The sequence below is a fragment of the Diplotaxodon limnothrissa genome, linkage group LG8 (genome assembly GCF_057381915.1).
Source record: "Diplotaxodon limnothrissa isolate DT_005_m linkage group LG8, D_limnothrissa_male_GT1.1, whole genome shotgun sequence".
NCBI classification, from domain to species: Eukaryota; Metazoa; Chordata; class Actinopteri; order Cichliformes; family Cichlidae; genus Diplotaxodon; species Diplotaxodon limnothrissa.
Window position 1 is genome coordinate 8,580,184 of NC_140603.1, and position 144,179 is coordinate 8,724,362.

Here is a 144,179-nt window from a genome sequence, read left to right on the forward strand (position 1 = left end):
TTTCCTGTTGGCAAGCAAACAAACAGAGAAAGTTTTATTAGACTCAAGTTGCTACCCGCTGCTGTGCGGTGACAATTTATTAATTTATTTATTTATACAGTGATTAATCAGCTCTAAGACGCACCTCTTCCCATAAAACAAAGAGCAAATACATATGGAAACTAGCGCAGGACATTTCCAGGAGAGTCATGACAACAAAGCAATCATTTACATATACAACATGTTAGTGGGCCAGTGAAAAAACTAACAACAATATCATAAAAAGGAAATAATTAATCAGGTAAAGCATGTCGGCCCATGCAGCCATTCACCTCAGCAATAGTTAATAATAATAATAATAATAAATTTTATTTATGAGCGCCTTACAAGTCACCCAAGGACACTTTACAATAGGATAAAACACTTAGTAAAACAATGGCAGAATAAGAACAATAAAATAAAGCACAAGATAAAATGAACAAACAGTGGATTCACAGTGAATATGCAGATTTGAACAGATGAGTTTTGAGTTGGGATTTAAACTGGGGGAGAGAACCAATATTTCTTATTTCAGGGGGCAGAGAGTTCCACAGCCTGGGAGCAGAGCAGCTGAAAGCTCTGCTTCCCATGGTGGTGAGGCAGAAGGAAGGTACAGTAAGCTGGACAGAAGAAGAAGAACGAAGTGAACGGGCAGAACAAGTGGTGGTTAACAGGTCAGAAAGGTAAGAAGGAGCGAGGTTATGAAGGGCCTTGAAGGTGAGCAGAAGAAGTTTGAAAATTATCCGGAATTTCACAGGGAGCCAGTGAAGTTCCTGAAGAACAGGGGTGATGTGCTGGTAGGAGGGGGTTCTGGTGATAATGCGAGCAGCAGAGTTCTGAACCAGTTGAAGCTTATGGAGGGATTTTTGGGGGAGACCATGCAGAAGAGAATTGCAGTAGTCAATACGGGAGGTAACAAGACTATGTACAAGAATGGATGTAGACTGGGTGGAAAGAGAAGGAAGCAATCTGTTAATGTTACGTAGATGGAAGTAGGCAGAACGGGTGAGGTTATTGATGTGTGATTTATAAGAAAGTGTACTGTCTAGGATGACACCAAGGCTCTTAACCTGAGGAGAAGGGAAAACTGTGGAGTTATCGATGGTAAGTGAGAAATGGTTTGCCTTCAAAAGGTTGGATTTGGTGCCAATAAGGAGGATCTCAGTTTTATCCTCATTGAGCTTTAGAAAATTAGAGGTAAACCAGGATTTTAACTCGGATAGACATTCTGTAAGGGAAGAAGGTGGGAGGGAGGAATCAGGTTTGCAAGAGAGATATAACTGGGTGTCATCAGCAAAACAGTGAAACTGAAGATCAAATTTGCGGAAGATGGTACCTAGAGGGAGGATGTATATTATAAAGAGAAGAGGGCCTAAAACTGAGCCTGAGTTAAACAAAGATTAAACAAATTAACTGCATGATTTTTACTGCTTTAATGGGAGGGTGTGTGTCAAACATATATATTCTTCAATGAATGAATGAATAGGTAGTAGAAATATGAAAAGGAACAAATAAAGGGAAAGGTGTTGTTATCATTACCTAGTATTCTATTCATGAATATAATGTAGCCAATAAATTGGGTTAATGCCATGACCTAAGGGCCAGAACTGGCTCAAACGGTCCAATCTCTCCACTGGATGACTTTGCAAGTGTCAAATTTGAAAAATAAAAGAATATCTTGCTGTGGAAAGCAACAGTATTTTTAGTGCTGGAATCGTAAAATATGAACTGAAAAGTGTAACATTGTGAAAGTTTTGTACCTTTGTAGATCCACTGTGTAGTCACGGTGCTGAATTTTTATTTTAAAGATATCTAATAGGCTAATATGTGTCATAAATGGATGCTTCACCATTTGTAAACATTTACCAATTAACTATATAATACATAATGTGGTTGATTAATCTCACGGGTGCCGTAAAATGATTTGTAACTTTCAAAAAATATAATTAAATACAATTACAAAATATAAATAATCATTAATAATATGAATTAACAACATTCATTTGTTAACTCGGGCGATAAAAGTGTCAGTTTAATTGCTTATTTTATTTATTTTCATAGTGCAAACTGCTCAGACTGTTATTGAATGACCTGTGGAAGGTCTAGATTGAATGCTGGAGTTTTATATTGGGCAGTACAAGGAAGAGAAACCAGTGAATGCAAGGAAACTTTAAAATGGAAGCAATTTTATATGTATGGGAGTGAAAAAAATGAGCAAGCTGATGCCAGAAACAGGTGGGCAATATATATATATATATATATATATATATATATATATATATATATATATATAAAAACACCCAGCACGCCCCTGTGGGCGGTTTATCCTTCAAGCTCGGGTCCTCTACCAGAGGCCTGGGAGCTTGAGGGTCCTGCGCAGTATCTTAGCTGTTCCCAGGACTGCGCTCTTCTGGACAGAGATCTCCGATGTTGTTCCCGGGATCTGCTGGAGCCACTCGCCTAGCTTGGGAGTCACCGCACCTAGTGCTCCGATTACCACGGGGACCACCGTTACCTTCACCCTCCACATCCTCTCGAGCTCTTCTCTGAGCCCTTGGTATTTCTCCAGCTTCTCGTGTTCCTTCTTCCTGATATTGCTGTCATTCGGAACCGCTACATCGATCACTACGGCCGTCTTCTTCTGTTTGTCTACCACCACTATGTCCGGTTGGTTAGCCACCACCATTTTGTCCGTCTGTATCTGGAAGTCCCACAGGATCTTAGCTCGGTCATTCTCCACCACCCTTGGGGGCATCTCCCATTTTGACCTCGGGACTTCCAGGTTATACTCGGCACAGATGTTCCTGTACACTATGCCGGCCACTTGGTTATGGCGTTCCATGTATGCCTTGCCTGCTAGCATCTTGCACCCTGCTGTTATGTGCTGGATTGTCTCTGGGGCATCTTTACACAGCCTGCACCTGGGGTCTTGCCTGGTGTGATAGACCCCAGCCTCTATGGATCTTGTGCTCAGAGCTTGTTCTTGTGCTACCATGATTAGTGCCTCTGTGCTGTCTTTCAGTCCAGCTTTGTCCAGCCACTGGTAGGATTTCTGGATATCAGCCACCTCCTCTATCTGCCGGTGGTACATACCGTGCAGGGTCCTGTCCTTCCATGATGGTTCCTCGTCTCCCTCCTCTTTCTTGGGTTTCTGCTGCCTGAGGTATTCACTGAGCACTCGGTCAGTTGGGGCCATCTTCCCAATGTATTCTTGGATGTTCGTTGTCTCATCCTGGACTGTGGTGCTGACACTCACCAGTCCCCGGCCCCCTTCCTTCCGCTTAGCGTACAGCCTCAGGGTGCTGGACTTGGGGTGAAACCCTCCATGCATGGTAAGGAGCTTTCTTGTCTTTATGTCAGTGGCTTCTATCTCCTCCTTTGGCCAGCCTATTACCCCAGCAGGGTACCTGATCACGGGCAGGGCGTACGTGTTGATGGCCCGGATCTTGTTCTTACCATTCAGCTGACTCCTCAGGACTTGCCTGACCCTCTGCAGGTACTTGGTGGTTGCAGCCTTTCTAGCGGCCTCTTCATGGTTCCCATTCGCCTGTGGGATCCCCAAGTACTTGTAACTGTCCTCTATGTCTGCAATGTTGCCTTCTGGTAGTTCAATCCCCTCAGTTCTGACTACCTTCCCTCTCTTTGTTACCATCCGACTACACTTCTCCAGTCCGAACGACATTCCAATGTCATTGCTGTATAGCCTGGTAGTGTGGATCAGTGAATCGATGTCTCGTTCACTCTTGGCATACAGCTTGATGTCATCCATGTACAGGAGGTGGCTGACAACTGCTCCGTTCCGTAGTCGGTATCCGTAGCCAGTCTTGTTAATGATCTCACTGAGGGGGTTCAGGCCTATGCAGAACAGCAGTGGGGACAGAGCATCTCCTTGGTAGATCCCGCACTTGATGGTGACTTGTGCTATGGGCTTGGAGTTGGCCTCTAGTGTTGTACGCCACATCCCCATTGAGTTCCTGATGAAGGCTCTTAGGGTCCCATTGATCTTGTACAATTCTAGGCATTCCAGTATCCAGCTGTGGGGCATTGAGTCATAGGCCTTCTTGTAATCAATCCAGGCAGTGCACAGGTTGGTCAGTCTGGTCTTGCAGTCTCGGCTGATTGTTCTGTCTACCAGTAGCTGGTGTTTTGCGCCTCTGGTATTCTTGCCAATTCCTTTCTGTGTCCCGCTCATGTATTGACCCATGTGCCTGTTCATCTTAGCCGATATGATGCCTGACAGGAGCTTCCATGTAGTACTGAGGCAGGTTATTGGTCGGTAGTTGGAGGGGACCGGTCCCTTCTTGGGGTCCTTGGGGATCAGGACCGTCCGGCCTTCAGTTAGCCATTCCGGGTGTCTCTCGTTAACTAGCAGCTGGTTCATTTGTGCTGCTAGACGCTCGTGGAGTACAGTCAGCTTCTTCAGCCAGTAGGCGTGAACCATGTCAGGCCCTGGTGCTGTCCAACTCTTCATACTGGAGACCCTTTCTTGGATGGATATATATATATATATATATATATATATATATATATATATATATATATATATATACATATATATATATATATATGTATACACATACACCCAGCACGCCCCTGCGAGCGGTTTATCCTTCAAGCTCGGGTCCTCCACCAGAGGCCTGGGAGCTTGAGGGTCCTGTGCAGTATCTTAGCTGTTCCCAGGACTGCGCTCTTCTGGACAGAGATCTCCGATGTTGTTCCCGGGATCTGCTGGAGCCACTCGCCTAGCTTGGGTGTCACCGCAGCTAGTGCTCCGATTACCACGGGGACCACTGTTACCTTCATATATATATATATATATATATATATATATATATATATATATATATATATATATATATATATATATATATATATATATATATATATATATATATATATATATATATATATATATATATATATATCCTGGATAGCGTAGTGGTTACACTACACGCCTTTGGAACAGAGGATCGCAAGTTCGATTCCTGCCTGGGGCGTCTGTATCCAGTAAGGGTCCTAAGGCTAGACCCCCTATGCTAAGCAAGCCTACCGCAGACATGAGCGAGACAGATAAATATGAAGGCATGCCGGCTCGGACGTCGCCCGGATCAACAAGGTCCGCGTCAGGTGTTGAGGAACCAGGGCACCCTGACGAAAAGTGGGCTACTGGAACAAGAAGGCATCGGTGGGCAAGAGACGAAAACAGGGCGTTGTTGGAATGCTACTATGCAAGTAACCCCGGCGGAAGGGGCTACATGAATAGGATGAGGGACCTATGGATTCTTCGATACCCAACATCCACAATGACGGCGAAACAACTAGTAGCTCAGTGTTCCAACATTCGAAAGAAGGGACTGCTCTCACAGCTAGAGATTGACGAGGTACAACACAAATGCTACGGCAAGGAGGAGTCAGGACGCCAGGTCAGGGGGGAGATATCATCACCCCCACCCGAGATTGGGTACATAGCCCCAAGTGCGATAGGAGAAGGATCGTTGAGTGCGAGAGGAACTGACCTGAAAAATAGGATCATGGCCAAGCTTGAAACCTGGATCCCGCGTAGCCGGTTACCAAGATTACGTGAAGTTCCCTCAGAAGGTCTGCTAGATGATGTTAATGCAGCACTACGGGCAATACCTACAACCACGATTACCGACACTAACAAGCTGATCTACAATACGGCAACAGTGATCAGTGAGATGCTTGGCTACAAGTTGAACAGCGACAAGGGGCAGTACCCTCCATGGAGAAGGAGGCTAGAGGGCAAGATCAAAGTAGCACGGAGGGAGGTTAGCCAACTAACGGAGTTGCAGAAAGGTGCGACAAATAAGGTGCCTAAGAAATACAGCAAGCTGTCCATACCTGAGGCCTTGGAAACTGCCAAGCAAAGACTCACAGCCTTGGCCAGCCGCTTGAGGAGGTACACCAGAGAGATAGAAGGCAGGAGAATAAACCAGCTGTTCTCCACAGAACCAGCAAAGGTGTACTCTCAGTGGCAAGGGAACAATAAGAGAACAGCACCACCAAGGCTGGAGACGGAGCAATACTGGAAGAGCATATGGGAGAAGGATGCAACCCATAACGGCAATGCTCAGTGGCTAGAGGATCTGAGGGCTGACCACAGCGACCTCCCTGAACAGGGTCCAGTAACCATCACAGTGGCAGATATCCAAGAAAGGGTCTCCAGTATGAAGAGTTGGACAGCACCAGGGCCCGACATGGTTCACGCCTACTGGCTGAAGAAGCTGACTGCACTCCACGAGCGTCTGGCAGCACAAATGAACCAGCTGCTAGTTAACGAGAGACATCCGGAATGGCTAACTGAAGGCCGGACGGTCCTGATCCCCAAGGACCCCAAGAAGGGACCGGTCCCCTCCAACTACCGACCAATAACCTGCCTCAGTACTACATGGAAGCTCCTGTCAGGCATCATATCGGCTAAGATGAACAGGCACTTGAGTCAATACATGAGCGGGACACAGAAAGGAATTGGCAAGAATACCAGAGGCGCAAAACACCAGCTACTGGTAGACAGAACAATCAGCCGAGACTGCAAGACCAGACTGACCAACCTGTGCACTGCCTGGATTGATTACAAGAAGGCCTATGACTCAATGCCCCACAGCTGGATACTGGAATGCCTAGAATTGTACAAGATCAATGGGACCCTAAGAGCCTTCATCAGGAACTCAATGGGGATGTGGCGTACAACACTAGAGGCAAACTCCAAGCCCATAGCACAAGTCACCATCAAGTGCGGGATCTACCAAGGAGATGCTCTGTCCCCACTGCTGTTCTGCATAGGCCTGAACCCCCTCAGTGAGATCATTAACAAGACTGGCTACGGATACCGACTACAGAACGGAGCAGTTGTCAGCCACCTCCTGTACATGGATGACATCAAGCTGTATGCCAAGAGTGAACGAGACATCGATTCACTGATCCACACTACCAGGCTATACAGCAATGACATTGGAATGTCGTTCGGACTGGAGAAGTGTAGTCGGATGGTAACAAAGAGAGGGAAGGTAGTCAGAACTGAGGGGATTGAACTACCAGAAGGCAACATTGCAGACATAGAGGACAGTTACAAGTACCTGGGGATCCCACAGGCGAATGGGAACCATGAAGAGGCCGCTAGAAAAGCTGCAACCACCAAGTACCTGCAGAGGGTCAGGCAAGTCCTGAGGAGTCAGCTGAATGGTAAGAACAAGATCCGGGCCATCAACACGTACGCCCTGCCCGTGATCAGGTACCCTGCTGGGGTAATAGGCTGGCCAAAGGAGGAGATAGAAGCCACTGACATAAAGACAAGAAAGCTCCTTACCATGCATGGAGGGTTTCACCCCAAATCCAGCACCCTGAGGCTGTACGCTAAGCGGAAGGAAGGGGGCCGGGGACTGGTGAGTGTCAGCACCACAGTCCAGGATGAGACAACGAACATCCAAGAATACATTAGGAAGATGGCCCCAACTGACCGAGTGCTCAGTGAATACCTCAGGCAGCAGAAACCCAAGAAAGAGGAGGGAGACGAGGAACCATCATGGAAGGACAGGCCCCTGCACGGTATGTACCACCGGCAGATAGAGGAGGTGGCTGATATCCAGAAATCCTACCAGTGGCTGGACAAAGCTGGACTGAAAGACAGCACAGAGGCACTAATCATGGCAGCACAAGAACAAGCTCTGAGCACAAGATCCATAGAGGCTGGGGTCTATCACACCAGGCAAGACCCCAGGTGCAGGCTGTGTAAAGATGCCCCAGAGACAATCCAGCACATAACAGCAGGGTGCAAGATGCTAGCAGGCAAGGCATACATGGAACGCCATAACCAAGTGGCCGGCATAGTGTACAGGAACATCTGTGCCGAGTATAACCTGGAAGTCCCGAGGTCAAAATGGGAGATGCCCCCAAGGGTGGTGGAGAATGACCGAGCTAAGATCCTGTGGGACTTCCAGATACAGACGGACAAAATGGTGATGGCTAACCAACCGGACATAGTGGTGGTAGACAAACAGAAGAAGATGGCCGTAGTGATCGATGTAGCGGTTCCGAATGACAGCAATATCAGGAAGAAGGAACACGAGAAGCTGGAGAAATACCAAGGGCTCAGAGAAGAGCTCGAGAGGATGTGGAGGGTGAAGGTAACGGTGGTCCCCGTGGTAATCGGAGCACTAGGTGCGGTGACTCCCAAGCTAGGCGAGTGGCTCCAGCAGATCCCAGGAACAACATCGGAGATCTCTGTCCAGAAGAGCGCAGTCCTGGGAACAGCTAAGATACTGCGCAGGACCCTCAAGCTCCCAGGCCTCTGGTAGAGGACCCGAGCTTGAAGGATAAACCGCCCGCAGGGGCGTGCTGGGTGTTTTATATATATACTGCGCAGGACCCTCAAGCTCCCAGGCCTCTGGTAGAGGACCCGAGCTTGAAGGATAAACCGCCCGCAGGGGCGTGCTGGGTGTTTTTATATATATATATATATATATATATATATATATATATATACATACATATATATACATATATATATATTTATATGTATGTATTGCTGTAGTGAGAAAGACTGCCCTTTGATACCAAAGTTGTAGCTAGTTTTTATATTTGTGGATATTTCAAGAAAAGACTGACTATCTTACCTTTTTTTCTGTAGGTACTCTTTCAAATGTTCACTTGTCTAAATGCATCAAAGGTCCAACAACTTGCCACGGCCCCTTCAGCTATGAAAGGAACAGTTAATATATGCATGGTTTTACCTGCACTTACTCTTGTATAGACTGTATAAATGCACTTGAATACTGATTCACTCACCTACATACATACTTCAGTGAATTTGAATGGTGGTGTATCTCCTTAGCGTAGGATAAAAGCTACGACTGATTAATGCGCACAAACAGTAACACTGCAAGCAGGAAGAACCACATCTCACTGATACAGTTATCCAATGATTTGCAGATCCTTTCATGTGGAAACAAATATATAATACAAACATGTTCCACTGAGTAACTGATGTTGACATAGCATTTTGACAGCTTTACTCTGTATGCACCTTCTGCCTGAGGGACCTGGGTCTTGAGCAATGAATGCAGTCAATTAAACCTCATAGCAACATGTGTTAATAGATATATCAGTGAGAGAAGAAGGTGAAGGAAATAAAGAGTTCCTGCAGGCTGTAAGACTGAAGCATGAGATAGAGAAACAGCATAAGAAGGGAAGACCCGCAAAATGTGTTTTTTTTTCTTTTAGTGATATTTCAGTGGTACTTGACCCTCTTGTATGTGTATGTATATTGCATGTGAATTTACAAGAAGTGGTTTTTATGTGAATAGCTGGATTAATGTTTAACTATACATGGAAATAGCTACAATTATTTGTCCTGCAAACCGAACAGGCCTTTCAAAACTTTGACCAGATGTGTCTATGCCATTATTCAGCCAGCTATGTAATCAAAGGTGCACCGTCGTTTTTTGACAGGTGTGTGTAATAAATGCAGCCGAAATAAAGCCAACAAACTCTCCTCAGCTGTGCAGTGAGGACCTCGTGGTGGATAAATGGGTCAAAAAACACAGGGGGGATGGCGTAACGGCCTGTTACCATACTCATTGAAGTCATCTATTTTTTCTCAAGCTAAACCCCCCAAAATTGTTTTTGTGCATTTACATAAGCAAAAAGTACTGCACAAATTTTATGAGCAATCCCTCATTTCTTTTCATTTTGCTTCCGAGGACCAAGATCTTTTCTTATGGTATTGTTGCTTTTTCACTCATTTTCAGTAGAGTGCTTGTATACAACCATTTGCAGGGGAATATGTTAAGCCATTTAACAATGACCTAAGGCTTATTCAAACATATTAAAGTCACCTAAATCTACCTGTAACAGACAACTTAGAAAACATTTACATTTTGCATTTCTTTAGATATCACAGTTTGATAATCATAATGTCGTATTTTTGCAGCAATAAGGTGATTGGCATAGAGCTATTAACTGAAAAAAGTGGCCTATCTTGGCAAAATGTAACTGGACAAGAGGAAATAAAAGAAGTTGCAGTCATAAAACTGTCCACAGCAAATAAGAAGTATCTGGAAGTCAGGTCCATAAGAAATAGAAATACAAGACCTGACAGGACCTGACAGATGCATCTAGCCATTCAGCTGATCGATCTATTGTTTGCCAAACCCTCATCAGAAAGTCTCAGCTGAAAGGTGGCTATCAAGAAGCCATTCTTATGAAAGAGGGAGAAAAGGTATGCCAAATTGAATCCATCTATCCATCCATCCATTCGCTTCCACTTATTATTTTCAGGGTCGAGGGGGGCGCTGGAGCCTATCCCAGCTGTCTTAGGGTGAGAGGCGGGGTACACCTTGGACAGGTTGCCAGTCTGTCGCAGGGCCAAATTGAGTCCAATGAATCCATAGATCAAAATTTGAAATCTTTGGATCAAATTGTTGTCGATGTGTGCTAAGGAGAGAGGTGTTAAAGTGTCAAAGCCAAATGTAAAACAGTAAATATGGTGGAGGAATTGTCCTAATTTTGTTTTGAAGCACACACCGAAATATGGTTCTGAGAAGAACTATATTAAAACATACATCATGTTCGTGAGCAGAGAAATAGAGACATGTGATATTGTTACTTTTTCATGATCCTTAGCAATGAAGGAGGAAAGTTAGAATCAAACATTTGCTATGCAAGTCACTCTCTTTGGGGAAAAAACCATCATTTGTACAGTCACAGTGATGCAAGCAGCTACTGCCATTGCTTAAGAACACATGACTTAAATCTCTGCTGGTCCTGCATACTCAATTTCAATAACCACAGCAGCAATTTTGTCCAATAAGAATGAGTAAATAAGGTAACAGATTATATTATTGAAAAAGACAGTTTAGTCGTGTAGGAAATTCAGCTGCAAAATGTAAGATTTGTTATTGGAATGAATAATTAATTATTTATTTTATGAACTGAATGAGTTTATCATCATTTTATCATCTCAATTGCTATAAAGTATCTTCAACACAGCATGATGTTTATTTTGTAAATGATGTTGCTACTTAGAGCATAAAAGATAAAGCAGGGTATTAAAGTGACGAAGAAAATGTATTATTATCCTACGATTGACAAGTCGCTTAGGAATAGTGTTGTTATCTTTAGTCACTTTAGTGTCTCTCAATCAGTTCCACATATTGCTTATTCACAGATGCTTGCAATAAAAGACTATTCATAGAGCCATATTTACGCACTTGAGCATATTTTGCACCAGGTAAAATATTTCAGTTAATGTCAGTGTGAATGGCTGATTAATTTGATCATCTCCCACTCTTACTTACAGTGTTACTTCAGTTCATTGAAATTTGCAGGCATACCTTTATGCACAGCTATCTTAAAGTCCCAGCACAGCATCTTAATCCAACTGAGGTCTTGAATGTGACTGGGTCATTGTTGCACCTCAGTTCTTTTCTTCTTCGGCCATTCTGTTGTAGATTTGCTGTTTTACTTGGAATATTTGTCCCACTGGAAAACTCAGTCTGGACCAAGCTTTAGCTGTTGGACAGATGGCCTCATATTTGAATCTAGAATACAGAAGAGCTCACGGTCAGCTTAATGGCTGCAGGGTGCCCAGATCCTGTGGCTTCATCACTTCTTCATGTCAGTGTTTGATATTTGACATGAGGTGTTTCTGTTAATATGCTGTGCCAAACGTGCACTATGGGCAATCATCTCTATCTGAAGGACATTGTCCCAGAATGGCCTGGCCCTAAGGGTGTAATTAAATGGAATTTAACTGTATTTTAGCTGAAATTCTCTTTCACATTGTACGTATGTTGTACTTTTTGGTGCGTGGGCTGTATTATGGAGTGGCTCCATCTTGTCTAATTTCCAGCTATACTTTAAGTATACTGTAAAAGCCTGAAAAGCCCCTGTATCTAAGATGGGGAAATATTGTCTGTTTTTCTGCTAAATTACCAGGACATTATGCAGTAGGTTACTTTAAAATTAATTACGCACTACTTAAATTTACTTACATTTAGGGATGTCAAAGAAAACCGATACTCAGATATTGTTTGACACTAAAGTTATTTTCGAATTTGATATTAATTTGCAAGAATATCAATATAAACAGTGTCCTTGTCACCTCCTCCACCTGGCACAGTACTTCAGAGTGCACCATTGCATACAAACAGGCACACAGCTCTTCTCCCCGCTAACACTTGAAGAAATTAACATTCATAACACTGAAGAAAACTTTAAAATAATTTTAAAGAGGTCACCACGGCTCTCATTTCAATGACACTGAAGTATTAGACAGTCATTATAAATGTCACCTTGAAGTCGCACACGTTAACGTTAGGCGTTCAACTGTTAGCAGCTACCCGATAGCCACATTAACCACCTGTTATCATTAACTTAGCGGCTAGCAGACTGCAAATCAAGGATAGAATATTGAGTCATTCCTTCTGTTGTTGCAGGATGAGGTCAAAATCGTCCCAATGGTATCAAAAATGTTATTGGGTATGGAGTATTTTCCTGGGTTCTTTTTGTAGTAGTTTGAAATTCTAGTATCATTATAACCTTACTTACAGTTGTAACTATAATTACATTGTAATTTCAAATAAAATACACTGATATTCAATTTAATTACAGCTGTATTATCGAGTGTTACTTTCTTGTGATTTTTTTCAGATGCACCTTTGCAAACCTAAGCCATGTTGCCATGTTCTTTTAGAGAGAAAAGGCTTTTTCCTGGCAACCCAGGCATACTTTTTCAGTCTTTTACTACTACCTCCTGTCTTTTTGTACTGTCATGAACTTTAACATTTAACCCGCTAATGGAGGGCTGCAGAGTCGAAGATGTAGCACTTTGTTATCAGTTTCTCTAACCACTATATGGTCTGACCTTGGGGTAAATTTGGTGGGATGTCCACTCTTGTTAACACACACTTTGATGTTCCAGACCTGCATACTGAAAACTTCAGCTTTTATTGAAGTGGCCACACTTGTTGATGATCAAATATTAAGTGCATTTCCTTGGAAGTACCTGTTACTGTACCACTGCTGTTACTAACATCAAGGCTTCAGAATATTAGCCATACAAACACAACAATGGTTGTAATGTTGTGATTACACGTGTTTTATGGAGGTTGTAAGCAAGGAAGCAAGGAAGAGAAACAAGCAGAGCTGAATGAGACAGAGGGAAGAGAATCTTAATTACGGCCATAATCTTCACCGATTTCGCGCTCATTTCATTTTATGTGGCAAAGTTGTCGGCTTACATGCGGTGATGAATGGATGGTATGCTCTGTCAGGGAGCTGTAAGGCTTTCAATGCACTTCCTCTATTTCTCCCTCTACATGGGGTGTCTTCTGCTTAATGACTGACTCCAAACAAACACTGGCAGTTGGAGGAGGAGAGGAGGAAGAGTAAAGGAAAAGGTGCAGAAAAATAGAGAGGACAAAGTATGGACATGGATTAAATGAGAATAAATGAGAATGAGGAAGGAAGGGAAATAAGATTGTGATGTTGAACAGGAACAGGAAAAAAGATGATAAAGGGATGCAAATGAAGAGGTCATGGGAAGACAATACAACAAGGAAGTATGTAAAATGTAAGGGGACAAAAAGCAGAGAATAGGATGATAAAAGCAAGGTGGAAGGATGAGTAAGAAGAAAGCAGAAAGGAAAGAAGAAGAGCTGTAGGAACTTTTTTTAAAAAGATTAGAAAATGACGAGGTTAAAAGGAATCAGGGGTGGAAGTAGGTCGGGAGGAAGAGGTCAATGAAAAGACAGTGAGTCAGGAAAAGAGAACTGTAAATACACAAAGGAGTTGGAAACAGTGGAAGAGGAAAAAATGATAGAAGGAGAGAAGATGCTTACAGAAATGAGGCAAAAGCAGAACGAAACTCAGTGCAAGAAAGGACATAAAAGTTAAAGAAGAAAAAGACAACAAGAGAAGTGAGGGAAGAAACGAAAGAGGAATTATTAACTTCAGCCAACTGGGAAACAAAGCTGAATAGGTCTGCTTCAGTTGTTATTACCCTTTAATTTAGACTTCTAAAAAAAGGAAAAAACACTTACAAAAAAATCTGTTTCAATCTTCATCTTGCATTTAAACTGATATGTTTTACAACTGAACGGTTTATAGAGGTTATAGCTGGGAGGGAGTCCTACAGGTTATTTTTTTCAAGCCAGCAGATGTCACTCTAGAGCGACAGGCGATCCTTTTTACTACAGAAGAGGAAAAAAAAGGACATAAAAAAATCAAATATTAAATGTTCAGGTGTATTTTACAGAACATATTCAAATAAATATTAAAACATTATTTTGTTATTATTTTCTTCATCTGCAAAATTAAAATAAAATAAATAAATTGAACCGCATTTCCCACAATGCACTGCAAGGTTGGAGGTTATCTGGACATGTGTAGATACCCACAACTGCCGCCTCTTTTTAGTGATAAATTAGAACTTTGCTCTGTTTATTGTGCAACACTTATCTTCCGCGCCGGTGTGTGAGTGCTGCGTGTCCGTTAGCGTCCACTCTGCGTGTATATGAGTGACAGCAACGCAGACGCTGAGCGGAACGACAGTCCTGCTACAGACAACCACCCCGCGCTGCTCGACTGCTGCGGAGGGCTCAACAACGTCGATTATTCCAAGGTAAAAGTGAAGCCGTGTCACAGGAAGTTGTTCCGCGTAACGTAGCTCCGCTTCCCTGAGAAGCTACATTTGTCTCTTGACAGACCGACTGAACTATTGAGCGCTGACCGCCGGAAAACACAGTCGGTACAGTTGGTAATTTCAAAATAAATGCACGACTTTCTTCATTCGGAGAACACGTGTTTACTATGACCAGTACAATGCAGTTTCAGCATAAAACACAGACGTAACAATTCTTGTCTGTTTAATTGAGCCATAACATGTATATTTTGTGACATGCAGGGTATTGTTATGCTCTTATTTTGATTAAAACAGAAGAGGTTATGTAACCGGCGCAGGTTGAAAAATGGAGCAGGGAAAGTGCCATGTTTGCTAGCTATTAAATTGTGCATTTCAAAGATAAGTTCATTATTATTGAAGTAATAATACAAATACCAAGCAGAACATTTTAACATTACATTTTCCATATCCATAAACGAAATATGTCTTAGTAAATTAAAAAAATGATTAAAGGTTAGGTGTTATTTATTTATATATTATATTTATCTAACTCAGCCCATCATATTTTTATTTACATTTTTAAATGTAATTTTTAAAAAAATGTATTTTCATATTTTAATTTGTGTATGTATCTGTTGATGGCTGGCAACTTTGTGCAGACGTTTAGCTTCATTTCCACACATGACAAATATAAATATATGTAAAGACGAAAAATGCAAAAATGTAATTGTGTAAGCTGTTAGCCTACAGAATCTTGTGAGCATGTAATATCTTATCTGCTGCATATATCTCAACAAAGTAATGCTAACCTGTTCAATTTCCCTTTTCACTTTTCTTATCCTTCCAGATAAAAGATTAGCTGTGATTAGCCTTTTTAATTAAAACACACGGTAGTGTGAAGTGTTTTTGCCACCCTTTTGTCCTGCTCCATTAAATCTTGGCAGATATTTACTTACCATTTGCCAGTTTTATTCAGTTTTACCCCTGTAATGTAAGAACCCCTCTTCAAGAGAGGGGTTTGCAAACCCCTCCAAGCTCTTGTAATCCAGACCATTCCTTTAGCAAAGCCTTCAGGCTGAAAAGAAGTAAATTTTATGTAGTCACGATGCTGTCATGAAGTCTGCAGATCTTTCCTGTTGACTAACTGCAAAATGGCTCACAGTACTTTTGGCTATAATTCCCTTTTGGTGCTGACACTGTGAAGAACACAGAAGACACCCAAAGTAAACAGAGGGCATTAGCCTAAGGACGGATTTTATTGCTTTCCATCACTGGCGCCAGTGGATATAAAGTGGAAAACCACACAGAGGAGCCTACTGTTTTTGAAAGAAATCTTATCGCTGTTGCTGCACTTCATAAAAATTAATTAATTAAGTAATCTTTACACCCTTCAGCGTGTTTCACTGTGTGAGCTGTGATTATTTTGCTCCTGCTTATTCAATATCAAAGCGCTGTACGAAAGCTTTTGATATAGCATGACTACGCGGTAACTGGCCAGTTCAAACCATAAGTCAAGGACACTTTGGTCAGATTAGGGAAGATGGTTGTATAATGTGTAATAGACTGTATATGAAAGATGAGCTGAAAATTGTTTTGTAGACTTTGCTTGGAATTGGCCGGTAGAGCCAGGGCCTTGTCATCTAATGCTAGTTCTGGCTAGTTAGCTTGGTTAACAAGGTGCATCTGCTATTTATTGTCATGTTATATGGAATGGATGTGACCTTAATTGACAAGTCAATTTTTTGTTTCTCTTATTTTCCCGTGGTTATTTCTTTCAGATGGACTTGACGCTGTTGGAAGCCTTCCTAAAACACATTCATGTTTACGACTCCCGCTTGTGTATTGCTGTGATTGCCATCCTTTTTAACCCTTTATTTTGGAATGTGGTAAGTGCTGCTCTAGATTGTATTAGAGCTTTTTTTTTTAGCTACTAAAAAAGAGTGTATATTAGTTTTAATGTGTGTACTTCTCATCCTGTGCAATCAAAACCTTATTCTTCCATTGCCAAAAAGAGCAATTGTTTTCCAATAAATTTTTGTTAGACTTTTCGATTTGAAACCTGTGACGGTTACCTTCAAACAGCAAAAGTCAATACTTAAAAAAAATAAAATAAAAATCGAACCAAACAGTTGGATTGGAGGCCTGTTATTGCAAATAGGATTTGTAGCTTCCAAGATGGCTTCAGTGTTAATTCTGCGTTTTTTAGCATAACAAATGTAGGTCATCAGCATACGAGTTATCAGGTTGAGATCTGAACTTTAACAGGGTCATTAACACTGCCTCAAACCATGACACAGCCTCCATTGTTTTAAAGATGCCTTTAGACACTCACTGTTGTCTCTCTTTTTTGTCTTCTTCCAAGTCAAAAGAAGCCACAGATTTTGTTTTGTAATTTGGCGTACTTCAGCCTTTTCTCCATGTTTCCCTTTCTTAAAAATGGTTCCTTAACAGCCACTCTGATGACCATTTCTGATGAGCCTTTAGTGAACAGTAGGTGGAGGGGCAGATGCAGCCCTCAGGTCTTGTGTCATATCTTTGCTGTTTATTTTCCTATTTGTTAATGATAGGACTTTTATGTATTATTAATCTGCTGTAAATGGTTTTCTTTTGCCCTCCCTGTTCTTCCTTTGCCCTCCACATGTCCACTTTCTTCACGTTTTTAAGGACTAACTGCACAGCATGCTGAGATATGTCATGTTTTTGGCTAATAGCAGTATGGGAGTCAACGTGTTGGAGATTAGTAACTAAGGAAGAGTCTGCATTCATATTTTTAGTCCTTTACATCATCAGAGGGTAAAGACTCATTACATAAACTTTTACGTGACGCTCCACAGATGCTCCAGGTATCAAGTGCAGGCATAAGTGCGCACGTCTTTCCCACTGATGGTAGTTATTGAGACAATTAAGTCAACACTGTGGTCTAATTATATCTGCAAGTCTACATAATACTGTAAATACAACATTATGTTACATAAAGCCAACTCAACATATTAATATCTAAAGTACGTAAGCATTAGTTAGATTAAAAAACATGCATATATATCTATACATCTTTAATTAAAACTTCACAAGAGGTCACACAGATATATTGCATTTTCATATGTCTCATTGGCTCCAGCAGCCTTCATTTACTCTATGATGCTGCTGCTTAACTTTCATAATAACAATAATAATAATAAATTACTCTGCAGTGGAATTATTCTCTGAAATTGGCCTAATTTAACTAGAGTTTCACTGCTCCAACTGGTTCATGTGTCGGGTTTCGAAATTCATTTAATTAACCTTTTAATGATGACTCACTTGGCCATTTAATCTATCCACCATAACACCTGCACAGCCCAGCAAGAAGCCCCAGCATGTTTGTCTTATGGAAGGAGAAGCCAATTATCTGCATTTAAGTAAATGTCACTGAGGTACTCATTTCAAATCATCCTGTTTCAGCGTTATGATGCAATAGAAGCTTTAAGTGGCTATAATGTGAGACAAACAGCGTTAGGATTTGCTCATATAGAAAGGTTATCAAACTTTTCACTTTTTTATTATCTCCTCTGTTTGAGCTACAGCGCGGTAATTGTCAAAGTTGTGACTACTCTGGATGGAGGTTTAATTAGATTTTATTGGAATATTATCTTGTTAAAGAGTGACTCAACACATTTGGGATGGATGGTGTTATTCTCTACCCCAACATCAGGCTAAAGGAACTGCCAGTGGGATTTTAAGAAGAAATGACAATCCCTTTGTTGTCACCTAAAGAATAAGGAAGATGATTGTACAGACTGATTTGATAGAAGGTAGTGGAAAAGTAAATGTTACACTCCCAGTTCACTTTTTCTTTTTGTGAATTAATATAATAGATGAGTTATGGAGGTATTTTGCAGCTAATAATGCTAGAGGATGTTTGGATTAGATAAGTTTCCTCTTGCTAACTGATCCAATAGATGCATTTCCAAGAAATATTTGACTGTTAAATTGATTGACAATTTTACAGGTTTTTTTTCTTGTTTTGTTTTTGTTACCAACTAGCTGCTAACTTTGAATTTAATTTAGCTGTTAGGAAAAAGTTTGCTACAATGAGAACAGCATGAATAATAATTAAAGAGGTGAAATGTGATGTAACACCAGTTTGAGAATTTCTACTTTGAAGGTAGTTTATTGTATTTTATCCATTATTATCTATGTGCCAGAAGTGGCCATTTCTAGATGGGATGTTTCTGCTTTGGGTTAGCCGTCTTATGAATGTATAAAGACACAAATATGTATAATGATACAGTGAAGTAATATTATACATATAAACATGCCAGAATTTATTTTTTGTGTTGTTTTGGTAGCTGCCATTTTTTTTTTTTAAGTGTATTTGCATCTACACGTTTAATTCAGTTTCTGACAAGTTTTATTAAAGCAGGCTACCTGATGAAAGCGTCAAAAAGTCAAAAACTGCAGTTCCACTAGTGGCAACCTAAGGCTGGTTAACAAAGGCACCAGTGCATCAGCATTGCACCCTAACCCTTGATAAGGAGCGTGGCCACTTTGACTGACATAGCCTAGACAGCATCTATTACTTCAAATTATCAAGCTAGACCTCAATGGTTAGTTTTTGTGCCGTTGGTGCCTTTGGGGGCATTTTAAATAGATTCTCTGACAACATAATGGCCTTCTGTGTTGTAAACACCAGCACTACATACAGTCCAATAACTTTAACCAACCTTTAAAGTTGCAATCTGGCACGTGTGATATTATTTATATGCTATTAGCATATAATATTTTTAGACTACTTAATTTATTTTAACACAGTCAAAGTAAAAATGTACCCTAGAGATGTTGTAGCCTGAATTATCTCTAAGAAGGATGAGCATTTAAATGGAAAGTTTCCAACACTCTCATACTTCAAAGTTGCCAGTCTACTTTATTATTAGTGAGCAAGGACATGAAGCTACTTTTGCTTTAACAGCTGCAGTGTGAGGTACACGGTGCCCTGTTAGTTGTTTAACACAACAGGAGATGGTTGAATTGACAGGAGAGTCTGTAAAAGCAAAAGCGTCTGAGCTGAAGATGTTTTGCAGTTTGGAACGACCTGTTTTTCATATTCAAGTGTGAAAATTGTGTAAAGTATTTCCTCCCATTATCTGGTTTTATTTTCACTTCTGAAAAGCACCAAATGCACAAATATCATTCATATCAACCACTTAATTTCACAGGAAAAATTTGCACGGCTAATTTTATTCTTTTTTCTTCACATGTAAATTAACAGATCACTGTGTCTGACAGCAAGTGCTCAAAGTGTGCACCAGTACAGGAAATACAATAGTAGCATTTTACCTCAGACACACAATTAAACGCTGGTCCAACAATGTGGGTGTCCTTCTTTTTCAGCATGTGAAGATATAAACTAATCTGAACTAAGTTATAAATAACTTTATTTAAAAAGTACTGCCATATTTTTAGATTTGTCTTAGGGAAAGGTATCATAAATAGTTAAATGAACTGGGAGAAAATCACCTTTCTATATATAAAGCAACATGTAACTGAAATGTTCTATCAGGAGGTGAGAGACATTCTGTAGAAGTTGTTATAGAGTGCTAAAAAAATCAGTATTTCCTGGTCACACAGCTTTTTATTAGAAAACTCCAGGTACCTATTAAAAGTCTCAGCATAGAGGTATAAGTCTGCAGTGAGGTACTACTGAATACGTGCACCCACACGTGGTTCGACCTGTAAAAAAGCAATCGCAGCTTGGCAGGTACCAGTCAGGAAGCTTTATCCCATTTGCACTCAAACTTTACACAAATAAAGAAAAGCTGTTTTTTATCACCATATGAGGCCACGCTATGCAGTGTTTCCAAATCGTGTTTCTTATGCAACAAAATATCCCTGAACTGTTCCAACGTTTATACTGAATCGGATGATGTAACTAAAATGAGATGAAGCACAGAGCAGCTGCCCTGTTACAACGTGAAGTCGAGGCGCGCTTCAGTTAATCTTCAAATTAAACATCGTAATGGTGTTTAAAATGCAAGGTTGGTTAACTGCTCTACATCAGGAGGAAAAACACAAACATATCAGGATGTCCAACCTTCTACCTTTGGTCAAACACAAATCGGAGGCTGTTGCTAACACATGCTCAACAAACATGATAAAAACAGACTTGATTTTTGCAGAAACCAGCAAATAATACTAGAGTTGCCATCTTCTAATGGCTACTATTGATAAAACTTCATATTGGAATGTAGAAGTTGTCCCACGCATGTCAGAGAGAAACCCCCCTACCGTATGTCAAACCAGTGATTTATAACCATGATAAATATCATAAAACTATGATATTTTACAACTCTGTAACAATCAATAATCATATGATCAAAAAAAATGATCATCAATCTAAACCAAACCGTGAAGATAGCTGTAGAAACTGACTGTTATAACTCTCAACATTTGAACCAAAAATGTCACATTTGTATTCATCAGTCTATTAGACCCGTTGCCACTGATTGGGTGTAATTTGACATACTTCAGCCTTTTCTCCCAAGTACCTTTGCTGTAACAACCTTTCCCCTGAACCGTCTCTGCTGATGCTTCAGCGAACAGTAGATGGATTTTTTTCTTTCTCATTTCCTATGACATGACTTTCAGATACTGTTCACCTGATACTTTTTCTTTTTATGCCTCCACTTGTCCAGTTTTCTCACATTTTTAAAATCACACTGCATACCATGCTGACATATGCCAAGTTTTTGGCTAATTGCTCTATAGCATTAACCTTACTAGCTAAAAAAAAAAAAATAACAACACTATTTTAGGCTTGTTGAATTGTTATCTCATTATCTTTGGCATTTTTCATAGATTCAGATAGTGTTTTTGTGATAGGCTGTTACTAACAAAGTACCCAAAGATACAATCTAAAATGGGTTGTCAGTTAGGTGCAGGTTTATAACCTTGAATGATTAACCCTTTAGAGCCGGTCGGAGCGGGCACGCTCTGTTTTGCGTAACTATTTTTAAATCCCGGTAGCTCTGCAACCACGTAAGCTAGCGCAATAATTTTTTTTTGCATATGAAACCGGAGGAGTTGTACTTACATCTTATGCCATCAGCTTGTCCTAGGTCACAGTTTCCTTCCACATATAGCTTTGCAAAAACTGCATAAAAAGCACTTGCAGCAACAAAAACACAATATTCCAGAAACACGCTTTGCCGATCCGATCAGCTGTTCATAACACTTCCTACGTCCATCAGCGTGAACTGTCGCATGTCCACCATGAGCTGCCCGAAACCGGAAGTGACGTCATTTTGCGGAAATGTAGTTTTTTACGATCGGGGCCTTATGAGCCCATACTTGTGTTTTTAAAAGTTATGTTTGACTTTATGACTTTCTGTGTCGTTTCTGGGATGCTTAGGACTCATATTGCACTGCTGGAAATAGTTTATTTTGATGCATATGCTGTTATTTTGCAAATTTGCATTATAATATTTATTTTTGTTTTTCCTGCAGTATATGAAAATTGGTGTATTTCAAAAATAAAACTATGAAGACACTCAAAATAAATTTCCTGTGGTGGGAAACTAGTTTGTGCAACTTTTTTGTATTTACAGTTTTGAGGGATAAGCCTCTTAAATTTCTCTAACTAGAAATATATGTTAAAAAAACAAAAACGATTTTCAATTTTTTTTGTAGTTTATTGCACTTTTTTGCAATTTATGTAATTACTATGCACCTAATGCAGATATATTATTAAAATTTGGGCTATAATGGTTGTATTGATGTATAGCAACTTGAAATACTCCCAAAAATGGCACCACAGCATGTAAAAATGTAATATAAGCTCTGGCGGACTTGGTTCTGTGGTAGGTCTTAAAGGGTTAATAAGTCAGTGTTAAGTGGCTTGAAAAACTAGAGGATGTCTTTGAAAATGGTCAAGTACAAGAGCTGTACTAAAAATGAATGAAAAAGCAACCAGTATCCAAAGAAAACCTATAAAAGACCCCCGGAAAGCCTGGAGGATTGCTGTTCAAAGCCACTTTTAAAAATTACAAAAATTTTCTGGATCCTTGGAAGCAAAATGCGAACAGATTACTTTTTCACAGTACTATATTATTGTACTGAATGCTAAAACGAAGTACCACATATCTCTTTTCATGGTAAAGGTTGCTATCCTTGCTGTAAACCATAATCAGTAAGTCTGCGACTGCAGGAATGACAGTGTAAAGTTTCACCTGAACAAGTGCGTGTGTCAGAGTGCTGTGAGTAATTCTACCAGGATGACTCATACTTGAGGTGAAATCACAAAAGAAGGGGTGCAAATGAAAGGAGAAAAAAAATACTGGTAAAGCAGCAAAAACAATCCTCCTACTTCTTAAAGTAATTCTTCATAATGTCTATTATATAACCTGTAAAGTAATAGAGCATTAAATCCATAAAAAGGATCATGACGCTCACGTGATAGTTGAACTTGAAATACTCTGCCGATCACAACCGATTCCTCCCTCGAGAATGCTGCAGCCACGGTCAGACATCATCTTTTTAAGACATTTAATGTTTTGATTGAAGAAACCCAATCAAAACAGAGTTTTTCCAGAGTTGAAATTGCTGTAATGAATGTTGCTTCAGCAACCACTTTGAAGCATTGAAATATTCAGGATCATGCCCAAATGTTAACAATTTTATCTGTCTCTAAAACAGACCCTGCTGCAGCCATGTTTTCTCTTTCTTTAGTCCCGTGTGTTTAATTCATGACACATCCAGTGCCAGGAAATTGACTTAAAGAAAGAACTCAGCAGGGCCAGGAGGGCAGTGTGCCAGAGTGAGGCTGTGACACATTGACCTTGTTATGAAAGGAGGATAATCCTGAGCTCTAGGCCCCAGAAATCAGCCTGTGGTTGCACCGATTCTGGGCATGGTACACTTTGTGTGTAGGGAATGAATCTCTGCAGGCATTACTGACCTCAGCAACACCTGCACAGTGTGGGCTTTGAGCCTGTGTGTGTATGTAGGTGGTCTATATACTGACTCAGGTACCCTGTCTGAGAGCCGGAAGACGGCAATATATCTCTGCCAGTCCAGATATTGCACCTGCAGTTTGTATAGAAAACTTGAATATGCTCTTAACTGCAGTGCAACACTGACTGTGATGATTGCTAATTAGCATTACATTGGAATTTTTTAATTACTCATGATTTTTACATGTGAATCATCTCTTATAATCAAGTTGTATTGATTGCATAGACATGCATGGTGTAATTTCTGAAAGCCTTGGATGTAGTGTTAAATGATGGGTGTGCTTTTTAGGAGCTAGAATGGGCTTAATTGTCCTGTGTGTAAGCTTTATAATCTGTGACATTTTTACAGTCATACCACTTCAATCAAAAGTGTTAATTTTGTTGACCAATAATTTTCATCATAGTTTTTTTTTTTTTTGATGAAAACAAGATGAAAACAAAATAAAACCTAATGCACGAGGAGTATGATGAAATGTATTGACACTTTCATCAATCTCTTTGTGCAGTAAAGCCAGACTACTATAATCTGATGATGATTAGCCGACTAAAACTGAAAGAATTCAGATTCTTGAATTATAACTGAAACTAAATGACATTTCAGTCAAAAGACTATGAATAAAACTAAATCAAAATTAACTTTCAAAATTACACTGGTTTGAAGAAATTTGTACAAAAAATAGTAATTGTTTTGTGTTGGGTAGCACCACTTAAAGTACTAGATTTTTACTTTTTTTTTAAAGAGAGATCCAGATCAGATGATTTGTTTTTGTTCTCTTACATCTCTCAGTAGATTCGTCATCAACCACCATTCCACATAGTGTTATATCTCTGCTTTTCTGCTCTACTCTTACTTTTTGCTCTCTCATCCACACTGCCCCATCTGCATAACCACTAAGGCATTGATGACGGAAAGACTCAAGTAATTCATATTAGCCTGTCATTCCTGTACCTCAAAGTTTTTAGTTGAAACTAGAGATGGCACGATACCACTTTTTTATGTCCAATACTGATATCATAAATTTGGATATCGGCCGATACCGATATGAATCCGATATAGTGTTTTTTTAATCAATAAAACTGTTTTTTAATATCTTGCTGCATTTTGTATAAGTTCATACTCAAATTCAAGCAAAAAAAAAAAACCCACTAAAGCTATTCTGTTATACCTGTATGCAAAAAATACACTACACCCAAAATATTTCATAGTTCAGCAATACTGATCAATCTAATAAACTTAAACCTACTCTATCCTCCCTATTCTGGTATTTTAAAGAGTAAGCAACCTAACTAATAGGGTTGCAAACTCCCAGCAAAAAAAAAAAAAAAGGGAACCACCCTCCACCTCATGATGTCTTATCGACGTAATCAACTTTAATTTGATGCAGTGTGAAAAAAATGCACAGAAATAAATTATTTTTCAAGAATAATTAAATAGATTCAACATCTTTCTTCAACAGAACTGCAGACTGCACAGATGGTACCTTCCCAAAGGAAAAAGTACTATAGCTTACTAGGGTATATTAGACTTAATAGTTACTATATACAGTAATGGACTTCTATACATTTTACATCAGATTAAAACTTTGGGTGTAAGATTCAGATAATTATTTATTAAAAGCTAGACATTTTAAATGAGAATAAGAAAGAAAAGTATGTCTCTGTGCCTCTTTTCCCTGTTAATGCCCTATCGGCCCCCCTGGCTAAATTTTGCTACATCCGCCCCTGCACAGTTACCAGCCGTCAGCTAGAAAAGGATCCTGGTGTAGAAAGTAATAATAAATTAATTCTAACAACAGCTTATCAAGCTTAAACATGCTGCTGTTGTTCACCCGCTGGTTTCCTCTTTCTGGCGCAAAGTGGGCGATAAACAAACAAGAGAGACGGACTTGCGACGGAAAAGCCGAACAGCTGATCATTAATCAGTTTCATGATTGAAGTAGCAGCAGGAGAGGGAGAGAGAGAGAAGAGGCAGTCGCTCCATATATCGGTTGTTAAGCTTAACGCTGGAATGCTTTACAAACATTCAGAGATGAACTTACACACTTGCTTTACTTCTCTCTGGGATAACTTCCTCGGAGATGAAATGGTAGCGAGGCTCCGAATGCTCAACCAGACAACAGGCCTTGCACGCTACAGCCGCTCTATCACGTGATGCATACTGCTCCGATGTGCTATGAGCGGTTATGAGCAGAGTTAAGCCATGTCACAAGTTTTGTGAGGTGCTTTTTTTTTTTAATATTTAATGGATCGGATTACATTTTTTTTCCCTCTCCGATATCCCATCCAGTAATTTAGGTCAGTATCGGACCGATACCGATACGTAATATCGGATCGGTCCATCTCTAGCTGAAACCTTATACAAACTTTATTATTTCAAAAGAATCGCAGGCAAAGCAGTCAAGTCACGGTTATGCAGTCATGGACAGGTTTGTGTGCCACACTCCTCTTTCTGCTCTCTGCTTACATCCTCTCTTTCTAAAACTAGCACCTAGGTGAAAGAAAAGGGTTGTTGACACGGATATCTTTAAAGCATTATTTTTGTGCCATTTACATTTGCATCTATCATCACTGAAACCCTTGAATGAGTTTCCATGGCAACAGCCATGTACATTATACCATGTGTTTGTGTAGATGACATTTCTGCTCATATTGTAAAACAAATGCTTCATTCGCATTTTGTTTTCATAGAAATCTTTTTTAGGTAGCGTTACATGCATGTTTTCGAGCTATGTATCTAATTCATTGGTAGGAAAGTGGTCAGCTTGTCTTTTCTTGGTTTATCTACCTTGAGCTCACATTCCAGCTAGAATTCACACTTGACTTCAGGCTCTAGGTAAAGAAGGTTTTTATGCAAAGCATGTTCTGATGACCTTAAAAATGTTTGTCTGCAAAACAGTTTGCTTATATTTAGTGGAAAAGGGCCTGACAAAGTCTACTTGAACCTGGACAGGGCTCATATAAATGATGTAACACATTGTCTTTGCTGTAAATGACTGATTGCCAGGAGATAGACTGTAAGATTCTGAAGTTTGAAAAAGGAAATATAGATAATGAGGTAACAGAATAAAAAAGCTCTTATTATTAAATTACATTATACGGACAAAGGTTTTGGTCAACACCTCACAATCTCTACAGTCAGGTATCGGTCCCATTGCCATGAGACTCCCACAAAACTTAAGTACCTACCTTGACCCACCTTCACAACTGTTTGTGACACGTACCGCAAACAGTTGGGAAAGAATGGTTCACTCCAAAAAGCTCAAAATAGTGCAGTACTGTAATAGGATGCCACCATTGCACACCAGTGTGTGAAACCTCTTCCCTCCGAGATAATCCCGGATTAACTCTAAGTTTAATTGTTGCAAATGGAAGCATTTAAGAGCAATTCAGTGATGAAACAGCAGACTATGTAAACTTACAGTGTGGAGTCATCAAGTGCCAAGGTAATGCAGTGTAATGTTCTACAGACTCAATAACTACAGAATTCAAAACAGACCACTGCTGGACTCTGGAGCAGGAGAACTGTGTTCTGTAGAGTGATGAATCCTGCTTCCTTACCTGCCTGACTCCACTGTAACATTTGCTGGAGGACAGGTAATGCTATGGGATTGTTTTACTGGGGTGGCCCCGCAGAGCCAATGAAGATAAAGCTTAGTCCTTCACCATTAGAGAATTCTGTGCTCCCGACATTATGGGAGTAATGACCTGTACCAAATGCAGTGAGTGCTCACACTTAGCATTATTATTATTATTATTATTATTATTATTATTATTATTATTATTATTATTATTATTATTATTATTCGTTTATTGTTATTGTCACCACAAGTACCTGCTGTACTGATTCTACCTACCTACCAGTGTTTTAGCTTCTATTTGTGACTGACCTGCTCTATGACTACCACATATTTTTTAGTCCTCCATCTGTCCTTTTGTTCTCACTTTCCATTTCCTTTGGCACTTGAATGATATCAAAAGAGGAGCAGATACACGTGCCCTATTGAGAGACCTTAAAAGAAAGTAAATCCTCTTTTAGTTCTAAGGTTTTATAAATCAGAACATAATAAAATAATTTCTGGTCCATAGCAGAATGAACAATAACACCAAAAGGTCATACCAATGTTCAGACAATTTGCAAAAAACCCAAGAACTACATACAATACAATTTTCTTTATATAGCACATTTAAAAACCAAAGGTATACCAAAGAAGTAATTAAGAGCAATAACAGATACAAATAGATACAAATATAGTGACAGGTGGGAGACATAACTAACCAGTAATACACCAGGTACAGTAGGCACAAGCCAAAAGGCTTAAGGTTAAATCATTATAAACATTAATCAGAGCAAAAAGATCAATTACAGTACACTTACAAATGCAGGCTCTAGGAAGCAGGGAAGGCTAGGCTAAATAAACAAGTTTTTAATCAAGATTTAAAAGATTGAATTGAATCAGATGTGCAAATAGCTTGAGGCAGACTATTCCACAGTTAGGGTGCAATGAAGGCGAATGTGCAGTCACCTCTGGTCTTAAGCCGAGATCTAGGTCACACCAGGAGCATTTGACCTGCTGATATAAGCGCTCTCCTGGGGGTATAAAAGCTGAGATCAGTAAGATAGATGAGCGCGGTATTATTTATGATTAGGGATGGGTATCGTTTAGGTTTTATCTGATACTGGTGCCAAACCGGTACTTTTGAAACGGTGCTTAAAGAATGGAGAACACAAAATTGGTCCAAAAACCTCTCATGTTCAGCTGTTTTTTTGTAAAAAGATAACAATGTTAGCCTTTTCTGCAGCTATAGGGGATTTATGGCATCACTCTTGGCTGGAAGCAGTGCTTAAACAATGGAAAAAACACAAACTTTGTCCAAAAACCTCTCATGTTTAGCTGTTTAACTGCAAACAAGAAGACAGCCGCATGTAGCTATGATGATATTTGCTAGTTCACCTTACATGCATTAATTTAATAACGTGGTTAGCCTACTCAACGTAAATTACATACGAACAACATTAAGCTACTCACGCAGAGAAGAACGGCTGCTGCTGCATCATCATCCTCATCATTTCTGCTACACTGGCAGGGCTAGGGGCCAGGACTCTCCTCTTCGTGTTTTTGGGGATGTTGCTAACTCCGGGTCTGATAACAGGCAACACACCCGCAGTAGATATGCTCGGTGTGAGGTCTCGCAGCAAGCTATCAAATACGGCACATTTCTCGGCTTTTAAAAAAAACGCTATGCGTCGCCAGGTGTTTCATCGGATTTGAGGTGTTACCTCCTTTGACAGTATCACAGTATCAGCTTAAAGCACTTGTTGCAGGCTGCTGAGTGTGCATATTTTGCTGTGAAGTACAGCCAGACTTTTGACCGCTTCGCCTTGGTCATTTTTAATCTGTAGCTCTGCTCTAAAAGAACGTACGTACCTGGCCCCGCCTACTATCCTCGGAAACGTAAAATGATTGGCTAGAATCTAAAGTGTATGACATCTCAGAAAAAAAAGCACTGAAATAAAGCACCGAAATGTGCGCTGCTTTTCGGTCTGGTTACTACCGTTTATGTCAGAACCGATACCGTTACCCATCCCTATTTATGATTTTAAAAGTGAGCAATACGATTTTAAAATCAATGCGATATTTAATGGGGAGCCAGTGCAGGTCGGAAAGAACTTGAGTAATAGACTCAAACCTACCACTCCCAGTTAAGAGATGTGCAGCAGCATTTTGAACTAGCTGCAGTTAGTTAGTTAGAATTACAGTAATCAAATCTGGATGTAACAAAGGCATGGATACGTTTTTTTAAGATCCATAAGTGGTATATAGGGCTTGGCCTTAGAGATTAGACATAATTGATAGAATCTAGATTTAACTACATATCAGACTCTACAAGCTTCAGTCAATGTGTTAAATGCTGAAGTTTGTGACAGTACAATTAGGAAAAGACTGAGTAGGTATGGCATGTTGGAAGAGTTTCTGGGCGAATGTCTCTTCTCTCAAAAAGAACATGGCATGTCAACACAAACGCCTCATACCAACTGTGAAGCATGGTGGTGGAGGGGTGATAATTTGGGCTTCGAGTCAACCATTAACTCCTCTGTACACCAGAGAGTCAAATGTGAGGCCATCTGGATGATGGCTAAAGCCTGGCTGACATAACTGAAACCTTCAGACATCCACCTGGTTGAATTTTGTGTCATGACCTTAGGAGAGCTGTGTATAAACAAATGGGCTATAATTTCTATGCAACAATGTGAGAGACTGGTAAGTGATTAATAATTAATCACTTATCAGGCATTAATAATTATATCTCCATTAGTACCCTTTACATTATTGTTGCTAATTTTTCTACGATAAAATGAAATGAACACGTCCGATACAACTCACCATTTAGTTCAATGAAACAAGGACAAAGAAAAAGGAATACCCCCCTGTTTGTAATCAATCACCTGACTGCACTGAGTGTTATCAGCGTGAATATGGATATTTTCTTTTTCAGAATCAGAATACTTTATTAATCCTTAAAGAAGTTATGTGGGTTACAGTTGCTCCAAGACAGTAACAGTAACAGACTAAACTAATTAAATAATACAATATGTTAGAGTTTACAAATGTAAGAAATAGCACTAATATATAAAAATCACGCAATCATAAATCTCAAGAATATTACAGACTTCACGTGAGTGGGCATTTATCTGAGAGAAAAATTTAGATTACAAATGACATTTGAGACTGACCAAGAATCTGAATCTGAAAGCTGAGATTTGAAGTAATGTGGATGTAGTAGCAAAATCCTGGGACGAATACATCAAGTATAGTACATACAGTTTTGTTTATTTCAAAGCCAGTCACTGAAAGTGATCCTAAGATAGAAGCTATTACATGGTGTTTCAGCCTCCAGTTTTGACTGCCCCACTCTGTGGCTGCCACTTATTTTTCTGTATTAAGCTACATCTTTGAGCCTTTCCCTCTTTAGTCCTCCTGCACCTGACCTTTTCTTCTTCGTTTCTAAGGTCCTTGAATATTATCAGCAGAGAAACGGATACAGACATGTACGTGTGTTTTAGGAGTTCATACCCATACGTCAGTGCACTGAACTGTGACAAGAGTCTGCTAGGACATGAAGTCCAAAGTGGGACCAAGAGAGTTGCTGTTGTGCGGATTTTGAGAGGTTCTTGCTATTTTATTAACAGTCAAGTTGAGGAGGCCGAAACAAACCTCAGACATTTCCCAGATAAACTCACGCTCACCAACAAAAGTAACAGCATTCATATCAGCTTGTTTAAAGATGACATTGGTAGGATTGACATTTTGTTTAGCTAATCTCAAACTCTTTGCTATCTTTAGTAACTATATACTATCACTAGTATAAAACCCTGAACTGATACCATATCAGTTTTGTCCCGTCATTAGTTATGTCAAAGCCAGTGCACAATTGTTCCATTCTGAAAGGACACCATAGTAGTTATAGTAGTAATAAATTCAAAATAGGTTTTAAATATGGGTACTAAGCATTAGTATGGTGTAATATGGTAAAAATATGTTACAAGTAATGTTTTTTTAAGGTAATTGAAATGGAATGGTAGTTCTTGAACAACAGTTCAAATGTAATTTATGACTCTTTATGGCAGGACTGTACACCCCATCACAATAAATGGGGAAATCTAAAACTTATTTGGCCACCTATGGCACTATTTAGCAGATTATTGGATAAGAAATCAGTAAATATAATAAAGTTATAAAGTAAATAACTTTTGGTTTAGTTTTAGTAAATGTTGATTTTGATGAATAAATATGTATTGTTTTGTATTTTAAAAAAGTAATGGCACAAACATATCGAGTACAGTTCTCCCCTCAAAAATAGAGGTTGGTCTTAGTGGAAAAAATAATTATGCCACTATCACATGCATTATTAATCCCACCGTATGTGAAGATAAAACTGCTAGAGCAAACAGCATATTAATAGTCATGTGAGCTTCTCTCTACATATTAAGATGACCCAGTGACCTACATTTGAGGAAACAAAGGGCTTATCAGCTAATGCTGTCAGCAGAGGTCGGGGGGGAAACAAAAATGATGACAACTAGAGACTCTCTCGAGTTTAGGACCACACCCTTTTCAGCAATATTCTGTGAATTCGCTTAGACCAACTTGGGTTTGGTACTCTCTGATATTATAGCAATGACTTAGTAGAGTGTTACTGCTAAAAGAGATGGCTGGATCCATGAGCGTAACCAGAGATTTGACAATCATCATCTTTGTCTTCTAGTCAGAAAGTTCACATGGGCATTTTGACCTCAAGTGACTGAAGTCAATAACAGCAGATGCATTTGTTTCAGCGATGCAAGAGATACTCGTGTATTTATCGCTAGAGTGAAGAACTGAAGTTACAGTTCATTGCTTTTACGATTTTATTCACTAGACTTTTTTTTTTTTACTTGCAATCAATTACACTGATTGCAAGGTTGACGTGACCTCAGATGTACCTACACAGCGTAGGCTAATGTCTGCATGTTTTGGTGAGTCACACCAGTGGGCACAATGGAAACAGTTTCGAGATTGTTGATGTTTTCTTCTGGTTGTCACATTAAAAGTCTGATATGCTGTTTGATTTGCTATAGTTAAAAGAAACTGATGCTGGCATTTCAAATAGGCCTAAAAAATCAGCCCCAAGCATCATAGTTTTTGAACAAAGTCTTTAAGATATAGTCATGTTTTGTTTTCACAGAAATTTGACAACTTTCTTTTTCAAATAAGTACAAACTTGCTGGAATTAAGAGGGGTGGGGGGGACAAACAAACAGAAAAAGCATGGCACAGTGTCTGAGTTTGCAAAGTTGCATTTAAACAAATTACACAAATTCTGGAATTTGATGTCCACTGGACAGCAAGTCCAAAGTGGAGATGTTTGGCCATAATGCATAGTGCCATGTTTGGCAAAAAACAATCACAGCATATCAGCATAAACATCTCATACCAACTGACAGGGCTTGGACAACTTGCAGTTACTTAGTTGACCATGAATTTCTCTGTATACCAAATTATTTCAGAGTAAAATGCACGGTAATCTGTCCAACGGCTAAGGCTTGTCACAAATGGTGTTTGTTAAGTTAATGGTGCTAAATGTGGTTCAACAAGTCACTGAATCACGGGCGTCCATATACTTAGTTTTTTACACAGAAGGACTGGAGCGAAGTTTCCTGCTTAGAGTTAAATTTTTGTCATTATGGGATTTTTCTCCCACAGAAGACCAGGAGTATTTAATCAGTACCATTTGTCTGTCTGTCTGTTTATTAGCAGTTTCCTCGAGCTTGAGGTGAAAATCATTTTAGTGAAAATCGGGTCAAAGTCACACCAAATGTGACAATCAGTTAAAACTTTATATTGTCTGCAAGGTCTTTAAACTTCACAAAAATATACTAGGCCTTTAAGACTACCTACACAGCAAATTCAAAAGTGTTAAATTTTTTGGTGTTAATAGTCTCCTTGCAAAAGTAGAGTTAATTTTACTCTAAGCAGAGTCACATTCTTTTAATTTAACTCTGAGGTGTAAAATGATAGTAGTTAAAATCGAGTGTTAAAAATGAGTGTTTCTATTTCAAATCTGGAGGTGTTACAATGGAAACATTAACTCTTGACCTCTTAACTCTGAACTCCTAGAGGGGCTATGACACCAACAGAGTAAATTCACAGACTCCGCCCCCAGCACGGCTCCAATCGAAGCTGAAGTGAAGCCGTTTCAGAACATTTTGCTCTACATATTTGAGTTGTTTGCCATGCTTGGTAAGTCATTTTTTCAAAGATTGTTTCAATTGTTATTAGCTTTTACTTCTGTGGCTCTTTGGAGTTGAGACAAAGCTGTGTGAAAGGCATTAGCCATGTTGCTCGCTGATAGCATAATATTCTGTTTTAGCTAGCTGAAAGGTATTGTTTGCGGGCAAATACCACAGCCTTGAAAAAAAGCTTGCATGTGAATTTTCAGTCAAACTTTTGGTCAAATACACCTAAAACAATGTCTAGAATGTGAAATGTTGGTATAATGGTGCTACTTGAAGCCTGAAAACGATCGCCCATAAAAAAAAAATAAAAAAACGAGCAAACAGCAGTAGCTGACGTCCTGACTGGATTCTACGGTAGCATTTAGATCCCTCCAGAGTTTTGTGCACACGGTTTAGGTAAAAATGAAAAAAGTTGAGGTTTTACATTTAGTTCAGTATTACCTGTTGCCTGTGTCCTTGTCTTTTGGGAAAATACTTTACACAAGTAATGGCTCAAAGAGGATTCCTTTTTTTTTTTTACTGTGCTGCAATTGTTTACTGGATTATTTGTGCCGTTAATTAGTGTCAACTAATTTTTATTCAATCTCCACACAGGATATGCTTGTGAAGATGGAATATGGGGGAGAGCAGAAGTGCGTTGAAGTTCCACAAAGGGATGAATGAAGGACATGCATATTGTATTGAAGAAATAAGTGATGAGAATGCTGTTATTTGCATTTACCATGTCAGACCTTTTGATAAACAAAATTCTAATGAAAGTGAGAGCATGTATACTGTTACATTTTTCAGAAAATGTTTTGAAATTGTGGTGCACAGTTCAGAATAAATGTTTTTCAAAAACCATTGCATCTTTTTAGTAAATGTTTATTTCCAAAAGAAATTTCTAGAAGTTCAGAACAGTAAAATTCCCGCTTTTTAGAATGAATTAGAAGATAACTCTTACGTAGTTAAACTAAAATACTCTTTGAGAGTTAATATATAAACTCTTAACACCAAGTGTTAAATTATCAACTCCAGACAGATTTGGTGTTTAACACTAAATCAGAGTTAACGTACCAACTCTCCAAAAAGAGTTAAATTAACACTCTCTGGTGTGGACCCATATAGACACTTTAATAGTGTTGAAATCAAATCCGACAGTGTTAATTTGGACATGCTGGATTTGCTGTGTAGGTTGGCTAATCCTTTGAAGTTGATCTTCATTGTTAGGGCCCAAGGTAAAAGTTGACCTTAACATAAATTTGAAGGAAACCATATCGGGTAAAATATAATGTAAAAAGGCATGGGCTTAGCTGTATGCCACACTTGTTATTTTTTTAATCCATCATCCTGTGATGTCACATTAAAGACATAACGTTTCCAAAATCACACACTGAATTGAATAGAATAGAATAGAATTCAACTTTATTGTCATTGCACATGCACAGGTACAGGGCAACGAAATGCAATTTGCATCCAATAGTAATCCCTTACTTTACTCGTTACTGTAATCTGATTACTTTTTTCAAGTAACGCGTAACGCGTTACTGCCCATCTCTGTTCATACTTAACCAAAGTAGCATTGTATCTAACCACTAATCAGAGACTGGGTTTTTAAAGTGTATCTTTGATCAATTTGTTGCTAGCAGCCTGCAAAAAGGCATCATTTGTTTGCATTGTTTTTTTTGTTATTCATCTGCTGGGGGCAATAAATGATCACACACAATAACATTATAAGTGATTCAAACTATGTTCAGTCTTATCTCAATCTTACAGGACTCCAGAAATCTATCCGTATGTGTAAGTTTAGTTTGCTCCATGTGTTCTGTCCTGGCAGACAATTAATCAAATATTCACCAGTTTGTGTGTATCCATGTGTCCTGTCCATGTTCTTGTTCTCTTTCTCCTCATTACTCCAGGACGGCACACATCCACGCATTAATGTACTTGGCTGAGTCTGTGTGCAGGTTGTTCTCCATTACATGTCTTTTAATACAGTGTACAACACACACAGACACACAAATGCAAAAAACTTTCAGCTTCTTATGAGGCTAAAGTTCAAGGTGACATTCTGTCATTATAACCTCCATGCATGCCGTAGATTCTGCTTGGAGTTCTGTTGCTAGTATGTTGCAGAGGGTGTCTTGAGGTAATATTCAGTTGGGGCTACTTTTAACTATGTTTTCCCATTTCAGCTCCTTAGACATGGTTCCATCTATCTGTTGTCCTGACTTGAAGTCCAATCAAGTGCCTGTATCTCAGATTTAAGTGGGCTGATGGGGATGCAGGTGTAGCCTGTTACCTAAGCCTTGATTGAATTTGTGCTGAAGAGCTGCTAGTTCTCCCAATGTGGCGCCACTGCCTGTACTCTCCTCATCTGTGCCTGCTGTTAGTTTCAGCGCTTGATTGATGATTTGATAGCAACATCAGTAGTCTGCATACAGAACACCTGAATATTTTTAGCATACGCCATCACCCAGTGAATGGTTGCAAATCAGGCTGAACGAGGCTTAGAGGCCCACTGCCTGATCAGAAGAGAGTATACTAACATAAATGGCCTGCTAATATGGATGATGGAGGTATGTTTGTTGGGTTTGAGATTACTAAGACTAGCTAAGCTAATCTTTTTTTTTCATGATAGTTACAGTAGATAGAATAATTTATAGTCCTAACCTAAATCTAAAATAACCAAATAATTTTAAATAAAGACCTAATATTTATTAAATTAAATTACTAAAACTTAAATAATACATATGAAGTATATAATCCGTGTGTCTAGCAAAAGGATTTGCTCTACTGTCAATCCCTCTAAGCCACAAATGTAGAAATTTTAGCCCTTTATAGTGATAGATTTTTATGTACAGCGACGTGAATCGTATCAATGAAAACTTGCACAAACTGCCATGAGACTGTGGGTTTTTTGTGGGGTTTTTTTTTTTTTTTTTTTTTTTCTTTATACAAAGTCGTCATTTTAATTTTTTTCCAGTGAAAGTCATGATTATTCTCTTTTGGCATGGACATGGACAGCGAGAGAAACCGTGGTCAATTAGTTACTGCTGTTACTTGTTTGAAGTCTGCTCCCTGGGGAGCATGTGTAGTTGGTGCATTGTAACATCCAAACAGCAGTGCATTCAGTGCAATTTCATCTATAGTGTTTTATCGTCCTTGTGCCAGTAGTTACTTTTTCCTTGTTAAAGTTTACTTTGGATTTTTTAGGTCAATGTAGAGGGAAAGACACAGTAGAACTCAACCCCAAAAAACCCAACATGTCTTTATAAGATGGTTTAACCTCGACCCGAACTCTTCCACGACATGCATTTTTAATTTCTCTTTGATATTTGGGCATATTGGGGCCCGATGAATGTAAAAATAAAGAATTGCCAGATTTTTTTTTTTCTTACCTTATTTTTGTTTTTAAGAAAAATAAGAGCCATATATGAGGATATTCGTTTAAAGTTTTGATAGAACAGCAGCAGTATAATGTCCTCGTAAGTGGATATCAGGCCCATGTAGAGCACTGGTCACTCTTCTGTATAAAGTTGCTTCAGTTCATTGAGGTTCGCAGGCATTTGTTTATGCCACACCATCTGATTTGGGTTTTGCAACACATCGTTCTTTTTGTGAGCTATTTAGACCTTTCTTTGATAATGTGCATGGATCATTGTTGCTTTACCTATTGGACAGATGGCTTCACATTGGACTGCACAGTGTTTTTAGCTATACAAAGGAGTTCATGTTACTGTGGCTGCAAAATAAGTCCAAATTATTATACCTCCACCAACGTGCTTGACAGTTGGTTTGAGGTGTTTGTGCTGATATGCTGTATTGTGTATTATGTGTATTATGGGCAGTCATGACCACTTTGGTCTTATCTGTCCAAAAGACATTGTTTGTGAAGTTTTTTTGTCCTCCTGACAAACAAGCCATACTTGTTCAGTCTTTTTCTAATTGTACTGTCATGAATTTAATCTTTCCTATTGAATAAGCTTTTGATCATTTTTAAAAAAAAGTGATGCCCTAGTATATAAAACCTCAATATTTAAAGAGGGTATCCATTCTTTTTCACATTAATGTATAAAGTATAATAACATGGATTAGCCTGAGTCATCTGGTATATTTAGCAGAAAGTAATAAAACTCTTAATATCAATGACTAAGAATTTCATTGGTCACAAAATGTCCTCCTCTCTTAGGTGAGTACACTCTCTACCTCTTTTGAACCCATCTCTGTACTTATGCATTTTATTTATATTCAGTTGTTTCCTCTCTTATTTTTGACATTACCAGGTTGTCATGACTTTTTCCTATGATTTTCTGTCAACTCTGGAAAAACCTATGATAGAGATATAATGGACACATGTAGGGAGGCAGATGTGCTTACGTAACATTAGATGTACATGGAAACCTGCCTGAATGACTTGCTGAAAGACTAGATTCAGGAGAATGAGTGCTAGCACAGAAGCTAATTTATTATTAATTGACCAAATAGTTATTAGCAATTTTATCAACAGGTGTAATTACTTCTCGTTTATATCTGTATATTCGACTTTTTTGGCATACACACATTGTTAAATGCATTTTCAACATCCAAAGTTGGAGCAACATCATGTTAAGCTTTATTAGTTAGCTACATTTAGCTGGAATCTTTTAGGATCTGTCCATATAGCGCAGCATTTTCTGTTTGTGTTTCCATTGATAGTTTAGCACAGTCTAGCAGGGGCTGTAGTCTGGTGTAGTGGTGTAGGTGGGGTTGCCAACAACTAACAAATAAGAGACCCTCTGGCATGCCAGAAGCACAATGCACAGAAAGCTGGGCATAGTGTAAATAAGTGCTGTATGTTCATGCAGCCCATGAGTGACCCTAGAAAATTTGCAAGTAGGTGTTTTTTGCCAACTGGTCAGGAAATTTTTTCTCCAGTGACCAAATCAGGATGACATTTGAGCAAGTATATGACACTGGCAGTAAAGCAGAAGTTGACCTCTTTTATAGGTTATTCATCCCAAAATTGAGGTGCTAGAATGAGTCAGTTTATTATGTGATACAAGGAATTGTGAAGCTGATGGGGCGCTCTCACCAGCATATAAAAGAATGTTTTCTTATTTTTGTATTGAGCACACATCCTGTCTTTATTTTTTATGTTTTTAGATCAGTGCCACTTACTTTGAGTCTCAAAAAGAACCATTGTGAATTGGTAAAATAATATGTTGATGTGTTTGTAAAATGCATTGTGTCATCATTTCAACACAAACCTGCTATCTGCAGACCTAATCATTATTTATTCCCCCACTGTTGCTATGATTGTTCAGTTTCATTCCAGCTCGCTGTGTGCTAATGTCCATGTGGAGCAGACTGCAATGCAAACTGTGGATGTAACCATACATCTTAGTCAAAGTACATCAGCTGCTGGCCCTTAATTACATAGCAGTTGAACTCTGTTAGGAGGCAGAAGAAAAACGAAAGAAAGGAAAAGGAAATGTCAGCATACGGCTTGCTGAAGGCTGGGATTTAAAAAACAAAACAGACGACATGAGCTTCAGAGAAAGGAGAAGGGGATTAATTCTTGATTTAAGCTTTTCATCTATTCTAAAAATGCAAAGAGAGCTGCCAAGTTTTCTCAGCATGCTTAAGCATGCTTTCTCAGCTGCTTCTGATCGGTCTTGAGCAGGTAGCGCTAACCCATTAACAATGCAATTTATACCTGGGGATTGCTGCACTCCATAAAGGACTCTTTACCACTTCTTAACATTTGTTTCACCTCACCTTTATATTTATATTCCTCCTCTTTTTTCCTACCTTGCCGCTGCTGAACATAGAAAAGCTGTTGCCATGGTAACATTTGTGCCTGTGGGATTCATTTTTGTTGTTTTTGGTTTGTTTTGTTTTTTTTACAGTCATCTATGCATTTCCTTAGCCCACTGTCAGGTGGTAATTTTAAGTTTTTCAGTCATTTCACAAACAGCACTTTGAGTTGCTAATGCCACTGAAAGGTTCACCGTATGGACAGATGGGTTAAATGCCTTTTGTGCTGCATAAATGGGCAGGATGTGACTATTTTCCATTCTCTTTTTTTGGGAGAGAAGTGTGTTTTGGAAAATGCAACTGTGACCAGTTAGATAAGATTCTATGGCGTCACTCCCTGCTGGATATGCACGGTACTATATAAAGAGCTTAAAAAAAATAAACACTTATCAATAGCCAGCAAGAGAATACAGCTGTGTGGAAATGCACCAGCTGTTTCAGAGGTGAACAAATAAACTTGAACAAATAATCGCTTCAGGGCAGAACAACATATGCAAACAAACAGCACTCTTCTGTCTCTATCATGGGCACAATATTTCAAAACTGTAGACAAAAGTCATGATATTTAGCTATTTAAGGCTCAAAGCCAGATACCAAAAGCAAACAAGATCTCTCTGTCTCTATACGAGAAACTGCTGTGGTAGCCAAAGAATCCTGTTTTATTCTTTTTCTTTTGCCTTCTTTTGGCTGCTCTTTAGCGATTGACACAGCAGTGTATCTGCCTCTGTCTCGTCCATCCCTTGCATCCTCTTATGTCACACCAACCGTCTACATGTCCTCTTTCACAACATCAATGAACCCTCTCTGTGGCCTTCTTTTCCTCCTGCCTGACTGCTCCATCTCCAGCATCCTTTGTCTAGTATAGCCGCTATTCTTCCTCTCTACATGTCCAGACCGTCTCAGCTTCACCTCTCTAACTTTGTCTCCAAACAGCTCAACCTGAACTGTCCGTCTGATATTCTTATCCTGTCCATCCTTGACACTTCCAGTGAAAATCGTATTCATTTTTGAAAACTTCATTAAAATGCAGATAAAGGCAGCACTTTTGAGACTTCACAAAAGTATATGCAAATTGACCAGGAGACCATTTTCAGTATTTTGTCAAGAGCATTCTGATTTTTCATGGCCAGTAAAGCCAATGTTTTCATTATTGTTGTTGCATACATAATACTGTAAAAAAACAAACAAACAAAAAAAAACTGTTGTGATAATGACCTAGATGTTTCGGGCATATAATGAACAGGATTTTGCATGGAGCTTATTTTCTTGGTTGAATGTTGCTTGTAGATGGACTATAAAGTATGCTTGCTTGGTAAAACTGGTGTAACCCATTCCCTCACTGACCTGGGACTGCAAAAAACTGGCTTCAGTGGCTTCAGGACCTCCTGTTCGATCTACTCATGAATACAGATGAATCCTTCAGGTGGCTTTTAGTAAACTCCAAATGGGCTGTCATGTGTCTTTTATTGAGGAATAGCTTCTCTCTGGCCACTCTACCATACAGGCCTGATTGGTGGAGTGCTGCAGAAATGATTTTCTTTCTGTAAGGTTGTCCTTGCTCCACATAGCAATGCTGGAGCTCTGCCAAACTTGAGTTTAAAAAGTTGAGCTTTGAGGGTTTTTTAGACTGACATAGTGTGACAAACAATCATTAACTTTCAGTTTTTTAATGCAGTTTAATTGGATATTTATGGTAAACACCGTTGTCATTGTCTTCCTGTTGTCAGGTGGCGAGATGGGAGCATCGTACACGAAGACTCTCGGGGCTCTTTGGTAGCCCCTACCTGGCCTGTTGCTGCTTGGGCTTCGTCATTATACTGCTAAACATTTACCGCAGCCACAGGTGAGGAACACACTTTTAACCATAACAAAATATGGTTTGTTATCCCCCTCATCCAGTCCAACAATTTTAAATTTGTACGTCACCTTTGATTGAAAGAAAGCCTTGGTTCTCATAACATTGGATGGCAGGCCCTCACCAGTCCAGTGGTCACTTGGACATCATTGGACATATAAGCCTGTATGAATTTGTCCCCTTTTACACTCTTTGTTTCTGTTTCTTCTTCTGTTTCGTCCCACCTCTGTGCCTTCTTTTTCTGCTTTCTCCACAGCTCCTTTTTCCTTCCTCCTTGCTCTTTATCTGTGCCCACGGTTCTGTATGTGGCAGTATCACCCCACGCTTTACCACTTCCTATATGGTGTCCATACACCCACACCTCCCCCTGTGGGTCAAAATGATGACAAAGGATTCTCAACAAAGCCACACACAGACTGTATGTCAATGCAACAACAAGCCTTTTTTCCCCTCTCTCAAAGGATCTGTGTGATGTCTGTTGCTGGGCAACAAACATTTTGGGAACAGGCTGGTCCAAAGAGATAAATTGTCTTGCCAGTTTTCTCTTGTGCTCAGGAAGAGAATTTTTATCAACTCACCATGCATTCTGAGTAGCTAAATATAGCTGTGGGACAAAGCGATTTATTCACTCACTCATTCATTCACAAGAACTGAAAATGTGAATTAGGTGATTAAATGCTGTAATAAACTTGGATGTAGTCATATAAGGCTGCAAACAAGGATACTGAATAGGAAGCTGTGGTTCCATGTCTTGTCAGAGGAAAAAAGGCAAGACTTCTGGATGTCCTTTGGAGAGACGAGTTAAAGTGAAAATGTTTGGGAAAATCCATGTTTGATGAAAACCAAACAAAGCAAACCCAAACATTATGGCTAATGGGTAAATTTTCTCATTTCAGTGCAGCTAGCCAACAGTGTTTTAGTTTTAGTGACCTTGTTTTTCACTGAGTCAGCAGATCTGTCACTGCTTAGCTAACATAACTTAAGTCTATTAGCAGCAACCGACGAGCCAGCCAGTGACTCTAACTTTAAAGACTTATATCTTAGATCCTGCTTCACAGACAGCTGTGACAGTTTCAGCATAGGGCTCCATGGTGTAAATTGGCCTTAATACATGTACTGTTTCATGTCCACTTTAAGAGGGTTGTGCTTAAATAAACACTTGCAAACTGCAATTAACTGAAGCAACACATAATGAAGAAATATAGAATCCTATGAATACTTTTCTCTTCACAACTATATACACTGATAGTACCGTAAGTTTGCGGGCCATGAAGTTAAATGTTAGCATGTTCACTTCTTAATAGTACAATTAGAAAGGACCCTTGGGTTTAGCCCACACAGTCTGTAAATTTAGCTAATTATATTTAAAACCAAATGTATCCCTGACAAAGCAATTATTAGAGCGCATTTATTTAGAAATCTTTATCGTGAGGTTCGTGTAAATTCGTGCAGCAAACCTAGATACAACAAAGCCTGTCAGCTTTTTCAGTCAAACACCTTGAACTTCACTGCATCATGTACATGTAGCTGTGTAAAGGTGCAGGTTTCATATCCCTCCATGTGTCACTGCTGCTGCTTGCTTCAACTCCTACACGCCCCAACATCCACCTGTTATCTGAATGGATAATTACTCATCAACTATTTTCTTTGTTAGGAATAAACTTGACATTGTAAGGGAAACAAGCTATCCAAATCTACCTGATCCTGTGTACAAAATGCATCATTCATGTATCATGAATTAAAGGGGATTGGCCAGATTCTTTGGAAAGCTAAGTTCAGTTTCACTAGTCACACCCGTGCCTGATTACTGCTAAACATGAATCAAGAAATCGCTTGCATAGAAACTGTCTGACAAAGTGAATTGGGCTAATAGATCTAAAAAAGTAACACATTACACTGTGATATAAAGACATAGCCAAGAAACAAAGTCTTTTACATCTATCAGTGCAGAGTTACAAAGCTATCACTAAGATTTTCTGACTCCAGTGAATCACAGTGATTGCCATTATCGACAAACAGAGAAACCTTCAAACACCTTCCCAGAAATGGCCGACCTACCAACATTACACAAATAGCGCATCAATCACTCATCCAGGAGTAGGGATGGGTATCGTTTAGGTTTTATCCGATACCGGTGCCAAATCGGTACTTTTGAAACGGTGCCGGTGCTCAAACGGTGCTCAAACCGGTGCTTAAAGAATGGAGAACACAAAATTGGTCCAAAAACCTCTCATGTTCAGCTGGTTTTTTGTAAAAAGATAACAATGTTAGCCTTTTCTGCAGCTATAGGGCATATATGGTATCACTCTTGGCTGGAAGCAGTGCTTAATCAATGGAAAAAACACAAACTTTATCCAAAACCTCTCATGTTTAACTGTTTTCCACTTTTTCTTTGGTCATTTTAGCCTTTTTGGCCAGGGTGAAGGGAGTATCTGCCATCAAACAAGAAGACAGCCGCATATAGCTATGATGATGTTTGCTAGTTCACCTTACATGCATTAATGTAATAACGTGGTTAGCCTACTCAACGTAAATTACACACGAACATTAAGCTACTCACGCAGAGAAGAACGGCTGCTGCTGCATCATCATCCTCATCATTTCTGATACACTGGCAGGGCTAGGGGCCAGGACTCTCCTCTTCGAGGTTTTTGGGGGATATTGCTAACTCCGGGTCAGATAACAGGCAACCCACGCACAGTAGATGCGCTCGGTGTGAGGTCTCGCAGCAAGCTATCATACGGCGCATTTCTGGGCTTTTAAAAAAAACCGCTATGCATCGCCAGGTGTTTCATCGGATTTGAGGTGTTACCTCCTTTGACAGTATCACAGTATCAGCTTAAAGCACTTGTTGCAGGCTGCTGAGTTTGCATATTTTGCTGTGAAGTACAGCCAGACTTTTCGCCTTGGGCATTTTAATCTGTAGCTCTGCTCTAAAAGAACGTACGTACCTGGCCCCGCCTACTATCCTCGGAAACGTAAAATTATTGGCTAGAAGTGTATCACAGCTCAGGAAAAAAAAGCACCGAAATAAAGCACCGAAATGTGCGCTGCTTTTCGGTCTGGTTACTACCGTTTATGTCAGAACCGGTGCCATCATGGCACCGGACACCGGTACCCATCCCTATCCAGGAGGTCTCAGAATAACCCCGAAAAACATCTAAAGAACTCCAGACCTCACTTGCCTCCATTAAGGTCAGAGTTCATGATTCACCAATAAGACGGAGGCTGGGCAAAAGTGGGATCCGTGGGAGAGTCCAAAGAGAAAACCACTGGTGATCAAAAAGAGTACACATTTGCCAAAAAACCTCCCCAAACATCTTGATGATCCCCAAAACCTTTAGGAAAATATTCTATGGACTGACGAGAGCAAAGTTGAACTTTTTGGAACGTTTGAGTTCCGTTACATTTATCATAAATATGAACACATCGTTTCATTTAAAAAAAAAAAAAGCATCATACCAACAATTGTGGCACCAGCATAGTACTGGTAGTGTGATGATCTGGAACTGCTTTGCTGTTTTGGGACGACCTGCCATAATTGATGGAACTATGAATTCTGCTCTCCACCAGAAAATCCTGGTGAAAGTCTGTCCAGTAGTTTCTGCACAGAAGCTGAAGCACAAAGTGTGAACTTTTAAATGCAATTAAGATTCTTTAGAATTACCTTAAACAGGCCGTTCATGATTGCAAAAATCTCCAATGTAGCTGAAGTGCCAGTTATCTCAAACACTTGATTGCAATTTTTTCGCCAAGGGTGGCACAACCAGTTATTAGGTTGAAGGGCAATCGGTTTTTCATATAGAACGTTGGTAGGTTTGGACAACCTTTTCCATTCCCTTAATAAATGATTTTAAAACTGCATTTTGTATTTACTCAGGTTATCTCTGTATAATATCAAATTTCTTTGATGATCCGAAACAGTTTGACAGATATTCAAAAAAATAGATTTTTGTGCGCGTTTAGAGGGCAGCACACAGAGGGCTCTGCTGTAAACATTTGAAAATAAATAAAGGTGAAGTGGTAGCTTTATATACAGTGGGGCAAAAAAGTATTTAGTCAGCCACCGATTGTGCAAGTTCCCCCACTTAAAATGATGACAGAGGTCAGTAATTTGCACCAGAGGTACACTTCAACTGTGAGAGACAGAATGTGAAAAAAAAATCCATGAATCCACATGGTAGGATTTGTAAAGAATTTATTCGTAAATCAGGGTGGAAAATAAGTATTTGGTCACCTCAAACATGGAAAATCTCTGGCTCTCACAGACCTGTAACGTCTTCTGTAAGAAGCTTTTCTGTCCCCCACTCGTTACCTGTATGAATGGCACCTGTTTGAACTCATCATCTGTATAAAAGACACCTGTCCACAGCCTCAAACAGTCAGACTCCAAACTCCGCCATGGCCAAGACCAAAGAGCTTTCGAAGGACACCAGGAAAAGTATTGTAGACCTGCACCAGACTGGGAAGAGTGAATCTACAATAGGCAAGCAGCTTGGTGTGAAAAAATCAACTGTGGGAGCAATCATCAGAAAATGGAAGACATACAAGACCACTGATAATCTCCCTCGATCTGGGGCTCCACGCAAGATCTCATCCCGTGGGGTCAAAATGATCATGAGAACGGTGAGCAAAGATCCCAGAACCACACGGGGGGACCTGGTGAATGACCTGCAGAGAGCTGGGACCAAAGTAACAAAGGTCACCATCAGTAACACACTACAACGGCAGGGAATCAAATCCCGCAGTGCCAGACGTGTTCCGCTGCTGAAGCCAGTGCATGTCCAGGCCCGTCTGAAGTTTGCCAGAGAGCACATGGATGATACAGCAGAGGATTGGGAGAATGTCATGTGGTCAGATGAAACCAAAGTAGAACTTTTTGGTATAAACTCAACTCGTCGTGTTTGGAGGAAGAAGAATACTGAGTTGCATCCCAAGAACACCATACCTACTGTGAAGCATGGGGGTGGAAACATCATGCTATGGGGCTGTTTTTCTGCCAAGGGGACAGGACGACTGATCCGTGTTAAGGACAGAATGAATGGGGCCATGTATCGTGAGATTTTGAGCCAAAACCTCCTTCCATCAGTGAGAACTTTGAAGATGAAACGAGGCTGGGTCTTCCAACATGACAATGATCCAAAACACACCGCCCGGGCAACAAAGGAGTGGCTCCGTAAGAAGCATTTGAAAGTCCTGGAGTGGCCTAGCCAGTCTCCAGACCTCAACCCCATAGAAAATCTGTGGCGGGAGTTGAAAGTCCGTGTTGCTCGGCGACAGCCCCAAAACATCACTGCTCTCGAGAAGATCTGCATGGAGGAATGGGCCAAAATACCAGCTACTGTGTGTGCAAACCTGGTAAAGACCTATAGTAAACGTTTGACCTCTGTTATTGCCAACAAAGGTTATGTTACAAAGTATTGAGTTGTATTTTTGTTATTGACCAAATACTTATTTTCCACCCTGATTTACGAATAAATTCTTTACAAATCCTACCATGTGAATTCATGGATTTTTTTTCACATTCTGTCTCTCACAGTTGAAGTGTACCTCTGGTGCAAATTACTGACCTCTGTCATCATTTTAGGTGGGGGAACTTGCACAATCGGTGGCTGACTAAATACTTTTTTGCCCCACTGTATGCATCCTGAACCAGAACTATTTATCAAAACAAATTTGTTCAATTCAAAAATTAATTTGATGAAGTCGCTGGTTGGACTTAAGTGAGTCAGTTGTTGGGCTTGCAGGCAGCACTTCTGATGAGCGCTGCACATGTGAAAGTCAACAAAATATATTTGAGCAGGAATGCTTTTAGTGTCTGTCCTGTAAGGTAATGACTAAGTGAAACACTGAATCCTTGGAAAGTGGAAAATGTTTTTTTTATTTAGTATTTTTTGCTGACAAATTATTTATCCTCTTTTTGTACTTGCTTGCAAATTCTGAAGCACGGTTTTCTTGATTATTGAAATAAACCTTCCTTGAAGGTCACATTTCTAATAATTGGGTATATACAGTCTATTGCATAATGTTTTCTGCAGTTTCAACAAAAACCTTTTAGAGTCTTATGCTAGGTTGGATTTGGGAATTACAAATCTCTAGACAACATGCAGCAGATCTGGGGGATATAACAGTTAGGGAGTCAACTTGCATAGCCCCATACAAATTATTGCACTTTTTATTGAAACTGCATGGTTGCAGCTACCAGCATAAAAGTCTTTAACTTTTAATCAGTGTAACCTGATTATAAAAATGAGGCAAACAAGTTTAGCTGCTCTACTTATTACAAATAGCTGTGCCAACCAACTGGACCACTTTCAATTGCATGGCGATTGCACAGGTAGCCTTCTTGGAGGCAACCTGTCTCCAAACAGTCGTAATCTCCCTCACATTAACGGTCTCCGTTAGACACTCTCATTCTCAGACAGATTGGCAAAGGTTTGCATTTAATTACTGTCTAATCTATAAACCCAGACGGATTGTGAACACATTGCAATCAGTCCAAGTCAGTCTGTAGGTCTGTGATGTGTCTCTCTGCAATATGGGACTTGAGTCAACCTTTGCTTTTATATTGGAGTATAACCAAAGTACAACCAGGTGGCAAAGGTTCCCAAGCACCAATCTCATTTTGTGTCTATGTCACTAGATGTAGATGAATTTCTGATTAAAAATCTTTAAGCTTCTGGCCGGACTCTGAGTGTAAGTAGTTAATATGTGCTTCTGTTAAATTATGAATGTCTATGCATGCAGACAGTAACAGACTTTGTGGATTTGTCACAGTTAATCGCTGTATTATCATAAACAGATTGCATGTAATTGCCAACTTGGTGGAATTTCTTAACAAACTGATGATCCACTAAAGGTGGTTTGACTTTGAGTGATCACTGACCTTGTTCCCATCTTCAAACCAACCACTTCAGTCGCAACAACAGTGGAGTCCAAGTTAACTGCACAGTTTCATTAATTTTGGCCATAGCAAAGTCTCTAACCATTACTTTCGTAGTGTGAATGTAGTATTAAGGTCCTCAGTTAAATAAAGGTGTTGTTTGTTACATCTGGGGTTTTTTGCTGTTCTGTTTTTTCTTTTTCTAGTCAGGACTCTTTAATATTATTAAACACAAAAATAAAGACCTATTCTGGTATTTATATAATGGCAGTTAAACCAGTAAAATCATTTTAAAAATCATTAAAAACCATCTGTTTTGTAGAAGAGTTTATTATTTGACCGATGATGAAACCACAACAGTGTCACGCCGGTGCTCCAAAATGAACTTTGTAAGGGAAATCAGTGGGACTTTAATTTAACAAAATTGCTGCAGAAATGTGTAGAATAGCAAAACACCACAAGTAAAATAGATGAGGTTGAATGACGTATTCACCCGGTGAAAAACTTGATTTAGCGCTAATTACCATAGTAACAAAGACAGAGTAAAGCTGTTAGTGAGCAGACATGAACATTAATGAATGTTGGGTTTGGGTTTTTTTGTTTATCAATCAAAGTGACTCATTACCCACGTATTTGGCACGTGGGCATTGTTCTGGTCAATTCAAGCCCACTAAGTCAGATAATATACTATTCATTGTTTATGACAAAATAATCTTTCCTTGAGTGAGAGCACGATGGCATGACCTGTAGAAAAGGTCTAGCTGCCTGGTAGTTGAAACAGGACATTTTAATCTTTGTGGTATGTGTTCTAACCATGCATCCATTTGTTCACCTTGAATGCACCGTTTCTATTTTTAGAGTTGAAGACATCAGTGCCCTGCTTGCTTTTTCTACCAATGCTACAGCCTCATTTCTCAACTAAAAGCTTACATTTGCTAGTTCTGCTGCTGTTCATATAAAAACTTTATCTTACCAAAAAACATTTGTATTCATATTGTCTCTCAGCATGCCATGAAGAGTGATGAAGTCAAAGTACTATACAAGACACATCTCCTGGATGCACTGGTACGCATCTTCAGTGATGTATCCTGTGGTCATCAGGTGTTTCGGGTCTCACAACATCATACACCCTCACCCAGGCTCACAGCCTCGATGGCCCTCTTCTTGGCTGCCCCAGCCACACCCAGCCGGCCTAGGACTCTGCAGAGTGATCGTCCTGCAAAGCCCCTACAACCCACTTCTATGGGCTCATAGAAAGTCTCTCAGCCCCTTCCCCTGCACTCCTGCACTAGTTCCTGGTACTTTGCACGTTTCCTTTCATTGGCCTCCTCGATCCGCTCCTCCCAGGGCACTGTGAGTTCCAGCATGATCAGCTGTTTTGAGGCCTCAGAAATAATGATCATACTCAATATAGTAGTACACATTTTTTTAGTTTTCAGCAGAATCACTGTGCTTATTGGTTGTTTATGACAGCGGTCCCAAACCCCCAGGCCACAGACCGGTACTTGTCCGTGAGTTGTTTGGTAGCGGGCCGCAAGAGTTGAGGCTTGGGTGTGAAAGTTATGGTTTTCTTGGTTTTACTCGTTTTTTATTGTTTTTGGGTTTTTTTATAATTTTTAGCGTTAACTTGGTTTCCCTGGGTGTTTTCCTGTGTGTTATGAATAAATCTTCTTTTTTTGGTACTAGTACTGGTTTTATTTTGTTGTATTTATCCGTGAGGCCAGTCCGTGACAATATTGTCGGACATAAACCGGTCTGTAGGGCAAAAAAGGCTGGGGACCGCTGGTTTATGAGACTACCATGGCTGTGTTCTGATCTGCTGCTCGGCCAGTTCAGCAGATTTGTCCTCTGCAGGAAAGCGCAAATAGAAACATGCAATTCTGCTCTGCTCACCACAGCAGATACAATGGTCCTCTGTGGAAAAACAACAAAAAACCCACCTAAAACATTATTACTGTTTTCAGTCCCAGCTAACAGACACACTGACCAATTGACCTTAAAGCCTCTTTGTTGTGCTGCTAAATTGTCCGCCTAAATGACTTGCTTACAGTGCTAATGACCTGATTGCCAGCTACGCCTTTTTATAGCTCTGTCAGACCAAAATATAACTATTTGACAGGCATGCAGGATATCAAGGGAGTTTATTTTTATCTGCCAACCATACAGCACTGATGCTCTCCACTGATTAGGCTTAATGATAAACCTTTAGGGAAAGCTCTCTGAGCTTTAATAAGTCAATTTTGTAATTAACTGTCTATGTTTATCTTTCCTGCTATTAACACAGAGTCGAGAGCAAATGACAGATTTAGAAGTACTAAATATAAAAGGGTTACACATTCAGTCGTACAAATTGCTCTGAATTTGTAACATGAATATATCAAAAATCCATGTATATAAATATGATTAATGTTTGGAAAAGGTTGGCAGCAGGTATTGAATTGGTTGTCTGTACAGCTCCGTTTGCTGATGAATGAGAGACAGCCTGTACTGAACATGCCTGAGAAGACAAACTTTGGAGTGGCCAAACATGAGCTACCTTGAACTGTGAGTCAGGGTTCCTAGGAGCAGCCCTGAGTCATGTTACTAAAGCTTTCAAAATTTTGTCCTTTACTAAATGACGTACTTTTAGTAAGTGTACATGTACCTTCGGTTTTACTTCTGCAAGTACAAACTGGCTACAGAGGCTTGTGTTAAAAGCACTGTTGCTCCCTGTGCCTCGAGTTGAATGGGTAGTTTTGTAAGGGAGAAAATCCACAGACACTTACCCATTTGAGAGTTGTTGTTTTTTCTTGGGTGGGGGTAAAGAATCTTTTTGTTTTTAATTTAGGCATTGTAATGTGATTATTTTTGGGTGATGCAATATTAAAACCAGGCATTAACAGTCTACATTGATCATCATTACACAATGCAAGTTACCAAAGTTGTTCCTTAAAGTTGTCTGCAAAGAACTCTTTTAAATGTTGGACAATTATTTGCCCAACATCATCCTGAACTCTGAATCAAGATGCATAAGTATCTCCGCAGAGCGTCACAGAGTTGCTGTCCACATTTTTGACTGTTTCAGTGTAAACACAGAGCAGCTGAGACTAGCAGGAGTAGTAAAAAGATGGAGGGCAGTAGCTCCTCTTTTCTGTTGCATTTACAGTTGAGAGTAATACAAGTTGCTGCAACAGCTGCCTGTGTGATCATGGCAACAACAGAAATCAAAGCGAGAGAAATGCTACACAAGCAGATTTTATCTGTGATGCGTGCAGTGGACACACAGCAGAGAACAGATAGATGAAGGGGGATAGAGCAGGGGTGGGCAATCTCAGTCCACGAGGGCCGGTGTCCCTGCAGGTTTTAGATGTGTCCTCGAACCAACACAGCTGATTTAAATGGCTAAATTAGCTCCTCAACATGTCCTGAAGTTCTCCAGAGGCCTGGTAACGAACTAATCATGTGATTCAGGTGTGTTGACCCAAGGTGAGATCTAAAACCTGCAGGGACACCGGCCCTCGTGGACTGAGATTGCCCCCCTCCTGGGCTAGAGGATCATCAGCTTCAAACTTAGTAGACAGTTATCAGTGTTTACAATTTTGGTAGAACAAGGTAATATATGTTGCTTTAACAGAATGTGAGTGTTAAAGTAAAAACACATAAAAGGAACAGCCTTGATGGAAAATGTTTGTAGAGACATTTGCCACAGAAAACATCAGCTTCAATAATCCTGCTTTTTCTGTAAAAACATTGGAGCTCTGTTAAGTATCCCCTAAGGGAAGATGCACAATTAAAGCAATGTGCACAGAGCAAACAGGATCCTGCAGAGCATTTCAGGCTTGTTGACACATTCCTTAAAGAGTCAGAGTAGGCCTCCAGGCTCGAAAGAAGAACTCATTTAAGCCCATAACCGATGGACCAGAGGTGTCTGTCAGTCAAGACTGCTAATCTGCAAGAGGTGGCCTCCACTGAATACAATATGTTGGCCCCCATCTGTAACTAAGTCTATCAATTTTTTCTGACTTGAACTAAATGTGGTACATATATGATACATGTAGGAGCCAAAAGTAAGAGTTCGTATTATGCACAAGGTATCTTTTTCTTTTCTTTTTGTCAATTTAGTTCTCTTGTCTAAATGGACATCTCTATCTGAAGTTCTTATTAATCATCTTAAAAGACAACATTTACTTTTCACAGTCTCAAAGTTCTTAAGTTGTCTGGCACATTTTCAAGGATGTATTTGGAGATCCAAAGAGATCTTCATCTTAGACAGATTAAAAAAGACTAGTTGCTGTTTTCTGGCTAAATGAAGTCAACAACTAGTTGACCAGAGTAGACCAGACAGCAGCATTTCCTCGTGAAAGTTGTGAACTGATCTGTGCAGTATTTCTATTTGCTACTGGCTTGTAGTCCTGCCAATAGTAAGCAAAACTAGCAAACATCTCATCACTGCAGGAGCAGGAAAGGAAAAAAAGCAAGAAAAAATCACTCTGGAGGTAGTTGTGCTGCAGTGTGAAGGGGAAATCTAGGAAATAAGGGGAAGATGGTGCACCCATTGTTGCTGTAACTGAGGATCCTAATGGAAGCATGAGCTACCTAAAATATATGATCACTGAGTGATCAGAGAGGATTTCAAGCATTTTCAATTAGACTATAGGTCAAACTCCAAGGTTTAAATCTTTAATTGATGTGAAATAATGTGGAGCAGGGAAATTATTTTACTGCTATTGTTAAATAATCATCATTATTACCATTGCATTAATAATATAATCTGGAGTTTATATTGCATTCAGGGGTTGAACAGTGTGTGTCTTTCAGAAAGGCTAAAAGTAACAGGACAGGAAACAGGCTTGGAGAGTTTTGCAGAAGTGAAAGTTATTTTGAGCAGCAGGCTAAGACGAGGCTTTAACAATGTAACAGATAGCTTTAAGAAGGCCTTAAGATGTTATGCATACAGTTATTATGTTGACCTTGTATTTCAGATGCAGTTATAACTATTTTATACACAATGCATATCTGTGCTTATTAAAGAGTTGGAGCTCGGTCAATTAATTGGGGGTTGGAAGCTTTGTTCGGCGCGATGTCCGGACAATCTATTGTGCAAGTGACTTGGAGCCATAGAAGGAATTGCAATACATGCTTACAAAACACTTATATCAGGTCATTTCATATTAAGGTTTTAGTAGAGGTTCTTGGTTAAAACATTTATTTAGTAGAAGACATACATATAGTCTCAGTGAGCCTCTGGTCTGGTGAAAGGTCAGAAGTGCAACAGGTGAATTGAGAAAGAGCATGTGAGGTCAACACACACACACACATGAGTTAGATTTATTTAGAGGAGAGATTAGTCATGTTTCGGCAAGAAAGAGGAACAATTCACTTTAAGACAAGAACGGAAAGTACCAGCCATGAAAATAGAAGATGATCTTCTGGGTTAAAAGTCATTGTGGTGTTGATCTGATCTATGTATAAAATGTTTCTGTGACGCATGAAGGGGCGTCAGTAAACAAGCCCTGACGGTATAAAATCTGTGTATGCTTTGAGGAAGTCGGAGATCACTTGCTGTCGGCGTACAGAGTGTTCTTCCCACACGTGTGTTCATTAAAATCATTGTTTGACCAAGAGCTCCTGGACCATGGGTGGTTTGTACTCTCCCTCCTCAATTTTGAACCTTAACAATAACCAGCCTTGTTTTTTGTGTTTCATTTACTTCTAAACTTTTAAACTAAGCAGCTCACTTTGAAAGACCCTTTATGTGACTCCCACATGGAAGCTTCTTATCTGACCTCCAAATATTTCCTCTTCATTCTGTGGTGTTTCTGTCTTGTCAAACATTCTGTTTCACATTTTGAAGGCTTTAATGGAGATGCTGTATGGCTTTGACCCGTAAGGCTAATTTACGTTATTGTGATGAAACAATTATATTACCATGAATAGACACTTTGCTGTGCTATAGCATAAAATGGTACAGGAAAACTTGATTTTAATGAGAGTTTTTCTGTATTTCTTGGACCAGCGGTGATTCGTCACCATTCATTACAAAACATTCAGTGGTCAGTCCCTGAGACCCACTAACCCCCTGCTCACATGCCCGTCCCCCTGACCCCTTTTCCTGCCTCCTTTCCAATCCAAATCTCAGCAGTATGCTCTGCCAGACAACCTTACTTAACAGACATCCCAGCAGTTGCTCTTTGTGTCTGACGTGGCAAAATGCCACATCACATTACACTTCCTGCTTCCTTTTGCAAAAGGAGGAACGGCATAAGATTCACAGCACGGACCCCGTAACCTAGTTTTTTTCTTATTAACCGCAAACCTAGTTTGATTTGGGAGCCATTTTCCTCGGCAAGAAGCACACTACATTCAGACCAAAAGCTACAGGTGTGTTAAAGCTTACGCACATATAGACACACTCAAACGCACACATGTACATGTATGTCATCAGCCCCAACACCTGTGTGGATGTTGCCTTTGAAATTCTGGAAAGATATTACTTTTGAATCCCGTGGCCAGGTAACAATTCAGATCAGCTGGCTGTGAGAGTCCTCATAAAATTCAGAGAACTGTAGAATGTAAAAAGATCCCAAAACATAAAAGTCAGATAATAAATCGGCAGTCACTTCTCCCAGGTTGCTGTAATGTAGACTTTACAAACCTAATCCATGACTTGTTCTTTTTAGAAAGAAGAGGGTTTGCAGAACATTTCCTTTTGGAGAAACGAGCCATAATTGTATAGTCTTTTTCGGATTGTCCCATCGTGAACTTTAACATGTCTTAAAATGGACTAAAATTGTTTCAAAATGGTCTTACAGCAAATATTAGTTATTAAAGATCATTTTGTTGTCTTTCCTTTCAGTAGCAGCACCTGCCTGGTACTTACCAATTTAATTCACTTAAACATTAAGGATCTAATTAGGTTTTCACACATGGTGGCTTGGTGTTGTTAAATGACTAATCAGACAGGGTAATATGTTAAACGACGCCATGTGTTGTTGTTCAACTGAGGTTGTATTTACCTAATAAAACAGGTTTACCTTCTTTTTTATGACTATATGAGCCAAATGCTTGGTTTCAGACAAAACTGTGAATCATGCGACCCTACAGCCCTTGTATGTTCCAAGAATAAAACCAGACAGCTTAAAATGAGAATAACAGCTCCGCTATAAGTATTTGATACTTTGTTACATGATGTATAAATGTTGCATTAGTGATTCTCAGTGAATTAAGTAAGGAGTGGTTTAGTCAGTATCCCTACCTTAGTCTCATGAACTTGCCTTTACCCTTTAGAATGGTGTTCATATATAAATATGAATTGTCCACATATGTTTATGGAAGTTGTGCTTCTAATAAATCATAGAGCAAGCAGTGTCTGAACAGTTATTCAGGTGGCACTTAAAGTGGTAATGGTCTGTGGACAAAGTCTCACTGTGAATGCTTTACAATTGAAATCGATAATTGCATTCGTAGTCAGAACTCTGCTAGTATCATCTTTTCATAAAGGCAACACAAAAACCCAGTGGAGCATCTTTTAGAGACCCTTTCATCCTTTTAGAAACTCTTCATTCAAACATTGTATGAAAGCACAAAATGCAAAATAATTTTTTTTTTCAACGAGCACACTTGCCCGACACACAACCCTCACATCATCTGCCAGTCCTGCAGTTGGTGACTAGCTCGATAAATGATCAAATTTATTTTGGGGACATTAAGAAGCAAAATGAAAATGTGTTTTCAAGTATTATTAGAGATAATTAGGTAGAACAGTTTGCAAATCATAGACCTTTAATGGATTACTCTTGTTCTGGATGTATTTCTGTTCAAAGATATCAGAGTAAGGACAGCATGATGGCGTGTTGGTCAGCACTTTTGCCTCACTGGATCCTGGGTTTGAAACCACTATCTAGCCACCGTTGTACTGTCAGGCTATCTTATAAAGTCAGGTCAAAGCTTTACAGTATAATTCTGAGAAACCTAGTTTCCACTCGAGAAAACACCTGATGACAACAGCTTTGAACCGTTAGATTGTTCGGACAGATGCAGATTAAGGCTGGGCCACTGGAGATAGAAAAGAGTGGAAAGAGGAAACAGATTCTAACCACTTCAGCAGCTTACTAAGCTGCTGTATGGCTAAGGTACTTTACATGTGCTACTAAATTTGAAGCCAGATATGCTAATGTTATGTACAAGAGCAAAATCTTATTTTTTAGCATGAAAAAATGCTGCAAGACATTAGTTCTCCATTATTATGTGTTCAGTTACAATACCTGGAGCATCACACAGCATGCCACATCCAGTATGATGTGTGCTGCATGGATGTTACACACTTGTTGTATAAGATAACAACAAATTTGTTATGAACAAAGTCACGACAAGTGGGGGGGTGGCAGCTGTATCTAAACCTGTCCTTATACTCTATTTTTGTGACATTACAGGTGACAGCTGCACCTGTGTTACAACTGCATGCTTCCAACCCTCCAATTTGTGCTGCCCTTACGCTGGCCTTTATTGTACTGGCTGTGTCTGTGTTCTTGAAGTGGTGCATTGTTAGGAGATAAGCTTCAAACCTTTCCACTCCAAAACTTTTCTGTTTTGCAATTGCAGCAGCATGCTAATCTCCCTGTTGTTTCATACAGTATAGTACCACTGTATATTCAGGATGTAAGTTTAGGATATTATGGTAGTGGCTGTAGCTCAGGTGGCAGAGCAGGTCAGTCACTAACCAGAAGGTCGGTGGTTCGATCCCAGGCTGCCTCCTGGCTGCATGCCAAATATCCTTGGGCAAGATACTAACCCCGTGTTTGCCTACTGGTGGTGGTCAGAGGGCCCGGTGGCGCCAGTGTCCGGCAGCCTCGCCTCTGTCAGTGCGCCCCAGGGCAGCTGTGGCTACAATGTAGCTTGCCGTCACCAGTGTGTGAATGTGTGTGTGAATGGGTGGATGACTGAATGTAGTGTAAAGCGCTTTGGGGTCCTTAGGGACTGAGTAAAGCGCTATACAAATGCAGGCCATTTACCATTTACCATTTAGTATTATACAGGCCTTAAATAAAGCAATTGCTCTACTTTTCTGCTTTTGCTGTACTGTGTATATAACCACTATATTCACCATAATGGGACATGGTCACTTGTGATTTCTTTTTTTTTTCCTGTAGTATGACAGTGGCAATGAAGGCCCAGGCCAGGTGGGAGGTGATGGAGAGGACGGAGGTTTTCTACGCTGGGATAGGTCTTATGGTGTTTGGTACCCTTCTCGTAGTGAGCAGCTTCCTCGCTCTGGGATTCACCGGAACCTTCCTAGGTGAGTCCCAGACACAGTGTCAGATATTAAATGGACACAAAATAATTTTAGTCTAAATATAACTTCCTATTAAAGAATACTGTACACATCACTGAAGAACAAAGATTTAAACTGTAAGCATCTATCCAGACTGGCATATATCAGCAGACGCTTGATTGCCATTGTTCCCAGAGGGTGAATCCCATGTTGTGGTGATTCCTCTTGTGACACTAAATGGTTTACATATGTAGTTTTTAATACAATTCTTTAACAGGTACTGAATAGATTCTTGCAGGCTGTTAACACACTAACCCAACCTTCAGATGCTAACGATCAGAATTTTATCAAATCAAGCCAGGTGGCTTTATTGTGCATGTGCAGTGATACAGTACACAGTGACACGAGACAGCGTTCCTCCAAGACCATGGTGCTACATATAACAGACAATCAACACATGACTACATAGTACAAGTGCAAGGAAGGACGTAGAGACACTGTTGGGCCTTCTTAGTTAAGGAGCAGGTGCTGAGGGACCAGGAAAGGTTCTCCGTCAAGTCAACGCCAAGGAATCTGGTGCTCTTGACGACCTCCACAGAGGATCCATTGATGTTAGGTGGACAGTGATCTCTCCGTGCTCTCCTGAAGTCAAAATTATCTCTTTTGTTTTGTCCGTGTTCAGAGGCAGGTTGTTGACTCTACACCAAGCATTAGCTGTTGCACCTCCCGTCTGTATGCTGACTCATCGCTCTTGCTGATGAGACACACCACAGCCGTGTCATCGGCAAACTTGATGATGTGGTTCGAACTGTGCATTGCTGCACAGTCAGCAGAGTGAACAGCAGTGGGCTGAGCACACAGCCCTGAGGGGCTCCAGTGCTCAGTGTGGTGCTGTTGGAGATGCTATTACCGATCCGGACTGACTGATGTCTCTCCGTCAGAATGTCTGGGATCCAGTTGCTCAGGAATGATTGTGTTGAATGCAGTTTGGCCCTCGCTGTTCTGAGGGCTGCCTTTTCGCCTGCTCTGAAGGCGGACTCTCAAGTCTTTAGCAGCTCACACACCTCTGCAGTCATCCACAGTTTCTGGTTGGAGCGTATTGTGATAGTCTTGGACACAGTGACATCATTGATGCACTTGCTGATGTAACTGATCATAGATGATGTTTACTCCTCCAAGTTGGTGCGGTTGCCATTTGTTGCAGCCTCCCTGAACATGTCCCAGTCAGTGTGCTCAAAACAGAGATGGCACCTCACCTTTCTCAGAACCGGTTTGCAGCATCAGTGAGATTGTGGCTACAATAGCATGTAGATGTTAGCATTTACCATAAATTATAATTTTGCTCAGGGTTAAGCATTACAAAACCCCAAGCATGGCCTTAAACACTTGTTTTGTGTTCACTTAACTGCATTAATTATAATAAAATCATATTTTTTTACAAACTATAAAACTATAAACTTTACAAACTATGAGCAAACAAAGCACCACATTGTGCTCTTGTACATGAAAGCTACAATAAAACAGCCTTTAGTAACATTAAGGGATCACATGAGACACAGGAAAATGCAAAAGAGGACATGTAGTTCATGTCTCTACATAAGTAAAGACACATGAACTCTGACACATTTGAACAATTCATGCGCCCCAACATATTTCTCTGAATATAGTCATTTTCATAATCATGATATGGCGTGTCCCAATATCTTCTTGTTTCCTTCTGAGACAAACACCTTTTCTTTTGTTCAATGTACTCCTGAACACATGCAGGCATTGTTTCAAATGAACATGAGCTCAAGATTGCCAGGACCATTTGGCATGCAGCTTCTGTTTTTTTAGGTCAGTCGACTAAATGAGTCATCTTCAAGAACCAGGCAGATTGTCTGAGCTTCTTCAGCATATTTGTCCATCGGTGCACTGAAATGCCCTCAGTCCATCACTCCGCTTCAAACTAATCACTATCTGTGACAACAGAAGGGAGGCAGGAGGAACAGCAGGACGTGCCAGGAATGTGCATGTGTGATAACAGGAGTCTACTTTGTATTCGGAGTGGACAAGCCGGTCGCAAAACGCTGTTTGCAGGTTTCACTCTCCAACCATTTGGAACAATAAATTTTGCAGTTATAAAACAGGAACAATTCAACTTTCAGTATACCTTCAAATTAAAAGCAGTAGTAAAAGCCACATGTCTGGCTGCTGTTACATTTGATGTTTGTGCATACAGTCCTCTGAAAAACTATGGACATGCTGGCTCCTTCCATAGGATAGGGGGTAAGTAGCAGCCAGGCATTACTAATCAAATGCACATGAATAAATAATAATAAGTGTAAACTCCCTGTTGATAACCAGTTAATCAAATGCAATTAATTAGTAGGGAAAATTGATTGATGATATGCCAAAATGTCTATAAAATCAGAGGTTTTGGCAGTTTGGTGACGTGTAGAAATGTTTTTCTTTTCCCTAAATTTAACAATTTTATCTCATCTTGCGTGTTACTGTGTTCTCTGCACTTTCATTGTACTGCCTGTCTGCTTGTCTAGTAACAATAAAGTGAATTGAATAGAATATTTATCTGTTCCTCCGTAACCATGTCATAGACTGATAAAGTCATAAAGAGAAACAATTACTTGAAGCTCTTGAATCATGGGATGTAATTCATTTTTCACAAGACTGCATAGAGAGCTGTGAAAACTCTTTTTAAATTGTATGTTTAATCGAACATTCAATTTTTTTTCTACTTTGAATACAAAAAATCTGAATGAACTGAAATGTTTTAACCATTTTTTTTTACGATCGGTTGCACAAAACTGAGAAGTTTTCGACAAATGACAATAGCGTCACAGTAAGTCTCTTTCTGTGGTCAACACTAGACCTTTAGAAAACAAAAGATCGCAGCAACAAAATAGGACATCAAGCAAGAATTAATGAGATAAAATAAAACAACTAAAAATTAAAAAGGTGCTTTTTGTGTTTATAATGTATAAAAATTGTAAAATAAAAAAATGTGATGACCTCAAATTACAGAAACAAAAGTGTAGATGGTGACAATTAAAAAAACAAAAAACAAAAGCTACTGACCAGTCATAGGAGTCACTACTGGTTTATTTAACATTTTCTTTGGTGTGTGGGGAGACGTTGACATGCAGAATTTTAAACAGTGTTATTATGGCAGTGGATGACCTTTCAGCTGGTGGAATAAATATGTGGTATTGCTACCCTTAGCAGCAATAGTTTTACGGCATGTTTTGCAAATTTCTGCAATTTGTTCTGCATCCTCCTTGTGAAATCAACACACATGCTCAGCGCAGTGCGCCAGGTAGAAACTTTTCCGGGTGGGAAGGGGGGATTACATGCAGACAGCTTAATATTCGCAATTTATACTCGATGATTACAAAAAATCGAAGTGCAAGACAAGAGTGACAAGGAAAATGTGGTGGCTACTCTATGATTGCCTTGATGTTTTTCGCGTTCAGAGACTAGTTGCAGGTTAGTTGCAGTGACCAACGGTTCACCAGGAGGTTATGCTTGCAACATCCTCAAACTTTGAATGACCACTTTCCATTTGCTTTGTAAGCACTGTCAAACAGAGAGGTGAAGGTTTTCAAATAATTGCTGTCTACTTCATAAGTGCCGACAGATTGACAACATTTTGCAGTCAACCTCAGTCGATTTGGGGGCCCATTTTACACAAGTTGCATTCATCAGCACAAACTAACTGTATGCTGGTTCTGTTCCTATTGAGGCTTTACAGCCACTACCCACATGATGCTAACTTGTCCACCATTTTGCATGTGTGATAATTACGATGACAATGTAGAATCAGATAAATAAGGCCCCAGACACAGAGGCCTACAAACAAGTCTGCATCCATCTGACAACCACTGGGGCATGAGGGTAAAATGTATACGCCCTGACCAATTCTGAGTGGGTAATGGTAATTGATGGCACTTGCTGGGAAAATCAAATGATTGCACACAGGTCTACAGTCCAGTCAGTGACACCCTGACAACCACCTGTCATTAGTGAAAAACATGTGGTTTGCAACTGGTTGGCAAAAACCTCCTTGCTTTGGTTGGTAGAATACTTTGAAGACAGCAGCTGACTGCAAGTAGTCTCAGACCTAGTTCCCATCTTTTAATCAACCATTTCCAAGGCAACAAGATTGCAGGTTCATTGCACACTGTCTCAATAATTTTGGTCACGGAGTGGTCTCAAACCACCATTTGTCTAGTGTGACTGCAGCATGAGATATACAGGGCAAAAACTATGAGGAGTTTTAAATGTTAATCAAATAATAAAGATCTTTGTATTCCTCCCAACTGTTTCCCAACTGATTAATCTGAATTAATTTGAAAATTTCTGTCTGTGTAAGTTTACATATATGTGTTTCACTCTTGAGATGATTTTAATTGTGTCGGTATGATCTCTATGTTCCACCATGTTCCCTTTGCCCTTCCACCCACATAAACAAACACATACTGAAGGACATAGCCTGTGGGTGTATGTTGTGTTTCAATGTCTTATATGCTCTATATTAATCCCCTTGAGTCACGGTGACCTGATGATTCAAATTGATGGCACAAGGTTAGAAACAAAGATCCAAACAAAATCAAATTACGCTCGGTGTTAACCTGTTGATTCTGATCACAGACCCACATCTTTAACCTCTAGACTACCACAGTTATTGCAGCTGCTTGTCCACCAAATCCAAATTTCCTAATTTCATAACCGTATTGAAACGACAGTGACGCAGGAGCTCTTAAATCTAAACGGGTTAACAGTAGTCACTTTGAAAGTCAAAAATTGAGGTTAGCATATTGTTCCGTCAGCCAGTTACAGCTGGTTTTCTATTCAAAACCAAGAAATTTGTTTATATAATCAAATTTATATAATTTTTTTTTTTATCCAACTCTACCTGTGGCGTTTAAATGAGCATACATTATGAAAATCGTTATATAACTTGGACACTTGGACACAATTCAGCAGGTCAGTGTTACCTACTGGAGTCTGCATGTAAGTGTATGTGTAAATATTTGTGTGTGTGGGTGTATGAGGAGGGTATAAGGGAAATATTAGAATTTTCATGCCCTGTTACATTTAATTCCCAAAATGGGTCAGAAAAAGTTCATGTGTGTGCAGTACTTCTTACGTAGTAGACCTTAAAGGGCTAACGTTACTTTGAGTGGTGACCTAGTTTAGCTGCTCTCACTAACATTTTACTCGCAGACATGCATTTGTTTAACAGACACCTCTATTTTATGGCAAAAGTATCAGAAAGACATGTCAAAATGGCTTTGACATTTAAACCTCTGAGGTCTAAGTGATTTTCAGTTTCTCCTGGTCATGAAACACTAAACCAGCTTCTTATCCTCTTATGAGATTTAAGCGTGCGAGGGAGTTTACTCAACCAGCCTAGATGTGTCTTGAGGACCTGGAGAGGGCATTCAACAGTCTTCTTTATACAGTCTTATTCACAAATGCCTTTGTGAATAAGATGTATTGGGCCTGTTGTTGGAGCTATGCAGTACAAATGTAGTGAGATCTTGATTCACATTTTAAGCAATAAGTCTTGGACTTCAAGCTGAGGGGCGGTAGGTGTCAGATTTGGTTGACAATGACTTCTAGCTTGTAAAGGACACAAAGTCTGAGGCCATGTCTCTCAGAATAGGCAGAGTGCCCACTCCGGGATAGGGACAGGTTTCTCTGTGTAATGTCTTCTCAGTTTCTTTAAATGAACAAACAGGATCGGGTCAATTTTATAGCAACAACTCCTTTTATTCAGCATCTGCATTTATGACAAAGGGCAACAAAGTGGGATGGCTAATTCTCGTGGACAGCCAGCGTGAGCCCTGTGTGAAAAGGCTCCAGAGTGTCTTTACTGGTAAAGTGGTCTCACAGAAAATTAACATCTAACTCAACATAAGGATGACATGTTACACTAGCTGTCAGATTTTTGTTAGAAACAGACTTGACAGGATATTTTCCTAATACTTGCATAAAGTACAAACAATATATGTTGCCATATTTACAATACTGTGTACAATATAATAGTATTACAAGTTCTAAGTTTGATAGCCACTCTTAAATGTACATATATACATATATATTAAGGGTGCAACGATACACAAAATTTACGGTTTGGTTCGATACTTTGGTGTCACAGTTCGATATTTTTTCGATACAAAAAAATGTTCATGCCTTTTTAATTTGTCATTTATTAAAATGATAATATATATTTTAACTCAAAAGTACAGTTTTTAAATTTAATGTTGCTGAAACAACAAAATAAATAAAATAAATCTATCTGATCGAGAAATCACTCATCGTTGGAAAAAGAGAGTTTATTACAGAGAAATGGCTCTTTCCAAAATAAAAGCTATACTATACGCTTCTTCTGGGCTATATTCTCAGCAGCATATTAAACATATCAGGTCCCCATAAGGAGAATCATGTGCTAACAGCTGTCTAAATGACTCGGCTAAAGTTTGTAGCATGCGTGCTTGTTGTTTTTGTCTGCTTCCACTTGTTTTTGCACTAGGATGATGTCCGCGTAAATGTGCAGTCATATTCGTTGTGTTCCCGCTAGTGCTGTCAGTGTAAATCTCGTTGAAATGACGTTAACGCCACAACACGGCAAATCTCCGTTAACGAGCTACCGCGGATCGCCCCGTGCATGGGGCTGGACGGCCAACACGTTAACGAGCTAACTGCGCTAACACACTAGCTCCCACCCATGTAATTGAGCATTGCGTGGCACATCCAACATACTGTTTTACTTTAGTCCATGAAGCGCTTACCTTCAGGGTCATACGTCACATGAAAACCAAAATAGTTCCAAACACTAGATGTGAATGAGGGTGGGGGAGGTTCAATTTGCCATGTTGCAAGGAGAGCTTAACTTCTGTCTCGCTAGCTTGCCCTGCGCTCTTCCTTCTGACGATGCTGTCTGTGTTGAGCGCTCAGTGGATCTGCGCTCGACAGTGCAGCCTAGGCGGAGTAGTCGAACGCAGATTCACTGAGCGCTCAACACAGACAGCATCGTCAGAAGGAAAGTTGATAAAATAAATTACAAATGTTGTATTGTTCGATACATATGCGTACCGAACCGAAAGCACTGTATCGAACGGTTCAATATCGATATGAATATCGTTGCACCCCTAATATATATATATATATATATTAGGGGTGCAACGATACACAAAATTCACGGTTCGGTTCGGTTCGATACTTTGGTGTCACGGTTCGATATTTTTTCGATACAAAAAAAATGTTCATGCATTTTTAATTTTTCATTTATTAAAATTATAAATTTATATTTTAACTCAAAAGTACAGTTTTTAAATTTAACCCTAACCCTTGTGCGTGTTTTTTATTTTGACAGCGAATGCGCACCTGCGGACCACTTATGTGCAGCCCTGGTTATATAGTTCGTCATATTGCAGCCACAGAAATTATTTTGTCCATGAAACCATAAAGCTGCACTTTCTTTTTGCCTTATAGTCTGATTTGTCATAACTTCTCCGTTTTGTGGTAAGCTTTTCTTTGGCTGTCACTTCTTCACCCTGACCTGTCTTATTTGGCTCAGCAGAACTAAAATATATATATCCTGCTGCTTTTACACACGCACTCACATAAGCTCAGCGATTCTCTGCGCAATCAACCTCTCACATGTTTAAGCTTGCTGTGGGAGATTTCACTTGTCATGTTTGCATAGTAAGCTAACGATTAATAAGACGATGTCAGAGGAATTGGTGCGCAAATTATCATCACTCACAGATCAGTGCTGTCGCTCTCTATACACAGTTCGCACGATTGCAAAGTGAAAGCAAAAAAACAAGCGCAAATTCAAACGCGATTTCAATATGTCATATATTGACAGTGGCTCACAGATGCCAATGACATAATTACCCAGCTACATTTCTGAAAGAATGCAAAAGCATTGACATATATTTTTCCTTCCTACAATAGCCCGACGGGCAGGGCAGAGATAGATTTTGGTAGCCCGACTGAAAAAAATCGCTAGCTCCAGGACGTCGGGCTAGCGATATTGAGGAATCACTCATCTTTGGAAAAGAGAGTTTATTACAGAGAAATGTCTCTTTCCAAAATAAAAGCTATACTATCCGCTTCTTCTGGGCTATATTCTCAGCAGCATAAGGAGAATCATGTGCTAACAGCTGTCTAAATGACTCGGCTAAAGTTAGTAGCATGCTTGTTGTTTTGGTCTTTGCACTAGGATGATGTCGGCGTAAATGTGCAGTCATATTCGTTGTGTTCCCACTAGTGCTTTCAGGTTAATCTCGTTGAAATGACCTTAACGCCACAACACGGCAAATCTCCGTTAACGAGCTACCGCCGATCGCCCCGTGTGTGGGGCTAGACAGCCAACACGTTAACGAGCTAACTGCGCTAACACACTAGTTCCCACCCATGTAATTGAGCATTGCATGGCACATCCAACATACTGTTTTACTTTAGTCCATGACTCGCTTACCTTCAGGGTCATACGTCACATGAAAACCAAAATAATTCCAAACGCCAGATCTGAATGAGGGTGGGGGAGGTCCATGTGTCTTGCTAGCTTGCCCTGCGCTCTTCCTTCTGACTGTGCTGTCTGTGTTGAGCGCTCAGTGGATCTGCGCTCGACAGTGCAGCCTATGCGGAGTAGTCGAACGCAGATTCACTGAGCGCTCAACACAGACAGCATCGTCGGAAGGAAAGTTGATAAAATAAATTGCAAATGTTGTATTGTTCGATACATATGCGTACCGAACCGAAAGCACTGTATCGAACGGTTCAATATCGATACGAATATCGTTGCACCCCTAAAATATATATATATATATATATATATATATATATATATATATATATATATATATATATATATATATATATATATATATATATATATATATATATGTTGCACCAGTAAATACAAAGCAGTGGCGCCAACCAGAAAATAGTCCCATTTGCAGTAACACATCTTTGTGAGGCCAGCTTTTAGGCACTAGTGTACTAGGAGGGAAGAAGAAAAACAAAATCACTGAGTGCCCATCAGTGGGTCTCATCTCTGACTAAGGCACTATGCTGCCATACACTTTGCTATGAAACAAAGTCCAAAGATTACACATGAAGTCATGCCCATAGAGTTGTATTGTTGACACCAGTAACAGCCAGGTGACGCACAGCACCCAGACACTGCAGCATTAACACAGCTGTGTCATGTTCCCGGCAGTGTATCCTCAGTCTGACTTTAGTGTTGTGTTGTTTTGTCAGGTACATGTCAAAAATCATCGTAGACTTGATAAGCAGGTCCAAAATCTGTCTGGTAGGATTGTGAAAACAAGACATCAGTTGATGGCATAGCAGAAACCATGGTAGCGCTGTGCAAGTCCAAAGGGCTTTGCTGACTGAATCCATGTCTACTAGGGACTAGTTGATAAGATGATGTAGAACTGAAATTTGGACAGTTTAGAAATGTTTTCTGCTTCTTGCCAAGTGCTACTGGGATGCACTCCAGTTTCCTGAATCACTGAAAAGAAAAAGAAACTGTCAGACTGAAGTTATGAAACACAGGTTTTGTCCTTTTATGTATTTTCCAGGTGACTACTTTGGCATTCTGATGGATGAGAAGGTAACAGGCTTTCCTTTCAACATCACAGAGAACCCAATGTACTGGGGCAGCACAGCTAACTACCTCGGCTTGGCACTCATGTAAGTGTGTGTGTGTGTGTGTGTGTGTGTGTGTGTGTGTGTGTGTGTTGGAGACTCTGTGTGTGACAGTAGAGGTCACTTTTATGGAAGTGATTAGCACAAGATGGAGAAAGGAAGAGATTTTGCTTAATAAGTTAGCAATATCTTTGTTTCAAATATAACCAGAGGAGTTTGTAGCGTGTTAATAAATGAGTCCCCTGATGTACGTCAAAAGTCGTTCTAAATAAAGCGAGAGCAGATAATAACCTGGAACCTAAAAATTTTAAATGTTTCTCAAGTTGCAAACTGCTCTTTGTAAATACAGTAAAAACTTTTACGTGTGCTTGTTTCTATGACAACTGTGACCAGGCTGCTGCTACGAGCTCAGCGTGTGCAGTTGCTAGGCAGGCACTCTCTTATTGAAGACCCAGCTGCCGAAAAGCTATTAGCCTCCCATTCTTCCTCTCATGGAGCTATACGGACTCCATTCCGAGTGTTGCCTCATCTTCACTCCATTTTCTGTTATGACAAATTTTAGCCCCATTTTCTCTTTGCTTTGGATTTAATTTGCACTCTATCCTCTATTCTCAGCTCTCGTCTCACTCCCACCTCTTTTCTCTATATCTCTCTCACTTGTGTTCATACAGTTGCTTTAACTCTATCTTTGATGCAACTTTATTATATATGCCGAAATATCATAGCATGCTCTGCCTCAGCCTGCTCTGTTCTGTTCAGAATACCCAATATCACATTGCCTGTCGATGGTCAGCAGGAAGCTATCTTTAGCAGTCATGTTCTTCAAGACTTCTCATCCAAAATAAGTTATTTTTGTTTTCATGTGAAGGGATCATTTGTAGTAATAAGCCCTAGAGAATGATCTGCTAACTTTGGCGGCGAGCGGATATGACAAAGGTATTGTAAAACTGCTACAGTGTCTACAAAAATGCGTCAACCGAAATGGCGATTATTTAGAAAAATAAATAAGTCTTCAAGCCTTAAAATGATGTCAATATTATGGAAAATAAATGGTTGTTTGTATTTCTAAAATGATAGGAGACCTTACTTTTGGGATTGCCCTCGTATTTTCCTTCAGGTTTATGACCGTGACTGTGTGCAATGATGATGCTGCTACAGCACTGGTACCAGAGGTTTGCAATGGAATGTTACAGTAACAGAAATTTGATTTTCAAGTGAAATGCAGTTGAATTTTTACATTTCTAATCATACAGTTCAGCTTAATTTAGACATGCGTGATGACTGTATTTAGAACCTACAAGTCCACGCTACTTTCTTACTCCATTGCCAGCATTTGTATCTGTGTGGGCTGTGTTCACAACACATGTAATTACATTTATGCGGTCATGGCATGGGTTTTTCCAAAAACAGCTAAAGTGCAGCTACAGTGTATTTAGTAAAAAAGTTACTAATGTTTATAAGTTTTAATTATTTGGTAGGGGGTTGGTGTCCTGATTGCCCTCATGACTTGGAAGAACAATTTTCAAAAGTTGTTACATTCTGATGGCATAGCGTTGGAGTTGCAGTCTGTATCATCATCATCATCATCTGTCACGACTTAGACCACATTAGTTCACCATACACAGAACACCAGCTGCTTAAAGAGCACTGAATATCAGATAGTACCCCTCTGTGACTCCCTCTTTTTCCTCACATTTTATAAGAACTAAGTAAATATAATTTGTTTTATTACAATTGTAAAATCCAGCTGATTAAAAAGTGTGGTGAATGCTGCTCTTTAGCTGCATCATTGACTGCAGTCATGTGTTATGCTTGTGAGATGGATTATTATTTCTTACTAAGAGAGAACAACAACACTGACTTTCAGAAGGTCACTCTCTGCTTCTGGCAAAATCACACAACTGTGCACTAGCCTGTTGCTTTATACAGCTGTGGTGCCTACTTTGGTGTGTATGTGGAGAGTGTCCCAGCAGAGGCAGTGTGTAATCATAAATCTCTGAAATGCAGCGTGAAGCAGTTTCACTGCTCCTACGTTTGTTTTCTCGTTTTGTCTTCATTATATTTTTGATCTTTGGTTAATAGTTTTTAGTTTTGTCATATTAGTCTGGTACTTGTTGAATTGATTTCTTGTTTCATATTCTAGTATATTGGAAGTTTTAGTTCTTATGATATTGATTCTAATGGTTATTCTACCATTTAACGTTTTGTGATCTCTTGTGTTCTGTTTAACACCTTGACTATTTTTAGTAGCAGTTTGTCTGCCTGTGCCTCCTTGTGTTTTGTTGTCACATTGGTCCTCTTGACATTGTTAACCATGTCTGTGTCAGTCTGTTTTGGTTATTTATTGTTTTACTTAGAATATCTGATGTATTTTGTGCCCTGATAGTTTTGCTTCCTCTCTTTGTCTTTCTCAGATTCTCCATATTGTTTTCACCTGTTGTTAAGTACTTTCATATGTGCTGCCCACCTGTTTGTCAATAAGCCCTCAAATATATATACCCTATATGGACAAAAATACCAGGCCACTAACAGACTAGACCTACAGGAGCTGCTAGTCTATGGAAACCAAGGTCATGAAGCTCCCATCCCACAGTGTTTCTGTTGAAGGTAATATCAGCAAAGGTCTGAGTCTGGAGAGCATTAGCAACTTTTCCACATTATCTGCCTCAGCACTGTGCGACCCCGATCTGTAGCTTTACTTTGTGGCTGAGTTGATGATAATTATTAAATAATTATTCACTGATCGCTTGAGAGTGTTTACTGGAGATTGTTGCCTGTCGCCAGGTGATATTGGTTACAAAAAGGTGTATGGGGTCGCACCAAAAACCTTCTCGTGATTGGTTTGCTTGCTAGCAGATCGCCGTGATTGCACATAGTTTCTTTGGAAAACACTGGCTTGTCTGCAAATACTTGCGAGCTTTTGATCAGGTAGTTGTGAAACTGTGAAGACTGTGACACAAAAGTAAATGTAACACTTTTTGAAATAAGTTGGCTTCAGTAGTGAAGCACAAGTTTTACTTGGAAAGCAAATGGTTTCCATTTCCATTTTCTGCTCCGTGGTAAGATAGTGAGCGCTCGTAGACCTTTCGGCAACTTCCATGTAGACTACAGGTAACTGGCAATCTGTTAGCAACCACAGCGATCAGGACATTGTCAGTTTGCACTTTCTTTGTGACCCATTTCATCCCAGGACAGCCTGCAACCTCCTGCAGTTTGGACAAAAGACATTTTTTCCAACCAGTTGTTAGCTACCACTGTGTGTCATTTCAATCATAGTTCATGCCATTCAGAATAAGAGGGAGTTGGGGTTTTTTTGTTTTTAAAATATGAGACATAATCAGAATCAGAATCAGAATCAGAATGGGTTTATTGCCAGATGTTGAGGTTTACAACATTAGGAAATTGCTGCGGTGCTAAACTGAGCATTGAAGCATTGGTGAAGAATATAAAAATGAGGCTTAGAAAGAAAGAACGGAATCTATTGGCAATAACTTGTGAATCATCCACTGTTTGACAAAAAGAAAGATCAATAAATGTGAACAGAGAGTGCAGGTGGTTCAACAAATGGCTCGATCAGACATACAGACTTTCATCTAAAAATTAGGGTGCTGAGCAGCATTCAACAAGTGGGGCACTCAGTACAGAAGACTATCCAGCATAAATCAATACAATGGAACAGCCTAGATCTATGCTTGTATTCCTCAGACTACTCAAATAGTGTTGGAAAGGGTTATTGCAGCTGATTTATCAAGTTACAATGTGAAGATAAAGAAAGGGAGATAAAATACGCAGATGGCTGATGGTTTTATCTTTCTATCTCAGTGATAATGTACAGTGCATCCAGACAGTATTCACAGCACTATCACAGAATCTTATTCCACAATGGATTACATTTATTTTCACCTAAAAATTCTGCACACTCCATACTCCATGAAGTGAAATACTTTTGCTTTAAATTCTTGCAAATTTATAAAAAAAATAAAAACAAAAATATAACACATTAATAAGTATTGACAGAATTGAACAATCGTTTTTTGAAGCACCTTTGGCAGCAATTACAGCCTCTATGAGTATGATGCTTGGTGCACCCGTTTCTAGGTATTTTCTCTCATTTTTCTTTGAACTGCTTTAAGCTCCATTAGATTAGATGGGCAACATTTGTGTGCAGCCATTTTTAGATTTCTCACAAGATATTTAATTGGGTTTCCACTCTGGACTCTGCCTGGATTACTCAAGGGTCTTCAGCAGAGTGGTCCCAAATCCACTCCTTTGTTATCTTGGCTGTGTGCTTAGGGTTTGTGGTTCAGAGTGCTCTGGGCCAGGTTGTCATCAAGGATGTCTCTGTACATTGCTGAATTCCTCTTTCCTGCAGCTGTGACTAGTCTCCCAGTTTGTACTGCCTAAAAACATCCCCACAGCATGATACTTCCACCACCATGCTTCACTGTAGGAACAGGTGACGAGTGGTGTCTGGTTTCCTCCAGACATGCCACTTGGCATTCAGGCCAAAGATGTTTGTTTCATCAGAGCAGAGAAATTTGTTTCTCATGGTCTTGGAGCCCTTTAGGTATCTTCTGGCAAAATCCAGGTGAGCTTCCATGTGCCTTTTACTGAGGAAATGCTTCCATCTGGCCACTTTGCCATTGTCTGATCAGTAGAGTTCTGCAGAAATGGTTGTCCCTTTGAAAGGTGGTCCTCTCTACACAGAGCAATTCTGGAGCTTTGTCAGAGTGACCATCAGGTTCTTGGTCACATCTCTGCCTGTGGCTCCTGATCACTCAGATTGGCTGAGCAGCCAGCTTTGGGAAAAGTTCTGATGATTCCAAACTTCTTCCTTCTACAGATGATAGAGGCCACTTTGACCACTGGGGGACCTTCAGTGCTGTATTAAGTTTTCTATACCCTTACCCACACCTGTGCCTCGATATAATCTTTCAGGGGTCAACAGTCCATTCCTTGGATTTGATGGCTTGGTTTGCACTTTGACATGCTCTGTCAGCTATGGCACCTTATATAGACGAGTCTTTTTTTGCTAAAGCATATAGTTAGGGCTGGACCAGGTGATCCTGAATCCTCCCTTAGTTATGCTGCAATAGACTTAGGCTGCCGGGGGATTCCCATGATGCATTGAGTTTTTCCTTTCCAGTCACCTTTCTCACTCACTATGTATTAATAGACCTCTCTGCATTGAATCATATCTGTTATTAACCTCTGTCTCTCTTCCACAGCATGTCTTTTATCCTGTCTTCCTTCTCTCACCCCAACCGGTCGCAGCAGATGGCCGCCCCTCCCTGAGCCTGGTTCTGCCGGAGGTTTCTTCCTGTTAAAAGGGAGTTTTTCCTTCCCACTGTCGCCAAAGTGCTTGCTCATAGGGGGTCATATGATTGTTGGGTTTTTCTCTGTATCTATGAAGCGCCTTGAGGCGACTTTTGTTGTGATTTGGCGCTATATAAATAAAATTGAATTGAATTGAATTGAATTGAGCATTTTCAAATCATGTCCAATCAACTGAATTTGCCACAGACGGACTCACATGCACATCAAGCACTTGAGCTCAGTTTTGAGTGTCATGTTATAAAGACTGTCAATGGCTATCTACTTGTTATATTGTTGTTTTTTATTTTTGATAAATTTGTAAGGAAACCAATACTAGCTTTTTTCACTTTGGTGATGGGGTATTGGGCATAGAATTTAAGGTGAAAAATGAATTTACCGTAATTGTCGGGCTATAAGCCGCTACTTTTTGCACAAGCTTTGAACCCTGCGGCTTTTAGTCAGGTGCGGCTTTTCTATGGATTTTCCATGATTTTTGTCATATCGTAAGACGATTTGTTTTGTTTGTTTCGCTGTTGTACGGCACTACGTTGCCTGGCGGAAGGATCGGGGTTCAAGAGTGGTATGTTAGTCACATGTCCGTCCGCCAGGCAACGTAGTGCCGTACGAAGTAGCGCGAAAAACAAACTTCAAATTAACGCTACGCATTCAGCGGGAGGCGTGGATGACGAGCGGCGATAAACTTGCGAAAAGCAAGTTATGCCCAACTCCACCGGTGGATTCTGACAGCGTGGAAAAGTGCGAAAACATCCACGATCACCAACGGATTTTGAAGGGCTGGACTGCTGCATGATGGAGAGGAGGACACCGCCACGGCCCTTCTGAGGGTGTTCGACTCTGACACTGACAACGAGGATTTCTTTGGTTTTGAAAGTGACAACGAAGGAGAGAAGCGGAGAGTGGATGACGAAGCCATCCTGAGCCTGTTCGTTTCCGACATTGGAGAAGAGGACTTTGGTGGTTTTAGAGCGCAGGAAGAAGAGAAAGATGGTGAATGACTGACTTTTCTTCTTGTTAAAGCCGTGTCACTGCACCTGAGCCTAAAAGGTAGTCCGAATCTATTTTTCTGGTGTGCTGTAGGTTACTGTTATGTACTACATGTGCAAATATGTACCCATAACTTGTTTTTCAAAATATTAATAAAAGGGGTGTGTCTCCAAACAGCCATCTCTTTCCTGACAATTCCCTTTGTGCATATTCTCTTACATATGATAAGTCAACATTGAAACACCTGCGGCTTTTAGTCAGGTGCGGCTAATGTATGTACAAAACAGGATTTTCCCCTGATTTTAGCTTGTGCGGCTAATATTCAGGTGCGCTTTGTAGTCCGGGAAATACGGTAATCCATTTTGGAAGAAGACTGTAACATAACAAAATGTGGAACAAATGAAGCACTGTGAATACTGTCCAGAAGCACTGTATTATATTTCTAAAGGTATTGTTGATCCACTAAAAGCCATTTCCACATGATATAAAATTCTTGAAGAATTTATGATGTGAAGTGACACCTTTGTCACTTTCATTTGCTTTAATAAATTTTTCATCTACATATGCGTCATATCTGCTTCAAAGAAATGACCTGATAAAGACTTATCAGAGATGATACTCATGCAAGTGCAATATCCCATTAAGAATGCTTCTCTTTCTTATTATGTAGAGAGGAGAATGTGCCAAATAAACATTTCTGTTATCTCCCACCTCCACATGAGCTGTCAATCATAGGTAAGATAATTGCACTATTTTAAAGTGCTGTTCAATTAAAATGGTGATATTGTGTGACTGTCTGACTCACTAGATTTTTGCTTAGGCTGTAACCTCTGTGAATCTTTCCTTTAAACCCACATATCGTCATCAACCGGCTAACCTGAGACCGGAGAATGTTTTCTGTTCTCCTCATTTCTTCAAAGGTTATACCAATTACTGCTTGGGTGTATTTTACAGAATTCCAGCCCAACATGGTACTTGATTTTGATGTCCTCCGGTGATCTGTAATAAGGCTATGAAGTATATAAGTGGATGGTCAGTGCTAAGCTTTTTTTAAATGGCTATTTTAGGTCAGATTATAGTATAAATTGGACCCAGAGAGACACACAGACTCTGACATTCACTTTTTTCTCCTCATCTCGAAATTTTTGCTCAGACATCTAAAGTGTATTTTTAATTCTATGAGTTGCTCAAATATGCTGTGAATTGTTAAAACTCATGTTTACCATTGTTTTTTTAGTTCATTTGTTTGTTTGTTTTCAGAGACCTGATTTGGCTGAGAGGTTATAATGCTAAGATATCAGTTAAGCTGATTTAGCTTAGTTTACCGAGTCCATCCACAGACTGGAGTTTGGAACTGTAGCCTCTGGTTTATAGATTTAACTGGTAATTGTGTGACAGTAGGTTTCATGTAATTTTACAGAGTGACAAGAAAGTAATGTAACGAGTAAATTTACTTTCTCCAGAGAGTAATTAAGTAAGTAATTAGTAATGTGTAATACATTACCCAGTAGTGACCACACTTGAATGCAGAGATTTTAGCATGTTTGCTAACTGGAGTGTTCATGTGCACACAAGCACGATGCCACAGACGTCCCAGCAGTCTGCCTTCATCAGGATGAAATAGGATGAAATGTTAATATTAATATTCTTGTTAATACTTGAAATCTTGATTTAAAGCCAGATAGCAAAACAATGCTAATTAGCAAATATTATCATGCTACATACTTAAGCTAAGGTAGCAATGTGCTGAAAGTAAACATGATAGCTTCGTCATTCACAGCCTGTTAGAACACCTGTTCTTCAAAGGTCACCACCACAATAAACTGCTCTCGTACATCTGTTGTGACATGATGGAGGTACTGTAGAGTACTGGATCCCATTTCAGATTTCTATTTAGAGGAGTCCAACCCAAGGTTTTTTGACAGTCATCACTGGCTTTGTAAGACTCTCGTGTTTGTATGGGACCACCAAATATCACCACATTACAAATCTTTTTTCAGTCATATGCCTGTTAGTTAGCACATTCTTTTTCTGTTGTTTAACAGTGGTCAGCAAAAAAATCAAGTTATGAAATGTTCTCTTTGTATAACTTGACTATGAAGGAGCTTCACAAAGCTGCTAACCTGAATGTAATATAGTTTATTTGTTATAGTAACCCATATTTCAAAATAAAATCAGCCTTTGTTGACTTGACATCTTGACGTCGATTGCAGCCACATCACTCAGGGACTAGCTAAGTAGCCTATTCCTAGATCAATACTCATTAACCCATATTTTCCCAGGCTGAGGTCTATCCAGGAACAGTGTCTGCCAATGAAAATCAATGAGAGCCAGAGAGATGAGTGTGTGACCTAAATATTCCTGCAGACTGAAGGTTTCATTTTCAGTGTGCAAACTGTATAATACACATGCAGTCTGTCAGTTACATCTTATTCATGTTACAATTTTTATAGCAAAGTACTAATACTTTTACTTCTTCCTCAACTGTGAGCTGAGGAGCAAGTTGTTGTTTTTCTTTTACATTTAAATTTATTCTTTTTTTAAAAGAAACGCTAACTTTTAGGACGACGCAGGGTTGTCCAAACTTATGCCAAAGAAGGATTAGCACATCTGCAGCCTGCTTCATACACAGAGCACATATGGAATCGCTCACACAGACTGTGCACATTCATATTCATAAACAATACTTCCAATGAGATTTAGCTAACAGCATGTCGAGCGAGACTTACAGATGGACTGAATATAATATGCTGCGATTATTCAAATATAGCATTCATTTATTCAGACATTTAACTCACAGCAAACTGACAACTGCTGTCTCATTGAATCGTATGCTTCAGAGATCACCATTGTTTCATATAAATCATCTAACATTCTGTCTCAGAATAGGAAGCCAGACAGCTAAAAGGTCATGAACTACTAATAAGAAATATCCTGCTTCTTTTTCTAGAGCAGTTTCAATCACAAAAATGGGATGAATATAACACTGCGTCATACCAATAAATGGCGATGATGTTCCGGTGTGGCATAAGGAGTTTTGGGGGGGGGTTTTTTGTAATTATGACAGTTTGTTATATGGGTCAGTGTTAAATAGAAATTTACACAAGGTCTACTGACTCACCCTGTCAGATTGGTCTGTCGCAATCAGTGGGCCTCACAGAAGCCAGTGTCGTGTGTCAAATTTGAAGCTGGGGAAAGATGTGAATCAAATGTAATCCCAGTTATTACTAAACTGACACAGAAATTTAAAGTCACGGGAGAGCTGTTGTTGCTCTCATCTTCTTGCATTAAGCATACAACATAAACCTTACTGGGTTACTACTATTAATGACTAACATACAACACAAGTAATGTGGCTATGCCCCACATCCATATTTTCCCTTATAGGACTTTATGACTTAAATTTGTATTTTCAACTCCTGCTTGTTTCGGGTTTTGAGAAGGACTAAAATGTGATGCCTAGAAAACTGGATCAGAGTAGTGATGGTAAATTCGATTCTTTTTACTGAATCGAGTTTGAATGAGTCACTCACCAAAGTGAATCGTTTTTTGAGTCATTTGAGTCACTGAGTCATTTGCCCAGAGAGTGCAAAAAATTTACATTTTCACTCAAACTTAATTTGTTTCTCTTTTCATGTAAATCCTACTGCTAAGATGAGTGATTGAAAAAGAAAAACAACTATTTTTATAGAGCAAAAAAATTAAGATTTCTAAAGGGAACATTTATTTTATTTTATTTTATTTTATGTTATTAGTATTTTCCTCAAATGTGTCAAATATATATTGTGAGTGATTCGTTCATGATTTGCACATTACTGGATCACTAAAGTGTCTGTTTGTGCTGCCAACCTAACTAAACAATTTTTCTGCCTTCATCTTCATCTTTTTGTGATAAACATGTTTTCTGATGGTGTTGGCCTCTTTCAGCAGTCTTATCACTTCAGACGTGCTTCTCCAGTCCCAGTATTAATTGGGGTTTGCTATTAGACCACACTTTGATATGCAGACTGGAGATGCTAGGAATCTGGCTGACTTAATGATTAGTGAATAACCGACTCTACCTGGGGCGATCGTGGCTCAAGAGTTCGGAGTTCGCCTTGTAATCGGAAGGTTGCCGGTTCGGCCCCGGCTCCGACAGTCTTGGTCGTTGTGTCCTTGGGCAAGACACTTCACCTGTTGCCCTACTGGTGGTGGTCAGAGGGCCCGGTGGCACCAGTGTCCGGCAACCTCGCCTCTGTCAGTGCGCCCCAGGGTGGCTGTGGCTACAATGTAGCTTGCCATCACTAGTGTGTGAATGTGTGTTTGAATGGGTGGATGACTGGTTGTGTAAAGCGCTTTGGGGTCCTTAGGGACTAATAAAGCGCTATACAAATACAGGCCATTTACCATTTACCTACGCTTATATTTTGGAGAAAGGCAAAACAGCTTTTTTGGGAAAAATTTTAATAATTTTTGCTGCATGTTTGATGTCTGATTACTGTTTCTGATTGCCAAGACTTGAAATCAATTTAATAGCAACAGAAATTACATATTCTGATTGCACAGGGTTAGAATTGGGGTTAAGGTTATATTGACACTGACAGCCAAGACTGCACCCAGCAACTCACTAGTGAAACATGTGTGTCTCCCAACTAGGTTAGTGGTTGCTGGAGGTTGCTGGCAGTTGCTGTCAAACTGATTACTAAAACCTTTGTCAAGTAGACCTAAAGACTGGTTATTGACCCTACCACCCTGAGGGAAAAGTGTGTCTTCTGTGGACTCTGAGGTTGCTGGAAGTGTCACGAGTGTAAAGTTGGTTACAGAGATTTTAATCGTGCTGCATCAAAACCTTCCCTGCCGATAGCTAGCAGTTTTCAGCATTTGTCAGCAGTGTTGGTCAAGTTACTTGAAAAAAGTAATCAGTAACTAATTACTGATTACTTCCCCAAAAAAGTAATCCCGTTACTTTACTGATTACTTATTTTCAAAAGTAATTAATTACTTAGTTACTTAGTTACTTTTTAAAAACACGATTTACAACCTGAAGAGGTGATAAAGTGATAGATCTTTCAGCCCAATTCTACTTTTTCTGCATAATCCATCATACAAAATGTAATCAAATGGAAAAGTCTCTTTTTTTAACTTGTTTTATCAGTTTTAATCTTTTAACTTTATGCATCAAGCAAAAATTTAATTATATGCAACATTCTCTGACTTGAAGAAATTAGTTTAACATTTAAACCTATTTTCGACACATTCCAGCACATAAAATAAAATATTTTTTGTGTTTACACTCACTCTTTCAAATAGATGCAAGTAAAGTAAAGTCAAAGACTCAGTAGTCCTGTTGCTCTATTTTCACCTGTAAAGCAGGAGTAGGGCAGGCGGAGGTTTACCCTGGTGCAGGTGTGCCGCGGTCAGTTGAAGAATCCGCGAGTTTCTCTGTGAGTTTCCCATTACGTCATGGCGCACTCGGTGCTTGCTTGGAAGTTTAGGGGGGGTTTTTTCGCTGTAAAAAGTTTTCTTCCCACGCACAACGGACGCTAATGTTTTTGTCACTTTTTATGGAATCAAACTCAAGATAAGGTCAGTACTTCCATGCTTTAAACGCTGCACGCTCATACTCTCTCTCACAATCGATATATGATTCATTGTTGATCTGCACACAGCTGTTGTCACCAACGGCGCACTCGCTTACGTCACTGTCATGAGACATTCTCGCAAAAAAATCACGGTTTTAGTAACGCAGTAACGCAGCGTTCCTACGGGAAAGTAACGGTAATCTATTTACCGTTTTTGCAATAGTAATCCCTTACTTTACTCGTTACTTGAAAAAAGTAACCAGATTACACTAACGCGTTACAAGTAACTCGTTACTGCCCATCTCTGTTTGTCAGAAGTTTGCAAGAAAGATGCCAACTTGTCTTCAAGTACAAACTTCTCACCAAGCGGTGGGGGAATTGTAAAAAGTGCAACACATTCAAGAAACCTTTCACCTTCAAAGTAAAAGTTGTGCATTTTAAAATGTTGGCTACAGAAGTAAGGCACAACTTTTACTCAAAAATCATTTTACATGAACATTCTTCATTTTCTGTTTGGGTTGCACTTTTTCAAGTTTCACTACAGCTCAGATAGCAAGTGGTGAGTGTTTGCAGACAAGTTGGCATCTTCCATGCAAACTATGGGCGACCAAACTAATCTTTTAGCAATCAAAGCAATTACAGGGAGCTTTTTGGTGTGTACCTTCTCACCGATCTCACATTTGGACTGCCAGCAACTACTAAAAAAACATTTGGGAAATAAACATTTTACCTTAGTAGCTGGAGATTGCCAGAGGTCACAAACCGGTCTAGGTTTGTGTGACTGAGACTCTAAACTTCAGAGGCTCAGGGTGTTAGTTCCACTCTGTTCCTTGGTCTCTGCAGCTCAACGTGGCAAAGACCAAGGAACTGATCGTGGACTTCAGGAAGACCAGGAAACACTTGACCCCTGTTTCAATCCAGGGGGTCAGTGTTGACATTGTGGAGGACTATAAATACCTTGGAGTACACATTGACAACAAACTGGACTGGGCTAAAAACACCACAGCACTTTACAGGAAGGGCCAGAGTCGTCTCTATTTTTTGAGGCGACTGAGGTCCTTCAACATCTGCCAGAAAATGCTCAGGATTTTCTATGAGTCTGTTGTGGCCAGTGCGATCCTCTATGCTGTTGCATGCTGGGGGAGCAGGCTGAGGGTCGCAGATGCCAACAGACTTAATAAACTAATCCGTAAGGCCAGCAATGTTGTGGGGATGGAGCTGGACTCCTTCAAGGTGGTGTCGGAGAGGCGGATGCTGTCCAAGATAAAGACAATGTTGGATAACACCTCCCACCCACTCCATGACATGCTGGTCAGTCACAGGAGCACGTTCAGTGAGAGACTGAGATTACCGAAAAGCACCACTGAACGACACAGGAAATCATTCCTGCCTGTGGCCATCTCCCTGTACAACGCATCCACTTAACACACTGTTTGCTGCTATAACTACACATGTTTCTTGTTCAGCTATTTATTTATGAGTGACTTATGTATGTATGTATGCATATATATGTATATATTGTACTATTCTTAGTTAGTGTATTGTCTGTCTTGTCTTAATGTTGGTTTATAATGGAGCACTGTAACAAAAATAATTTCCCCCAGGGATCAATAAAGTATTCTGATTCTGATTCTGATTAACTTGTAATCCAAGTTACACCCCCCCCCCCCAAGTACCACAGACACAAACCTATTCAGATATCTTGTCAACGTCATGTCTCCTCATTGTGGCACCTCACCTCATCCTCCTCACCACGTCAAACACATTCACACGGTTCCCAGATGTGATAGATTAAGTGTGTCTCAAACTGGTATATGTAAAACAGTAATGTCCCCCCTTAGATAACTTGTATAAGTGTTATTACCTGCAAAATGTAAAAAGCTTACAATACTGACATTAAAAAGGCGACAGGTTACTGAGTACTGAATGGCTGTATGATTTAAAATGAGTTAAAGTTCAAATGTGGCATATTGAAGCTGAAGGACAAATTTCCTCTTCTTTCATTTTGAGTTTTTTAGATAGAGCTACAGAGCCAGTGCAGTGTCCTTTGTCATGGTCTTGCATTTGAATAAGTCTGGAAAAGCACTGAATTTATTACTGCCCATTTATCTAGGTCAGGGTGGATAGTTTCATAAGCCTGTTCAGCAAGTCAAGTTCAGCTCCCCCCGTGTCCTGCTCTGATTGATTCTGATTAACCTTTTTTCTTTATCCTAATGGCAAACAAGTCTTTGAATGGTAAGCTTCAATAGACGGTGTGGCAAAAATGTAAATCAATTGTGTGAAGTGTCAAATTCAAAGAACAAAAATGCTCTGCAACACACACTAACAGTGAATATAATGGCAGCGCTCTAGCTTGTCACTAGCTTTTTCTTATTCAGATTGCTGTGCCTCATGAGAGGTGTTTTACATCAGCACTCGGGTTTTTGCTTAAATATGCCCGCTGCTTTTCCTCCTCTTATGCAAGACTGCATGTGCTACTGTGCAAAAGCACACTTTAACATACAATGAATGTGTGTCACTGTGCCACTTCCTGATCAGATATATGTAGGTCAGTGTGTCGAGTGAGTGTAAGATTGCTGTTTCTGATGCCCACCCACAGATGGCTTGTGAGTAAGGTGTAGCTCCTGAGACACATACAGGTGCTTTCTGAGTTATTAGCGTAAAAAAGACTAATAGAAAGTAGAGTGCTACAATAAAAAGTAAAATACATGTCACTCATTAATTTAAGTTGTCTATATTTTAATTCCTCCACTCTTGTTTTCCACCTGTATAAATAGGATACGATGGTTGGCGTTTTTCCAGCTCCACAGTGTAATGTGGAGTCAATGCAAGACACCCTACGAGACCACCCATCTCCCATGCTACAGTTAGCAAACTGCTTGCCAAGTTTCGTGAAACTGGTTCAGTGTTGGATTTGCCAAAATGTGGACACAATAAAACTGTCACTAATGAAGAAACATCAGTGGCTGTCCTAGCTTCATTCAGCAAGAGCCCACAGCGTAGCACTCGCCGCATGTCACTGGAGAGTGGACTTAGTCGAACATCCCTTTGGCAGATATTAGCTACTCACAAATGGCACCCTTACAAACTCCAGCTACTGCAGCATCTCAACGAGGATGACCCAGATCGGCGCACAGAATTTGCAGAATGGGCAAAACAAAAATTGGAACAGGACCCTCAGTTCACGCAGAAGATTTTGTTCAGTGATGAGGCAAACTTTTATGTGAATGGTGAAGTTAACAAACAAAACCACCGCTATTGGTCTGACACTAACCCACATTGGATGGATCCCTCCAAGACTGTTGGCACAACAAAAGTGATGGTTTGGTGTGGTATATGGGGTACAACGATAGTGGGTCCATTCTTCATCAATAGAAACCTCAAGGCCACTGGATATTTGAAATTGCTACATGATGATGTGTTTCCCTCTTTATGCACTGAAGCTGGCACGTTCCCTGAGTTTTTCCAGCAAGATGGTGCACCACCACATTATGGGTGCCAGGACCGAGCATTCCTAGATGAACAGTTTCCTGGAAAGTGGATTGGTCGTCGTGGGCCAGTTGAATGGCCCCCAAAGTCTCCCGATCTGACCCCCTTAGACTTTTATCTTTGGGGTCATCTGAAGGCAATTGTCTATGGTGTGAAGATATGAGATGTGCAGCACCTGAAACTACGGATACTGGATGCCTGTGCTGGCATTTCTCCTGCGGTGTTGCTATCAGTGTGTGAAGAGTGGGAGAAGAGGGTTGCATTGAAAATCCAACACAATGGGCAGCACATTGAAGACATTTTATAAGTGGTCAGAAACTTGTAAATAACTCATGAAAGAATAAAGTTATGTTGAAACCTAGCACACCATTGTTTTTCTTGTGACATTACCAATAAGTTTGATGTGTCACATGGCCCTCTTCCTATTGAAAAAACAAAAGTTGTATCCAAGATGGCCGACTGCTAAATGGCCACCATGGTCACCACCCATCTTGAGGAGTTTGCCCCCTCACATATACTAATGTGCCACAAACAGGACTTTAATATCACCAACCATTCCCATTTTATTACGTTGTATCCATATAAATGGCCCACCCTGTACATCTTTTTTGTGGGAAATGTTTATTTGGTGAAATCAGTCATATATGCCTAGAGAGCAGTCTGCTAACCTAGTATTTACCTGGTGACCAGTATTCCCCAACTAGTTTGCAAGTGGTTGCTGGAGTTTGTTGAACGTTAGTGTTTATGTGACACCAAAAACCTCTTTGTAATTGCTTGGGTAGCTAGCATATTGCTGCTGTCACTGTAATTTGCATAGATTAATCCATGGGCCTTTAGTAACTGAGTTCACAGTGACTGCCAGCAACCTACCACTTACCATCCAGTTGTGGAATACATGTTTCTCTGGCGATCAGTGGTTTCCAGATAGTCCCCAACCAGTGCCTCGACCTGTGTGGCTCTTTCTTTCTTTCTTTTTTTAAAGCATAAGGATAGCATAGTGGTTAGAACTGTTGCCTCACAGCAAGAAGGTCCTGAGTTTCCACTTCCACCATCAGGCCAGGGCCATGCATGGAGTTTGCATGTTCTCCCCGTGTTTGCATGGGTTCTCTCCGGGTACTCCTGCTTCCTCCCACAGTCCAAAGACATGCAGGTAGTGGGGATAGGTTAATTGGTAACTCAAAATGGTCCATGGTCCATGGTCTGTAGACGACGCCATCAACATGGCCCTACACTTCATCCTGCAGCATCTGGACTCCCCAGGAACCTACGCCAGGATCCTGTTTGTGGACTTCAGCTCTGCCTTCAACACCATCCTTCCAGACCATCTCCGAGACAAGCTTTCCCAGATGAATGTGCCTGACCCCATCTGCCGGTGGATCACTGACTTCCTGACGGACAGGAAGCAGCATGTGAGGCTGGGAAAGAATGTCTCGGACTCCCGGACCATCAGCACCGGCTCCCCTCAGGGCTGTGTTCTTTCTCCTCTGCTCTTCTCCCTGTACACCAACTGCTGCACCTCCACCCACCAGTCTGTCAAGCTAATCAAGTTTGCAGATGACACCACCGTTATTGGACTCATCTCGGACGGGGATGAGTCTGCCTACAGGAGGGAGGTTGAACGTCTGGTGTCCTGGTGCAGCCACAACAACCTGGTGCTGAATGCCCAGAAGACAGTGGAGATTATTGTGGACTTCAGGAAGCACACAGCCCCACTCCCCCCCATCATCCTGACTGACACCCCCATCACCTCTGTGGACTCATTCCGCCTCCTGGGTACCACCATCACCCAGGACCTGAAGTGGGAGCCCACCATCACCTCCGTCATTAAGAAAGCCCAGCAGAGGATGTACTTCCTGAGGCAGCTGAAGAAATTCAACCTGCCAACACGGACGATGATGCAGTTCTACACTGCAATCATCGAGTCCATCCTCACCTCCTCCATCACCGTGTGGTACGCTGGAGCCACTATCAGGGACAAACAGAGACTGCAGTGTGTTGTGCGCTCTGCTGAGAAGGTGATTGGCTGCAGACTCCCATCTTTGCAGGACCTGTACACCTCCAGGACATTGCGGCGTGCAGCTCGGATCTCAGCTGACCCTTCTCACCCTGGACACAGTCTGTTTGACCTGCTCCCCTCAGGCAGGAGGCTCCGGTCCATTCGCACCAGAACCTCTCGCCATAAGAACAGTTTCTTCCCCTCTGCTGCTGGACACATGAACAATAACCATATGACTGTTCCCGCTACTAACACATGACCCTACGCTGTGTTCACTGCATCATTCCATGATTGGCACTGATCACCACCTGCACTCATGTATATATCTTTCAACGTAGCACTCTTAATTCTTATTCTCATGTATATATCTCATGTATAGCTCATGCACATATCTTTCCACGTAGCACTCTTAATTCTTATTCTCATGTATATATCTCATGTATAGCTCATGCACATATCTTTCCACGTAGCACTTTTAATTCTTATCCCTACTTTTATTTTTTTCATGTCTATTTAAGTGCTATTTATGACACTATGTTTGCACTGAAGCACCGCAGCAATTTCCTAATGTTGTAAACCTGCTCAACATTTGGCAATAAACCCCTTTCTGATTCTGATTCTGATTTTGGTTGTCTGTCTCTGTATGTTGGTCCTATGATAGACTGGCAACCTGTCCAGGTTGTACCTACTAAGACAACTTGGATAGGCTTCAGACCCCCATCACGACCCTGACAAGGATAAGTGGAAGAGAATGAATGTTTTTTTTTTTTGGGGGGGGGGGTTAGGTAACGAATGACATTACATTACATGTAATGGATACTTTGCTGAGAAATGGTCTAGTGTATATAGCATATGTAACTAGACCCTTCTAACTAAGTCATTTTCCCCCTCTGTCTGCAGTGGTGCCAGTCCTGTCGGTCTAGTTCTTACTGCCATAGTGGCCTTGGCATACAAGGTGGCAATAAGCTTTGAAGGGTAAGTCTTTCTAAATCTCTCATTTGTCATTAAATCACATTTGTTGTTAAAATCCTTTATATATGGGTTTAGTGAGGGCAACATGTGACAACTGAAAATAACCTTAAATAATAACTGTAGGTTACAGCCCCCAGAAATGCTCGCTACAAATGCGGTCTTATAAAATCAAAAAAACCAACAAGAGTCAAAGAGATCCAAGAGCCCTAACATTTAGCAACATCTAAAAAACCTGTAACAGTAATTTACTGACCATACAAAAGAAATAAGAAAATAAAGATGTGCAAATACACTGACTTGATTCATCAGTTATAAAACAAAAACAAAAACTGCAGCTGTAGTGGCTAGAAGGTGGAGGAGGGAAGAAAACAACTTCCTGCTCCCTTTTTTTATTGGTTTCCAGCTCATTAAACCAAACTAGAGACACCTGGAGGAAAAAAGCAGAGACTTATGAGTCATGGGCCCTAGACTTTAATATGCAGATAACCAGAAGGAGGAGAGGACATGGATCAAAAAACCTTTCTGGTCAAAAAATGAAGGCTGAATGATAATGTGAAAAATATGCAAATAAACTTAAGTATTGTTTCAGCACAGACTTATTCAGCAGTCAACCTGCATCTGCTGAGTCACACAGATTATAACACAGGATCCTGAAGGTCTGGTGTTATTACTCATGACACGTGTCACATCAGCAGCTTTTAGAAAAGACTGAAAATTACATTTGTTGATTAAAAACAAGAATCAGCAACATATGGGATCAGTGTTGGTCAAGTTACTTGAAAAAAGTAATCAGTAACTAATTACTGATTACTTCCCCAAAAAAGTAATCCTGTTACTTTACTGATTACTTATTTTCAAAAGTAATTAATTACTTAGTTACTTAGTTACTTTTTAAAAACACGATTTACAACCTGAAGAGGTGATAAAGCGATAGATCTTTCAGCCCAATTCTACTTTTTCTGCATAATCCATCATACAAAATGTAATCAAATGGAAAAGTCTCTTTTTTTAACTTGTTTTATCAGTTTTAATCTTTTAACTTTATGCATCAAGCAAAAATTTAATTATATGCAACATTCTCTGACTTGAATAAATTAGTTTAACATTTAAACCTATTTTCTGCACATTCCAGCACATAAAATAAAATATTTTTTGTGTTTACACTCACTCTTTCAAATAGATGCAAGTAAAACACAGCAGAAAATAAATAAAGGCAAAGACTAGCGGTCCTGTTGCTCTATTTTCACCTGTAAAGCAGGAGTAGGGCAGGCGGAGGTTTACCCTGGTGCAGGTGTGCCGCGGTCAGTTCAAGAATCCGCGAGTTTCTCTGTGAGTTTCCCATTATGTCGTTGCGCACTCGGTACTTGCTTGGAAGTTTAGGGGGGGTTTTTTCGCTGTAAAAAGAAGTTTTCTTCCCACGCACGATGGACGCTAATGTTTTTGTCACTTTTTATGGAATCAAACTTAAAGTAAGGTCAGTACTTCCACGCTTTAAACGCTGCACGCTCATACTCTCTCCCACAATCGATATGTGATCCATTGTTGATCTGCACACAGCTGTTGTCACTAACGGCGCACTCGCTTACGTCACTGTCGTGAGACATTCTCGCAAAAAAATCACGGTTTTAGTAACGCAGCGTTCCTACGGGAAAGTAACGGTAATCTAATTACTGTTTTTGCAATAGTAATCCCTTACTTTACTCGTTACTTGAAAAAAGTAACGAGTACGTTACTGTAATCTAACGCGTTACAAGTAACGCGTTACTGCCCATCTCTGTATGGGATACAGCAACATAACTGGAAAGCCTCCACTTACAAAAAATGCAATCATGTTCTGAGGATGTAGATGGTAACAGTGTTACTTTTTCTGGCATCAGAAATTCTGGAATATCAGAATATTCCATGTAGCTGTTCAATCCATACAGTTAAATCCACACAGAAGTATTAATTACAGAGTTCCTGTTTATTTATCAGTATACTATAGAAATGTCTGTTTTTTTACAATGTATCAATAGTTTTATAAATAAATAATTTTAATGTATTATTGAAATATTAATATATCCCTGGGATTAAATATGCAGTTAAACTTATTTACATTAAACAGAAAGGAGATTTTTCACTGGCCGGCCCACTTAATGTATGTATGTGGCCCATGATGTGAAAAGAGTTTGACATCCCTGCTCTATCTCACCAGTCCAACAAAACTTGGCTTGGTTTATAACTTTTTTCCTTCACTGCTTCTCATGGACAATTTCTTCTGCAGCACGACTCACCCAGCGATTGCAAGAAATGATTCTGCTATCCTTGTCTAGCTGAGTGTTTCTGAGTAGCCTCAATAGACCAAATAAATCTCCACCCGAGTAAAATGAAAGTCTAAAAAGAGATTTTTAACCCTGGCTGAGTCGGAGGCATGCTTTTCCGAAAGTGTCAGGCATTAAACACAAGCTGTGCATGAGCGCACAGATTTAAATCCGGCAACACTGATCCATCGTTGTCTCACTTAGCTTGAACCTGTGAATTGAAGGATAGGCAGGTGCCAGATTTTACCACACACTGCCACTGGGATTCATGTGCTATATTTGTGTTTCGCTGCTGGAAGAGATTCAGGATGATCTCATTTGTTTAAACTATACGTGGAGAGTAGGGTGTCTGCTTGGATTCTACCTCACACGGTGACTGGAATTGGTAAAAGTGGCGGTGGGATTGATGCGGGAGCCATGCAGGGAATAGAAACTGGTGTCAAGTGAGTTCAGAGAGCGTCTTGGATTTGTTTTAGCTCGTAATCGCCATCTTCATGATACAAATAGTGCAGCGATGAAAGCTCACACCAGGATGAAACGGCACTGTTTCATCTATTCTTACGCACAGTTTATTAGATTACTATGACTTTCCTGAAAAGCGAGAAACTGATGACTGGCCATGGTGGTAGATCCACAGGCTGGGTGCTCTGAGAGTCAACAGGATAACAAAAAATTACTTAACAGTGTGAAGTGTAAGCATTTAAATGTTTAATAAAGATGCTGTGACATCCAGTACTGCAGGAGCTCTGTAGAGTACTCCTAAAAAGCTGCGCTGTGCATTTAGTTTTTTCACTTTTATCATACTTCAGTTCCTTATTTCCTCGCTTTAATGATATACTCAGTAGTCACCATGTTAGAGACACAGTTTAACTAACCATTAACTAATATCTCAGCCAGTCACATGACAGCATGGTTCCAAATGCGTCCCGAGGTTCATAACGGGGATGAAATGTGATTTCAATGGTGCTGACTCTGCCATGGTTGTTGGTGCTAGTAGATTAGCACGAACCACTGATCTGCTGGGGTTTTCCCACACAACCATCAGTAGGGTTTACAGAGAATGGTCTAGAAGAGCACAGAAAATATCCAGTGAGCAGCAGTTCTCTGACCTGTTGATGCCAGAGGTCAGAGGAGAATGGCCAGACTGCTTTGCGTATGCTCAAATAACCACCTGTTACTACCAAGAGATACAGAAGAACATCTCTGAATGGACAGCGTGTTGAACCATGAAGGAGATGGGCTATAGGAGCATGTTGGATGACACTCCGGTTAGCTCAGAGCAGGAAAGTAAGTCTGCATTGCATGACTTCACCAAAGGGCCAGGGTTTAGGGTAAACTATATGTAAGCATGGATCCATCCTGCCTTGCATAAACAGTTGGTGCATTGGGAGATTTGCATCATTGGTGTGCAGTCCTTGTAGGAGCTATACAATGAAGAATGAAGGTAAAACAGGTCTAACCCAGTACTAGCAAGGTGTGCCTAATTAATGGGATGGATATGATTCCTTTTGGCAGTAAACTTGATTGCAACGATACATTGAGACCAAGAGGCAGTGTCCCAATATGTTACATCATGTTGTAAAATTTTCACGATACATAAATTCTTTAAGCGTGTCCACTGATTCTGATTCTTGTGTTAGCCATTAGTACCACAGAAAAGCTTCAAACTCTGTTTTGCTCTTGGACTCCAAAGTTTTGATCTGCATCCATCTGCAGCAGAGTGGTGGAGCACGTGGAGAGACGAGGGCATCTTGCTATCGTTCACTCATATACTCAAGCTCCCTCACGGTTCAACACACAGGCGCGCTCCTGGCACAGAGTGGTACAGCCTTCCAAGCTCATTTATTGTCCCATTACATGTTTGTTTTTCTGTATTTGCAGACCATTCACCGAACAGATCTATCGAGAGAGGAGTCTGCGCCACAAGCATGAATAATTTCCCCCGGACACGTCCTATTTCGGGTTCAGATGAGGATTCCCTCCGGTGTGAACAGACTGAGAGCCTTGGTCATTATTTGACCTCCTCCATGGATACGAAGGAAACATCCCCACTACTGATCCGTGTGTTTTTCTGTTAGTTCAAAGTGATTTTGTGAAAGGGGAATCTACATGCAGGCTTTTTTCTGATCCTGTCACATGTCAGTCCTTTTGAGATCGAGAATCCAAATATCGATAGTATCGATTCAAACGCTGGTTTAGTATCGGATTAATAATTTGCTTCTATCCCCACAGTTCAGTGTGTAACCCACTTAATTGTGTTAAATAATTATTTTTTTTGTAAATTAAAAATATACCTCAAACATGCACTGTGAAACATGTCTGAACCTTTTTGTGTTGACTGTCATGTCTGTTTAATTTAGGACCTACAGCGCATTTAAACAACAGAAGTGGTTCAGAGACGACACGTTTACCTTCCAGCTCTCCAAAAAAACTCAGTCTGAAAATACATGAAAATCTGAAAGGTGTCTTTTGTTGTGTTACTGTGGAAAGTAAAAATCACAGTGACTTTAGTGGTCATTAAAATGTGTTCAGAATTTGCAAAATGATGATTATTCATCTCCTAAGTCATGACGCACTGCTCCACCCTACATAAGCTGCCTTTATAAGTTAAAGGTATCGGTATAAGCAATACTGGCTCTGTATTTACTTGGAATCAGATCAATACTAAACCTTGCAGTATTGCACAGCACTGCCAGAGGGCAAATCTGCTTGACCTATCAACATGTTTAACACTCAGCTGTATCATATTTATCTGTATGTGTATTAAAGATCAGCAGCAGAAAACAGGCCATAATATTCTTCAAGGCAGGTGGAGCGCAGAAATCTTTTCACAGATAAGATGTTACAGATGCATAGTGCCGGACAAACATGCAAACTTGCAACATGCATAACTGCCTGACAAAGAATTCAATGTTTTTTTATAATCTACATCTATCAAAACAGCAAACAGAGGGGGCAGCCCTGCAGGGATATCAGAGGGCTTTGCTCAGTTGAGATGTGCTAGTGAATTATGCAGGTGAGTCAGAATGTATAATTCAAATGCATTTGAAGTGACTGGAGAAATTCATGAATAACCTTTTTAATTATATCTGTGTTTAAGATCTCCAACTGTATATTATTATTAAAAGTCCCAGTGACCCCTGTTGTTTTATAACTCTCCAAGTGTATCGTCCTTCAGAGGTGTGTCTGTGCGCTTTCCTGGCTGAATGACTGAATTTTACCTGTAGGAAGTTTACTGTTCTAGATATTACATGATGTAAATTGCTTATTTTTAAAGTGTTAGCCAAGACTGAAACCACAGTGTAACAAGGTCCCAGTTTAATCCGAGTTCACTCAAAAGCCAACATGATAACTACCTTGTTTTTAAAAAAAATATTTCTGAAACCGCTACTGAGACGAACATTTTCAATGTCTGTTAAAGTAAAACAGAAATTTTAAGGCCACTGATCCGTACTTTATAGTAAAAATATACATGTATATGCATTTGCTGTGGCTTCACACACTGTGACGGTTTCAGTGTTAAGATGCATGGTACTGTATTTACTCTATTATGTTAATCATTTCAAATTTCAGAGAAGCTGTTTCACTGCTGGCTTAACAGTGCAACTATGCAAATCATTCCAAAGTGAACAATGCACACTGCCTGCTACTTTATGCTAATGAAGTGATTTATGTAATAAAGGAATGAGTCAGGGTGCAAAGCATTGGTCTCCTTGTGTTTCAAGAAATACAGACTACTCCAAGTCTGGTAGCTCCAAGCCCTCCTGGGTTTTAATTGCACCTTAGAACACACATGCATCAACATTACAATGAGCGGGTGGAGGGAGGTTTGGAGTCTTCTCTCACCCCCGTTCTCTGCGACCTGCTGGAGCAGGGGGGCTAGGACTAGGAGGAGGAGTTGGCCGTCCGACTGCGGTCTGGAGTGTGGAGCCTTCCTGCTGCTGCGGAGTCGGGGCGGTCTGCCTCCCCCCACCGCAGGGAAAAGGGAAACACCACCTGGGTCTGGGTGCAGTTCCCCCCTCCAGGGGCGGGGGCACCTAGACCCGGTTTGTAGAGTACGCTTGGGGAGTGTGATCGTGTGTACAACGTCTCTTTATGTATGTCTCCACGTTGGTTGAGTGTGGAGTAAGTGCATATGAGAGCATGAGGGTGGGAATGGATGTTTGTGTCTGTGTGTGCCTGTATGTCTGTGTCTATATGTCAGGTTGGGTGTCAGGCGCCACCTCTCTGGGGACATCTCAGGCCCTCCAAGGTTTGGAGGCCTATCTCCCCCTACCACCACTTCCCCTGCCAGTGGCGGACCCCCTCAGACATCGGTGCGTTGGTGGTTCTTTGTGTCCGGGGATGGGCGTCCAGGTACGGGCGTCCAGGTACACACCGGCTCACTCCTTGGCGGCCGCTTATCGGGGCCTGGAGCCTGGGGCTCGCTCGGGCCACTTCGGAGGTGGGGTGCCCCCGGCCTCTCGGCCTGGGGCTCGGTCACTCAGGCGCAGCTGGCTGCCGGCGGAGCTCACGGGCGCGTCACTGCAACTCCCCCTGGCTTCTGCTCCGCGGCTGCTGAGTGAGCCCTCATCTGGGACTCTCCTCAGCTCTTTCCGGGACAGTGGCGCAGCTGCCCCTCTGTTGGTCTTCCTTGGTCTCTTGTGTTCTGGGGGCCTCTGGATGTCTGGAGTTTTGATCTCCTCCACACCTGCTTCACGCCCTGGAGGACGGGGCTGTGGCCCCCCCACACCCTCTAGCAGATTATTACATGAAGGAACCTTTTAAAAAAACAAAAAACAAGCGCGTCCATGCTCACAGGTGTACACACGGGTGATCACACCCGCAAACTACACCCTTTTTGGCTCCTACCTCAAAGCACACTGTGTTCTGTTGATCTTATGTGCCGCACAATAATGTTTAACATTTAGTATTTACTGTCATATTCCCATATATCATTGTGATGTTGTTTATTCTATTACTCTTGTTCTCTTCTGCTTGTTTTCTTTTTTCTTTCTCAGCAGGTGATCCAGGTGATTGATATATGCATTTTTTTTTTCTCTGCCCGTTCTGTTGGTTTTTGTCTTTTGCCCTTCTCCCCCGTCCCTCTTCTCAGCTGTTTCTCTTTCCCTCTTTCTTTCTCCCCTTCTTTCCCCCAGTCAAGTCTGTCCCGTATTCAGTAAGTGAAAATAAAATAAACAATAAAAGGTGAATCAAATGGACCATTACGGCAAGGCTGGGATGGTCAGTTTGGTAAAGTAAATCCGTTGGGCATCTTTCTTTGCCTTTAGACAACAATTCTGATGGCAAAAGAGCCAAACGGGACAGGCCAAAAAAAAAAAAAAAGAAAAAAAAGAAATACAGACTACTAATGGAAGCACTTAAGGCAAGACTTTGCATATCTGTCTCCAACAGGGCAGATGAGAATGTGGGAATATGTATAACAATGCCTTAAAATGTTTAGCTCCTAAACAATGCAATGATTTTACTAAACCCCAAGAATTAGATTGGCTGAAGATTACTGGATTTAAAATTCACTGTGCTGGTATACAGCTGCAAACTACAGGGAAAAGTGTCCAATCCAAGTCTGCTTTCACTGCTCAGATCTTGAAGATTGAACATTCAGTGATGTGGTTCTCATGTTCTCCCCATGTACATGCATGGGATTCAGTTAACTGCGAATGAGTTATCCCTGTGACAGGCTGGCATCCATTCCTGGGTGTACTCCACCTCTCAGACAATGACAGATGGTATAGTCTCCAGCCACACAGCAAACCTGAATTGAATAAGCAGAAGAATTTGAAAGGATGGAAGTTTCTGCACTTACTGAGTTTTGGACTCTGTGCTATTCCAAAACATGGGTGACCTAAAGCTCTAGACCAGGGGTCCCCAACTCCAGGCCTCAAGGGCTGGTGTCCTGCAGCTTTTAGATGTGTCCGTGATCCAACACAGCTGATTTAAATTGGCTACATTACCTCTTCAACATGTCTTGCAGTTCTCAAGAGGCCTGGTAATGAACTAATCATTTGATTCAGGTGTGTAGACCCAGGGTGAGATGCAAAACCTGCAGAACACCGGCCCTCAAGGCCTGGAGTTGGGGACCCCTGCTCTAGACAGACAGCAAGCCTGATTACTTTTAAGAGTAGGCTTCAAACTTTACTTCCTGACAAAGCATATAGTTAGGGTTTGATCAGGTTACCCTGAAACACTCATTTTGACCACAGACAAAAAAAAAAGTGAATTTTTAAAAAGTTGAAAAATCACTAATGAGCACGTGTGGAAAGAAAAGCCAAACAGACTGGTGATAATGTAGGTACAATACACTCAATTTCACTTCTATTCACTTAAGCTGAAATCTGTGCTACAAATAAATTTGGAAACCTATTAAAGTGTTGAACAAATTAGCATCTTTCCTTTTCTTTATTTCTTACATCAGGACGGTGACATCATTTTGCAGTCAGTACTGTGGAGTGCAGCTTTGTTGGACACTGGCCTAATGTGACTGTACTGAAGGAAGAGAGAAATATCGTGGGCATTATCAAAGAAAATACTAATAAAAAAAAAAATCTCATAGCCGCTATGCAACACAGTTTTTCTTTTTTAAGGCTAAGAGATGTCACTGCCAAACAATCGGCACCTTGAGGGTGCGCTCAGCAGCAGCCCCAATGACAGAGAAAAAGAAAAATATTTTCATCATTTACTTTCTGCCACATTAAAAATGTGTTTTCATCCAAATCCTACGACTATTTAAATGGACAGTTTCATTCTTTTATAATCCATTATTTTAACTTGTGACAAGTATTGTGAGCATTTATCCTCTTACTATCCACCAGGTCACCATTATGGTGCTGGGTTTTGGCTAAGCTACGTAGTACAAATAATCAAATGATCATAAACTAGATGTCACAATTTTATTTAATGAATTAAGACGCATCACAGTTTTTCTTGTATGTAGATATGGTCAAGATGACCTGCTTAAGTTCAAACTGAGCATCAGAATGAAGAAGAAAGGTGATCTAAGTGAATGTGCAGAAACTGCTGATCTGCTGGGACTTTCCCACACAGCCGTCTCTACAATATACAGATGAGGGTTTGAAAAAGAGAAAACATCCAGTGAACGTCAGTTCTCTGGGTGAAAAATCGTTAAATGCCAGAAATGAGTAGAGTATGACCAGACTGTTTTAAGCTGAGAATATGACAGGAGTAAGTCAAGTGACTAATTACAAGTTACAATCAAGGGCTGCAGAAGAGCATCTCTGAATCAGAGAAGCTAAAGCAGCTGAAGACCACACTGGGTTTCACTCCTGTCAGCTAAGACGAAGAAACGAAGGCTACAGTTTAAAAAACTATTGTTTGGTTTGATGACTCTCAGTATCTGCTGCAACATTTAGATGGCACAGTCAGCATGAAAGCATGGATCCACCCTGAGTGATGGTGTGGGGGATATTTTCTCAGCCCATTTTGGACCCAACTGAGGATCATTTAAATCCCACAGCATACCTGAGTATTTCTGCTGACCATATTCATCCCTTTATGACCACAGCGTTGTCATCTACTGATGGATGCTTCCATCAGGATAACACCAGATCACCTGTGTACTTAGATAGATCCCACAGTCATCACGTCAGTCCAACAGATCACTTTTAAGATGTGATGGAAGGAGAGATTTGCATCATGTGTGATGCTGTCATGTCAATATGGACCAAAATTTCAAAAGGAATCTGTGCCACAAAGAGTTAAGAAAGGCACAAAAGGGGTTCAACCCAGTAGTAGCAAGGTGTACCTAACAAGGCGGCTGAGGAGTCTAAATCTTTCTTTGCATTTCATGAACTAAGCAAGAAGAGTAGCAGTTTTAAGGTGTCGATATAGAAGCTGTTTACATGTTTTTCATCTGGATGTGAAAATTAGATTTATGTATTTTTCTTGCAGAAAGGAGTTTGCTACATCAAAATAAGAGAATAATAATGAAGGACCACCAGGATCTAGTGAGTATGAATGCAATATGAACAACAAACTCTGTAGTATTCATTAAGATTGAGATTAAATGGAGAACACATGCATGCACTTTAACACTCAACATAAAATCATGGGACTTTAGCTCGTTTTGGTTGTGATTCTAATATTCAAGTGCATCACAACAATAAAAGTTTCTTTCAGTGCTTCAAAACTCTGAATAACTATACACAAATGTGCTTACAGTCTGCATCCTGGTAATAATAATGGATACTTTATTGATCCCCATGGGGAAATTACTTGTTTTTTTTCTCTGCATTTGACCCATTCACTCAGTGAAGCAGTGGGCAGCCCACTAAGCAGGCGCCCGGGGAGCAGTGTGTAGGGACGGTACCTTGCTCAGGGGTACCTCAGGGTAGCCGTTAAGTGGATTCGAACCGCCGACCTTCCAATCATGGGGCGACCACTTTACCTACTGAGCTATCCCTGCCCCAAGTAGGTCAGAATGATGGTAAAACTCAAATGTAATTACATTTTATTATCCTTGCTTTACATTTAGGCAGCCATTATCACATCAATTTGTTTTGTTCTTCAGAAAACATCTGGACTGCTTGGTGGTCTGTCCTTGTACCTGCCTGAAAGAAAAAGCCCTCTTTTTTTCCCAAACAACTTGAGACTTATGTCTATTGTTTGGTGTTTTTCTTATGCAATGTCTTCAGGGTAAAAAAAAAACATTCTCCAACTGTTCTGCTGTTGCCCTCCTCAAGGTCAAATGTCTTCCATTCCATTTTCTATTTTCCAAATACACTATTGTGCCGAAATCTTTTTAATCATGATTTCAATGACTTAAGTCAACTGGAACATTTGAATTCATCATTCCAGTCACTTACATGGCCTCAGGTGTATAAAATCAAGCACCTTGCCATGCACAGTGCTTCTGTGACCATTTGTGAAAGAGTCAGTCGCTCTCAGGAGTGAATTCCAGCATAGTACCATGACAACATGCCACCTGTGAAACCGATTGGGAACGACAGCAGCATATAAAGACATTTTAGTCAATTTTATGCTCCTAACTTTGTGGGAACAGTTTGGGCGTCCTGTTCCCACATGACTGCACCAGTGCACAAAGCAAGGCCTATTGTCACGGTCCTGGGTCGGGTCGACCCAGCATTTTGAGTTTCTTATGTTTTGGTTTATTTTTGCATTATGGATTGGTTATTCTCTGGTGATACTGTTTTGATTACAATTATATTCTGATTCTTTAGTTATCTGATGATGATGTTGATGACGATGATGATTATGTCTGGTTTAGGTTTTGTTATCTTGCCCTTATGTTTGGTTTAGGTTGCCTGTGCTTGGTCTTCTCTGCCCGTATGTCCCTCTGTTTGTCCATGACGTCATTATGCCTGTTTACGAGTCTGTCTCTGTCTGGCGTGTGCTTCCTGTCTTATTTTGTAGGTCTGTGTCCTTTGTCAGTGCGTTCAGCTTTGTGCTCTCCCTGTCTCGTCAGTGCAATCAACGTCAGCCGTGTGTCCCAGCTGTTTCCTCTTTGCTCCGTTCACCTCTTGTATTTAGTGTCTGTGTCTTCCCCTACTCGGTGTCGCACCGTTAACGTCTGTTCACCCTCACTTGCTGCGTGTTTAGGATTTCCAGTCCTCCTGCATCTCTGTTTAGAGTTTTGTTTGCTTTTGTGAGTTTTTATTTTATCTTGATGTTCTGCTCCAGCAATAAAGCTGCATTTTCTGTCTAAACCTCGTGTCCTGAGAATCCTGCATTTTGGGTCCACCACTCCTGCCTGCCTGCCACACAGCCGACCATGACACCTATAAAGATATGGATGAGCAAGTTTGGTGTGGAAGAACTTGACTGGCCTGCACAGAGTCCTGACCCCAACCTGACAGAACCAATTTGGGATGAATTGGAGAGGAGACTGTGAGCCAGGACTTCTTATCCAACATGAGTGTCTGACCTCACAAATGTGCTTCTGGAAGAATGATTAAAAATTCCCATAAACTAGGGGTGGGTGATACAGTAAACGATATACGATAGAAACGATATAGATTTGGTCAATGATAGAGATTTTGACTATACCGCTCTATCGCGATAGCGCATGTTGATGATGTCATCAAGCTGCGCCTGTTTTGGTCGAAAGCATCGCAGCGGCTACAACCAATATCATCTGCAAATTATGCCGGTCGACAGTCATAGTAAAGAGATGAAGCACTTTTGAAATAAGGGGAAAGCCAAAAACTGCGCTTCCTCCTCTTCCATAACATTGATTCATTAATATTGAATTCTCTTGCAGCTGTTCTATTCCCATGTTGTTGCAGTATATTAATAACTAACCTCGTATTGTGGATGAATAATCTCAGTTGTTCTCCTGACTGAAGTTTGGCCCTTGTATAGCATCCTGCTATGCGATTGCATTTGTCCCTAACCACCAGAATCCCTCAAGTTAACTATTAATGAGTGGAAAAAAGTTGGCGTTCATCCTCCAGCTTCACTGTGCTAATGTTATGCTAACATACCTGTGTCGCTAGCAATCACGTAGTACAACATGTTTAGGTGGAATCTAGCGAGCTAACGAGCTAACTTCCTGTTAACTTCTAACTCCGTTAAATGTAATAAATTCTGTTTTCATGGATGTTAAACTTAATTGTTACATCTGGTAAAGCAACAACGCTGATGATTTAATTAAAGATGAAAGAATTTAGACAGTTTTTAACTCTCAGTATTCGTTTGACTTTGGGACCTGAAGAGACGGAGTTTTGGACCCAGATTACCCCACGAAGCTCCTCACTACGGCAGCCGTAATGCTCTGACAATCCATCAAGCAGTGCCGCTTACCAAAGTTGTACTAAAACATTTTTTAACAGATTTCTGCACACCCAAATCGGTTCGAGGTCAGTAAGCACAACCAGAATTCACACATAAGGCACACTCTCGATTTTTGAGAAAATTAAAGGATTTTAAGTGTGCCTTATAGTGTGGAAAATACGTTATACAGAAGAAAAGAATATATCGTGATATATATCGTTACCGCACATGCTTCAAATTATATCGCGATATGAATTTTAGGCCATATCGCCCAGCCCTACCATAAACACTCCTAAACATTATGGAAAACCTTCTCCTCATTATAACACCAACCCTCTGTATGCCTTCACTCCATGAACCCTCTCTGTAGTCTTTCTCGTTTTCTCCAGCCTGTAAGCTCCTTATTTCAAGCTCTTAACAGAATGCTCTAACAATAATAAAAAATCACAATCACATTTTCCCCAAAAGGCTGGAGAATGAATTCTTATTTCCTAATTTTTATCAGCAGCTGAAAGAAAATACAAAAGCACCCACTGCAGATTTTAGAGCTTTAACAACAAAAACAGGCATGACGAACATATTAAGATGCTTCAAGCATTTGTTTGCAGCTTACATCACAAAGTGCATTTCCATTATATCTGATTATGTGAGGCAGAGGCACATTTCTGTAGTGTGTTTGTGTGCGTGTCTGTGTGTGTGTGTGTGTGTGTGTGTGTGTGTGTGTGTGTGTGACCACGTGTACAGGTGACTTTCTGCATTTTGAAAGCAACACCTGTGTGAGTGTTGCTTTGAGGCTTTTTTTTCTCTCTCAGATGAAAAATGGAAATGTGGTCTATGATTTGTTGTTACCATCATCAGCTAAAATCTTTCCACGCAGCGTGCATCTTTCGCTGTCTTTTACGAGCCGCCTGGCAGACGACCCCGCTCGCCGTCTGCCCCGTTTTTTTTCCACTGCCTCTCTGCGTTTCCCTTCCCACGGCTGGTCGTCCTCGGAGTGGCATTATCTGTCTGCCGTTCACTGCTCTCACGTGCCACCTCTTATCATTACCGGAGCGCACATGTAGGAGAGAAAGAAATTATTTTGGTTAATTTTCTCTTTGCTTTGATGTTAATGCAGCTGTGATGGAACCAAATACCATAATTGTGTTTGTTTAGTGTGTAAGCTGCATGTTTTTCCTCTTTTTGCTGCTCCTCTTGTGTGCCTGTGTGCTGTTGTTTGTCTTCCCAGCGATGTGGAAGCTTGAGAAGCAGATTGCAGTCCGTGGGCATCTGTTTCCATGGTACTTTTCCCACTTTTCTATTTTGATTGCACAGATTTTCCAGTTTAACTGGCCTTGTTAGCCCTCTTTTCTTTAAATGTATTGCATATCTGTTTGTTTTCCACAAAGCAGATAGACAGGAGCCACTTAATGTTAGTCACATGAGCCTATAACACTGACCTTTCGGTTCCTCGATTACGGTCTTTGTAGCAGACGTTACCACAGGAGTGCACTCCTGAGCGTTCCTCCTTTACACATCCAGCAGCAGGAGGATCCCACTCTTTCTCAGTCATTCATCATCTACCCTTGGACCAATTAAATTCCTCTGTGTCACATATGTGTTATCAGACTCCCATACATGTAAGCAGAAGCTCAATCATAGAAGTCATTATTTAGATTGGCCCTTTCAGAATCAGCTGCATTACATTACTTGATCGTAATTATCAATTCATTAATGAGGCGGGCCCCCCTGTGCCCACACACTGGTGATGTGCCTGCTGGTCAGATGCCTTTAACTGTGGCGGAGCAAACAGTCAGACGTGCTGCCTAATGACCCACTTCCTCACTCCGTCTCTAAGACTGAGGCCAGACATCCCATCAAAGGAGGCCCATTTCCACTCCTTATACCCATAATCTCATTCTTTAAGTCTATACAGCCTCTGGCCATAGATGAGGGTGAAAGCACACACAGATCAGTAAATCAACAGCTTTGCCTTCTCCTTCACCACAACAGAATGGCTCTGCACAACATAACTGCAGACGCTGAGCCAGTTTTCTTCACCGTGCACAGGAAAAATCTGACAGCAAAATCCAGCATTTGTTATTATGTAGAGAAAAGCATTTGGTGGAAAGATCTACTTCGGTTGCACCGTCACTGTTTCGTAAATCTGACCACAAAATTAGCTAAAACTAAAAGGGGTGGATGAGCTTTTACTTAGTTGGAAAGTTCACAGATACTTGTCCCTGGAACTAAAAGTCCAGGCTCCCTCTGCTTCCAGCCGGACATCCCTCACGCCTGTGATGAGTCAGCTGTTATTTCCTTCCATCGAGGATGAAGTTGGGAAATCACTGTTCATCAGTGGTGCACTGACTTACTTTGATGGAGCACACTACTCCTGATGGAACCCTGCTGCTCATTTTGACATTAGCTGAGGATGCACTGCTTCATTTTTAAAACATTTTTTTAAAGAGGCAAGACTGAGATTTGAACATGTTGGACATGTGCAGAGGAGGGATAGTGGATATAGTGGACAGATGACGTTGGAGATGGAGCTGCTGCACAAAGAGGAGGTTCATGGACACGCAGAGGGACAGACTTAGGCGCAGGCAAGATCATCTGTTGTTGTGACCCCCAAACGGAGCAGCTGAAAAAGAAGAAGAATCTCATATCTGTGCAAGCAGATGTTCTCACATTTCCACATCTGTGTCACCGAGTCAGGGCGTTACTCCCCACACCTGAAGGGATGAGACACAATGAAGCAGTGAGCTAATATTAAAATCAACTGCTGTCTCCTGTTTTGCCCAATAAAACCCCACCTCCCAACATAGATACACACTTTCCACTTTGCGACTATTTACTACTAATTTTATGAACCGCTGAAGAAATCTTTGTTGCCACCTCGACTGCACACTTTCACAGTGACAGGTGAGTGAGTGTGGTCATCGAAGGTTTGATGAATTCCTTTTTTTGCATTTGCTGTGAAACTAAACGGAGACTGCGTTTACGCTGACACATGCGCACAGACACGCAAAGTCACTCCACGCTGAGTTTTGTCCCCCTTCTCCCTTTTAGGTAAGTCGTGGCAGACGCCTTGATGAAAGTCGTGCCCTGAGTGCCCCCTTTCGGTCTCCATAGTAACTGCAGCATCTCGATCAGCCGTTCAAGCTGCTGCTGCATGGTGATTATGAATCAGCAGCTGCTGGACTTGCTGAAGATGTGAATGAATAAATCAATGAATGTGACCTTGTTTGTAAATGACAGCGGTGGGTAAACAGCTGTGGAGACTTTAGATTATTGCTCAGCATGTTTTTCTTTTTTCCCTTTTCTCCTTAGATGATGATGTTCCAGTCAACATGACCTGCTCTGCTCAGTCTAGAGGAACCTGTATCCGCTGTCTGCTTTAATGGTGTCTAAGGTCCAGCCTGTTTATTAACACAGTGTGCCAAAGTGGGTTTTAAACGCCGGAAAAAAGCGTCAATTATTAACTCGGTAATAGTGCTGGAAGTTTTTTTTTTTTAGTTTGGCTGTTACGCACAGACCCCGCCGCCCTGCCCCGCACTGTTACAAATGTTCTGTTTTTCGGACGGTCTGTTTGGTTCTGTTTCCCGGCGCTCTCTCCCCATCTTAATTAGAAGTGACAGACTGACGCACCGGTGGGAGTTTGCTCCGCTTTTCGTTGCACTCAACTGGGCACCGAGTACTCACCGAGCTGTGACGCGGACAAGAGGCGGGGTCAGCCTCGCGCATAAATATGGCTCAGCCTCTAGACAGAAACACACTAGAGCGCAAGTGAGAGCACCGAGACACAGAAGGCTGCTCACCTGCCTTTTACGCACAGACGAACGGTGCACATCCAACCCCGGGTTTAAACATGATCAAAAAAATGTCGCCCTCCGAAAGCGATTTTGACATCCCAGCAAAGAACTGCTACAGGATGGTGATTCTTGGATCCACCAAAGTTGGCAAAAGTGCAATCGTGTCCCGATTCCTGAACGGGAGATTCGACGAGCAGTACACGCCGACTATCGAGGACTTTCACAGGAAAGTGTACAGCATCAAGGGGGACGTTTACCAGCTGGACATACTGGATACGTCCGGAAACCATCCTTTCCCTGCTATGAGGAGGCTTTCAATACTGACAGGTACTTATCCACATTCCTATCAGTCTCCTTTTTTATACCAGAGAATCCTTATGTAAACTAAGAAAGCAAATGCGGGCTTTCTAAATTCTGCACGGACTCGGTCAGAGCGCACATCGTGCGCTTTAGCGCGTGGCTGCAGGGTGCAGCAGAGCCTCCTGTGCTTTATTGTAACTGTGCATACACACAGGGAGAAAATGAAAACACTTTAAACAAAAGCAAAGGCGGTTAAACAAAATAATATTCTCTGCTTTCAGGTGACGTGTTCCTCCTCGTCTTCAGCTTGGACAACCGAGACTCCTTCCAGGAGGTGCAGCGGCTCAAGCGGCAGATCTACGAGACCAAAATGTGCCTGAAAAACAAGATCAAAGAGAACATCGACGTCCCTCTCGTGATCTGCGGGAACAAGGGTGACAGAGAGTTTCACCGGGAGGTTCAGCAGGAGGAAATCGAGCAGCTGGTGGCCGGGGACGAGAAGTGCGCGTACTTCGAGATCTCCGCAAAGCGCAACGAGAACGTGGATAAGATGTTTCAGACTCTGTTTACCCTGGCCAAGCTACCTCACGAAATGAGCCCCGACCTTCACAGGAAAGTGTCGGTGCAGTACTGTGACATGCTGCACAGAAAGTCTCTGAAAAACAAGAAGCTGAAGGACATCGGGGAAGCGTACGGCGTGGTGACCCCGTGCGCCCGGAGACCCAGCGTGCACAGCGACCTCATGTACATTAAAGAAAAGGCCATCGGAGGCGGCCACGGCAAAGACAAAGAGAGGTGCGTGATCAGTTAAGCGGACACTGAAGCTCAGACTCTAATGACACGTTTGAAGGAGAAGAGCCCGGCCTTTGGTCAGAGCAGCCGGCAGCGCTCAAACTGACTCCGGAGGTTTTGGAGACGCCGAGACCGCCGCGCGCTCCGGTGAAGCTCCGTTTGTAAAGGACACAGACTGGACACGAGTCCGCTAAAACTACCAAAAAAAGAAAAAAAAGGTTTCCCACCAGACATTCGAGAATGTTAGCTTGCTCCGTCAATCAGAGCCCGATGTGTGACGTGGCTTCATACTCTGTGAGACTCGCGCATAGATGCGTAAATGTGTTTTGTTGACGTTATACCTTTACAGACGGGAGAAAGAGAGAGAGAGACTCTTTGGGTGAGGAGGTGCAGTGTTTCGGGGAGGTCATGTTTACATCTTCTAGATTTTCTAAAGGCTAAGTACACTTGAATGTTTCGTTGCAATCTAGAGTATTTTTTATTGTGAATGTATATTTATTGTCACTGTCATTTTTCTCTTTTGCAGTGAAAAATATAAAATGTAATAAAACACAAATCAACACAAATATTTATCTCTGTTTCTTCTATTTTATAATGTTAATATTTCTGTAGGCACCTTATAAATAGATGTATTCAAACAAGGGGGATAAAAAGCACAGCCCAAAATAATATCCTTCACATCTCCCATTTGATCTTGTCATTCTGAGATGTCATGCTCTCTGGGACTGGGACGCTTCAGTATAACTGATGCAAATATCTACATTTTGCACTTATCCTGCAGAACCAAGCAGGATCTGTTACTTGTGCCCCTAATTCCAATCAAATAAAGACAATATAGTGCAGAAAAACAGGCTTTATTACCCAGAGGAAATCAATGCTTTCATGTTTATTTAAACTGGGGACAAGTCATGTGTTAGCACCTCACTAACTGCAGGAAGACTGAAACAGACCAAATTAAGGGGATCTAAAATGTGAAAATCACTCTACCCCACCTGCAAAATAATTTGAGGTCTATCCAGGAATTGTAAATACTATTAAAAACATGCTTCAAAAGCATTTTAGTGAGCTGTTTTGCGTCACAAGGTGGACGCTTGTGGTACAAATATGCAAATCATGTCCCTTTAATGTCCAGATTCTTCTGTCCTTGAGTGCTCTCGAACATTTTTGTCATGGTCTCCGTGCCTGCCCGGTCGGCCCCACAAGGCTACAATTGCTGTTTCTGTTCTCTCCCTCTCTGCCTGGGCGGAGCTCACTGTGGGCTCCTGCCCTTGGCCCACACACACACCTGACAACACTCACCCATCATCACCGGGAGCACTATTTGAGGCTGGAACACAGATCCTCTCGTCGCTGGATGATTGTACCCCTAACGTTAGTGTTCTCACAGCTCTTGTGCTTCATATTCGTGATTTGTGATTAGTTGGTGACCTGCCTTCTCGTCTGCCTCAGATCTCCCCCCCCGGGACCTGCGACCTCCCTGCTGCGGGAACGTGTGTGAGTGTGAGCGAAGAAGACGTGAGCGAGTTACCCTGTGATTCCCCCGGAGTTTTGGATCCCTTCACTGTACATATATTGCACCTTGGAGATACCTTACTGCTCTGCGTTTGAATCCCTGTACCAGATCGTGACAATTTTAAAAACGTAATAGTAAAATTCAGGACAAAAACAGTAATAATTTGTTCTTATTATGTTTTTCTACCTTGTCACCTGCATTTAGAAGTTCCAGCCTCCGTCCCCCGAGACAAGGCAGAGACTTAATGTTCGGTACATTCTCTGTGTGTGATGTTTTAAGTGCTCGCTATCAGCAATAATTCTGCATACTGTATCTTGGCAAAGAGACAGAGAACATCTTGCGTTAACCTGAGAAAGAGGAAAAGTCTCTCAAAGGCCAAGGTCAGAGGGCTGTACTATAACACTGCCCTCTAACTGTTCAGTTACACTATGTGCTCCCAACTGCATTCATTGTGAAGATCAGCAGGCTAATGATCTTATTATCTCCACACTGATAAGACGACGGCAACACTAATTGGCCTGGTGTGACGCTCGAGTGAAAAAAAACTAAGATCACAATGTACGTTTGCACACAGCAAATCCCCGTGAACACACATTTTTCATTATTATCAACAAGCACCATCACATATGCCAAAGGCGTCAACACGCGCACTAGCATCAGAATGGGGAGGAAGGCCAGTGACACATTGTAAATAAGGACAGAATGTGCCACACAGGCCAGCAGCAGCTGCACAACGAGGAAGTGCGCAGGAATTCTGTTTCTTTCTTTTTTTCATCTCAGAATGTCTCTACAAATGCTGTTAGCTGGAAGTATTTTAATCACAGACTCTCAGGTATTGCAGACATTCCAGTGAATAAAGAGTGGTTTGGTGTTTCTTATCATGCTGAGATCAGGTATTTAGTCTCAAGCATCTTTGCTCCATTTAATCAGTAATTACTCTCTATCAAATCAGGACGCTACATGTCTTTGTGATGAGTGCATTTATGCTCAGACACTCATCTAGTCTCTAACACCCCTGATGGTCGGTTGGCCTCAGACAATTGGCTACCAGCAGTCTGTGTTCACATCTATTGGTGCTGTTTCATAATGCAATGTACAAGAAAGTGATGCTTTCTTGTACATCAAGAAAGCATAAGAAGTGATGCTCCAAAGCATTAAAAAAAATCATAAATTGTTCATAAAAATGAATTACTGAACAGCTCCCCAGAGGTAACAGCAAATGATCAGCTGGTTTCAGCATAGGTGATAAACCCCTTCTCCTCAGGTTTCCAAGTATCTTAAGTACTTTTTTTTAAAGTTTAATTTCTCTCTTTTTCCACTAACTTTGTTTAAGTATAGTTTTAAGTATCTTTGTGCCTTGAATGTGTCAATTGTTGTTGGTCAAACAACAAAGTGAAATGTTTGTTAGTGAAAATCATCCTTTTTTAAAGTTTTGTTTTTAGGAAGCTCAATACACGATAAAGTCAATGCTAACATAATAGCTGTTAATGGCATAGCTATACATCAGCTAAAAGCAGCTAGCTGATGTGTAGCCAGCTAACTAGATGTTTATGCTAGCTAATAAGCCGATTGTTATTTTTCTTCATCTATAAAAAGCAGTGATGAGTGTTCAGTGAGCAACATAAAAGTACAGCGAAGACTGCAGCAGTTGGACTTTAGCAGGTGGATGACTGGATATGTAAAGCGCTTTGGGGTCCTTAGGGACTAGTAAGGCGCTATATAAATACAGGCCATTTACCATTTACCATTTACGAAGTTCAAGGTATGTGCTCACATTTGGGCCGGGCAGCAGGTCTCCCCAGTAGAAGATTTCAGTCCTGCATGTTTCTGCCATATTTTGGCTTTACTTCCAAGTGTTGACACATCCTTCATATTTATGTACATATAAATCTTACTATAATGATCTACGTTACTGCTATAATGATGTATGATATACATGCTATAGTGATATTTGTCTGTATGTACTCTATTTTTGCCAGGTAGATGCAATCTCAACGAAACTTTGCACGGACATCATCACACATACGGTGATTATTAACTTCATTATAACTCCCAATTCTTTGGATTTTCATTTTTATATTATGGTCATTTCATCCTCTTTGAATGTGATGACACATTCTCCGTTTGCCTTTGTTTCACGCTCAACGTACATTGCCTGTATCTAACTTAACTGTCACCAAATCTGTTTTGTTTGACTCACCACTAAATATGGAATAAAGAATTTGAAAAACGCCAGAGGCCTGCCCTGTATAATCAAACTAGAGATCTTAGGGAGCCCAGGTATGGAAAATAAACAGTAGTTTAAACATACTCACTACGTTGTCTACCAATTAAGTCTATTTTCAGCATGATTGATATTTACTGCTGCACACAGCGCATCATTTCTTTAGCACAAAACAAGTTCTAAAACTCTAAAGTGCTCCTCACAGGACAAAGTCAGACCTAAGGGTATACTTTCACACAGGTGTTGCCACCTATGTGTGTGATCAGTTTTGCAAAAGGTCGTCTAAGTCACCGATCATAGTAATAATAATTAAATTGCTGCAAATAAGACATTGTATTGAATCCCTGTTTACGAGGTATAAGCAGTCCTTGAACTTCTGCAAAATGGAATATGTGTACACGTTTCTCAGTTTATTGTGCATAATGTAAATGCAAATCTGCAAATGGTTTGTTTGGACTAATCTCAACCTTAGAGGGATGTCCAAAAAGTAAGAACCAACCAAAACATTTTTACCTTCAAGAAATGTTGATTCTTTCAAAACAAAATGCAAAACCATAAATCCTTTTAACTGTCATTCACAGTGTTATCCTTAATACACATAATCATGTCCAAACTGTTTTGAAAGAAATAGTAAGTATTTACATCAAATACAAAATAGGAATACACTCACAGGCACACACACAGTACAAGGCCTGCATAAAGTCTGCGCACATTCCAAAATTGAAAGAATCCTTGAGTTTCTTAGGCTTCTTAGAAGTTTATTGCAGAAGCGAGAGCTGTCATGATGTGATGTAACAATCAGGCCTGACATGCGTCATCAAAGGCAGACACGATGAGAGAGATGGGGCTGTAATTACTTTCTTGATGACTAATGACACAGTGGAGGTCTGTGGGATCCTGCTTATGCAACACCATGCCGTATTTACAGAGAGCTTGAGAACATTAGGTAGTTAGTGGGGGTGAAGAGGTGACTTTATGCGTGGAGGGATGTTGTCACAGGTGTTCTGGGAGATAAGCAAGAAGAGCAGTGTTGGAATGTAAACAAATACATCTAACCAAGTGCTGAACATAAAAACACTTTATTAGATAGAGTGGAGTTTGGATTTTTACTTACACGTATCGTGGACATGAATGACTGTCTATGATTTCTTTGCACCATTCTCTTTCAGAGGCATAATTAGCATACAATATATAGATATGTAGATATTCTTGACATTAAAACAATATTTTGCTGTCCAAATTTTATGTTCAGTTAAACATTCCATTAGTAAGTTGCACCTTAACTAGACACTAGCCATCAACTAGCTTCTTGTATAACTATGGTTGCAAGAGGTCAAGAAGTATGACATATTTAAGAATGGCCAGCTTACTGCCTACTTAATTCATTCCACAATCGGCTTAAATGTGTGTTTGGGGTCACTTTCCTAAATAAATACCCCTGTTCACAAGTTTCTACCCGTCTTAGCTCTTTAAGTCCCTTTACCCCATAATCCACCGATGACCTACTGCCAGGCCTTGACTCTGGATAATATTCTCCAAAACTCCTCCAAGTGTCTCTGTTAATGCGCCATGTGTTCCTGGGCCTCCTCCTCTTCCTCTTTCACTGTGGTTTCCAGGCCAAGTCCTGGCTGGTGAAGTTACTGCTGGACTTTCTGAGGATGTGCCAGGATTGTTATCGACTCCTGACTTGTTCTTGTCCAGACTTCTCAACCAATAGTTTGAGGTTATGCAAAGAATTATAGGGTGGTCTATCTCTTTTGTTATAGTATTCACCAGTGTTGGTCAAGTTACTTGAAAACAGTAATTAGTTACTAATTACTGATTACTTCTCTAAGAAAGTGATCCTGTTTCTTTACTGATTACGTCTTTTCAAAAGTAATTAGTTACTTTATTACTTAGTTACTTTTAAAAAACATGATACACAACCTGAATACTTTATAAAGCAACAGACCTTTCAGCCCAATTCTATTTTTTCTGCATAATCCATCACGTACAATTGAATCAAATGAAAAAGTCTCTTTTTAAAACTTGTTTTATTAGTTTTAATCTTTTAACTTCATGCACATTGTATCAAGCAAAAATAAATTATACACAACTGTCATTTAAACCTACCTGTTTTCTGCATATTCCAGCATATAAAATAAAATGTTTTGTCTTTACACTCACTCTTTCAAATAGATACAAGTAAAACACAGCAAAGAATAAATCAAATCAAACATCCAGCTGCACTAAGTTTTGTCGCTCTTAAATCTACTGTCACCTGTTTAGCAGGAGTGGAGCAGGTGGAGGTTTGCCCGGTGCAGCAGTGGTCATGTCAGTGGGGGGGATCCGGGGGTTTCTCTGTGAATGTCACATTCCTGTGGCAGTGTGCTCGTTGCTTGCTCAGATTTGAAGTTAATTTTTTTGCTGTAAAAACAAGTTTTCTTCCCACGCAGTGAACAGCGGACGCTAATGTTTTTGTCACTTTTTACGGAATCAAACTCAAAGTAATGTAAGTACGTCCACGCTTTAAATGCTGCATGGTCGTACTCTCTTCCCCACTCCATAGTATCCATTGTTGATCTGCACACGTCTGTGTGTCTGTGTATGACGTCACACGACCGTACGTCATCGTCATGAGACACTCTCACTTAGTAACGCAGTAACACAGCATGCTTACAGGAAAGTAACAGTAATCAATTACTTTTTTGCAACAGTAATCCCTTACTTTACTCGTTACTTGAAAAAGTAATCGGATTACAGTAACACATTACTGCCCATCTCTGGTATTCTCTTCATTTAATTTAGCAGTTCTGCCAACACGATGCTACCACCACCATGCTAACAGTTGGTATAATTTATTACTGCTGAATGTCTCACTTTACTTCCCAAAAATATACCTCTGGAAGCTAAAAAGTCTACTCTAAGTTACATCTATTCCCCTAAAGTATTGCGCTATCATGCAATGTACTCCTTTATTCAGGCACAAACAACATACAGGGAGTGCAGAATTATTAGGCAAATGAGTATTTTGTCCACATCATCCTCTTCATGCATGTTGTCTTACTCCAAGCTGTATAGGCTCGAAAGCCTACTACCAATTAAGCATATTAGGTGATGTGCATCTCTGTAATGAGAAGGGGTGTGGTCTAATGACATCAACACCCTATATCAGGTGTGCATAATTATTAGGCAACGTCCTTTCCTTTGGCAAAATGGGTCAAAAGAAGGACTTGACAGGCACAGAAAAGTCAAAAATAGTGAGATATCTTGCAGAGGGATGCAGCAGTCTCAAAATTGCAAAGCTTCTGAAGCGTGATCATCGAACAATCAAGCGTTTCATTCAAAATAGTCAACAGGGTCACAAGAAGCGTGTGGAAAAACCAAGGCGCAAAATAACTGCCCATGAACTGAGAAAAGTCAAGCGTGCAGCTGCCAAGATGCCACTTGCCACCAGTTTGGCCATATTTCAGAGCTGCAACATCACTGGAGTGCCCAAAAGCACAAGGTGTGCAATACTCAGAGACATGGCCAAGGTAAGAAAGGCTGAAAGACGACCACCACTGAACAAGACACACAAGCTGAAACGTCAAGACTGGGCCAAGAAATATCTCAAGACTGGTTTTTCTAAGGTTTTATGGACTGATGAAATGAGAGTGAGTCTTGATGGGCCAGATGGATGGGCCCGTGGCTGGATTGGTAAAGGGCAGAGAGCTCCAGTCCGACTCAGACGCCAGCAAGGTGGAGGTGGAGTACTGGTTTGGGCTGGTATCATCAAAGATGAGCTTGTGGGGCCTTTTCGGGTTGAGGATGGAGTCAAGCTCAACTCCCAGTCCTACTGCCAGTTTCTGGAAGACACCTTCTTCAAGCAGTGGTACAGGAAGAAGTCTGCATCCTTCAAGAAAACATGATTTTCATGCAGGACAATGCTCCATCACACGCGTCCAAGTACTCCACAGCGTGGCTGGCAAGAAAGGGTATAAAAGAAGAAAAACTAATGACATGGCCTCCTTGTTCACCTGATCTGAACCCCATTGAGAACCTGTGGTCCATCATCAAATGTGAGATTTACAAGGAGGGAAAACAGTACACCTCTCTGAACAGTGTCTGGGAGGCTGTGGTTGCTGCTGCACGCAATGTTGATGGTGAACAGATCAAAACACTGACAGAATCCATGGATGGCAGGCTTTTGAGTGTCCTTGCAAAGAAAGGTGGCTATATTGGTCGCTGATTTGTTTTTGTTTTGTTTTTGAATGTCAGAAATGTATATTTGTGAATGTGGAGATGTTATATTGGTTTCACTGGTGAAAATAAATAATTGAAATGGGTATATATTTGTTTTTTGTTAAGTTGCCTAATAATTATGCACAGTAATAGTCACCTGCACACACAGATATCCCCCTAAAATAGCTCAAACTAAAAACAAACTAAAAACTACTTCCACAAACATTCAGCTTTGATATTAATGAGTTTTTTGGGTTCATTGAGAACATGGTTGTTGTTCAATAATAACATTATTCCTCAAAAATACAACTTGCCTAATAATTCTGCACTCCCTGCAGATAGACTCACCAGCCACTTTCTTAAGTACACCTTGCTAATACCATGTTGGACCTCCATTTGCCTTCAGACCTGTCTGGGTTTTTTTCATTGAATAGATTCAACATGTGATTGCATCACACGGCTGCTGCAGATTTTTCACATCCATCATATTGCAAATATTCTGTTCCACCACATCCCAAAGTTGTAGGTCGGTTTCCTGACAGAGTGCGTCAGTTAAGGTGTTGTCTGTATCCCATCTGCTTCAAGGGTCCATGTGTTGCATTCAGAGAGGCTTTTATGCATACCCTCATTTAGCAGTTCTGTGTGGAAATGCGACTAGATCGGCAGTGTCTATAAAATTTCTGAAATTTCTGTCCTTCAGCAGGTCATCCTAAACCACATCTACACGCCTGAATGTAGAGTTTTTGGCTTATTAGATATTTGTGTAAACAACGGGCTTCTGCACTAATGAAGTGAATACTTATTTTCAGATCACTTAGACGCTGTCCTGATTAAGTGAATAGATACATTGTTTCATGGAGCCTTCTTACAACGTTGCCACACAAATTTAATTTGCTGTACAAATAACAATATCACTATCTAGCAGAGGGGAACTTTGCTCCCTTGTGTTCACTGGCAACATCACCAAATTAAGTCTTCTAATAAAAGGCTGGTCAACTGGAAAACTGTGCGACTGTAATTTGTCATTTGGGCATAATTAAATCAAAGCTCGTCTGGATTCTTTAGTAACCTTAGAGCCCCTCTGAGTTATGAGCCACCTTATGTAACTGTACATAAATGCACTGCTCGACAGACTGAGTTGGCACAGAACATTTAGTGAGAAATAAGCTCATTATGTCCTTTTAAAATTTAGAGATTTTGTAGCAGAGGAAGGAGAGATGTTTTATTTGCAGCCTAAGACAACAGGCCCGTGGACTGTTATCATATAATACCAGACTGAGTGGACCAGTTGTTGAGACACCAGACTGTCCACTTGCACGAAATGATTGACTGATGCAGGGATGATGAGTAGCCCGGGCTCTGGGTGAGCTGTCTTAATCTGTAATGTATTTATGTTTCAGCAGAGCACTGCAGCTCAGACATGCCGAGATCAAACTGACAGTGTAAGTCTTGATTACAAAGTAACCGGATCAGGGCTGGATTGGGCTGGACGCCCAACAGAACTCAAGTCCTGTTCCTGAATTATCACAATGCTTCCAACTCTTACATAACTCAAACTCTACCATGCAATGAGAAAAACTATGAACACCAATTTATGAAGAATACAGTGCAGAATGTTTAGTGGAAGCACAAAACTAAGATCTGCATATTATGTGATTTTGCTCCTGTTTCGTCCCTTGCTATTCTCTTGAGGCAGTGCGACCGGATTTTGCAATCACACTCAGCAGCTACGTCTAATATCGAACATACCTTCTCTCTAAAATTTTCATTAACATTTTTGCAACTTTGCATCAATTTCCTGTGGCTCAGTGTCTCAAACGTGCTCTCTGGACCACGAATAAACTTTGAACCTCTGAAACAGCAATTTCCTCACTGGCTCAGATTTTGGTTAAAGTGTAAACAGGAAGAGGGTGTGCAAGAACTGAATGCATGCAAAAACAATGCACTCTATGAGTAATACAGGCCTGGTTACTTAATAAATCAGGTTTAACACTTTTCTGCGTGTGAGTTTTTACCGGAGCGCTGCGTGACTGTTGATTTGCGTCTGCTGAACGTGCACTGATTGATTTTTTGGTTGGTCGGCTTCCAAAAGCAGCCGTCCACATCCACATCAGCAGTACACGGTCGACTAATTATGACTAACCCACAGGAAGTCATCTGCAGTTATACAGTAACAGAGGTCTGCCTTTCATACGTGCTTCATGTTTTTTTTTTTTTTATACTGTGAATTACACAATCACTAATGGAATAGTAGAGTTGACAGTATCAGCTTCTTTTTCCTTCAGAAAAAGCTACCTGCCATTTGTTTGCTCTTAATAAAACACCTCCACAGGGATAATAATACACAGCTCATTCCAATAGAAATGACTTTTCTTTCACATTTCATCCAATTCTTGGATCAAAGCACTTGAAATCACACTCAGAGATGATTTCATTTGACTGTCACATTTAAAGCCAAAAATGAGCATAACTGGGTTTTAGTTAATTAAGTTCATCATCTCGTTACTGTGTTTTGGTTTTTTATATATAAATGGAGCGGATTGCTTTCCAAACAATAAAGTCATTTTGTCAAGATAATCCATTTATTACATCATACTCTTGAGAAACTGACCTTTCGTTGCTCGAAGATAATTAAAGAGCTCAGATTAAAGGGTGAAGCCGCTGTTGTTCTTGGCTCCTGTTCAGCGACTTTTCTTGTTATTGTGTTTTTCTTTTTAAGCTAAAACAGCAGCCACAGCTCCAGCTCAGCGAGGTTCTAGTAGGCTGAAAAACTTGCTTTCAAGGGGAAAATGTTTTAGTGAACAGCATAAAGGATGAATCGAAAAATGCCTGGGGTATGTCTAAGCTAAGTAAAAAAACAATGTGAACTCTGATTTATGTTTTTTCCCCTGTTTTAAGTCTCTCTCACTTGCACAGAGAAAATCTAGACAATTGAAGACACACAATAGTGCAAAGCAGACAAACACAGAGCAGAAGCAGCAGATGTATGCCAACACCCAAACACACACGTGAAAATTGCTCACACATCTAATTTTGGTGCCATCTGCAGCTGCGCTGTCTGTGTCCAGATGACTACTCCCCTCTCTTTCTGTCTTGTACTTGAGTCAATGACTGTCATCTAAGCTGGCAGCTTCGATTTAAGAAAACAAGAGAAAACTGTGTCTAGGCTCTGAACATTTAACATCTTCACAGGGCCTCGTAAAGAGGCCTCTCAGCAGCCCTTGGTAGAGGAGAGTTACCTTTTTAACTGATGGTGAGTTAAATGAATAAAATAAAACTGTATAATTTTTGATTTTATATAATTGTGTGAACTTATGTAGTGACACTGTGCAGTTACTCCACAGTGTTGCTTCCTTGACTGTAATGCTGATGATGTGGTTATATTTATTATTGGTTCTTAAAGCTGGTTTGTTGGCCATGTAGTGCATGATGTTTTTTTCTGACTTTAAGTTATGAATATTTGTGGGTACTGCAGGTTGTCTCACTCAGTAAACAATTTGTATTTTTTGTGTTTTTGATTTGATGAAGAGTGAATTAGATGATTGATTGAAGTTACTGTTTTTAATTATTCTTATTTTTTGCAGTACATATATTGTTTAAATAATTGTTTTGTGTGTGCTTCCCCATAATACTACATAATATTTCATATATTATCTATATGATAGGACATGACAGTGTGTATTGCAACACATTAAATTTTTTACAGTATCCCAGTACGGTTTATTGTTTATTTTCACCTCAACAAATTTAAATTCAATATTATTTATCAAAACGTTCTTATGGTGTATGTTGAACGATTTCTAAATATCGTGTATTGGGGTTTCCTTAAATTTGCTGATAATAATGAACACATACAATATAGACACAGAGGATAGCGAGAGAACTGGCCACAGCTGACACTAATCAGACAAATGAGACAAAGGAAGCAAGCTAGAGACTATCAAAGTAAAACAGGAAGTAACACACAACACTGGGACCAGGAAGAAACAGACATGGAGACATGAGCAGGGAGACTGAAGGAATAACAAAACACAATGATGAGACAAGGACAGACATGAACAGACCAGGAATCAAGAACTATAAATACAAACTTGACTCCCAGCAAAGGCATATTATTATTGTTTTACTCACCAGTGTTATTTTGAAGGCACTCCATAATTTATATAATTTTGACCAAATGACAAGAAATTGCATTTAGTCTTTTTTGTCTAATTATTTTTTAATGGGGTTATCTGTTTGTCCTGGTATATCACGCACATTTTTTATTTCCACTCCACTGTGGTTGTCTTTCCCTCCTTATCAGTATTTTCTTGCTGTAGTTTTTGATCTGATTTATTACGTCTGGTACATCGACAACCACCCCACTGTGCCGCCCGCAGAGTAACTGAGACAGGCTGCCTTTCTGATCAACACAGCACCTTTACTCAGACGATAAACCCCTTTTCTTTTTTCTTACCTCTTCAAAGGGCCTGGACTCACTGAGATACGGTCAGGTGACGTAGTGTTTTAATTCTATACCCTCCTGTTTCATCGTAACTCAGATGTAGAAGCGTTTATATATTTATTTTATTTTTATTTAATTCATTCACTTGCGTTGCCTTCATTACCACTGTCTATGTAACTATATCCCCCCTTTTTCCCTCTGTTTTTTTCTGGGTGTGTGTTTGTTAGTATCTTTGTTTGTTTTTGCTTTGGGGTTTCTCTTCCATACATTTTCCATACCTTTCTGCTGTGCTGTTTACACTAACAGAGCGCACTGTCAGTCTTACCCTTTGTTTTTCTTCTCTTTTTGTCTAGAGGGAAGTCACTCTTCATTCTTGATTAAGGTTTCAAGTATATTTTCCAGACTTGAGTGAGAGCCGAGTTAGTAGTTCTGATCTGGAAGCTGTTTCCTTTTGGAGGAATGCATGTTGTATGGGGGAGCTTGCTGCTGCGTTCTCCAGTAGCTGTCCTTTGGTCAGGGCGAGGGAGGGGGGTTCAGGGGGTTAATTTTGTGTGTTGTTGGAGGGTCTCTTTTTTTAACCCACAGAACTCGTATGGGGTGTTATTCCATGTTCTGTTCTGATCCATCACGTCTGGTAACAGGTTCTGTTGTTCCCGCAGCTTTCCCAGACATATAGTTGAGCTTTTTTACCTCCTCCACTTCCTCTACTATGACCACAATGTTTTTTAGTGGTATTCTGTCTGACAGCCTGATAACAACAATGATGTGCACCAGAGTGACCAACTGAGTGTCAGTTAGTTGGTCACTGTGACCATAATGACAGTTGTACAGTTATTCATACTGGCTAACAGAAACAGATTTGTCTTTGCATACAGTTTATGAATGCAGATTACTAAACATCCAAAGATGGTCACTTCTAGCTCAGAAAAAAAAAATCAAAAGATAAAGAAAGAAAAGTGTTGACGGCCAAGACATGAATGCTAAGGCAACAAATGATGAGTTCAAAACCATATGGTGACACCAGGGTGGCTACATCCATCTTATACATCCAGCCTATGATACATATACGTTGTGAAATGAGAGTAAAGTACCCAAGACATAATTAAAAGACAGCCAGTGGTGTTAAGAGAGCACTTCAACAGATGTAGTTCCTCTTTGCTCTCAACTCAGACAGTTTACCTGCATGCAACAAAAGCTTGCTCAAATGTGATGACTTATAATGATTTCAGGATTCATCTCCTGCCCTGCCAACCTGCTCTAAAGACTCAGTGGTCCCCCTGTAGTTTGAGTAGTCAGCGTTAATCGCTAATGCTCTTTTAACGACAACAATTTACACATATTATGTAAATTGGAGCAATTACCAAGTGGTTAGCTTTATTCCTAATAGCTGCCTGGCTTCATGCCATGCTAATGACTGTTAAGTGCTGCAAGGACCCTGACGGGGTAAATTTCTCTTCAGAACTTCTTGGATAAATAGCAGCAGAACAGCAGGGATGACAAAATGAATCTAGTAAGAAGAAACTGATTATTTGTGTGTCTTGCCTTCTACAAAGGCTTTGGATTGAAGAAGATGAGACACAGGAGTGAGTATTGAATTACCAAAGACATAAGGCACTTTCATCAAAGGTCCTTCTGATGTGAGTGTGTATGTGTGTCTTTAGATGGGGTGGTAACAGATCCTGTGACGCACATAATTCAAACAGAAACAATATAACAGGCATCTTGTGGCCGCCTAAATCGCACAAGTCTGATGATGGATCAGTTGTACCACAGGTGGGCGATGACTCAAGGGTTTGGAGGACTTAATTACCTCGGTGGTGGTGCATGTGCTGACTGCATGTTGCAGTGGTTATTCAATCTGCAGCTCTGCTAATGCTCGCAGCTTTTTACAATCGTCAGTTCAATAATAAGGAGCTTTACTTCACAATGAGACTGATTTGTCTATTTTTTAGAGAGCCGCTTTGACAATATGACGATAAAGCAAATATAGAGCTTGTGTGAGCAGATTAGAAATGTAGTCTTTGACTTTGATGAGCTGGGACAGCTTTGGTAATTATTTCCTGCGCAATATTTTGTTTGTTTGTTTTTTCTTTTTTTTTGCAAAATGCTTTTTTTCTTTTGTATTTAAAATCCAGGCTGATTTACTGTATTATAAACCAAATACATGAGCAATTGTACTGTAATTAAACTTAAGAGACCTTTTTTCCTCTGCAGAATTGCATTTTTACAATAGCTTGCAGTCAGTTGCAGTTAAAAAAACTAGGTCACATTAGCTACAATCAGAGTCACAAGTTTACTTATGTTACTCTTGAGGTGACGACCTGGTGTTGTGGTGGTGGTGGACAGTTGTTGACCTGTTATATTTTTTACCCTCTGGTCATATCTATGATTAGGTCAAAGTCTGTTTTACATGCTGGTTGGAAGGAGGTCAATATAAAGGATTGTGCAGATTAACAACAGATAGATAAGGTGATGCTAAAGTTGTAAAGAATGATGCAGCTAGCACTTTTCTGCCAGAAAATAAACATGCATTGCATGATAAATTAGCTTTGACCTAAAACAGATGTTTAAGTCACATGTTGCATACCAATGTGGTCACCTCCGTGTTTAATGTCCCCTATGTACCTGTTATCTGGGACAAACCAACCCTTTAGCTATTAATACAGACAAAAACAAATATCTGCTTGTTTGGTTGATTCCTGATTAATTGCAACTGCAACACAGTTATGTAATGCTAAAGATGCTTTGATAAGCTTGACATCATGCGCTACCACAATATGATATAATTTTCTGCTAAATTCATGGGATATAAAAGGTTCACGAGTTCAAAGCACAATGAAGCACTGTTACATTTGTGACATACCAAAATTCAAGATAAGGGTGTAATGCCAGTAAAGCGGTATTTTAATTCAGTTAAGCAGCCTATATAAAATATAGTATATGCCTAAGCACTGTTGGGTTTAAACGGGTATTTCGCTTAGTTGTAATGGAAAAACCCACTAAATGGAAGAGCTGTCATTTTGTTTAGCATGCCATTAGTTATGCAGCCCAACCTCGAAGGTCATGTTTGGAACAGCCATGGTTTACTTTAACAGCACATGTGTTTTTTTTCCAGAAAACCCACTGATATCATTAGTGCTGTGAGCGAGTGCAACTTCATCTTTTAATAATTCTGCTGGCATTACTTACCCTGTGTCACAATGCTAAACGTTAGTCTTAGCTTAACTATGAAAATTAGCTTGAACAGTAAAAGACTCAGTACTTAGTTTCTAATCTTTATATGTTTATTTAGGCTGTGCTCTAACAGTTAGACTATAAACACTTGTAGCTGTTGGCATGATGACATTGTTTATATAATTTGGATTATTTCTTTATCTTGTCCAAGGTCCATGTCATCATTGTAAATTGTTTAAGCTGTACATTATTTTATGTTATGTTATTTTATGTAGTTAAAGTTTTGGTGCTTTTATTTTGAAAGTCAAGCATGCTTACAAGTCACACTAGTTTCCTTTTTGGGAAAAAGAAAAGGAGAAAAAAGGGGAAAACACCTGTAAGCCCGCAGCAAGAATGGTCTTTATTGAATGTCATGTTAAGTGGGATGGACTTTAACTACACACGGTTAAAGGAAACCTTAGAAGAACGGCAGCTAATTCCCTTTTTGCAGCATGCAGCCAACGAGGTATTTATCGATTTATCGTGTTTTGTTGTACAGTGTTATTTTTGGTGCTGTGTTAATGCTGTCGTGGCTTTGAGAGAGAAGTCTTCAAATAAACCAGTGACTGAAAACCACTCTGCCTGTGCTTCGAGGGAATTATAACACTAAAATGAATTGTAATTATTAAAAGTAAAAGAAAAGCTTCTTGTCTTCTTTAGGTTTCTTGAAGATGTTTCACCATCCAAGAAGCTTCTTCAGCTCTAAGAGCAACTAGTGAAGAGCCCCAGGTTTTAAGCCCTATTGGAGTGTCCCCAAGACGGTCATGGACCCCTTATTGATCACAAGAGCCAAGGTGTGAAAACGGGTGTAGGTCACAACCAGCCAAGGTTTCGGGTGAGCTCATTGTGAAACCTGGCCCCACCCTATCATGTGATTTCCTGAGCTCAGAAGGCCCAGGATGTGAGTGGGCGTTAAGGCTTCTGGGAAGGGATCTCAAAACTGGATTATAGATGGCAGAGAGTTGGTGTCGTCACCCACCGCCTCTGTTCAAAGATGGTCACTCACAGTGGACATAAATGGCTTCTTTCACTCCTCTTTCAAACCATCTGTCTTCACTCTCCAAAATGTGAACATTGGCATCCTCGAAAGAGTGACCTTTGTCCTTTAGATGCAGATAGACAGCCGAGTCTTGTCTTGAGAGACCAAACAACCACTTTATAAACGCATGACTCAACATAGAAGAGCCACCTTGATGGAAGAAGAGGCTTCTCTGATGAGAGGTGCAACTTCTTCAAGGAAACTTAAAGAAGTTCAGACGCTTTTCTTTCCAAGCTCCTTTGACTACGATGACCTGGATGACTGAGAACCTTTACAGATATAATCAATCAATCAATCAATCAATCAATCAATCAATCAATCAATCAATCAATCTTTATTTATAAAGCACTTTTCATACAAAAAATGTAGCACAAAGTGCTTTACATAGTTAAACTTAACATAGTTAATGCTGACATCAGCAAAAATTATCTATGAAAACAATGCCAATGTCATTGTTGGGGATTTCCATACTATCATTGCCGACGTTAGCTGACTGCTGATTTCATCAGGATAACATCAGCTCACATGACCTATGAAAACTGCTCATGTCATCGTGCTAAACATGACGTTTCAGTATCGCCCTTAACCTCCGGGAGGAGTTTAATTCTTGTTAGAAAAGTAGTTTTACTTATAATGGAGAATGCTCACATTTTCATATTACCTGTTTCTAAATAATAATAAAAAACTGAATGATACATATAAATGCATTCTTCTTAAATGCAATATCTGCAATGTTATGGGATTCGCTGGCAGCACGTGTAACAGCTTAAAAAACAACAAGTATTCAGTTCACTAGGTCAAGTCTCCACCTGTTTGTTTTTCTGGTTCTCTCTGCATGTTTTGGTAATTCTTGAATATTCCATCTAAATGATTGTTTGTGATTAATCAGTAACTTTTAGTTTGGCACTCAGCCATCAGTAAATAACTGCAGACGGAGTGTTTTGCAGGCGGGGCCAGGATATCCTACAACCCACATGCTGCATGTTTACATGTGCAGAGAAAGGTTGACCGTGACTGTTGTAGCACATTCTTGTGTAAATCAGCATATTGCCATGCTGTGCATCACTGGTAGTAAAAATGCACAATCATTGAAGTTTACTACAGGTCAGGCTGACACCGACACGTGGTCTTGAAGTGTCACCTCTCCTCCTGACAGCTCCAGCCTTGTCTTCTTTCAGCGCGCTGGCTTTCACGATGACTGAGCGTCTCTTCAGTATCTACTCTCAGCTGTTGTTAGTGACTTGACAGTTATTAACTATAAAAGCTGCTGTCCTTGAATAGACACACACACGCTGTTAACTCCTCTGCTTGCTGCTGCCAGGGGCAACCAGAAAAGAGACACTACAGAACTTACATAAGCTTGAGTTCAGTGATTATACTTTGCAAGGCAGGCTTTGTGTTGCATAGGTATTATTTGAAGTACTGTATTATAATAGCTCGAGTGCTCCCTGTTACACTTGGGTATTATAATATAGACTCTCTAAAGTGCTCTTTACTTTAACTTGTCTCTGGTTTTTGATCCTGAAATTGAAACTGTAACAAGATTGCTATTTTGAAAATGGCGTCCTTTTGCCGACGGCAGTTTTACACCATGCAGATCATTAAACGTTTAATTATTTTCCTTCCCCATAATCTATCATTGCTTTACTCCAGTTTGCTACCTCATCTTGAGCCACCCCTCACTTCTTGAGCCAGACTTTCTTAATCTTGTGGATTATGTCTTCGAGTTTTCTGAGGGTCTTTTAAAGTTGAGTATTGGTAATTAGTGTACTTCTTCTGTTAGGGTTTTTTTTTTTTTGCATTATTCTTTTGCTTATTTTGTATTGTGCATTTTGAATCCCTATCAGGTGAGTTGTATTGTGTTGTGAGTTTATGTTACATGTCCATATCATCTGATAAAATACAGCTAACAAGTTAACAAACTGTTCCTTTTCTTATTAGAAACAGTACTTCAGCCGGGCCTTTGATTGACCCTTCAAATCAGACCTCAAGCCTGTTTCTCTAATCTCTATGCATCTACTTCCCATCATATGCTCCGTTCACTTATGCAAGTCACAAGATACCAATGAAATAATGTTGCCTGCTTAACAGGAAGGAGTGGTCTGTGAAAAAGGAAATTTTTAAGTGTCTGAATTTTAAGGATGGTCCACATAATTTTACAATGCTTTGCGGTTTGACTAATGCTGCACTGCCTTCTTCTGCAATGAAACTAACTTAGAGATTTAGTGCAGATACTCACATTAATATGCATCAAGTACAGATTAGATATATATAAGGAGATATATCTTATAAGGATTTCTTGTGATATTGAAATCTGTATCTGAATGCAATGTTTTCACCCACAATGCAGAGATAACACTGAATAGACCAATAACAAGCATCAGCTCTGTAGCCACTATAAACTGAAAGCAAGTTTTTTTCAGCAAAGTTTTCTCTAAGCTAATCTTTATCATTCTCAGTGGAAAACCAATAAAGTTGTACAGAAGTGTGTCTTTCAGGTGCAAGTTTAATGATGTTTCACAGCAGTTCTGAGAGTGTGAGTACGGAGAAATGTGTGAAATTAATCAAATGTTCAGCATTTCACATTAACGTGTTCGTGCTAATGCTTCGGTTCTACCTGCTCCTGTCACTGCATGCATCAGCGACCTCGTCAGCAGTCCACTTTAATGGTGCACTGAAACAGGCTGCAGAGAAATGGAGGCACGCTGAATTCTGTGAAGTAAAATAGGGAGAAAAGTTCTTGGAAAATAATATCCTGAATGCAGTTAAGACCAGATCTGGCCGGACAAAGACCAACCTGCTGGAAGGCTTTGGAAAATGTACCTAGATTTTGTACTTTCTGAACTTTTAACTCCTGTTTCATGTGTTTTTCAGCTTTTTCTGTTGATAAAGAGTCCATCTGCATTGCCATTCACACTACACCAAAGTAGTTAAGCAATAGATAAACAATTAAATGACAGAAAAGTTCCTGTTTTACACTAGAAATTCATGTTTTTATAATAGTGGGTGTACAGTTTCTTTGTTTAAAAAAAACCTTATCTTTCATAAATGGAGGACAGTTTGTACTACCAGATGCTTTTCTGTCTTTTTACACATTAATCATGTAAAGAAACTGAGACAAACTCACGAAACTGAACTTGTTTGTTTCATATTAAAATATACACATTTAGTTCAATGAGGGCAGTTTCACATGTCAGGCCCACTCAAGATCAAAGTGGGCTGTATGTGGCCCACAACATAAAATGAGTCTGACATCCCTGATTTAGAGGCTAATAAAATATCCAGCTTAACTACATACAATGGAATCGCTGAGGTGCTATGATTTCTTTGTTGACAGAGTTCAGGTTTAACCTGTGAATCATCAATAAAAACAGCCAACTGGCAAACAAATCTCCTCCCTTGCAGATGGAAAACCTGGAGACGGGATGGACTGACCAGGATATGACACAAAAAGAAAATAAGAATCCTTGTGGCTTTTATTTGACATCTGGAGAACATCTGGGGCACAGCAATTATTTATACAACATATATAAAAGATTTATACTAGAAAGGAAAATAATAAAAAGTCAAAATTACTTTGATTTCTCTGAAATAATTATGAAATAATTTATGAAGATGTAAATGACGCCAAGCTTACTCTGCATCTACTTTCAAAACAAACATGTTAAAAGCATTTTCCTCAAAATATCTGAAAAGCTAAAAAGCTTAGTTTTAGTTATTTTGTTTTTTATGGATTTAAATGATACATTTCTGACATTCATGTTTGTTCCTTTGGACTTTAACTGTTAATGAGAATGAAATAACAGTGTGAACTGAGTGGAAGAAATATAGCCTTCCCCAGTATCCTTAAACAAGTTTTAATGGGTCCTTTTGCGTCTATATTAATATCCATTTTATAACACTTAGAGCTGCCAAAAGATCCGTTTTTGACAACTTTTTAACCATTAATTAATCAGTAGTTGTGGCAACAAACCTGACTTTGGGGAGTGCCACAAAATACAAGCTAGCATGTAATTGTCAATCTGAGTTACTATAACCTGCCTGTAGTTGCTGCATGTCTACAAGTCACTTTGCAACCCATCTCATATACAGTAATTGAATCAATGACTTGTTGTAATGTTGACTGACAGGTGTCCAGATACAGGAAGCTGGAGCCAAGTGGCACCTGCTGGGCCTCGACTTTGCTACTTCAAGTTATTAAACTGAACGTCATTACTAGATTTTAGTTATCTGGTCGTTAAGTGATGACGTGACGAATCCTACTTCCGGGCCTAAAGTAGTCTGCGTTTAATATGGCTTTTGTGTTGTTAACATGTTTAATGTTTTGTATTTTCTTCTATTTAATCTCAAAAAGCTCCTAAAACAGTCAGTGATCACTGTTGACCTCCCTCAGCTTTTATTACCGCTAATCATTTATTTAAGGTCAGTTTTTAAAACCTTAGAATGTAACTACAGCACAGCCCATGTCATGGTCCTGGGCCATGTGGGCCCAGTATTCTTAGTTTTCATGTATTTTTGTATTTTGTTCCTTATTTAGGCCATGTTTTCTGAGTTGCCCTGTTGTGTTGTTCCCTAAGTGTTTTCCCTTCATGGCTCTCTCCCCCCTGTGTGCCCTCTATGTATTTATGAGCCCTCGTCTCCCTTTGTGGTTGTTTCATGTTTCCCCAGCCCGTTACGTCTGTGTTTTCCCCGTGCTCTCTCTCCTCCTGTCTGAACCTCTGTGCCTGTACATGTCATGTTCAGTTCACCCCGCCCTGTCTCGTTATGATTATCAGTGTCACCTGTGTTCCCCGTGTGTGCCCACTTTCCTCGTTTACCCTCTGTGTATTTCTGTCTGAGTCTCCCTCTGTTCGGCGTCGCGTTCTCCCTCTTGTTGTGTGTAATTCTCCCCGTGGTTCGGTTCCCTTGTACAGTTCATGCTTTAGTTTTCCCAGTTTTAGTTTATTTGTATTGCCTCCCGTGGCCAGCAATAAAGCTGTGTTTTTGAGTTTATCCCCGTGTCTGCGAATCTGCATCTTGGGTCCTTCCCCTGCCTGCCACACAACGTATCATGACAGAAGAACGCGACCACAACATGGACCCAGCAGTTCACAACCCCTCCGCGGACCTCCAGTACGATCTGACCATGTCAGACCCAGCGGACAGTCCGGACGAGATTGGGGAGGAGCTGCAACGGCTCTGCCGGCTCATGACGCGCATCTGTGGGTGCACGGACCCCAGAGTGGTGTCCACCGGGTTGGCGGCCATTGACGCAATCCTCCAGCAAGCGCCACAGCTCCGGCGGTTTCCCCAGCTTTTTGAGGCGTTCGACTCTCTGGCCCCCCTGAAGGAGGAGCTTCGCGCCCGCACGCTGGCCCAGAGGGTGTTAAACGCCGCCTCCGCACCTACGACTCCGACCCGCAAACGGTTGTCGTTGCCGCTGCCTCGCGAGCCGGAGGCAGTCAGAGTAGGGACTCTGAGGCTCACCGCTGCACCGCCATCAACTCACAGTTCGTCTCCGCCACTGTCAAACTACATAGCCCAGCGCACCGAGATGGTGGAGGCCACAGATTTCGACGACGATGAGCGACAGCAGGTATTGCTAGCCTTACGGGAGGACGAGCTTCGTTGGAAGCCCTGGCTCATTTCAGAGGAGGAACTCACACCTGTTGCACCGCCTCGGACCAGCCGCTCGCCCTCCCCACACTGCTCAGACTTTACTTCGCCTGCCTCTTTTCTGGCAAGGATGTGGGCGGACGACGAGGAGATCGCCGCCACATCACCCTCTGCTTCGGTGGCTCCAGCATCCATCGTACACACTTCCAGAAAGAACCGGCGTCAGCGCCGCCGTCGCGCACTGCTACGTCCTGTCTCGCCCTCCACGAAGCGTCCCGCGGACGCTGTGGGGGTCCTGGACGTCGATCACGAGGGGCAGCAGCACGCCGCAGGCGCACAGCTAGTGGAAGAGTTCGGGAGGGAGCCGTGGCTCGCTCCTGATCATGACGAGCGCTCTTTCCGGGGGACTCGACTGGCTCTTGGGGGTCCCCGGAGTTGCCAGGGACTTCCACCGCTCACCCCGCCCGCTTCCACGGATAAAAAGAAGCGGCACTCTCGCCACCGGCACCCTGAGCCTGCCATTTCTCGGACAGTTTTTTCTGAGCCTGCTCCTTTTCCTGCTCGTGTTTCTCCTCCCAGGTCAGTTCAGTTAGCTCCCTCGCAGCCACCCTCAGTTCAGTTAGCTCCCTCGCAGCCACCCTCAGTTCAGTTAGCTCCCTCGCAGCCACCCTCAGTTCAGTTAGCTCCCTCGCAGCCACCCTCAGTTCAGTTAGCTCCCTCGCAGCCACCCTCAGTTCAGTCAGCTCCCTCGCAGCCACCCTCAGTTCAGTCAGCTCCCTCGCAGCCACCCTCAGTTCAGTCAGCTCCCTCGCAGCCACCCTCAGTTCAGTCAGCTCCCTCGCAGCCACCCTCAGTTCAGTCAGCTCCCTCGCAGCCACCCTCAGTTCAGTCAGCTCCCTCGCAGCCACCCTCAGTTCAGTCTCCAGTAGCTCCAGTGCCGCCTGTAGCGCAGGCCCCAGTAGCTCCAGTGCCGCCTGTAGCGCAGGCCCCAGTAGCTCCAGTGCCGCCTGTAGCGCAGGCCCCAGTAGCTCCAGTGCCGCCTGTAGCGCAGGCCCCAGTAGCTCCAGTGCCGCCTGTAGCGCAGGCCCCAGTAGCTCCAGTGCCGCCTGTAGCGCAGGCCCCAGTAGCTCCAGTGCCGCCTGTAGCGCAGGCCCCAGTAGCTCCAGTGCCGCCTGTAGCGCAGGCCCCAGTAGCTCCAGTGCCGCATGTAGCGCAGGCCCCAGTAGCTCCAGTGCCGCATGTAGCGCAGGCCCCAGTAGCTCCAGTGCCGCCTGTAGCGCAGGCCCCGATAGCAGTACGGTCCGCTGGTCAGCTTAACATCCAGCCAGGGGTCTCAAATCTCTCTGGCTCTGCATCAGCTCCTGCTGGGAGCTCGGATGAGCTCATCCAGGACTCCGCGGCTCCCACGCCGCCATCTACCTCGTCCGCTGGGGGTTCCAGTGAGCCCGGCCAGCACCTCCTCGTCTCCGCTGGAGGGTCCGAGGGGCCCGTTCAGCCTCCTGTCTCCGCTGGAGGGTCCGAGGGGCCCGTTCAGCCTCCTGTCTCCGCTGGAGGGTCCGAGGGGCCCGTTCAGCCTCCTGTCTCCGCTGGAGGGTCCGAGGGGCCCGTTCAGCCTCACGCCGCATCAGCTGGAGGGCCCGAGGAGCCTGTCCAGCCGCCATCTGCGACCGCCTCGTCGTCGCCTGGTCCAGCTGCATCAGAGTCTTCGTCCTCGTCTGGCCCGGCCTCCGAGTCTTCGTCCTCGTCTGGCCCGGCCTCCGAGTCTTCGTCCTCGTCTGGCCCGGCCTCCGAGTCTTCGTCCTCGTCTGGTCCTGCCTCCGAGCCTTCGTCCTCGTCTGGTCCTGCCTCCGAGCCTTCGTCCTCGTCTGGCCCAGCCTCCTCGGGGCCTTCGTCCGCTGCAGCCTCCTCAGAGCCTTCGTCCGCTGCAGCCTCCTCAGAGCCTTCGTCCGCTGCAGCCGCCTCAGAGCCTTCGTCCGCTGCCGCCTCAGAGCCTTCGTCCGCTGCAGCCTCAGCCTGTGCTTCGACTGGTCCCGCAGCCTCAGCCTGTGCTTCGACTGGTCCCGCCTCGACTGGTCCCGCCTCGACTGGTCCTGTGCCCACCGGGCCTCGGCCAGTACGCCTGACACTGGAGAGCCGCCGCCGCTGCCTTCCGCGCGGCCGGCCCCCTGAACTGCTCCGTCGTCTCCTTCGCCGCCGCCGCTGCCTCCCGGACCAGCTCTGCCACCTGTGCCACCCGCCTGGTCGGTCCCCCGACCGTGTGACCCGTGAACTCTGGTGCCTGTGGGCTCTGGGTCAGCCCCCTGAACTTTATTTTGACTATGGTCATGTGCTCCCGTGTTTTCTGTTGTTTATTTTGTTTCCCGTTCTGGTCCCTCCGTCCTGGTCCCCCGCCCCCCGCCCTGGGTGGGTTGTTTTCTGTTTTTGTTTTTGTTTCTCGGGTTTGGGCTGTCGGGAGCCAGCCCTTTAGGGGGGGGTGGTGTCATGGTCCTGGGCCATGTGGGCCCAGTATTCTTAGTTTTCATGTATTTTTGTATTTTGTTCCTTATTTAGGCCATGTTTTCTGAGTTGCCCTGTTGTGTTGTTCCCTAAGTGTTTTCCCTTCATGGCTCTCTCCCCCCTGTGTGCCCTCTATGTATTTATGAGCCCTCGTCTCCCTTTGTGGTTGTTTCATGTTTCCCCAGCCCGTTACGTCTGTGTTTCCCCGTGCTCTCTCTCCTCCTGTCTGAACCTCTGTGCCTGTACATGTCATGTTCAGTTCACCCCGCCCTGTCTCGTTATGATTATCAGTGTCACCTGTGTTCCCCGTGTGTGCCCACTTTCCTCGTTTACCCTCTGTGTATTTCTGTCTGAGTCTCCCTCTGTTCGGCGTCGCGTTCTCCCTCTTGTTGTGTGTAATTCTCCCCGTGGTTCGGTTCCCTTGTACAGTTCATGCTTTAGTTTTCCCAGTTTTAGTTTATTTGTATTGCCTCCCGTGGCCAGCAATAAAGCTGTGTTTTTGAGTTTATCCCCGTGTCTGCGAATCTGCATCTTGGGTCCTTCCCCTGCCTGCCACACAACGTATCATGACAGCCCATGCAGCAGTATATGAATGACTAACCTCGTATTGTGGATGGATTATCTCAGTTGTTCTCCTGGCTGAAGTTTGGTCCTTTTACAGCATCCTGGATGCGATTACATTTGTTCCTGACCACCGAGAACACTCACGTTAACTTTTATCGAGTGGAAAACAGTGGCGCGATATGGCAGCCTCGCTTCTGTCAGTCTGCCCCAGGGCAGCTGTGGCTAAAACCGTAGCTTGCCTCCACCAGTGTGTGAATGCGAGAGTGAATGAATAGTGGCATTGTAAAGCGCTTTGGGTGCCTTGAAAAGCGCTATATAAATCCAATCCATTATCCATTATAAAACAAGTTAGCTTGTTTATATTATGCTAACATAGCTGTGTCGCTAGCGGTCACGTAACACAGCGGTCCCCAACCCCCAGGCCACGGACCGGAGTCATTTGGTACCGGGCCGCGAGAGTGAGACTCGGGTGTGAAATGCATGGTTTTCAGGGTTTTTATCAGTTTTTAGCATTATTTTGTTATCGTTTTTTTTACGTTAACTCGGTTTTCCTGGGTCTTTTCACGTGTGTTATGAATAAATCTTCTTTTTTTCGGTACCAGTACTAGTTTTATTTTGTTGTATTTATCTGTGACACCTTAAAGGCCGGTCCGTGAAAATATTGTCGGGCACAAACCGGTCCGTGGCGCAAAAAAGGTTGGGGACCGCTGACATAACACATTATTATATACCAGCTAGCCAAACTTCAGTAACCCTACAAACGTCACTGCTGTTTAGTTTTCTGTCTTCATTTATGCTGGAAGTGATAACAGAGCTGTACGTTTTAATTTGTTTCCAAAACCCCGCAGTCAGGACATGCTATATTGTATTTAGATAGAAGCTAGCGAGCTAACTTCCTGCTAACTTCTAACTTCGTTAAATGTCATAAATTCTGTTTTCATGGATGCCTGGATGTTAAACTCAATTGTTACACCTGGTAGAGCAGAACGCTGATCATTTAATTAAAGATGAAAGACTTTAGACAGTTTTCAACTCTCAGTAATGCCATAGTGATCGTTTGATATATGGACCTGCAGCGGAGTTTAGACCCAGAAACGGCTAGTGACGTCAGACTTAATGACTGGATTGGTGCCTTTTGGAGCATTGTTAATAGATCATGTGATTCCTTTTAGGGCTTGTTGTGAGATCAAGACTATCCAATAATTTTGTGGTTTAGTTTCAGCGAGTGAAATTCTGTTACTTTATTAATTTGTTACTTAAAACTACTTAAAAGATATTTTCAGTAGGGAACTCAAGTCACTTAGTTGCAAACTGGTTGTTGACTGGGTTGTCATGTTGTTGTACTGTAGTTAAATGTTTATATAAAAGTAAAGTCATCATTCTGCAGCAACTAAGTCCTAATTTGTGGAAGTGTTTTTGTTTCAGATCCATGAGGTTCTAGTTGGATTCTGAATGCAGATATTTGTAATTTTGTTTTGTTTTTTGTACATTTCTGTGCTTTTAGATGGTAACAGGCTTGGGATTTTTGCCAGTTTATCTCAGCTAATCACTATATTATCACAAAGAGATTGCTTGTAATAGCCAACTTGACTCCACTCAGACCGATAATTGGCTGATGCCTTCTTATTGCCGTTTTATTGCTGTCTTGATTTACCAAAGTCACTATGAGACCTACTGACCCTGAGTGGTCGCAGACCTGGTTCACATCTTTGAAGCAATGATTTCAAAGGCAAGGAGATCACAAGTTCACGATACCGATATGTTTGGTTATATGACTTATGAGATTAATCATCATCACTTTGTAAATTCTGAATTCTGAACAGATTTTGATGACCACTAAATGACTGTGATTTTTTACTTTGCAATACAATTCGTTAACACAACAAACACAATTTACAGCTCATGCATTTTGAAACTGTTTTTTAACTATTTTATTTATTTCGGAGAAATATGCCTGTCTCTAAAGGGCTTTTGTTCAGCTTTTATTTACTATAATTACAACAGACATGACAGTCAACATAAAAAGGTTCAGACATTTTTTATAGTGCATGTTTGGGGTGTATTTTTTCATTTCTAAAAAAATTAATAAATATTAATTTAACACAATTCTGTGGGCTACATGGGATCAAACATATTGCTCTAGTATTGATCAAATACCACTACCAGTATCAATATTTGGATTGGTCCATCAACCTTTAATATAGATGGAAGCAAAGCTTTGACCAAGAAGAAGACCTTTCAGACAGTTAAATAGCATTGTAACTGTGGCCTTTTGCTCCCTGAACATTACAGCAGTATGGGAATAATATGGTCACTTTTAGTCTGCGGAAATAAAAAAATCAATAAATAATGTGAATATGGTTACTGATCAGCTGAAAAACAATTGAAATTCAACTTTTCATGAGCAGATCAAGAGACAGAAGATGCAATCAGGAAAAGAGAGCACGAGATGAGGAGAGCAACACAGAAATGAAAGAGAATGAAAGAGATATGAAGAAGAGGAAATAGTTCCAAAGGAGCCATTGTCATAGAATAGAAGCAAAAGTTATGACATCAAATCGAAAACAAAATTGAACAAATCATTGGTGACTACAGTGCGATAAAACTGCTTTATTAATATTAATGCTCTTATTCTTTTTTTCCCTAAAGGTCTTTTGTTGTGGTTATTGTTATTTTTAGACTTGGATTGCACTCATTTTGTTTATTTCAATTTAAGGTTATGAAAGCCTTTTGATGGAGCACAGTGTATCACAGATTCATTTTAAATTGTCATAAATTGCGCAAGTGATGCAATTACTGGGTAAAAATCTGAGCATTTATGTGCTGAACACAGGCAGGGTTGTGTTACACTGTGGCAAATAACAAAATATGACAAAAATTTGAAAACTACAAAAAAGAACTGCTTGCATGGAGAATGTAGGAGGCTATATTTTTGTTCATTTGTGTGAACGTGCATTTCAGCCTTACAGCCATCATTGCTGCAATAAGCTGTTGTAAAACAGCTGCACATCATTATCACTTCTACAGCAATAAAGGGAGCTGCCTGAGAATGTGATGCAGCAAGCACGAGGCCAGTCCAGCATGTGGGTGTGTTCATGTTTGGTCTTTGCCTAATTGCATAGGAGTGTTCATTATCTATTGCTTTGTCCTTAAGCATGACAAACATGTACCATGTGTTGAATGATTTTATTGTGTGCATCTGGAGCTGTGACGCCAGCATCCATCGTTATCACGTACAAGTTATCTTGCAGTCATTATCGTGACTTACACACTGCAAAACAGATTGAGAAATGTATGCAAGTAGAGTTAAGATTGAAACAATCTCTTATGAGAGCCTTGTATTTTCAAAGAAATCAGCTTTGAGACTGGACAACGGAGGATTGCAGCTCTGCTGAAAGGGCAGTGTTTATGACAGGTTTCTTAGAAGTGCTGTACAATCAGACCAGTGTTGAACCTCGCTGGTCAGACCTGGTTTGGTCTGGTTTGGTACATTTTGTGAAACTCCAAGAGGTCAAAACACAAGATGATCACTACATTTTTTTTTTCATCTATTATGTAAACATAATTAATGCTGTTAAATCCATGCAAATTTTAATTTTAGTTATTTTGGAATAGTTAAAATAATTTGAAATATCTTTTTTTGTTACTAAAAACTTACCCAACAATGTGCCTTAAATGCATCACATGCAGGCTTTCAAGAGGATATGTGGAAAAGAGGACAGCTGTAAAGACACACGATCTGTTTCTTTGTGTGGGATTGAGCCTCTTTAAAACATAGCTGTGCAGAACAGGTAGGCTGTAGGCAACACATGGACCAACATACAGAGATTTCTTAAATTATTAATGCAGTATTTATCTACATAGCTACATAACAAGCAATGAAAAGAAAACACTGAAATACAGGTTCATTTTTGGCTCAGATTTTTCTGCTTTTGGATTAAAATTATAGTTGAAATCACCTAATTTCCATAACAGTTTCAGTTTTAGTCAGCACGACATTTAAAACGCTGGCTTACCTCGGTTGATGTTGCTGCTCATCGGTGCAGACCTGCATGTTAGCACGTCCAGCATACTGTCTTGTTATTATGAAAACAGAGTGAGGTCACCAAACAAACAAGCAAATTATCCATTACTCAACTGGAAATAGTATACACAACATACCTTTTTATTATAAAGTCAAAAATATGTATGCCTTAAAAAGCATCAAATATTGTTTCAGTGTTAGCTTCAGCCTGTTTTACTTACGATTGTATGGAGGGCATATATCTAAGTGGACAGAGTTCAGTAAATCAGTGCAGGTATTACAATAAAAACGCATTTTTGAAAGCAAAGTTAACTTTCATTAACTCCAATATCCTTCCTTGTTGTTGTGTTGTAGTAAGGACTGTTGTGTTGATGTGTCATAAACAGATATTTGTGTGGTTTATAATCCAAACTGAGGTCATTAGTGTACTGTACAAACAGAGTAAATACACAGGAACAGTATAACGTCATAATGTTATTCTCTATAATTTGGCTTTAAGAACTTGAGACTGTTTTAATAGCTTTTCTCTAATCTATTTATGTCATGGATTACTGTAATTGTGGTATATATCTCCTATAAGAGTCTTTTTTATTCACAGCATGAAAAACATACCCTTTCTGGGCCTGGAATGCTTAAAGTGGCCCTTTGATTTAAAAGTCTGTTTAATTGTTAATGTCACCAGGCAGGGAATAAGTAACAACAGAACAGTTTGTGAAGTCTTAATCAAACCTATAAATTACCTACAGTTTTGAGTATATAGGAAACTGCATAATGTGTTTTTTTTCTGTCGTGAACTGATATCTGACTGATCAAACGGTCAGATATTAAAAGCTGGTTGCCAAAAGTGCTAGAAATATTTCCACAGTTTGCCACCAAGATGTCCACCAAGATGTGTTTCTCTTCTTGGTTACTGTTTACTGTCGACAGTCTCTCACATCAACAGTCATCAGCCTTGACGTGACATGTTTCACATCGTGTTCTCAGCTTTCAGTTTAGAAATTGACAGCATAAGCCGAGATGCTTTACACTATACGTCACGATGACTCTGGCAGGTTCTACAGTAACTGGTCAAATAACACACTACAGCACCAGTTTACTAGTGTTGTGGACATATCTACCTTGTTACTGTTACTATTTTCTTTCTGTATATGAACTGAACACTTAACACAACAGAAATAAAAGGATATGATGAGGGGGGAAAAGCTTTCCTACTTTAGAGTCTGTACCACTGTGACAGACTACAAAACATAGCCTGGGAGTTGTGAATTCTTCATGAGAAGTAGGGAGTGTTTTGGGAGGTGGCAGAATTATACTGCTTCCACTGAAAAGGCAGAAGTCTGAGTGCCATCTGGGAACTTCTCCATTTGTTTTACTGTCATTTGTTTGCTTAGGATTAGAGACTGAAACTATTTGTTTGGGTTTAGTGCACAGTCACATTCTAGGTAAAGAAGCAAAGTCCTGTTAACTTGAAGTTAGATGACTAATGTCTTCAACTAACTTATTCAAAAAATTTTGTTACCACAGTTGCCATAGTTATGCACATTTCAACAGCAGAACACTTGTTTCTTTTTGTTGTTTTCTCTATTTAATTTTTTTTATACAGTGTCAGCTGACAGCAACAATCATTGCAAGTCAGAGGCCCTAAAATATTTGAGAGGACTTCTATGAGCAAGCACTTGGCAACAGTGGGGAAGAAGAACTCACTTTTAACAGGAAGAGACAGAACATGAATGCGGGAGGTGAAGCCATCTGCTGTGACAGGTTGGAGGGTAATGGAAGAGCATGTTTACCATGTCATATGTTTCTTTAAGCCTATCGAGCATCTGAGACTGGGCTGAATTAAGATGGCACCAGTTTATGTTCATTAGCTTTACCAGCTTCTGAAATCATAAAGTGACACCACCTCAGATTAAAGCCAATGTAATGTTTTGGGTTTGTTTGGTTTTTTCATTTTATATACAGGGAGTGCAGAATTATTAGGCAAATGAGTATTTTGTCCACATCATCCTCTTCATGCATGTTGTCTTACTCCAAGCTGTATAGGCTCGAAAGCCTACTAACAATTAAGCATATTAGGTGATGTGCATCTCTGTAATGAGAAGGGGTGTGGTCTAATGACATCAACACCCTATATCAGGTGTGCATAATTATTAGGCAACTTCCTTTCCTTTGGCAAAATGGGTCAAAAGAAGGACTTGACAGGCTCAGAAAAGTCAAAAATAGTGAGATATCTTGCAGAGGGATGCAGCAGTCTCAAAATTGCAAAGCTTCTGAAGCGTGATCATCGAACAATCAAGCGTTTCATTCAAAATAGTCAACAGGGTCGCAAGAAGCGTGTGGAAAAACCAAGGCGCAAAATAACTGCCCATGAACTGAGAAAAGTCAAGCGTGCAGCTGCCAAGATGCCACTTGCCACCAGTTTGGCCATATTTCAGAGCTGCAACATCACTGGAGTGCCCAAAAGCACAAGGTGTGCAATACTCAGAGACATGGCCAAGGTAAGAAAGGCTGAAAGACGACCACCACTGAACAAGACACACAAGCTGAAACGTCAAGACTGGGCCAAGAAATATCTCAAGACTGGTTTTTCTAAGGTTTTATGGACTGATGAAATGAGAGTGAGTCTTGATGGGCCAGATGGATGGGCCCGTGGCTGGATTGGTAAAGGGCAGAGAGCTCCAGTCCGACTCAGACGCCAGCAAGGTGGAGGTGGAGTACTGGTTTGGGCTGGTATCATCAAAGATGAGCTTGTGGGGCCTTTTCGGGTTGAGGATGGAGTCAAGCTCAACTCCCAGTCCTACTGCCAGTTTCTGGAAGACACCTTCTTCAAGCAGTGGTACAGGAAGAAGTCTGCATCCTTCAAGAAAAACATGATTTTCATGCAGGACAATGCTCCATCACACGCGTCCAAGTACTCCACAGCGTGGCTGGCAAGAAAGGGTATAAAAGAAGAAAAACTAATGACATGGCCACCTTGTTCACCTGATCTGAACCCCATTGAGAACCTGTGGTCCATCATCAAATGTGAGATTTACAAGGAGGGAAAACAGTACACCTCTCTGAACAGTGTCTGGGAGGCTGTGGTTGCTGCTGCACGCAATGTTGATGGTGAACAGATCAAAACACTGACAGAATCCATGGATGGCAGGCTTTTGAGTGTCCTTGCAAAGAAAGGTGGCTATATTGGTCGCTGATTTGTTTTTGTTTTGTTTTTGAATGTCAGAAATGTATATTTGTGAATGTGGAGATGTTATATTGGTTTCACTGGTAAAAATAAATAATTGAAATGGGTATATATTTGTTTTTTGTTGAGTTGCCTAATAATTATGCACAGTAATAGTCACCTGCACACACAGATATCCCCCTAAAATAGCTCAAACTAAAAACAAACTAAAAACTACTTCCACAAACATTCAGCTTTGATATTAATGAGTTTTTTGGGTTCATTGAGAACATGGTTGTTGTTCAATAATAACATTATTCCTCAAAAATACAACTTGCCTAATAATTCTGCACTCCCTGTATATCAACATCAGCTATTGTGAAGAAAGTGTAGGAATCACGGCTTCATAATCACAACTGCTGGCAGATCAGTAAGAAGAGAGTGGCTCAGGCTGTGAATCAGAAGAAATCAGACAAATAGAAACCTGAACTCTGGTTTCATAACCACATTCTTCATCTGCTCGCTTTGTGTTTGGGAGACTCAGAAAAGGTGAAGGCATGTGTGATTTCCTGTGACTGTGTATGTGTGTGTGTGTGAGGTTTGTTTTTTGTAGAGGAGAGGAAAGGGGTCATCACGTCTATCCCAACATCCCATCTTATCTTGTTTGTGCGTAGAGCAACAACAACAGGACGATGAGCCAACAAACACACCACTGGGCTCCTCAGAGGCTGCCTGACCAAGAAAGGCAGAATGTTACATCGACAGTCTCTTCATCAACACTGGTTATTGGTTGTTGCATGTTGGGAACTAGGGATGGACCACTCTAATACTTGATCAGTTATCATGACACAAAAAGCTAGATCAGATATTGGTGACACTATGCTGCTGTGTGAGCTGTTCAAATGGTCTCCACAGTCTCCAGATCCTAATTCAATAAAAGCACCTTGGGGATGTGATGGAGTGGGAGATTCATATCATGGATGTGGAGCAACTGCACCAATATGAAACAAAGTCTTTGAAGAATGCTTTCAATCGAAATGTGCCACAACGATAATAACCATAACAATAGTTTATTACTATTAGTTTTGTTGTTTTAAGTATTCTTTTACAGGGTAGGAACTGATCACAATATAAAGAAATTTAAGAAAGATTTAGGAAAAAAATGTAAGAAAAACAGAAAACGAAACTGGCTTTAAAGCAAATTTTCACAACAGCTTCTGAAGCCGTTGGTGTCATGTGTTTATAGGAGAACAACACAAGATTTTCCAACAAGTGTGTTATTATCGAAAGGTTGCCTGAACATCATGTGTCATTTCATCGGTTTGTTACAAAAGCCAATGCTATGCTCAAAACAAACTGCCAACTGTTATTTTAATGCTCAGTTGGAGCTTTGTGGAGCCCTTCTCTGTATGTATTGTAAGAAAGGAAGTTTATTTGCCATTTGCCTGGAAGGAAATTATATTTTCCTTTTCCTTTTCTAACACATGTCCCACAGAACTGTCTCATTTTTATCTGTTTAGTTATTTAACTGCCACAGTATACTATTGCTCCTCTAAGAATTGTAGTGTAGTTCCTGCAGGTAGGGTTTTTTTTATATATCTATAACACGAATTTGTCCAGTGTTCTGGTGTAATGAGCCAAAACCCTTGATCATGTCTGGATTAAAGCCATAGGAGATGTAATGTTACATAGTAGAAGGAAATCTGTGACATTTAAAACAATTTTAAACCTTTGGGACAATGTCAAAAACATGTGTTTCTGGTGATTCTACATATGCAGGTTTATGTAATATGATGGCCCCCAAGTAGCAAGACTGTTTCAATAATGACTTTGATTGTATTACTTCTTCAAAAATTCCAAATTTCTAAGAAGCGAGGATCTAAGGACGACTTCATCAGCAGATCTAATTAACATTTGTCACAGTAAAGCAGCCGTCCCAGTCAGAGGGTCAGCAACAAGCTCAATTTATTTATTTATTTCCATGAGAGTCTTTTACTCAACAGTTACTAAATTTGTTCCAATTCTAAGTATGTCTGTCCCACGATCATTTCACCATATCAAATTAAGAATCCGTGATATAGAAAACATTGAATGGGTTAAAAAAAAAGTAGCTATAACAATGCTAACAGCAGAATTCTGTGGTTCAGAAACTGTATTTCATGGTGTTTTGGAAGATATTGTTAAGTTCTTTGACAATTGTTGTTTGATGGAAAGAGATGTTATACCATGAGTGAGTTTATGTGTGGGGTTATTGACCCTCTGAAGCACAGTGTAGTACATTGAACTGATTAACAAAGAGTGCACCATGTCTGCTTGGGCTATAACAGCATTCTCAATCTTTGTGTGAGTCCTTTGTTGCTAAGGTTTCGCAGCTTGCCACAATATATTTACATACATCAAATCCAAATCTAAAAATGTTGTGATTCTGTGTAGTTTATAGAAAAAATGCAATCTGTAATCAATCTCATGGCAGCAACATGTGTCAGAAAAGTTGGGACAGGTAGCCACCCCTCTACTTTCAGTCTAGTCTTCAAACATAAGAGAAGTGAAGAGTTACAGTTACTGAACTTTAGCCAAAGGAATGTTACATGTTTCTTTATTGTCTGATAGAAAAGTCTATAGAGTCATATGATCCTGAAAAAGAAGACAAAGAAGACTAATAGTCTTGGTTCTTCCTTGTCATTTTATTTTGATTTCATGATCCTTAAAATGTTTTCAGTTAGTGAAAGGTCTGGACTACGGCAGGACATTTTAGCACCTGGACTCTTCTGCTACAAAACTGTGCTGTTGTAATAAATGGTAAATGGCCACCGGGCCCTCTGACCACCATCAGCAGGCAACGGGTGAAGTGTCTTGCCCAAAGACACAAACGAGTCTGTCCAAGCCGGGGCACAAACCGACAACCGTCCGATTACAAGGTGAACTCCCAACTCTTGAGCCACGATCGATTATCTTAACTTATCTAATAAGATAAGATAAGATAAGAAGAGAAGAACTTTATTTATCCCGAGGGAAATTCTTTTGTCATACACATGCTCAATGCAGCGAGAGAGACGAAGGAACAGAGGAATAAGATATACAATATATGCAATAGAATACTAGTATACAGTAATATCCAGTAGGATGGTGCAAAATATAATATCAAATAACTCTAACAAGTAACAATATAACTATATCCTGAAAAATAAATAGCTTAGCTATCAGTGCAGGTGATTCTAAAAGTGGCATAGTACTGTGAAAATGAATAAAAGAGAGTAGCAGCATTATGATGTGGAGATGAAACAAACATTCGATGAAAAACTGTTTGGTGATATTGCACGGTCTGAATGGAAACAGAATAGCTTTGTTATTAATCCTCAGGAAAATCACCTACAGAGTGAGGAAGAGTTGTACAGTCTTATTGCCAGCGGCACAAAGGATTTCTTTTGCTGCATGTGCTCCGATAGTCCATCATGGAGGCGTGCATAGTTGCAGTATGTGGTTTTGCATTGTCTTGCTGAAATATGCAAAACCTTCCCTGAAAATGACATCATCTGGATGACATTACATGTTGCCCTAACACCCGTATATACCTGCATTTGTGGATGGCAGATTGAACTGTGTTCACATGCAGTGATTTCTGAAAGTGTTCCTGAGGCCATGCAGTCATTTCCAGTGTTAGTCAGGTTACCTGAAAAAGTAATCAGTAACTAATTACTGATTACTTCCCGAAGGAAGTAATCTTGTTACTTTACTGATTACTTATTTTCAAAAGTAATTAGTTACTTGGTTACTTTTTATAGCATGATTTACACCCTGAATAGGTAATAAAGCAATAGATCTTTCAGCCCAATTCTACTTTTTCCATCACATAAAATGTAATCAAATGAAAAAGTCTCTTTTTAAAACTTGTTTTATTACTTTTAATCTTTTAACTTCATGCATCAAGCAAACATCAAACTATATGCAACATTCTCTGACTAGAAGACATTTGTTTAACATTTAAACCTATTTTCTGCACATTCCAGCACATGAAATAAAATAGGTATTTGTGTTTACACTGACTTTTTCAAATAGATGCAAGTAAAACACAGCAGAAAATAAATAAAATCAAAGACTAGCGGTCCTGTTGCTCTATTTTCACCTGTTTAGCAGGAGTGGGGTAGACGGATGTTTGCCCTGGTGCAGGTGTGCAGCAGCGGTTGTTGAAGAATCCGTGAGTTTCTCTGTGAATTTCACATTCCAGCGGCAGCGCACTCGGTGCTTGCTCGGAAGTTTAGAGGTTTTTTTCGCTGTAAAAAGAAGTTTTCTTCCCACGCGGTGAACAGCGGACGCTAATGTTTTTGTCACTTTTTACGGAATCTAACTCAAAGTAAGGTCAGTACTTCCACGCTTTAAACGCTGCACGCTCATACTCTCTCCCGCACCCTACATGTGATCCATCCATTTATCTGCACACAGCTGTTGCCACGAACGTCGCACTCGCTTACGTCATTGTCATGAGACACTCTCGCAAAAAAATCACGGTTTTAGTAACGCAGTAACGCAGCGTGCTTACGGGAAAGTAACAGTAATCTAATTACCTTTTTTGCAATAGTAATGCCTTACTTTACTCGTTACTTGAAAAAAGTAATTTTTTATATAGCGCTTTTCTACTCTCCCAGAGTACTCCAAGCTCTACAACATGCCACATTCACTTTCTTCTATGATTTTAAGTGCTTACTAACTAACATTCATAATCCGATGGTTGCATCGGAGAGCAACTTAGGGTTAATATCTAGCCCAGGGATGTTCGGCATGCAGAATAGCGGGAGCCAGGGATCGAACCACCGACCTTCTGATCAGTAGACCTGCTCTACCTCCTGAGCTGCAGCCAGCCTGAAAAAAAACCCATTCCTGTTTGTTTTGTTTTTTTCAATATTATTTTTTGGCATTTGCCTTTATTTAATAGTGATAGTAGAGACAGAGAGGAAGGCGGAGAAAGAAAGAATGGGGAAGACAGGCAGCATTGGGCCACAGGTCAGATTCAAACCCAGCTGCTGCCTTCTGGCCATGGGCCACCTACTCACCCACTGGTGCTAAACTGATGCCTAGCATTCCTGTTTTTAATGCAGTGTTATCTCAAGGGCTGAAGACAAGCAACCAATATAGATTTTTAGCTTTGTCCCTGATTGGATTTCTCCAAATTCTCACAATCATTTGATAATATATATAAGATTTTCAAAGTCTTGGGAATATTATTCTGAACAATTTGTAGATGCAGTTTTTTTGCAGATTGGCGTACCTCTGCTCATCTTCTGAGAAGTTTTTTTTATACCCAATCAGATTACTGACCTATTGTCAGTCAACTTTATTAGTTGCACAACGTTCCTCCAGCTGTTTCTTTTTAGTACCAGTTACTTTTCCAACTTATTTTTGGGATGTGCTGCCATCAAATTCAACATTAACTGATATTTTTCATGTGATATTAACATGCCCGAGTTTAAACATTCGATATGTTTTCTATGCTCTATTGTGTATAAAATGTGGGTCTATGAGATTTGCAGGTCATTGCATTCAACAAAATAAACAATCTTTGCTAAGCAACACAGAAGAATTATCATTGTGCTGAAGTAACTTAGAGCTGTGTGTGTGCTTAAGTAATTAATCGTTTATGCATGTGCATGCACGCTCATGAGTGCGTGCATGTGAATGATGGTACATTAGTGATTAAAGGTCACAGTCTTTATCTGTGTAACCTTGCTCATCCAAGCACAGGATGATCCCTCCCAACATTCTCTCTCATCACTGTGACCTTCCCACAGTGTTCAGCGTCTCAGCTTCTCACAGCTGTGCTTCTCACACACATTTGCAATTGTATGCTTGTGAGGACAGTAATGGGCAAAATGGATTTCCTATCTGCACCTCAATCTTTACTATAACCTAATTCTAACATGACAAATCTTTGTTTTGTTTTGTTTTTTTGCTGCATCCCATATGGCAAGATCAATTATATTACAGCTCACAACATCCTAAACACACAGTATTTGTATTCACAGCCACTGTGTAAACTCATGAACAGAGACAAGAGGTAATGATTGTCCTTTTACACGCTTAGCTTATGACCCTTTTCATGGGTAGGGACATAGACACTGGGTTTTGTGTCGTCATTTATTCCTACTTTCATTGAAAAGGGCAATCTCAATGGACACAGTGAATAAACCAATGATGCAAGTGCAATAACAACTGGAATTTGGATGTTCTTTCCTATTTTGCATTGTAAATAGCTGGCATTTCATCTGAAAACAACAGATATCAGAAGGAGAATTTTAACACTGCAAGGATGATATAGCAAAGACTGGTTTGGTGACAGTTAACTGATCAGTTCAATATTTCTTTTTCTTTTTTTAACATTATTTTTTGGGGCATTTTGCCAAAGTGACGAGAGAGGGGAGATGGGCCACGGGTCAGACTTGAACCCAGTCCACAGCTTTCTAGACATGCGGCATGTGGTCACCTGCTCACTCCATGACCTAAAATGGAGCCACAGAAGTTTACTTTAAAATTATTATGCACAGCTACTTTCAGTACTATTGATATTTATTTAGACTCTTTTTTTCTCCAGTTGCACCTTCTCAGTTACCTTCAGTACTTACCTCCTCCAAATCATCAGTCTGTCTTTTAGACCCCATTCCTACAAGACTGCTCAAATAAGTCCTACCTTTAATTAATATGTCAAAATTAAATATGATCCTTTTCAGTAGGTTTCAGAGCTTATCATGGTACAGAAACAGCTTTAGGTAAGGTTACAAAGGATCTTCTTATGGCCTCTGACAGTGGACTCATTTCTGTGTTTGTCTTGCTGCCTCAGGGCAGTCTTCAATTCTGTTGACCATAACATTTTGTTACAGCAATTAGAGCATGCTGTAATAAAATGTATTACAGGTCCTACGCTGCAGTAGTTTGAATCATATCTATCTTAAAGACTCCAATTTGTTAATGTAAATTCACACACTGAGGTTAATTATGGAGTTCCACAGGGTTCCGTGCTGGGACCAATTCTGTTTACATTATACATGCTTCCCTATCATTAGAAGGCCTTGCATACATTTTACTGCTATGCAGATGACACCCAACTTTATCTATCCATCAAGTCAGATAACACACACCAATTAGCTTAACTGCAGGAATGTCTTAAAGATATAAAGACCTGAATGACCTCTAATTTTCTGCTACTAAATTCTGATGAAACTGTGGTTATTGTACTCGGCCCTGAAAATCTTAGAAATATGGTATCTAGATGCTTACTCTGGATGGCATTATCTTGGCCTCCAGTAACACTGTGGGGAAACTTGGAGTTGTTTGTGACTAGAATTTGTTCTTCAATACACATATTAAACTAATATGTCCAAAATTAGAAGCACCCTGTCTGAGAATGATGCTGAAAAACTAGTTAATGCATTTATTACTTCTAGGCTGGACTACTATAGTTTGTTATTATGAGGCTGTCCTCCCTGAAAAGCCTTCAGTTAATCCAAATTTCTGCAGCAAGAGTCCTGACAGTGACTAGAAAGAGAGAGCATATCTCTCCTATATTGGCTTCTCTTCATTGGCTCCCTGTTAAATCCAGAATTAAATTCAAAATCCTGCTCCTCACATACAATAATCAGACTCCATCTTATCTTAATGACCATTATAGTACCATATCACCTCATTAGAGCACTTCGCTCTTGCACTGCAGGCTTACTTGCAGTGCAAGTTTGGATTCAGGAGACAGACACTATCTCTACTTTTAAGATTAGGCTTAAAACTTTCCTTTTTGATGAAGCATATAGTTAGGATTGGATTAGATTACCTTGAATGCTCCCTTAGTCATGCAGCAAAAGGTTTAGACTGCTGGGGGATTCCAATGATGCACTGAGTGCTTCTTCAGTCACCCTTTTCACTCACTAAGTGCTTATACACCTCTTTGCATTTAGTTATTTGTTATTATTAATCTCAACGTCTTTTCACCAGCATGTATTTGTCCTGTCTTTGATTATAAAGGAGTCTGGCCAGGGACATGACCGGGGTTTAGAAATCAGTGAGGTCCAGAATTTTTTCCTCTTAATGTTTGATAATAAAGATGTGCTTGTGCTCCAGTGACCTTTAAAAAAACCACGAGAGTTGAAATACAATCAAAAACATAAATTTTGAAAACTGTAAAGGACTTTATTTTCTTCCTCTTTTGCAGAAGCAACTTGTATATATAAAATTACTAAGCTGGTTACAGCCATAAATGTGACATTAAACCGGTCAGAGCAATGGAATGTGCCTCAGGGAATTGGGATTTAGACAGCTTACTATAGTGTAGGAGAAATCCTCATGATTTCCCACAGAATCAGTTAATTGTAGCAGTCAATATGCAATAAGAAATAATGTCTATGCATTTCCCTTTTCTTGTAAAACCAAGTGTTAGTTCACAACAGAGGCAGGTGGCAGGAAGTAAACATGGACAGTGACTGTGTAGCATTAGGAGTTATTTTTCATGATTGCCGATGTGATTTTATGCACCAAAAGCCTCAGAATGGGTATAAAATATTCAGGTTGATATCTTTAAGGTAGTCCTAGATTT

The 144,179-nt window shown here is 40.6% G+C and overlaps 3 protein-coding genes across 3 annotated transcripts; all 3 read left to right on the plus strand.

The window, feature by feature from the left end:
* Positions 1–14,407: 14,407 nt before the first annotated feature.
* Positions 14,408–89,799, plus strand: pemt (phosphatidylethanolamine N-methyltransferase). The gene is made up of 7 exons (XM_085361215.1): positions 14,408–14,659; positions 16,438–16,545; positions 40,926–41,041; positions 57,065–57,210; positions 66,789–66,900; positions 85,123–85,197; positions 89,376–89,799. Exons 1-7 carry the CDS (start codon positions 14,552–14,554, stop codon positions 89,428–89,430), a joined length of 720 nt encoding a protein of 239 aa, XP_085217341.1. The 5' UTR covers positions 14,408–14,551; the 3' UTR covers positions 89,431–89,799.
* A 12,215-nt stretch (positions 89,800–102,014) lies between these two features.
* On the plus strand, positions 102,015–103,627 carry rasd1 (RAS, dexamethasone-induced 1). Its single transcript, XM_085360408.1, has 2 exons — positions 102,015–102,364; positions 102,619–103,627. The coding sequence occupies exons 1-2, from the start codon at positions 102,094–102,096 to the stop codon at positions 103,146–103,148; spliced, it is 801 nt and encodes a 266-aa protein (XP_085216534.1). The 5' UTR covers positions 102,015–102,093; the 3' UTR covers positions 103,149–103,627.
* A 21,263-nt stretch (positions 103,628–124,890) lies between these two features.
* Positions 124,891–129,872, plus strand: LOC146626256 (uncharacterized). Its single transcript, XM_085361799.1, has 2 exons — positions 124,891–125,892; positions 129,846–129,872. The coding sequence occupies exons 1-2, from the start codon at positions 124,891–124,893 to the stop codon at positions 129,870–129,872; spliced, it is 1,029 nt and encodes a 342-aa protein (XP_085217925.1).
* The last annotated feature ends 14,307 nt before the right edge of the window (positions 129,873–144,179 follow it).

What these genes read in the sequence shown, in the direction of transcription:
- LOC146626256 (XM_085361799.1), top strand. Translation starts at nt 124,891, where the DNA reads ATGTCAGACCCAGCGGACAGTCCGGACGAGATTGGGGAGGAGCTGCAA. An exon ending in AGCCTGCCATTTCTCGGACA is followed by an intron (nt 125,893 to 129,845) that starts GTTTTTTCTGAG and finishes TTTTTGTTTCAG; the next exon opens with ATCCATGAGGTTCTAGTTGG.
- rasd1 (XM_085360408.1), top strand. Translation starts at nt 102,094, where the DNA reads ATGATCAAAAAAATGTCGCCCTCCGAAAGCGATTTTGACATCCCAGCA. An exon ending in GAGGCTTTCAATACTGACAG is followed by an intron (nt 102,365 to 102,618) that starts GTACTTATCCAC and finishes CTCTGCTTTCAG; the next exon opens with GTGACGTGTTCCTCCTCGTC.
- pemt (XM_085361215.1), top strand. Translation starts at nt 14,552, where the DNA reads ATGAGTGACAGCAACGCAGACGCTGAGCGGAACGACAGTCCTGCTACA. An exon ending in ACCCTTTATTTTGGAATGTG is followed by an intron (nt 16,546 to 40,925) that starts GTAAGTGCTGCT and finishes TCCTGTTGTCAG; the next exon opens with GTGGCGAGATGGGAGCATCG. An exon ending in GTGGCAATAAGCTTTGAAGG is followed by an intron (nt 85,198 to 89,375) that starts GTAAGTCTTTCT and finishes CTGTATTTGCAG; the next exon opens with ACCATTCACCGAACAGATCT.